The following is a 144179-nucleotide window of genomic DNA, read 5'->3' as shown; positions in this document are numbered from 1 at the left end:
GCCCGTAAAATTGATTTTCGCAGCTGCTGCTCAAGCAGCCCCCCACTCCAAGCTAGCGTTTCTTCATTCCCGTTCCGGAAGGGCGTGTCTTTCACTTTCCGCTAAGGGACTTTAAAGCAGGTCTGCGGGTGGACATCGCATACAACCTCAGAAAGATGTAGAAGAGCCGGCTCTTTTAATGTCTCCTTTAGCTGCGATCATCGCCCCAGCTTGCACTCATCTAGTCTTGGATAGAAGAAAAATGGCAGCATATCCACGGAGTGAATGATGGAGAGTGGGATGAAGCATCCGTCCGTTCATTCGTTCTTGCTTCCGTCCGTCCATGCCTGCGTCTGTGTGGCCGCCCGTGCGTCCATCCGCCCGTCTGTGCGTGCGTCTGTTCATGCGTCCGCACGTCCATCTGTGCGTCCGTCCCTGCGTTCGTCCCTGCATCTGCTCCTGCGTTCGTCCATGCGTCAATCCGTCCGTGCAGACTGGTTACACACTACTACTACGACTACGAGGGACAAACGGGTGCCGCTATAAGGAGCTTCGCCCCTAAAATGTCTCCTCCGTGTTTTCAATGCCAGCCAGATGTAACCAATCCAACCATTCACGAACCCTTCTTCTCGCCCTCTCCGGCTCTAGCTTTTCGCCCTGCCTTTGCGTGCGCTTTGCAGCCATGGTGGAGAGAAGCCATCATGTGGTGACGCAGGACGAAACCCATATGAAGTAATTTTTTGTTCTGCTGTAAACATATATTTGGGGCGGCGCCTTGAATTCGTCGTGTTAACAATGCTGGCGGTCACGAGAGCTCTGTAAAAGATACGGCCTTTTTCGATAGCGTGTCACGATTTGCGACGCTATGCGTACAACTAATTCGAAAGCGTCTTTGTGATACTCCTGCATGCTTTCACTTTAAGCACGCTGTGAGGTCGTGGTGGCATTGCTTACAGCAACAACGAAAGAGCAGAAAAAAAACAAATCTGACAGACATATCACATTGTAGAGGGAAACTCGTTTATCGCTTCTCCGTGGGAAAGTGCTGGGAAGCATGTGTAACGCAAGCTGCGCAACCTTACAAGTAGCGTTGCATCGGGACCACTCTCTGGACTAAAATGGACCTACGGCTCCCGTTGAGGAGAACGCGTTTGCACTGGCATTGAAATATACTAAAGCAATCGTTGGTAGAAGATACGATACGCGGGGCGTGTTATCAATTGGGACTTTATGCGGGACATGACTGGGATGGTGATGGCAAAAATTTGTTGATAGGGTTCATATAATTCTCATCGCAATAGAGAACCTAAATGGATTCCTTTTTTTTCTGAAGCACGCGTAATTCAGTTAAAGCACCCTCATCGTATTTTTTTTTCTTTATTTGCTACGCTGCATATCATTGTTACGGTATGGTGCAGCTGTCTAATGTTTCTCTCTTCTTAAGGTGAGTGCTTTACAGAAATCCCCTGGAGAAAGGTAAAGGATGCTTGAAAAGCCAGCAGAAACAGTTTTAAGGTGCCTGCTGATGACACAGCTCATTGACTTGCTGTTGGGATGAAATTGGCGTGCCGCTTTTGACCATTTTTCGCCAGGGATAAATAAAACAGACTTGTTTCGCCTTGCACGTTGGGCTGATTTTAGACCCCCGGCTACACCCCCACCCCCCTTTTTATTCGCTCTGCAAGGGGGTCCTCACGACATCCCCCAGTTCACAAGATGTTTCCATAGCATTCATGGGTGAGGAATAGTTTATTGGGCAGTAAAAGAACAAGCAAATTAAAAAAACCTCCAATATATATTATTTCCGGCCTGGAAGGTTCTGGTGTTTTTCAAATGTATAGCGCAGTGTAACGTATATTGTACAGTTCAAGCTCAATACATGCTGTTATGACTATACGCTTAATCGTTCTCATTGTGCAACGAATTTAGGTTATCGTTTCTTTAATTTCTCGCAGCGCGCCCGTCTTCTACGACAAGCCCTCTAACAATGCGTACTACAACAGCGACAACGCCAGCAAAAACTACGAAGACGACAACAACGACTACAACGACGGTGACGATGACTACGACAACAGAGATCCCAGGCCCAGGTGAGAGCACGTTTCTATGTCCCTTTGGCACCATATTTTGTACATTAGAAATAAAGGCGGCTGCTTTTTCTGTGGACATATGTACCCATTGTTAGAAGACTTTTATGGGGAGAACTTCAGGCGTAGTGTAGTGCATGCATTTATTTACTTCTTCGTTTGTGTACCTATGTGTTTCTCTATTTATTTATTCACTCATTTATTCATACTTTATAACCCCACGGAGGGTCGTAACACTGAGGACAATATAATTATATGCGCATGAATTCTGCAAGATACATAGTTCCATAACTTAGCCCGCCACAATGAAATAAGATATCTCCCAAAATACTGTTCACAACAATACACATTCTCTGGTATTTTTTTATGATAAGTACAACAAACATGTAATCGCCTATATAATACTTGGCCCCGAAAAAAAATGTCGTAAAGGCGCTTTGACAGCATTTTTGAAGTCGGCAACATTCTTTAGTACAACATTGTCGTTTGGTACTCTATTCTAGATTTCTGTCACATCTGGGAGAAATGTATTGGTATTTGTTCAGTATGGTCGTATTACATCTTTTCTGTAACATCTTAGTAGACACTAAAAGCGTGTACATCCAAAAGTAGACAAAACTAGCTATAATTGGCCGAGTAAATAGACAATTGCACGTGTAAACATGACATCCGTTTAGCCAGTAGGACTTAATGAAACTTTCCGTCTCCCAGTGATTAGTTTGTTGTATGATAAGATATTAGCGTGATAGCCTGTGGGCGTCGCTTTAGATCGAACCCATAATTTCTAGCTAAAGCCACACCAAGGTAAAATATAACACTCATAATATCAGTAAAAACCGTTTCGCAGTACCAAAGTGACAACTATACTCAATAAAAGAGGCCTGGCGAGCGTGAAAACACGCAACAACTAAATGCAGTTGACTACATGACGCACCCCCTCTTTCAGCGAGAGTCGCTGCTACGACATGTATGTCGCCACCATTCGCTAGAGCGTGCGAAGTTCATAATCACTTTGACAAAAATATTATACCACTGTGACATGAATATTGTTGAGATAATGTTGACGTTCATGCCCTAAATTTCGGGCGCGAAATTTCAGCTGACCTATGCATCTTCATTTTCTCTTTTATTCGTAGACTTATGATGATATTATGAACAGCCGTAGAGCTTTCAACGGATAACTGTCCAATCGAAGCAGCTTTGTCGTGTCACCTCAGTATTCCGTTGAAGCTGAAAATAACTTCAACGTAGACCAAAAAGCACTGCACAATAAGACTCGTTTAAATCCTACAATATCTCCTTGATATGAAGCAACACACCCAAATGAAAGTCTTATTGCAACATAACGTTTGTACTTTGGGCCTTCTTCTGTCCCAAACTTTTTTCCGCTGCTCCAGTCCTGACCTGCGCGAACTTGATAGTCATTTCGACATGTCAGTCCGTATGTTAAAAAAAGCAAAAATTAGAGTTGGTCTGTGTTACGTGTGTTCGTTGCCATAATTGTGGTGTGATTTCCTATGGAATATTTGAAACATCCAATACGCGATCCAAATGATTTTCTCCTCCCTTCCAATCGAAAGTCGATTTCACTAATGGAGTGTTTGTGCACCCTTAATTTTCTGAGCATATTCAAAACGGGCTTCTAGAGCCCTCTAGTTACAAAAAAAACCAGTTGTTTTGCGTTCATCATGTGTTTGCGCTTGTATATAATTTTGGTGATTTCAGTTACCAAGCAAGAGAGCTTCAGTAGCTACAAGTACATTAACTGAAAAGGCAAGTCCTAAAATTCTCCTGTTTTCTATTCCTTGTGCACCCAGTGAAGGCAATCATCTGCACTGTAGGCGAGACAGCCAGAACTGAAGAGATGTACCCATCAGAATACTGTGACTACCTCTTCTACACTGACGTTTACGCAAGAGATGGCCGAGTTCAAGCCAGAAAAGACTACCGCAGCTGGATCCTGTTCCAGAATATGGCCGCTAGATACCGCAATACGGAGTTTGGCATTTCATTTTCCTTTGAGTAAGTCCGACATATTTGACTCTTAGCGCTACGAAAACTGTTTGAAGGAAATGTCTTTCTTCAAAGATTAGAAGTTTTTAGTTTGTTCGGCACGCCCCGCCATAGGTGTCTAGTAGCTAAGGTACTCGGCTGCTGGCCCACAGGTCGAGAGATCAAATTGCGATGGCACCGGGTGCATTTTCGATAAAGGCAAACATTCTGTACGCCCGCGGCCTCAGATTTTAGTACACGGTGTAAAAAGCCCCAAGTGGTTGAAATTTCCGGAGATCTCCACTAGGGCGTCTCTCATAATCATATGTTGGTTTTAGGACGTTAAACCTCACATATCAATCAAGCGCTAAGGAAGCGCTAAGCCCAATTTCAGTATCTAGAATTGCGACGCAACGCCGGTAGACTAATCCTTTTTCACAAATTATTTCATTCATTGTCTGACGCATCCGGTATCTTGCCCGCACATCAAATCTCTTCTCGTACTAGCCACCACAACACTGTTTATCCTGCGCATACCCGCACAACAGCCCACCTTCGCTCATTCTTTGTTCAAACAGCAAAGGATTGGAATGATCTTCCACCCGAAGTCATGCACCATACAAGCCCAGTTCTGTTCAAAACCCACATTGAAAGAAATTTGTACTACAGCCCACCCCTCATGTAACACCCCACTGGGGCATTTGAGGTATAATGAATAAATAAATAAATAAATAAATAAATAAATACGTGTAGATCCCACTTTGCAAAAGTGTGCAGCATTGCGCGTAACAACAGCTGAATGAAAGACTAAACATCCAAAGAGCTGGTTTAAGAATGAGCAGGCAGTAGCAGCAAGTGCAGAAACACGAAGCCACCGTTGAAATATTCTACCAAAGAAAACTTGGTAGTCTTGTTTCCTAGGCTGTAACTGTTGGACTGATTAATCCGTAAGTCTGGACTTTTCTCGTGACTTTTCTCGACTTTTCTCGTGACTTTTCTTGAGCTATAGAAACTTGGGAGTTAATATCAAGTGCTTATTTTCCAGCGTTCTTTTTGTTTGGTTTTTTCTTCATGTGACCACGGCATTGTGCGAACGCGACATACTTAGTTCAGGGGTCCTGATGTAGCTAGCCTTGGTAACACTAGACGGCAATACTTCTGCAGAACTTGAAGATGAGTTCTTAAGGTTCGGCCTCAGGCTGCACTATTCCAAAGGTTGTGCCCTAATTACAAGAGCTTCTCGTTTCCAAGATTTCATCTACTACATAACTGCAGGTCTTCGCAATGACCTCATGAACATTCACCTCGCAATGCCATGGCTCGTTTCTATGGTATTTGGCAACGCTTCTTTTAACAAGGAGCAATTGATATGGTGAGGCCTGGTCGTCCATGTGAGTTACATGAGACAGACGGACACATGAGTATGTGCGGCTCTGCCCCTGTTTGTGACCTGGTGTCCGCAGTCATCTACAAATTAAGCAGCGACTACCAATACGTTCTGCACCCCATTTGGTATCTTCCCATACATGAGCACGACAGATTTAGGGTTACCATGAATGCCACTGGCCTACCTCATCGGGTGTCTGCCATACCTGACCAGAGTTCCTAGGAACGACTTTCAGCATGCATGGGAAAGCGTAGTCAGCATAATTTTGATGGTTTCGTTATTCTGAGTCGGTTTTAATTCCATGCAGGACATAGGCCTTTCCCAATAATCTCCAGTTTACTATATCCTGCCAGCAGGTTCAATACTATCCCTCGAAACTTCTCATTGATTACTTCACTTCATACAATGCCAACTGCCTTCCTCGGCTGTACTTCTCTGTCCTAGTAGCCATTTTTGTTATTTTCTTTTTCACTGTGCATCGGCTGTCAGTTATAGGCAGTACTTGGCCAGCTAGGATAGATAGATTTCGCTTTGTGGTAGTTGGATATCTGCATTTCTAGTTTATACCGTGGCTTGTCCCACTGCCCTCCGATCTCCTTATGATATTTCTATCTTTTTTTTTTGAAGAGGCACTGCACGAAAAAATATGACACGTGCACATATATTAGACACAAAACACATGCGCGTGTAATTGTTTTGTATCCTTCCATGCGAGTGTTTCGTCCTTATGCGTGCGTATTTTGTATCTTTCTGTGCGCTGCCTCCTGAAAAATCAAGGTCCACCAACTAGCCCATCACAACATAGTTGGTTCGATAGCCACCAGTAAATAATAAACTACAACATTTTTCGACATTATATAGTTTTTTTACATACAGTTCTAACGCAAATAAATCGTGTGAGAATACAGCTACAAGTGACAGTGTAATTCAGGATTACGAAATATTCTGGAATTCGCGTTGTTGAAACATACCATTAATTGAAAGAGGTTTGCTGATATGAGATTTTTTTTAATGCAGCCGTGTTGATCCCGAAAGTTTGGATGAGTCGGCCGCCTTTCTCGACACACTGCGGAATGGTGGCATCAAGCACTACGGACTCCTCACCGTGCTTACGTTTCAAAGCGACTACAATTTCATCGTTTCAAGCACGCGAGAGATTATTGCGGTACGTAACGGAGGCACGGCTGTGGATAAGCGGTCATTTTAAATGAAAACAGTTTTGTGTCTTGCAGCGTGCCAAAAGATACGAAAAAACGCAATGAACAGCACGCAAGGAAGTTGTGGAAGTACAGCAATCGGAACTGCATATGAACAGTATGCGGGAACTTTTGGCTGTCAGTGAGTGCACGAAAACCATAATGACGTAATAAGGTTATAGCATTAAGGCTATCTCCCCCTTACGCAGTTTCAACAGTCACGTAACGGCACTACGGCACGCGCGGCAATGCTCCTTCGTGAGATGCCCCACTGCAGCAGTGCAGTTAGTCGGCTAACTTCCTCGTGCGCACGCATCTCATGTAGCCAAGCCACAATCCACCCAGTCTTGCAAGAAGGGAGACAAATACATCCCGTTCCGTTCTGACCAACCTCGTCTCAATGGGCAAAAAGTTTATCTTTAAAGAGGTACATTTTTATTGAATCCTGGTTTTACGGGCATCGTCATAGCGCAGTGTAGCCTGCCCGTTTAATAAACTCGGGAACCTGGGAACCTATAGTAAACAGCTGGTAGTCTGCCCTCTTTCCCGTCTCCCTTCTTTCATTCCTTCCGCTTGCGCAGTATAAGTTGAGCTTTCATATACGTACACTTCCTGTTTTAGTATTTGTCCTCCTCACACCCCGTATGGTTATTGTTATGAAAGCGTGATCGATCTGCGTGCAAGGGGAAATATGTACTTGATGTCTACCGAGAAATCATCTTGCAGGTACAAAAGTATGTTGGTGTAGGCTAAACCTATGTGTGTATGCACCTTCTTTTTTTAAACGCGCACTCGCAGGGCTTGAGTATGCCTTAGGCACTCTGTACCACGGACTGTTGCCACCACGTTGCAGTGATTTTCTCAATGTTGCGCCAACGTTGGGTAAACATTTCGCGATACTACATCAGGCTCACTTAAATATCTGCTACGTCGCATAGTGTCATGGTGTCTGTTGAATGTGAAATTTTCGGGTCGTTGCAGAAATTGAAAGAGCTACAAGGCTCAGACCGGAGGGCAAAGACCGTACTCGCCTTTGGTCCCTACGAATATAGCGCGCATCATATGCCCACCATCAAATCTACATTCATAAACGTGGTGAAGTAAGTAAGAAAATCACTTCCTCTTTTGCCTTATACAATGTTCGTTATTATTCTGCTCCAGCAGCTCTGCGAGACAGTGTTATTTCCGAATGGTCTGTGTGTGCATACTGTATCGTTGTGATGCTGTATAGTAATACTTGCAAAGATACACTCGATAACGGCTTAAGAAAAGGACGTACCGGCGCAAGGGCTGAACTGAACCAGCTGGCGCTATTTTAAAGAGATTTTTCAAGGTTTAATACTCAGGACTTTTTGTAAATAAATCAGAATGAAACTTAAAGAGAGTGGTGCTAACATGACGAAAGTTGAAAACTTGATAAAGAACGAGAACTATCATTCTGGAAAACTTTCAGAGCAATCACAAAGACTCGATCGAGGAAGAAAATTATGTGCACACTCATAGTTCACTGGTGAAAAAGAATTAGTAACAGATATGTACACGAATAGTAGCACAAGACGTTGAGATTATAAAAAAATCTATGTACATCATGTTAATATTAGGAATCAGTTTCACAGAAAAGTAATCTGCAACGTGCAGAAGGAAGAAAAAAACAAAAAGGAAGCAGCGTCGGTAAATGTGGACTATTTGTCAGTTACTACAATTCATTTTTAGCTAATGTATTCATCTGCACAACTTGTGATTTGGTCACCGCTATAGCTAATTCTCGGGTTATATATGTACATCCTTTTCGTTAAAAGTGCTCTGTGAGTTTGCGCTAGCTCGACCTATTTTTTGGAGCACTTATGTGTTCAAACATTCCCTGAATTTCTCTTAATCAATTCATACCAACTCACCCAATTTTTCATATCATAAGACATAACATTAATACATGATCTCAGGTGGACAGAACAACGCTTAGATGTTGACGGTTTTATAGTTTGAGCGTGTTCCATGAAACCAGGTGAAATATACGTGGGTGTATCTGTTAGGTATACTGACTGCTTATGCCATGCCTACAATAAGCTTAATGTACTGCATAAAAACTACAATTCTGAAGTCAACACCAATGCGTATGCTCAAATACTTGAAAACGTAGATTCCTATGTGGGACGACGTTCACTCAAGTTCTCAGGAGATTTTTGCCCTTCTGGCATTTGTGTTAACAACCTTCTTTCTCACTATATTTGATAATACTCATAACCCTGTCAGTTGCAGATGTCTCATGCTGTGAAATACGGCGTTGTGAGGCCATAGCTCTGTAATTTTAATGAAACATGATCGTATTTGTCCAAAACTTTTGTCTTCACTTTTCGAGCGCTTATATTCAGATTCACAAACATTTCAATCACTGCGCGATGTAAGTGCATTGAACGTCAGCCAACTTTTTTGTATGAATTAATGACACTCGCAAGCATGAATTGTCAGCTCAATCGGTCTTTCACTGTCTTCGACTTACCCAAGGTTTGCACAATGGTCCTTATTCAGATAGGACAACACCCTTATTATGCGCAGCCAGACTTATTCAGTTTCAGGCTCAATGTGTCGATGCTAAATGAATTTTAGTCAGTTTGTGAAAAATAAAGGTTGCCAACCTCTCTTGGCGAATACGTGTACGTAAAAAAACGTCAGAAGAGCAACCGGTCAGCGGATGGGCTGGAATCAAAATGGTAAGTACATAAGCTGACTGAGTCATCTGTCGGCTGCCATCTTGCTTCTCATCTTATCTTTCTGTTCGGTTTTAAAAAGAGGTGGGTGGCGTGCTGAGAAAACCTGAGTTAGAGCAGGAAGTCGTAGTTTCTCTTAATGAACCTTGCATGGTCTGACCACCCTCGTCCCCTAATTAGCATGATATCACCTTCAAAGTGACTGTGCATAAATATGTTATAATGTAGGCGCCCCAACATGTGACAATTGTTCCCGTTAGTTCGTTACCAAGCGTTATGTCATTCTTTTGGAAATTATTTCTGAATACACCTAACACAGGCTCAAAATCACTGAAATGACCTAGTTACTCCATTAAATGTTCTCTCATGCTCGACATGACATACCTCTCCTTCGGTTCGAACGAATGCGGCAAGGAGGATGCCTGCAGGCTTTTTCAAAAGTAACCCTTTTTCAAGGAGTGCTCACTCAAAAGTTTTTGCAACCTCTATATATATAAATAAATATATATAATATATATATATATATATATATATATATATATATGTGTATATATATATATATACATATATATATATATGTATATATATATATATATATATATATATATACATATATATATATGTATATATATATATATATATATATACATATATATATATAAATATATATATATATGTATATATATATATATATATATGTATATATATATATATATATATATATATATATATATATATATATATATATATATATATATATTATTTGCATTGCTACAGATTAGCGCATGTATGGGACCTTCATTAAAACATTAATAGAAAGGACGACTTTTGGCCGTTGTATGGGGATAACGTTGGAAAGGGGAAAAAAAGGCAAGGGGCATGAAGGGCGAAGAGCAGCTTCGTGACACGCCTTCGCAAGGGTCAGCCGACCACTCTTACACTACTTGAAACAGGCCACTTTTACTACCGTATATAGCGAGAGCTTTCTGTGCTTCATATAATCAGACTTTAATAAATTCTGTGGAGTGGTCATGTCGGCTCGTAACAAATGTTGAATGTGGCATCTTCCTTTTGAAAATTCTGCGCATGTCCAATTACTCGTGCTGTTTTTTTCTCAGTTTTGCGTCTTTTTTGGGAGTGGGGAGGGTGTGTTATAAATAATTTTTCATTCACGGCCAACTTTTTCTCGCTCCGCAGTACTTTCATGGCAGACATCGTCATCGCGATTACATCGACAGGGTGGTTAGCTTTCGAGGGATTCTGCAAAGCCACGCCACCCAACACAATCAACATCGATAATAGAGGCCATACCGTTCTGGTAAGTTTACTTTAGGGCAACATACAACAAAACGAACTGGCACTTAAGAAAGAGAATGCGTAGGAGATGCTCTCTCTATTTTTAGATATAGTGCGGTGTAGTAATTATAACTTCGATGGAAACTAATAATAGTTTACCTAAAAATAAGCGTCTATGAGACGCTGTAGAACGTCTACGAGAACTTAACCTACGAACTGCGCAATTTGAAGGGTTGTCTGTTCTTACGTCTGTTCAAACTTTAGTTGGACGAGTCGCGAAAATTCACCTTGGAGTTTCTGTTTATAAAGCGATCAAACAGACACACTCGTCATCGAAGGGAGCAGCAATTAACGCAGGCTAAGCTTTTTAAGTGGAGGCAGAACAACTACTCGATAGACTTCGTAAATGCACACTTCAGCAAAGACACAGCGTCTTCGAATATCGTAACTTTTCAGCACGTTAAAATTAGTGTGCTATGGAAAATGACAGATATGGTTTTGCAAAAATGATGTAGACTTTCGAAATGTGACATAATACTTGCATACAGCTTAGAACACGATAGACCTTGTTAGGCGAGAGCACCGAGATTACGAAGGTGATATATTTGAAATACCGAGCGAAAATCTTGGCGTGGTCGGCGTTAGAGATGATGCATGTCTTGTGGAAGATAAACATAGTGTGATTGGGCTTGGCGGGATGGCACATTTGAGGTGCGTCATGTTTTCTTCGAATGCGTTGAGCGCAGATGAAGGCTGTGGAAAGACTCTTTCTACAGACGCGCGTTCATGCTTGGAAACATGACACGTGGTATAAAATGTAGCTAAACTAATGAAGGCCATGATAAGCAATAGCTTCGTAAAGTGAGCCAACGTATGTACGCAGTGTTTTGCAGGTGTAGCTCATCAAATTCCTTTCAGTGGCTCTTTTTTTCAACTGAGCACATAAAGGCTGGCTATTGTACTAATGGCAGATCTATGGTGCACAAATTGTCGATCAAAAATGCATCGTTGCTATATAGTATTTTATATTATCTACATTTCTATCGGGAGCTGCAGTTTAATCAATGCACAGTTAAAGAACAATTAAAGAAACGTGCCTGATGATTCAGGCTTGATATTTTAATTTTAGTGCAACTGCAACTGCGCACCAGCAGTCTATATGCTCCCTTAAGAAAAAAAATTACCCTTAGTAATCCGAATGCCTGGCGAGTATTTCCTCGCGGGCATCCGCGCAGTGGTGGTATTGCTTTGCACAAATAGGCTTCGTGTCTACCTTATTTTCAGCAACACTGCGCCCTTTCAGTTCAAAGTGTCATGACGATGAAGAACCGATATGCCAAACTGCTAGAGGTATAAAACTTTATTGGACGAACTGAACTTGTGCCCGGCAAAACGAGTGCCGCATAGTGTACATCAACAGCGGCTATACCATAAGCTGGTGCGTTCGATTACGTGATCGGGGAGTAAATATATATATATATATATATATATATATATATATATATATATATATATATATATATATATATATATATATATATATATATATATATATATATATATATATATATATATATATATATATATATATATATATATATATATATATATATATATATATATATATATATATATATATATATATATATATATATATATATATATATATGCAAGAAAGAGACGACGAAACTTTCACGGAAGCGTCTTTGCTAAACGTTTTCAGCTGGTGGACCAGCCTTCGTCACACACACACACACAACACGCACGTGTGTGTGTGTGTGTGTGCGTGTGTGCGTGTGTGCGTGCGTGCGTGTGTGTGTGTGTGTGTGTGTGTGTGTGTGTGTGTGTGTGTGTGTGTGTGTGTGTGTGTGTGTGTGTGTGTGTGTGTGTGTGTGTGTGTGTGTGTGTGTGTGTGTGTGTGAGAGAGAGAGAGAGAGAGAGAGAGCTTACAAAGTTGACTTATTGCAGTGGTTCGTGCAGGCTCGGGAATGAGCTGCTCACATGTGGCAGACAATCTTCTTAGATTTTTCTGAATGATTCGCAAAGATTACGAATGTTTCTGACAGGACAAAGACGGAACGCTGGTTTTCAGCAGGTGGCAGTCGGCCACAGTTAAGAAAACTCATTTGACTTAGATTACTCTGAATATGCGAGTGGTGACTGCAGCCTGTAGCTGCACGTTGTTTTCATGTCCATGCGTTCCTCTGCGCGCGTTGGCACCCTTTCAAAAATGGTGCTACATTTCCCTCAATGCAACGGTACGCCTCAATCTAACAGCGAGTCAAGAAAACTAGCAGTAAAAACACTGCCTACTACATAGCGTGACCTCCATGAATTGAGACATATAATGGCACGATGATTGGTCAAAATTGCTGCAACCGAGTACTGCGATACTTGCGAAAGAAGAATTCGCGATGGACAATGAGAGAAATAAGCTTTGGTGAAAAGGTGACGTGTAAAGGGCGATGGGCTACGAAAACTTGTTCTAAGCATATTTTGGGCTAAGATGCAATCTGCCGATACCAATGCAGTTTTTCTGTAGAAACAAGTATACGCGTCTGAGTGATTGGGCACCCGCTTTGATCAATTCTCTTTTCGCCTGTCTATGTCTATGAACCTTACCTCGTTTCATTCGGCGCAGCTCGATATTCAAACCGCGAGTGTGTCTGCGAGGCTCTATGTGAGTGTCTCTGCGCGTTCTGAGCAAATTTCACAGCACCCTTCATATCCTTTCATGACTGGATTCAGGAATCTCACTGGTTCACCGTCTCGGCGGGAACTAAATTTTCCAAGCCATCGGTAATCACTGGCTTATCCTTCGAGCTGTCTGCCCTCAAGTACATTATGGTGGAGCAACCGAGTTCCCTGAACGATAGCGTCTTTCACCCGTGCTTGTCCGTTAAGAAGACGTCACAATATGCGGTGGGTAACTTTCGCGATCATTTATATTAACTTTTAACGCCATGTGTAATGCATAAAAAGGAAAAGATTTTAATTTCTTAATTAGGTGTCTCACACTCACACGTTGATGTCAGTTTGTTGTGGTGTATTCTTTGTGTTAAGTTTGTGGTTTGCGCGCTGCCGAAAAAGACCTCGGAGGTGATGTGAAAGATGAGCGCGGATGCAATCTGATCCACTAGAAGCCGCAACTATCACAAATGCCTCACGCTCTTTCAATAAACTCAGCTATATTCATAAGATTTTCTTAACTTTAGTTGCATTTGTCTAAAATAAGCATAGGCTGTGCTATCGCATGTCTCCAATATAAGTGTTAGCTTTACCCGAAAACATCGATTTCTATTTTTTTAGAAAAATACGTGTCGAAAATTACAACTCGCACAAAATGGATGATTCTCAATAAAGTTGAACTCTGCATTAGATACATGTGATGTCGGAACATCAGTTTTCTAAAATCAGGGCGTACATAACTGTCACGATAATAATGCAATAGAGCTGAATGAGTTTACTCAAGGAGCAGCAGATTTTTTTTTTCTTACTGTAATTGTCGCGTCACCGGTCGCAGCTGATCTCAACCACGTGCTTCCTTCTTAGTGGCTGCCGACACTTACTTCGCCAGTGCAACGAGGCACGATGTTAACCCAAGGAATGCACCAGGCCCCACAAAGGTCATTGTCGTGGGAACAGCGCGAACGTAAAGAACGGGACAAAGGAGGGGATACATGCATACATCCACACCAGCGCTGTCTAACAACTGTTTATTTCCTGCGTTCTCCACACATGAACTATCGGCAAGAAACGGGAAAGGAGAGGATAATAGGCCACATTCTTGAAGAATAGAACAGTTCGCGTTTTTTTCTATACGATCATGACTTACCGACTTGCGTAGCAAGCTTCACCATGAAAGCCGATGAGAGAGAGAGATGCAAGGAAAGGTGCGGAGAGCAATCATATTGCGCATCCCGTTTGCTACCCTGCACTGGAGGAAGGAATAAGGAGGGGAAAAGAGACAGAAGAGAGGGAAAGAAGCCGTTGAGTGAGTACAATAACCAGGTGCCTAAGTGAAGGATTGCGCACACCCTCGATAGTTTCTCGATTAAATTTTTTGTTTAACAAGTGTGCGTAAGAGGCGTTAGCAACCGCCTTTTTTGTACTCTTTCTTTCAGCTTTGCCAGTATAGTGATTTCAGTGGCGGCGCTGAAAACTACATCGGCGATCCTGTATACACATATGGAGGTTTCTCTAATTCGTCGAAAAGTCTTACGTTGAGCGAGTACAAAGACTCTCTGGCTGCAAAGGTAAGTAAGCGCACTGTCGTCCTTTCCTTTCTCAGGCAGGCTTCTTTTTACTTTGCGTGACACTAAAAGACCCCGAAATATGGTGAGGCAATGAATGTGATATCAAGTGTCAGGCAAACGAAAAAGGGCAAGAGGCTTGAAACTTTCACTGCAAGGGCGTTGCATGGCCAAAAACATGCTGAATCTCCTTAAAAATCTGCATACTACGAGTGTTAAGTGACTTATATAAATAGCTTGCCTTTATTATGCCGGCACATGGACACGCTTGGTACAATTATCTATGGCGACGCGCTGCAGAGCGATGGGTTTCTAGTTGCAATCACCGTCTTCAGAATTTTTTAGATTCGAAGCGTTTTAAGGCCGAGCGCAATCCGGTGTGCGGCGTTACCACTCTTACTGCACATGCGCAATCCTCCCCCTCGCTCAGCTCCTGTGCTCCCCCTCTCACGCCTGGCAACGCCGACGCAGACAGCATCTGCTAGTCTACGCACCCTCCCCCGTTTCTCTTCTCTAAGCGTCCCTCCCTGTGGCGCTTACACCCCCTTTACGCTCTCCGATGCTCCCCTGTCTCTCGCCTCGCAAAGCCGACGCTCCCAGCGTCGGCTAGCGAGTTTTTGATTAAAAAATCCGACTGCTTGCGCTGCATAAACGCTGCGAAACCGTTCACTAGCCAACTGGATCTTCACCTGCAAGAGAGTGTCGGTGGAAGATTTTTTCTGAGCGTTGCTGAACATCAAAACTTCTCAGCGTGTGCGTTAACTAAAAGCGGGCTGTGGGTCTCTGTGTCACATTGCCCATTAGCAGCGAACGCCATGTTCCAGTACAAAACACTGGTCCATCACAGCGAGATTTTCGCCTCCCCTGGTTTCACACATGCGCAACGCCGCGATGAGCGCCATCGCCAACGCCGATGCTAGTGTAAGTGCTATCGCCTGCTGCTTCACATCTACACATTGTTTTCTTTATCGGCAGATAGTGTGATTTTTCTTGTGAATAATTTTTGTAGCTTCTTTAGATATATACATGCACATGCACATGCGGGACACGACGGCGACAGTGCTGCCGAAAATGCACCGATAATGTTCATATGATTGATCACCCTAATGAGGAAACTGTAGCTCAACGTTGAGCGGTGCGCGCTTGGCTTTTCTTGTTCATCTGCAGCCGTGCTGAGCTATGCTTTTTGTATGGGCCGTGGAATTCTTCATGAAATATTGTTTCCCCGTTTGCAGTTCCTGAAGGCCATCACTGAGTTCGGAGACTTACGCGAAGATACCGCTTGGCTCCTCTACAATGTCCATAGCGAGGGCCCAAGCAACAGCTGCCCGGAACTTCCGTTCACAGTCCTGAAGCACTTTAGGGAAGCACTGAAAGGCGTGGAAAATGCAACATACCACTGACTGAGATGGCGCTCATATGTGCAATTCCAGTGTTAAGTGTCATTTGCCGTTCAGGTAGATAGATGAAGTGACAATGGTGTGTTCCCAAGGGAGACGAACACGCTGCAAAACGTTGCCTTACGCCTCTGTTTGTGTTGGCCCCGCTGCGGTCGTCTCGTGGCTAAGGCACTCGGCTGCTGACCCGCAGGCCGCGGGATTGAATCCCGGCTACGGCTGCTGCATTTACGATAGAGGCGAAAAAGCTGTAGACTCGCGTGCTCAGATTTAGGTGCACTTGAGGAGGTGGTCGAAATTTTTAGAGCCCTTCACTACTGCGTCTCTCATAATGATATGGTGGTGTTGGGACTTGAAACCCCACATATCAACCAATGATGTTATCGGTCTTTCAATTAGGTTAAAAAACACGTGCATGCACTGTGTCAATTATTTTATTTCTTGAAACACAAGGAAATAGCCAAAAATTTCTGAATGAGGCAAGAAGAATTGCAACTAAAAAGAAAAACTGAATGCTTAAGGCGGCAGGCCACCCTTGGTGCTATTCTAAAAATCCAACATATAACTCAACGAAATGGTGAAAAACTTTAATAGAAGTTACTTCCAGCATACACTGCCAGTTCATGTACGTGTGAAATGACCTGGAAAAGTTTTGGAAGTGCTTGAAAGAATAAAACTACCAAAATAGATGTAACCAAATGTGAAAGCTCTAGGTGGCCAAAACAAAATTTCTGTAGTTGGTATTCAAATGATCAAAACGTGATTTACAAGTGGCGTGTGTCTGTGTATATAATGATGTTTTTAGTCACTACAACAATTTCGCCATCTCCTACCCTTTGTCAAATCACAGAAATTTCTCTGACAGTACTTGGTCTGGACGGCTGTGGCCATACAAGCTCGATGGTGCCTGGACAGATCAACAGGAAAATTAATTTCACCATCTCTGATACCATGAACATTTCCCAAGAAGAATCATTCTCATCATAATATTGCTTTCATGTAGTTTGTGATTACGCACACTCATTTTTGTTGACACAAATCTTGCTTGCCGTTTCTTCTGCCACAGCCCCGCCGCGGTAGTCTAGTGGCTAAGGTACTCGGCTGCTGACCCGTAGGACGTGGGATCGAACCCCGGCTGAGGCGGCTGCATTTCCGATGGAGGCGGAAATGTTGTAGGCCCGTGTGCTCAGATTTGGGTACACGTTAAAGAACTCCAGGTGGTCGAAATTTCCGGAGCCCTCCACTACGTCGTCTCTCATGATCATATGGTCGTTTTGGGACGTTAAACTCCACATATAAATCAAATAAATTCAAAATCAAAGCATTGCAGTTTGAACTCGGTGGCGTGATTTGCAGGAACCACCAGCACGCGGCGTTTGCATTCCTGTTCGCGATTTACCGCGCCTTGGAAAGATGTCGGATAATCGGCGCGTATTTCCTGTCGGCACTCGACTTCCCGGGCATGTTTTTGTGCCTGGGCTGCATCATCGGCCCGGCGCATACGAGCTCTTTCACATTTCTACTGTTGACCCTTTTTTAAAGTTGCCCCTGGCTTACATATGTGAAAGCTCTCAGTAGAAACTTATGCGCGCGTGCTCCATATCACAGCTGCGACGGGATGAACGGGATGGACGACGTCATTCACAACGCAGCCAATGGCGCGCGTGCTCAGATATTACGCTCATAACAACATAATTGATAGCACATCCAATTGAGACCGCTTATAACCATGATGCCGAATGGTTTTTGCTTCTCCCAGCCATATACAGCTTTCGCTGCAAAACAATGTTTCCAGCCCTCTCATGAAGAAGGGAAAGTAATGTAACCTCGACTGCAAGGGAGGAAAAGGGAATGCGCGTGCGCAGGGGAGGTGTGGACACCACGTGAGGGATGGACAAAGCCTCCGCGAAAAGCTGCTTCGCGTATAAAAGTGGGACGCAGCAGGTAACAGGGACGAAAAAAGAGTGCTGCTTATCTCTTGCCTCCGTTACATATTGCACCCCACTTTTTTTTTCATTCACAATGCACAGTTCATAGACAGACAGTGTTTTACATTTTCACAGGTTCGACAAAGTATGATAAGTAACTGCTCTGTATATTAACTTCTATGGCATACGTAAAAAAATCGTGTTGTGCTTAGTTCTTGTATGGGGCTGCACAGCAGTCGGACTGTGCTATGGACAACTTGCACAAAAGCACAAGAGCACTTTTTTAAAAACTCCATCTCCTCTCGCAAGAACAACTCTGTTTCCAAATCGTCGATTACAATATTTAGAGGAAACAGATGGTCGAGAAGTAAGGGCAGGGAGGCTTGCCAGACCAGGAAAGCCTATTTGCTACCCTACACGTGGGAACGGGAAAGGGTGTACGTTCGCGACAAACTTGGCCCCTGGTAAATGTGGGCTTTGGCTTAGTTCACTGCTAGCCTCTGTACAGACCAGTCTCTCTATACAGAAACGTGCTAATGCACTGTTTGGGCACTCTGTGCTCTTAATGAACCTCTCTATGCCCAGTGGGTGGTATGTTCTGTAAACGACGGACGACAATCTTGTGGCAAAGTGATACGATAGCAATGCGTGCTTCTTGTTCTCGTGTTCCTTTTTTTTTTGCAGGGCACGCACTGCTTCAGTTTTACATATTGAAACTTACGTTAGGTTAGGTTAGGTTAGGTTCACTCGGTCCGCCGCAGGCAGGGCACCCCACCCGAAGTGCCAAACCACATCTTGAATATTGCTCGGTAGCCAGCTGGGCGCTATCGCACCCAAAGAAAGCTCGTTTTTTTTTTCTCTTCACAACCTCAGTTTACCCAAAGTTCCCTGTTAGTTCTGTTTTTCAAGTTTTGAGTTCCATCCCCTTTGGCCCCCGTGGTAGAGTCTGCAAAGACAGGTGCCTCTGGATACCTAAAAATTAGTAAGACGCAAGTTGCCTTGCGGGATGATCCTCCTGTAACTTTAGTACTCTAATGGATGATCCTCCCAACTGTAGTACTCTAATGGTCGTCTTTAGGGGAATATATGTGTCTGCCAATACTGTGCCGGTTAGGAGATATTCCTTCCACACTTCTCTCAAGGCAGGCCGAGTTGTTCTTACCTAACTACGGTGGTGTTAGCACTCAAGAAGAACCTGACCATTTGTGATTTAAGTTGTCCTGCTGTTTGATACGGTAATAAAAGGGAGTTTGTCATGAACCAGAAACGCCCTGTGGAGAGATTCATAACAAGCATCATCGTACATAGTACGAAAAACTGAATTCTAGGTCCCTAATTATTATCTTTTTATGGACTCCAGCTCCTTATTCTAACTCTTCATATTTTCTCCTTCTGCATTGTAGTTTATTTCCAGGATACTCAGGCTCTTAACAACAGCGATGCCATGTATACAAGATATAAGTGAAGGGTAGAGGCTAAATCATTTACATTTGTGCAAGTTAAGGTAGGCCCCCAAGATTTCCGCGTTGACCCAAAAACCTTGAGAACAGCCGCCAGGCGCTCCTTGTCACTGTGTTATATTGCGACGTCTCCTGCGTAGGCCACCAGTTTGATAATGCCACTGCGGGGGAGCTACAGTCTTAGCACCCATGTGGTTAGGTACTTGAATAAGGAAAAGATAGGGTCAATTCAAATAACACGAGGCATTCCACACCAAGTCCCAGCCATTTTGGCGACCTACTCGAATGTATTCAAAAAAAGTCGTGTTGTTTTGCTGCATATAAACCAGTGAACTGCTAGAACATTTCGTAGAGAAAAATCATTTTGGTCACGTGGCTGCCCTTTGAAATTTCTAGAATGTCGTTCGGGTGTTGTTTGAGAAAAAGAATTATTTTAAAAGTACCGCTCTTTCTTTCTACGCCAAATTTGGTCTAGGTAAAGCTGCTTTTTTAAGAATTGAGGAGAGGGTGACTTCAGCTGGTCTGTTACTGGATTTTAATCGCGTGATGTGCGTTGTACACGGACAATATTGTAAAGAGTTTTAAGAATAAAATAGCTTACAATGCCAAGGGCAGCATTGAGGATAGTTGCGTAGTTGAACATGCAGATGACCCTATCAGCATCGACGGGCTAAGCATGCGTTGACTGAGCCCGAGCAGCGATACCGGTAATGCTGTCTAGCAAAAATGTCCTGAACTAGACGCAAGATAACCATGGTTAAGTATATATGCACGAATAAATGGGTTTTCGCATAGAAGAGTAGAAAAGTGAACAAATATCTCAAACCGTCGAAGGGATTGAAATCGCGGATAAATATTGGGGCCCTTACATAAGTTTACGGTAAATTTTACATTTTAATTTGAACAAACATTGGTAATATTTGTGTGCTGCTCATTTTTCTTCGTTGACAGCGTGATTCGTTCTGTTCAAAATTTCTTATTTCATTGGTGTCATTGCTGCCGATTTGTAAATGTTCCCCTCCAATGGCCAATGTGTACCCGAGTCTAATATGCGCCCAGGAGAGTTGCTTTTGGGAAAGTAGGTGTGCATAATTAGTTAACTACAAAAGAAGCCAGAAAACGTCTCTGTTCTGGGTCTGTGTTTCTGCCACTCTGCTTTTTTTCAATTTTGACGTTTTCTGGCTCTTTTTGAGGTTTATTAAAAATGAATATGCGCCGTTTGCTTGCTTGCTTGACCCTTTACAAGTGACTCGTACCCACTGCTGTGGATTGTTGAATTAAACCAGTGGTTAAATCAGAAATATTTTGAAAGTTTAGATGACGAAAAATAAATTCCTTGGTGGTGTAAAGATGAAGCAAGCATAGGATTTTCATATGTAATATCATCACATTAGCCAAAAGTCCAAAAACATGATAGGGAATAGCTTAACAGTTTATTCTTTTGTCAAACTGGTGTTATGCGCGACATCGTCGCTACCATCATCACCTACATGTGCTACCCAGCAGGGTATATTTATTTGTTTAAACCGGAATACATCAAGAATAACTATTCTTCATATATGTCACTGTAACCAAAAATATAATCAGAATTTTAAATGTCTGATCCACCCGGCTTTTTTGCCTAGCCCCATGAGCGGGCAGGTATTAATCATTCCAGCCACGTGATCACCATCATCATGTTTTGCTGGTAATCTCAACGCGAGAAGCAAGAAGAAGAGGTCAAAAAATGGCGACGGACTACTCCGAGGCCTTCGAGCTTGACGAGACCCTGCCCAGGTACTGGGACCCGCGGTACATGGCGTACTTCTACCGAGGCGTGATGCCTTCGCCGACGGGCGAGCAGGCGCTGGAAGCACTGTACGCGCAGCCCGCAATCGACGTCTTCCCCGCAGTCGCTCCCGCCGCTGTGCCTCCCATTCTGGTGAGCCGAGACGCCGAAGGAAACAGGCTCCGACCCGGCAGATACAGCGACGGCAAGCGGGTGCGCTGGCTGTTCTGGCAGCAGAGGCTCGGAGACAAGGACGAATGGGACGTGCCTTGCAGCGTGCGTGCCCTGAGCTTCGCGGCCATCGCACTGGGCATTCTTACCGTCTTCGTTATCGTCGCACTCTGGGTCGCTGTCAGGAACCAGAGGGAAGCGTCGGAGACAACGTCATCGAAGGAGCAAGTAGACACTACTGAATATCCGAGGGTAATCAAGCCTTTTAACGGTCAGCGGAAGCAGTCACCGGTGCAGTCGGCCTCCGCGCAGTCCTTGGACGCAAGACGCAAGTCGAGTGTGCCGTTGTTCCGGGCTGCCGTTTCTGCGTAGACGTGGTTGAAGACGCAGTCGACATTTCATTTGCAAAGATGTGCTATTATAGTGTTTAATTACAAGCTCAATTAAGTTACGCATCTTGAGTTCTAATAAACAATAATGCTCGCTTAAGTGGTTGTGTAATTTAAAAGTATGCGTTGCACATGTTTTTTTTTTGTTGTTTCTTATGCCACTCGAGGGCCCCCCTGAATGGAATCCTCATTCAACGTTTCGATATTATGCACCCTTGTTTCGTCTGACTAAGTGTGAATCCCACTAAAGATCGTGTTCTCCACTTCACCTCATTTACCGAAACCAAGACAGGCTTCTCAGTTTTCATTAGCCACAAGTTTTCTTGGCCAACAGGTTTCGAGTGCACCACAGCCACGAGAGTGCTCACCTCAAAACGACCGATTCAACCGGCTCCTTCAACTTGGTGATGTCGATTTTATTCCTTAGTATTTCGCGCCACTGGGATATAGGATACGTGCCATCTGGGTCTTCGAGGCAGGCAGTTACCGCCTCTGCAGAGGCCTGCATGAATATTCTTCAAATGCGTAGCCTCATATGTTATGGACTAAAATGTGACATCAAATCTGGTGGATAAACGACTGATATGCTCCATTACTTGATATAAGTTCGTCATGACGAGTCTGGCCTCTAAAGATAATGTTGGCTCCTATATATTTGCGTTTGAGTCAAAGTTAGGTCGATATGACGCGAATTAAAGACAGTGGGAACTACAGAATGTGCGTTACTTTATCCGTAAATTCTCTCGTGTCAATCCATGAGTACCATACTGCAAAATAAAAAAAAGCGGGACTTTTAAGCTTTGGCTTTAAGAGTTGAGGGTGATAGCTATATCCTGTCCCTATAGTACTTACTTCAAACACTCAGTGCATGGAATCTTTTTGAGCTTGTTGTGCACCAACTACAGGGCCTTAATTAAGGGAGCAGACGCAGTAATGTGAGTACCTTTTGTAGTGGGTGACCTGCTTTAAACCATGGAGTCATTATGATAATCGCATGTTCTGATGCCCGATGGCAATGTACGCTTCGACCACGCATTAATACTGCAATACTTCATGGTGTATTGTGAAGATTCTACAGGAAGCTTGCACGAACGGTGACGACAGTATGCGCTTCAGGTTGGCAGCCTTTATTTTTTTTTGTCAGATGTGGCCGGGGAGTGCAGCAGCGCAATCGCATGTGTGCGAGCATTGGCGTATAGCTTGCAGGCGTGATCTAGTGCGAGCGCGACGCTAATTTAACTCGAAGGAGTGTCGTGCACGATGTCAGCATCACTGCAAGACTACACTGCAACGCTGTGCCAGAAAGACATCGATCGGCACGAAGAGACGAAACTTTGCTGACTGGACCCATTCACTAGGGCGTGGTCTCCGCGATCGGCTGCCGGCGGCGCGCCGTTGCTCCGGCCGTCCCATTCGGCGCGAAAGCAATGGGAGCGGTGTAATTTTGCTAACTCCGACACACGCTGCGAGGCGGCGCCGTTAACCTAAGATTGAACGGAAAGGGGGACAAAGCTGACATAAACAACTACCGTCCTATAACAGTGACATCAGTGGTCTACAGGCTGGCGATGCAGATTATAAAGGAAAGACTGCAGGCATGGATAGAAGGTGAGGGGGTGCTGGGGGAACTGCAGAATGGGTTTCGGAAACACAGGAGGTTGGAAGACAATCTGTTCTCACTGACGCAGTGCATCGAAATAGCAGAAAAGGAACACAGGCCCCTGTGGCTAGCATTCTTGGATATCAAGTGAGCGTACGATAGCGTGGTTCAAGAGGAATTGTGGGGAATACTGGACACACTAGGCGTGGAACATGTGGTCACTAATCTTTTAAAGGGTGTCTATAAAAGTAACAAGGTAGTTATAAAGTGGGAAAAACAGGTATCCAAGCCTGCAGAGGTAAAACAGGGGCTTAGGCAGGGGTGCCCCCTGTCACCCTTATTATTCATGATGTACCTACAAGAATTAGAGGCAAAATTAGAGGGAAGTGGACTGGGCTTCAACCTCTCTTTAGTCAAACAAGGAAAACTTATTGATCAGGCACTACCAGCATTAATGTACGCAGATGATATAGTGCTAATGGCCAACAACAAGGAAGATTTGCAGACATTGATGGACATCTGCGGTAATGAGGGAGATAGGTTAGATTTTAGATTCAGTAGGGAAAAATCAGCAGTCATGATTTTCAATGACAACGAAGGTAGTGAGCTTAGAATACAGGAGGTCACGCTAGAGATAACAGATAAATACAAATATCTGGGCGTATGGATAAGCAATGGGACCGAGTATCTGAGGGAACACGAAATATACGTGACGACTAAAGGTAACAGGAATGCAGCAGTCATGAAAAATAGGGCACTGTGGAATTACAATAGGTATGATGTTGTGAGAGGAATATGGAAAGGGGTCATGGTTCCTGGGCTGACGTTCAGCAATGCGGTCTTGTGCATGAGATCAGAAGTTCAAGCAAGATTAGAAATTAAGCAACGTGGAATAGGTAGGCTTGCTTTAGGAGCTCACGGGAATACACCAAATCAGGGAGTACAAGGTGATATGGGATGGACACCATTTGAGGGCAGGGAAGCTAGCAGCAAGATAAAATTTGAGAAGCGATTGAGAGAAATGGGGGAAGAGCGTTGGGCTAGGAAGGTTTTCAGCTACTTGTACATGAAAGATGTCGATACAAAATGGAGGAAGCGAACCAGGAAGTTGACTGGTAAATACTTAGAAAACAGCAGGTGGCCAAACCAAAAAGAACTATCGGTTAAGAAAAAAGTGAAGGAAACGGAGACTGACATGTGGAGAATGGGCATGATTAAGAAGTCCGCACTAGAGATCTATCGAACATTTAAGCAGGAAATTGCCAAGGAAAGGATCTATGATAATACTCGGGGTAGTTCTCTACTGTTTGAGGCCAGGACGGGAGTACTGCGAACCAAGACATATCGGGCCAAATATGAAGGGGTCGACACAATATGCAGTGCGTGTGGAGAGGAAGAAGAAACTGCCGAACACTTGATAATGTTCTGTAAAGGGCTTCACCCTATAGTTCAGGATGATGGCGCAGAGTTTTCCAAAGCACTGGGATTTAGAGACAGCGAGGGCAAAATAGACTTTAAGCGGGTAGACTTAACTAGAAGGAGGTTATCTGATTGGTGGCTAAAGTCAAGGCACGAGTGAAAATTAAACCCTTCACTGCGAAATACGAATCCTCAACTTCATTATTTAAAGGAAAAAGAAAAGATAAATGTAATGGTTTGTTCACTAAGTATTACGGCTAGGTGGCGTTAGCCGCCGCCCGATCTAAAGGGTACAGCCACATCCATCCATCCATCCATCCATGAACGAGGCTCATTTGACCGACAGTGCCTGCGATTTCAGGTGTTCGCCAGTCTTCGTTGTCGAGTTTTCACTGCAGACAAACCATGAGTATGCGCTCGATGTGTTTATACTCGTTCCTGCAAGCAGTACAAAGTTGAGGTACGTACGTTTTTTTTAAAAGACTTCGTTAAAAAAGTTTGTTTTGCTGCAGCCGGTGTGGTTACGTGAATCGAATGAGGCAGCCCAAACTCCTTTCGCATTTCCTGCAGATTGAATGCCAGTGTGCTAAATTCTTTTGTCACTTTTACGACCTTTTCGCGAGCTATCACGGCGCTTCACCTTGTTATGCCTTGCCGGCTGTTTCGAAAGTACTTGGCCACAGTGAGCTGGGCTATTTTGTGTGTGTGTGCGCGCGTGTTGTTTCACTGCGCGTGCTTGCGTGGGTGTTCGCTGCGCACGTGTGCATGTTACGTGGTGTGCGTGGGGGTTCCCGCGCGTGTGTGTGTGCGGGTGTGTGCATGCGTATGTGAATGGGTTCGCGGCGCGTGTTCATGTGAGTGTGTGTTGGTTCACACGTGTGCGCACGCGCGTTTGTGCGTGTGCATGTGGGGGGGTCCGCGGCGCGTTTTAAGGTGTGTGTGTGTGTGTGTGTGTGTGTGTGTGTGTGTGTGTGTGTGTGTGTGTGTGTGTGTGTGTGTGTGTGTGTGTGTGTGTGTGTAGGTTCACACGCGCGCGCGTTGAATGTGTGTGCGTGCGCGTGTGTGCGAGACAGAGTGAGAGAGAGCAGCGTAATATCGTTAAGCGCTCGAGTGTTGTTTATACGCAGGTGATTGCAATTGTCGAAAGCTCTAAGCTAGTCTTACTAGCTCTAAGCTAGTAAAAACATGCTGCAAACCGTCCTTTTTTTTCTTGCTGTAAATAAAGTATCATGCATCCTGAAATGAGTTTGTCCTCTTTCCGAGATGTAGCTTCGGTGCATTAGCCTCCAATGTTTAGGGCGACCACGGGAAAAATTTTCTGATGAGTTCAAGGACGCAGGTTCGACTCGCGGCCGCTTTTCTGCTGAAGGCGAAAGCGAAAGCGGCCCGTGTGTTCCAGATTTCGGCGCTCGTTAAAAACCCCCAGGCGTATGGGCGCCGAGGGGAGGGGGTGCAAAAAAAGGCACTTGCTCCCCCCCTCCCCCACCAAACCATTTTAACACTTTACCCCATGCCCTCTCCCTTTTCCTTCGCGCAACAATAGATTTGCCCCCTCAAGGTAAAATCCTGCCGGCGCCCATAACCAGGTGGTCACAATTACTCCGGAGCCCTCTACTACGCTGTGCCTCATCGCCTATGTAGCGTCGACGCATTGAACCTCATAATAAAAATTGACCCAGTTCCAGCCAGGCAACTTCAACGGTAAGCATTGCAAGAAGTTTGTCTTACCCAACACTGGATTGTGACAACGCTTTGTAAAACACCTGCGCGCCGTGAAAGATTACACTTCACTTAACAATTTTTCTCTTAAATGAATGCGAACAAAAAAAAATTGATATCTTTGGTACACAAAAAAAAATGCGGCACTGCGCTCTTTCTTTGTATCAAGCGCTCTTTCACGTACTAAAATAACAAATACAAGCTTTCCAGAAATAAAACAAGACGGCTTATCTTTTTTTAAAAATGCGTGACCTTGAGCAGTGGGAGTCTGCGCTGACCAGCTCGGCGGCGGAGCATCAAATCGCCCTGGTGCAACGAGCCCTGCATTCGGCGCAGGATCGTGGCCTCCTGGACGTAGGAGGCTGACCACGTCCCTTTCCAGCCCCCTTGGCTGCTCAATAAAATGTTTTTACCACCACCACCACAAAAATGAAAACTACTGATATGCAATTAATTCACTTACGCTTCACAGCGGCCCTAGCCTAAGTCAAAAATTAAACGACTAAATGGCACCCGTAACTACTTCTATCTACTGCATTGATGAGCGGTTGTAATTTTTTTATTAAACGTCTCACACAGGCTGCGAAAGCTGAGTTTTCGTCCTCTGCGCCCGCCCGCGCCAGGGAAAGCCAGAGAAAGCGATGGATGAATGGATGGATGGATATGGCTGTACCCTTTAGATGGGGCGGTGGCTTGCGCCACCAAGCCGTAATACTTAATGAACCCAAAACTATATTTATTTTTTTCCTTAAAAAGTGAGTTTGAGGATTTGTACTTTGCAGTGAAGAGTTTAATTTTCACTCGTGCCTTGACTTTAGCCACCAATCAATTAACCTCCTTCTAGTTAAGTCTACTTGCTTAAAATCTATTTTGCCCTCCCGGTCCCTAAACCCCAGTGCTTAGAAAAACACTGCGCCATCATCCTGAACTATAGGGTGAAGCCCTTTACAGAACATTATCAAGTGTTCGGCAGTTTCTTCTTCCTCTCCACACGCACTGCATACTGTGTCTACCCCTTCGTATTTGGCCCGATATGTCTTGGTTCGCAGTACTCCCGTCCTTGCCTCAAACAGTAGAGAACTACCCCGAGTATTGTCATAGATCCTTTCCTTGGCAATTTCCTGCTTAAATGTTTGATAGATCTCTAGTGCGGACTTCTTAATCATGCCCATTTTCCACATGTCAGTCTCCGTTTCCTTCACTTTCTTCTTAACCGATAGTTCTTTTTGGTTTGGCCACCTGCTGTTTTCTAAGTATTTACCAGTCAACTTCCTGGTTCGCTTCCTCCATTCTGTTTCGACATTCTCCATGTACAAGTAGCTGAAAACCTTCCTAGCCCAATGCTCCTCCTTCATTTCTCTCAATCGCTTCACAAATTTTATCTTGCTGCTAGCTTCCCTGCCCTCAAATGATGTCCATCCCATATCACCTTGTACTCCCTGATTTGGTGTATTCCCGTGAGCTCCTAAAGCAAGCCTACCTATTCCACGTTGCTTAATTTATTATCTTGCTTGAACTTCTGATCTCATGCACAAGACCGCATTGCCGAACGTCAGCCCAGGAACCATGACCACTTTCCATATTCCTCTCACAGCATCATACCTATTGTAATTCCACAGTGCCCTATTTTTCATCACTGCTGCATTCCTGTTGCCTTTAGTCGTCACGTATATTTCGTGTTCCTTTAGGTACTCGGTCCCATTGCTTATCCATACGCCCAGATATTTGTATTTATCTGTTATCTCAAGCGTGACCTCCTGTATCTTAAGCTCACTACCTTAATTGTCATTGAAAATCATGACTGCTAATTTTTTCTTACTGAATCTAAAATCTAACCTATCTCCCTCATTACCGCAGATGTCCATCAATCTCTGCAAATCTTCCTTGTTGTGGGCCATTAGCACTATATCATCTGCGTACATTAATGCTGGTAGTGCCTGATCAATAAGTTTTCCTTGTTTGACTAAAGAGAGGTTGAAGCCCAGCCCACTTCCTTCTATATTTGCCTCTAATTCTTGTGGGTACATCATGAATAATAAGGGTGACAGGAGGCACCCCTGCCTAAGCCCCCGTTTTACCTCTGCAGGCTTGGATACCTGTTTTATCCCACTTTATAACTACCTTGTTACCTTTATAGATACCCTTTAAAAGATTAGTGACTACATGTTCCACGCCTAGTGTGTCCAGTATTCCCCACAATTCCTCTTGAACCACGCTATCGTACGCTCACTTGATATCCAAGAATGCTAGCCACAGGGGCCTGTGTTCCTTTTCTGCTATTTCGATGCACTGCGTCAGTGAGAACAGATTGTCTTCCAACCTCCTGTGTTTCCGAAACCCATTCTGCAGTTCCCCCAGCACCCCCTCACCTTCTATCCATGCCTGCAGTCTTTCCTTTATAATCTGCATCGCCAGCCTGTAGACCACTGATGTCACTGTTATAGGACGGTGGTTGTTTATGTCAGCTTTGTCCCCCTTTCCTTTATAGATCATGCTCATCCTGCTAGGTTTCCATCCATCGCGAACTTTACCATCGATTATTATTTTGCTCACTGCCTCTCTCAAAGCCTGTTTAGACCTCGGACCTAATGTCTTTATCAGCCTAATTGGAATGCCATCTGGGCCTGTTGATGTACTACTAGGAACCCTTTTCTCAGCGCTTTCCCACTCTCGTTGTGAAAATGGAGCCATCGCACCACTTGATTCGTCCTTGTCTATTGTGGTGCATAAAGTACTTTGTTGAAATTTTTCTGTCACCCTTGTTCTTATATATTCAATAGCTTCGTCCCCTTCTAGCCTGGCACCTTGGGCTGTAGTTATAAAACTCTGCTCTAGGCTCGACTCATTTCTTAGGGAGTTTAGATGGTTCCAAAATTTCGCAGCTGCCTTTCTATATTTTTTATGTACTTCTGCCAGCCACTGAGCTCCCTTTCTTCTAATCTTTTCATTGATCAGAAGGGATGCAGCCCTTCTACAGGTTAGAAAGGTTTCCCATTTTCTTTCAACATCATCTGTCGGTTTACCCCGCTGCTTAGCATGTCTGTGTTCCCTAGAGGCTTCCTGACGTTTCGCTATGGCTCTCTTAACTTCCTCATCCCACCAACTTTTGGGTTTGTGTCTTCTTTTCCGGGGTGACTTGTTACGCGTCTTAGCAAGCTCTAGCTCAAAGAGTCTAATTAGATTTGTGTATGTCCACACTGTCTTATTATCTTCCGTGATTACTTTGTCAATTTGTTTAGTGGCTATTTCAATTTGCCTTTCTGAATAAAAATTTTCCTGTAGTTGCTCATCTTGGGTCCTTCCCACTTTCACTGCTCTTCCAAAACTTAGCTTGATACGTTTGTGATCACTACCGAGACTTCTGGAGCCACCTTCATCTATGTGCATTCTCCTGAGCTTATCATACATCCTATGTGACATCAGTGCATAATCTATCGTCGACTGCAGCCTTCCTACCTCCCATGTTATTTGCCCTTCACACTTCTCGGTACTGTTGCAAATGATCAAATCAAGCCTTTCACACATATCCATGATCATTTTGCCTGTTGGGTCGGTATACCCATCTATATCTTCTATGTGCGCATTCATGTCTCCTAGTATAATTATCTCGCATTCTCTTCCTAACTCCTGAATGTCCTTTGATATTGCCTGGTTTTTCTCTCTGGCCTTTGCTCCCGTCCACAAGTACACGAAACCAAGGAGTGTCATTTGACCTGCCACTTTCCCTTTTAGCTTGACCCTTTGCCAGTCTGTACTTTTATGAATGAATGCCCCAATGCCACCCCCCCTTCTGCTGCCTTCTGTTCTGTTACAATATTCCCACGCGTAGTCCGGATTGTTCGGAGGTTGTTCCATGTCCCTGAGATGTGTTTCTACAAAACCGTATACCATCGGCCTCTCCTCCCTTAGCTGTTCTTCTATCTGTTCCCACCTCAGCCTGTTTCGGCCACCCTGCATGTTAATATACCCTATGTCTGAATGGGCTTGGCGCTCGTGGCTACGTCTATTTATGCCCCGGACTCTACCTATCTTAGACATTGGTGCCACTTTGGAATCGTATCTGTCCATAACACCTGTCGAAGAGTCTCCCTGGTTGTTTTCCTTGTTACTAGCTATCCTGCACCCCGAAGGGCTCGCTTGCCCCCCCCCCCCAAAAAAAAAGCTACTGCGCGTCCTGCAAGTCGCCAACCCACCTCATGACCTAGCCGCCCATCAAAGTGAATTCTGTCTCGTTGAAAACCACCCCACCTATGCACCTCTCTGTTTATTTCCACCACCTCAAACCCTTTCTCTCGACTCATCCGCCATATCTCTTGGTTTGCGTTGACAACCGTTCTTTGCAGGTTGCTATCACGCACCGGTACCTCCGGTATCGTGCATATCACTACCTGTACCTTAGGAGAAGTGGCGTGCATGTCATCGACGCCTTTCGCCAGTGTGGCTGTTAGTCCTGCTGTATTTTCATTTAAGACATCATTTAAACCACCTGAAATTTTCACGAGGTTTCGTCTATCAGCTGTAGTTTTGAGTTTTGCGCTCGCTTGCCTCATGACTGCTTCCAGCTTGCGTCCTGGGAACGCCCCTACTGCAACCCTCTTGTCACCTCTTACCCTCTCTTTGATGGCTTCTGTGCATCGATTTAAATTCGAGTCCCCGGCGATTATCACATGCTGTGACTTTTCAGCTGGAGCGTCCTGCACCTGGGGGCTACTTGCACCTGTGACGCTGGCTGCTTTGTCCCCTCCCAGCCCCACCACTACCTCGCTGAAGCTGGGCCTTGTGACAGTTGAACCGGCTAAACCTGTTTTTTTTCCAAACTTGCTTGCTCTTCCTTCTCCACCATTTTGGTTGCCGGTTCTCTACTGTTCTCTCCGTAGACTGCTTCTTTGTTCAGCTTCGCTAGTGCTTCCTCGTGGGACTTCAGTCTTTCTCCCATTGCCCTCGTTTTCTCTTGCTCTGTCGCCAACGCAGTCTCGAGCTCATCGATTCTCACCAGCAGTTCACTTTGGGCAACCATCATTTTCTCCATTTTTTCCTCGACCTCACATTGCCTACACTTCGCGTCAGCCTTTTCTCCATCCGCTTCTACGCTTGGGTCCACTTTCAAACCCACGCCACATCCTGAACACTTTACAGTCTTTTTAGCCATGTCTTTTTGACACCAATTATCCCCATACTCGATAATTACTAAACTCGAGCCGTGCACTACGAAAAAAAAAGAAAGTCTAAGCTCTACTACAAAAATTTGCGTGTTAGATGTACGCGCACCTCCCCCATGGGGTGGCAAAAGAAAAAAAAACAAAAATAAATTCAAACACACACACCCGCACTAACTAATAAATACCTGGTGACTGGCCCCCGAAAAAGCCGTACCATAAAATAAGTGCTACGAAGATTTCAACCGCTGCCATATAATTATAAAGACAAGCTCAAAACATGCAAAAACACTTATCTGCGCAGTCGATCCGGAGCACTCGAAAAACACGTCCATCCACCGTGACAGCCCGAACCCCTACCTTAGGCTACGCGCAGCGACCTTGGGCTACGCGCGCCGCGGTGCGGCGAAAAACGCGGCCACTCCACCTTTTCAACTTAGGCTCACTCCGGGCGATTGGGACGGCCGGAGCAACGGTGCGCCGCCGGCAGCAAATCGCGGAGGCCACGACTAGGGTGCCTTGATGCCCGCACACTCCGCTGGGGGCGCGTGCATCGATAGACTCTACTCACGCTTCGTGCGCGCGACTGTGTAAGCGACGTCAACTTGTGGCCGCGTGCAGAACAGCTCCGCTATTTATGAATTTCTTGTTTCGAGGACGACTCTGATTACTGTGGAGCAGTTGAAGTCGAGAAAGGCCCTCAAGGGCCACAACTTTGTGACGAGTGACCGGGTGTGGGAGCCGTGGATGAACAAGTCGCCGCCTGACTACTCCCACTGCAAGACAAAGGCCTCTCCCATGTTCCGCCAATTACCTCGGTCCTGTGCTTGCTTTATATATCCGCAAACTCTATATTTTCACCTGCCCGCCCAACTTTTTGTCTCCCCCCCTCCCACTAGCTTCCTCTTGGAGTCCAGCCTTTCAAGAGAATTAAGGCAGCACAGTTTATTGGTGATCAAACCGGAAACTTTTATCAGTTCTCGTAGCTCAGTCTAAGTGAAACACTCAGCATGTGTGCGTATTCATAAGCTCACAAGAGCTTGAGTATGGAGCAGTGGTGGTGTTAGTTGTTTTCGTAGGAAAAAAGTAAAAGAATATCCTGAAACATGAAGTTAATGAGAACTATCAGGCAATGAAAACTAACAGGCTAAATAAAAGTGGACGAAGAGAACTTGCCGCGGATGGGACCGAACCTGCGACCTTCGAAGAACATGCAAAATGTTCAACGAGTGCATCGGACGTGTTATTCGAAGGTCGCAGGTTCGGGTCCTACCGGCGGCAAGTTGTCGTTTCGTCCACTGTTTTTTTTTCTCGCATTTACTTCAAACGAATTCCCTGCACATAAATTTCTTGTCGCTATTGTCTTTTAGCACTTATTAACATTTTGTCTAACGAAGAAACATGATCGAGTCCTTACAATTGCAGCGCTTCCCTTAAACGAGGAAGAGCGTTCGATATGTCCGTAAAATGTTTACTAGTTCCCGCTCGTACAACAGAATAAAGTATGGCTGAGAGCTCTAGCGTTATAACACCTTTGCTCAATGGTAGCCTAGCTCTTGTGCATTGTGGAGTAGAAGGTGCGAAACCGTCGCATAGGTATAGCCCGCATCACGCAGCCTGAACTGCGTGGCACTAAGACGTGAATTACAATCTTCACGGGAGAGTCGTACGGCACATTTCATTTTATAATTACAAGATTGCTGTAATAAAGAAAAACTTCGCCACAGAAGTTAGTTTGTTCGTGTGGAAGGTTAGCAGTTGGGTACAGGAGCGAAGTTTGCTTTTTGCCCCCCCCCCCCTCAGGTAGATGCGCTGTAATTGTAGATGTAGATCCTAAACTCGTGGCTCACACCCACCCTGGGGGATCAGCTTATGACAAATACACTCCCAACCTCAACTTCCTTCCCATCGGAACCATCTTGAGAGCCCAACAAAAACACGACATATTAGAATGAACGGACGAGAACAGGCACCCATTATCCGCTGGTTTTATTGAAGGAAAATCCACACCTTCATACATCAAAACGCTGTGCAGGGCCACCGTCACAACAACGAGAAAAAAAAATCACTGCATCACAGCATATTCACGGAGAATGATGATGAGTGGGGCGAAGCTTCGAAAGGTTTTATCAGCGCACCGTGAATCATCCGCAGGACGGATCCACTTGCACGTCCATCTGTCCGTCCGTCTGTATGTATGTACGTTCGTTTGTTTCTCTGTCCGTTCGCCTGTATGTATGTATGTTCATCCATCTAGTGAACACTCCAAGTACCACCATCTCGCATCTTTTCATCATATATTCATCATATACAAGTACCGCCATCCAGCGGATATTCTAAGGATTAAAAGGACATGTGGCTACTACATACAGGAGACGCACGTCCCATGCCTTAAGGATCTTCGCCCCTAAAATTTCAAACCAGGTGGTGGTTTGTTGGTTGTGATGCGTGACGAACAGCGTGTTGTGCTGCGGGCGCATGTCGGCCGGGCTCCGTGGAAGCAGCTGTTGGGTTTCTGGCAGGGAAGCTAGAAGATCCTTGGAACAGCCCCCTGCACTATGCCACGGGCCCCGCCCGACATCTTCCTGATGACTCACACAAAAAGATTTCTCTTTGTCGCATCCTACAATTTCACCCGCCTATGAGTCAAATCACTCACCTAGCCGAGCCACGTGCGTGATCTGACGAAAGACGCAAAAAAACATAGCCTCCGAGATCCCGACTTTGATCGCCGTGCATAATCCTCTACTCGGCGTCAGCGACAACCGGCCCAACAAGCCATGGTACACCATGCCAATACAGCCGCCTCGACCAATGGGGTTTCTGACTAGGGAGTCCACCTAGTACTGTAGGGAAGCTGACCCACTAGAGGCTGGTTTTCATGGCAACCTTTATGTTTGTTTAAATAATTTTTTTACCACCACCACCTACCTATCCCAGACTATCTGGCGCGAAAGGGTTGATTTGAATCACCCGCCTTTTAGCGTCACATTTGTAGAGGCAGGATTGTGGTTGCTTTCGGTTTCGCTCGCTCACATTGTGGACGCGTTCATAACAATATATCCAAAAAGAGATTTCATTACTGCAGTACAAACTATAGGGTCACATAAGAAGTATGAAAGGGGAAATTAAATAAACTATTTCTTTGTAGCAAAAAGTGACAAGAAAGTGCGCACAAATTTAGAAAAAAAAAGCCTCTCAGTTTTTCAAAAGTTTGTCCTAGTCCAAGGAGAAAGTTTTCTGGTTTTCAAAGAACTGATTTTTGTTAGGAGTATAGTTTTTTTTTTTTTTTGATGACTAAACGCGTTTGCAGCTGCACATTGAACGATTACGTCGTGAACTTCATGTGTAGATCAGTAATAAAAAACCATAAAGTAAAAAATGTTGTTTGAAAAAAAAAATACTGTCAATTTTAATAGTGCTGATTAAGAAAAAAAACTTAAAGGAAAATGTAAATTGAACAATAACTGTATTTTACTTGTCATGGGTAATACCGAGCGGGCAGAGAGCATTGCCTTCAAGATTTGCACAAGAAATGTTTTTGCTCTCCTTCCCTGAGAGCGCTTTAATCGAAGATTGTTGATGCTTTTTGCGATTGTTTGTGAACTACTCATCGAGTGGTTTGAATTTCCAGGACACCAGCAGTCCCTGCGGCAGCTTCGGCGATCGTGTGTGCACCGTGCGTGGTTGTGTGAAATTTCGACTCTCCTGTTAATTCTTCGTAGTCGCCGCTGGATCCTTGCTGTGCCCAGTGTTGATGTGACGCCCTGTGCTGCACTAATATGAGCGAGAGAAACTTCCTAGATGTTCCTGAGGACAGCGAAGCATCTTACGAGTCGCTCTTTCGTCAGGTAAACGCGACGGCAGGCCGCCAGTGTTGTTCCAAAGCGATTCTTTTCTGGTTGGAAGAGGGTTTCCGATTGTCAAGCATCGTATCATGTCTTTAACAGCGGGAAGTTTGAAGTTTAATCACTTGTTGGCCTTTTAACAGCACCGTCGGACCGGCGATTACTCGTGTGCCAACACCGTGCACGAAAGTTCCTGAGCTCGGAGACGCGCAACAAGGAAAGCATGCCTAATAGATTGAGGTTGCTGAAAATCGGTAGAGCTTATGAAAACTGATGTCTCAGTGTCGGCTCTGTCTTATTGTCACAGTTTGTAACAGGTGCGGCAAACGTGTGGTTCGGTTGTGCACTCTGGCGTAGGTTGTCCATGCCGAAACTGACATCAATCATTCCAAGTGCGCTGCACTTAAGGAGACGGGGCTGGCGTATGCTTTGATCTTATGCTGTCGCCGTCACTTGGCGTAGTGCAGGCAAAACCATGCATCGCCTGAGCGTGCTCGCGACCAAGAGAACTCGTCTTCGAACGCGTTGATGATTGTATTAACACAGGCAAAACCGCATATATTCCATTTGTATCATATTGACCGCGCTACTTCCTCTTGTTCTTCGAGCGCCTCGGTGATGATATTAACTGCGCAACACTGTAGGTGTCCGGACTGGCGCAGCGATGACAATGAAATCTGCAAAGGTGCGAGCAGAGCTAGCTCTGTCATGTGCTGAATTAAAGGACCTGGCAATACCGGACTTAGTACCGAGGAAACGACTTCACACGTTCAGAAGCACGCGTCCCCGTTATGGATGCTGAAGAGATCGCGCGTGCAGAGCGGCGACGTGCGCTCGCCCGCGAGCGCCAGCGTCGCCGGAGGGCAAACGCGGAGGTACGTGCAGCTGAAGCCCAAGCGAAGCGCCAGCGCCGGGAGCAAGACCCCGAGCTTCGCCAACGAGAGGCGGAGGCCCAGCGACTGCGCAGTGCGGCGAATCCGCATCATCGAGCCCAACAGGCACAAGCCGCTCGCCGGCGAAGAGAAGCCAACCCCGAGCTCCGAGTCAAGCAGGCGATAGCTGCTCGCAAACGGCGGGAAGCCAACCCGGATCTCAGAGTCCGGCAGGCAATAGCTGCTCGCCAACGCAGAGAAGCGAACCCCGAGCTCAGAGTCCAGCAGTCAATAGCCGCCCGCCGTCGAAGGGAAGCCCATCCCGAGCTCCGAGTCAAGCAGGCAATAGCTGCTCGCCGACGGAGAGAAGCGAACCCGGAGATCAGAGTTCAGGAGGCAATAGCAGCTCGCCGGCGAAGAGAAGCCAAACTTCAGCTCCAACTCCAAGAGGCAATAGCTGCTTGCCAGCGAAGAGAAGGGAGTCCTGAGGTTGGTCAACACAAAGCGCAAGCGAGCTGCCAGGAAGGAAAACTTCTGGAGACAGGAGGGGAAGGTACAAGTCACAAGCGTGACTTCGTCGTCCATACCTTTGGCCTAAGCTGCAAGGTTTGTGAGTGCCTGTGGTTCGATAATTGTTTGATGAACATCGGTAACATCTGAAGTATCGAAAGCAACTAAGTATAACACGAACAAATCGTCAGTGCAAGGGAAACGCAGGCGAACCACTGGCTCACTACCTCCTACAGCTTTTATGTTGAGTACAACTGCATGAGCTTTTTTTCATTCCGACATGAGTAACAAGCCAAACGGCAATATTTGCAGAATTTGTCATTGCTTCGGCTGCACTGTTCCCTTCAAGACTTTTTAGCATGTTTTTTAAGCACTGGTCAGGCTGCTCAAGTGACATCACATTATTGTTAATATCTCTCATGAAGGCTTGCTAGTTTTCTGAGTAGACAAGAATGTTGAAATAAATTTTAAAATTTTAACCTCCTTGGTAGCGATGAACATCTCAAAATGGCCAACATCTCAGAATAGGCTCGGTGGTTGATGACCCAATGATTTAAGTTGCACAAACAGGACAGGGACTAAAGGAGATGCAACAACGCACAGAGTGCAAAATACCAACAAAACCGTATTGCCTTGAGCACAGTTTTCATACTCCTTACAAGTGCTACCTCGCGTGTACAACAATCAACTCCTCAGACACGCTAGCTGTTTGCTAGATAAGTTAACAATAATAATAATTGTTGGAGTTTAATGTCTGAAAATGTACTAGCAGGCTAGTCGGTAAGTCATGAGAAGATATGGCAGTGCACACGAGGTTGAACAACGAATAAGCACAATAAGGGATCCAGTTCGCTTGTATAAGCGAATTGATTGCTGCTGCACATTAAGGTGCTCTTGGTGATCATTGCACCAGGCACATGTCGTGTGAGCAGCGCAAGTGTTGCCAAGTTAAGTAATTTTATCCTGCGATAACAATTGGTTAGTGTCGGCACTTGTGTCGACCCTTTTTGTGCGTGCTCGTTGTTTAACGGGATGTGCACTGACATGAGCTGTAACATCACAAAACCATGATATGATTATCACAGAAGTCGTAGTGGAGGGCTCCCACCCTATTTTGACCACCTAGATAAGTTGCCACACTGTGTGCTGACATATTCATGTTATAATCTGACATTTTCAGGTTCAATGATGTCTCTTGTCGACTCATCATTCACGAATGAGACAACACTAAGTGTGCCAAAATCATTTTGACTGCTGCATGTTTTGTACCTCTGTCACATGGAAAGCCTTAACTGCGGTTAAGCTAACTGTGGTTACGGCTAACCACAGTTAAGGTAGCTACGCAGCAGATGTAAAAGCAGCCTCCTTACTGTGGTTATCACAAACCAAGCTATGCAAGAACTGTTTACTCTCACAAACTCAGAAGCTGACAAAATGGCTGAGGAGCCTCGCACCAGGTGTAAATGGATGCAAAATGACCGGCAGCTTCATGCTGTTTGAGGATCTTGCCAGAACGCGACTGTAGTCATCAAACAATCGTCGCATGAAACTAGAGGAAAATTAGGTTTGCCAGGGAACAGCTAGCAACGAAGATTATCTGCCTCCGGCGGGATCAACTAGAGAGTATCACTACGTTTCTTCAGGGGAACTGCTTTTTGAATTGTTCTTGTCTGGCCCTCCCATAGAGAGGCAAGCCCTGAATACGTCGGTGAAGATAGAACAAATCCACACACTGTTTAGGAGGTGTCGAAGGGCAGTTTCGTGCCACAACACTTCCAAGGATGCGCCAGAACTTCTTGCTGATTAGCACAAAATCTCATCGCGTTGCTCAAAGGAGCACGTGTAGCAATGGCACGCCACGTTCATGTTAACTGTATGTAACGCTGAAAGCCATGGGAAGGAAAACACAATTAAATATATCCATGTCATACTCGCATTACGATGTTCCGCTAGCCCCCCCCCCCCCCCCCCCCCCTTTGTACCCATAGGTCAACAGGCACACTCATGAGTTGATCCACTCAGACTTAGATTACGTCGTGAGTCTCAGTTAGTCCGAATTAGTAATATTTTGATGCGTTTTAGTTGTCTTGAGTAAGATTTTAGCGAGTCTGAGCAAAATGGCAATTTTGTCCCCGAGTAAGCCTTAAGTGCAACATATATTTTTTGTGCGAGTCAGCGTGATGTCGGACCTTTTATTGCTAACAAATAGCCCTACCTGCTCATTTTTAGCATTGCTATTAACCTTATATCTGCTTAAGTACTCAAGCCTATTCGCGGGTATCTCGGTGCTCTAGCATTCATCCATCATGTCAATATTCATTGATCTGAGGCACGAGTTGGGGAGGCGGGTTGCCATGAAGTCTCCTTGGAAACTCTTCCACGTGAACTTCTGGATAGGAATATCTGATGCGAGTTGCATATTTAATAAAATTGTCGTTACTGGATTGAAACAACTGATAACTCATTTGATTGTACACGATGAAAAGCTGTATCATAGAGTACCAATTATGTGAGATGGTTGCACTAAACAGTATTGAAAATATGAATGAAAAAGCTTATCTTACACTTACTATGGACTTACTCAGGCTTCCAGAGACTCATGTAAGGTTGGCTATTTTGAGTCCAGTTTAGAAAAAGTTTATTCAGTGCGAGTCTGAGTGAGACCGGCTGAGGAAAATGTTGGTCAGTTGAAGTCCAAATGAGCTCTCAGAGCAAGACATACTTTTTAAAACAGTTTGGGGGAGCTGGAACTTCTTTGCCAAACTATAATCGTGTTCATTTTTTGCACTTTTATTGTGCTCTCTAGCCCTATCCTTAAGAAACATTCTGGTCTGGCATATATATTATATCGCAAGAAAAGGGGACCTTATAGGGGTGTGTACTGAGCCTTAATCAGCAAGGTGGCAACATCATCGCTGCGTGGTTTCGAAGATTCCTTTGTGTGTGCTCTTTGTACTATCCTTTAATCTGCACGCAAGTGGTGTTCCGGTCGTCTATAGTCTTCCAAGTCACCATCGGTCTTGGACAGCGTGTGCGGCGAGTTTTTTGCATGCGCGGCGAATGTGGATGCTATCGAATTGACGACCACGCCGCTGGCGCCTCTCGTGACTGACGTCAACTGCATGCACCCTAAAGACTGTTTTCTCTAGGGGTCTCAGTGTCGCCATGTTGGGTTGTTAACCTTTGTGTATTTTGTATTTTTCATCAACCAGACGTACAGTGTTTCGGTAAACATGTACTTATGAAAACGGTTGTTAGTGCAGATGACATTTCAGGGCCTTAATTATTCTTATTGCAATATGCAAAAACAATAAAACATCAACTTAATAATCCTAAACGGCAGTGCCCAAATGTGTGAGGTAAAATAGTTTATATATGACATTACTCCTGCGATGAGAAATTCCAAAAGAGGGGCGTGTGGCTGCTGGAGACGAAAGTGGATTTGTCTTTTTCAAGGCTGCAACTGATTTCCCTAGCGCTCGTGTGTTCATTCTTTGTACCTTCTCCTCAGTCCAAATACAGGTGAAGAGAGGGCAACTACTAAAAGGGTGGGAGATGGGGGACAATGAGAAGCTACTATGGCAAGTTGGGTTAGTCTAAAGGAAGAGAGGGAAAAATGGGGGAAGAAGAGGGGGGAGGGGCAAGTGTACATGTTTTGCCGAGTTGTCAGAAAAAAAGCATCACTTAAAGGGCCAGTAAATAACCCCAAGGTGCAAAAAAATTGTTGTAAAGAGGAGTATGTTCACTTCTGCATTCTGAACATGCCGCCGCAAGAATTTTGCAAATATGTGTCATAATAACGAACTTACAGGAACTACAACATCGGTTTCAGCTGGTTTAAAATTTTGGCTTGGCGTTGCCACCCTTCTCACTCACAGGTAGGGGAAGGCGTAGCCCATCGCCGTGGCTGGTTTAGACCAATCGACGAGCTGCGTGCTACGTAAAGTTGCCGATCAGCGACTTTGCATCACTGCACATGAAGGGAGGATTGGTCAGGCGTAGGAAAGGAGCGCGGAATTGTTTTTTGAAATCGAGGCTCTTTGCGTTGCACAGCTCTGTGATATTAAAAAAACGCGATCACCACGGCCCACTCTACCAATTGCCGAGCTTCTTTGGGGGAGGGTGTAAAAAAGTAAGTCGGAGCCTGTTGACTGGCACTTTAGCAATAGGTTAGAAATTTGTAGAAAGAAGGCTTAACATTTATCAGTTTCTACTCTGCATGTCACATATTACAAGGACTGAAGAGACCATAGAAATTATCCAAAGTTTCCTGCTATGGCGTACCTCACTGTCTCGTAATGTTTCTAAGCATGTAGAACCATAGAATAGCTTCTATCTGTTGTCCGGTGCCTTTTGAGGTGAGGCTTGTTGCATTATTGTAGTGAAGCAATCACTTATGGGATAGTATGCCTTCAATCAGTGCTGGTGTATTGGATTTTTTAATGCTTTAAAGTGTATCTAGTCTTACAAAAAGGGATCAACTTAAGTGTAGCGTGGTACAGCTAGCCATGAAAAAGGCAGTCACTGGGGTAACCTTAAGAGGCAAGGAGAGAGCAGAGTGGGTCAGGAAACAAGCAGCTGTTACGGACATGTCTTCATTGAAATCAAGAAAAAAAAAATGGGCATCCGCAGGGCTTGTAGTGCATAGGCAAGATATCGTTGATTGATATGTGGGGTTTAACGTCCCAGTAGGCAAGATATCGTCTGGTCATTAAGGGTATCTGACTGGATTCCCAGAGAAGGCGGATTTGTGAGGGGGAGACGGAGTGTCAGATGGGATTAAATTTTGCGAATAAATTAGCCACAGCATAAACAGGATCAGGTCGGTTGCTGAAATGTGGCAGAGCCCATTGCCCTGCAGTGGGAGTAGCCAGGGATGTAACAATGAGCACGATATCTAGTATGTGTGGTTTTCCTTACTGCATAAAGGTGTGTCTACATTTTTTCCTGAAAATAATGTCATGCGGGGTGTTCATAGAAACTGATCTGCTTGTTATAGTTTGCTGTAATATCTGCCAGGAAATGCCGCAGTTGTCGTTTTCACTGTTATTTCTCTGTGCAATAACGGATGTGGCTGTGTGCGCATACTTCAAATAGAGTGACTTTGTGACTGGATACGGTGAAGAAAGCTAGCCGTGCTCATTTTCTTGCAACTGTGCTGCGTTCACAGAGGCATACAAATAATTTTCTCTCCAGTCTGTGCTCGTTTACATTTTTGTGAACTCCGCAGTTGGGCTACAAAGTGTCAATTTGTTGAGATTTCTGCAGTGATTAGGGGAACTTTATTAGTACCAAATCAATCTGCTTGTAAAGGCAGAGCGTACAACATTTGAACACAAAAAGGAAACTGACCACATCACTGAATGCTGAAGTTGCGATGATGTGGTTCACAATAAAGCCCGAAGAGCCTGCCATTAAGCCTGGTGCAGTTGCATAAAGCGTGTGCAACAGGCACGCAGCTAAAATCAGCTTGATTTGTCGTTGCTATTGTTGAGGTCTCTTGATATATGGAGTGACATACTGGATCCTTTAGTATCATAAGTTGCTGACTATATCTTGATTTTATCACCACAGCTAGGGGGAGTGGTGTGTGTGTGCTTGTGTGTGTGTTCCATACATCTAGTGCCACGAGTGTTCTACATTTGGTTTTTGTGACGGGATAAATCTTAGTTTTCTTGTGCTAAACTGTTCTATAATTAGTGTCTGTTAGCTCCTGACATAAGCAGCCAGTGCGACGATTTCTTGTATTCTTGAAAGACAAATGCTATAATGTGTCATTACCGAGTCAATGGTTATTCAATTAAGCCACGATTATGAGAAAGACAATTTTTACAACACATTAATTGTAACTGAAAATTATGTATAAACTGACTTTAATAGATGCACATAAAGGAAGCGATTCAACAAAGAATTGCTTACATTGCCCAAGCTCATGCTCAAGACGCGCCAAAATCTAATAAAACAGGAAAATGTGAGTGTGGTGTCTAAAGCTACTCTTTTTGTTTCTAATATTGATGGACGCCTCACTGCTCACGTATGAGCACGATGACTGTCCTGGAAGTGCCTGCCAGTCAGTTTAAGTCCGGTTACTTTGCCTATTGTGAGACTTTTGAACATTGCACTGTTGTACTTGATTGTTTCACTTACCAGAAAGCTTATTTACGAACTCTGAAAAACATGCTCGATGTCATTTCAACTCCAGGCTGATGAAGAGTTCCGACAGTTCGTGAAGACTCTGTCCGATGAACCCGGTGCTCCCAAGCTCAAGTCCAAGACTATCAAGCCATCGCCGGGGTTCTGCATCAAGACTAAGGACTCGTCTAATGGCAGCAAGCTCTTCATTAACGTCTGCCACACTTCTGAGGTTGGTATAGGGTGTTGACAGAGGAAAACATAAATTTACGTAAACATGCAAAGGAAATAGGCGTGATAGTTGAATCATGGCATATCACTAATGTTTGAAGCACATGCCCAAGTTATCTTTCGGTTATACACTCAAACCTCACTATAACAAAGTTGTGTCTTACTAGGAAATAACTTCATTATATCCGAAAATTAGTTATATAGGTTTATTCCTAACACTATACTTATTGCAAGACTATTTTTGCTTCACTTTGTTATAACTGATATTTTTTATGTCTGGGTTCATTATAACAATGTTTGAGTTATAGTACACAAAAACATGTTCTCTTTGTTTATTGTCTTTAAAGAATACTGACGTGAAAATTTTCAGCTGTGGTTATTTTTTTTTTACATGTAAAATAAAAGGTCAAGCTCTCAAAAGTGTAGTAATTGTACTGGTAAGCGAGAGTGTGCACTGAAAAATTCAGTTACAACATATTTTCAAAGGCTGGTCCAGGTTCCTACTGTACCCAGATGTCACGACACGGTATGAACCTTCCGTCACATGCCCACACTAGATATAGTACCATTCTCATGGCTGCTTCACTGCATGGCTCCATTGGTAAAATGCAAGGGATCAATATGTTTGAATACCTGGCTCCATCGCAACTAGCTACACTGGTACATGTAATCACCAGAATCGGTATACCCTAGTTTGAGATGATACTTCAATATCATTAGGTGTGCCACGCAAAAATTGACTCATGTCGAAAGTTAAGTGCTGTAGACTCTCAATAAATAAAAATCGTTTGAACGGAACCACTGCCTAAATGGAACAAGTGCTTCTGACAAGATCGGTTCTGTACATTTATTCTAGGTCTTTGCTCACCTCTCACTAAATAAAATTCCTCTAGAGGGGTCATGATAGTGTCACCCAATAATTTGTTGTTTCAGTGCAAAATGGAAGGAAAGGATCAATTATGCTTAATCATACAGTCCATTCTCATTAATTCAAACTTGAAGATACCTCTGATTTTTGTTTCAATTATCAAGAAGTTTGAATTATCAGAAGATCTCAGATATATTAATGTGGGCTGGATGTCATGACACATTATGATTAGGCATTGATATTATCATGTTTAAACATTTTTTAAGTGTTTTTAAACCCTAATGAACCCTATGAAAAAAAAAACAGATTTAAGATATGCAAGTTTATTGGCCATTTACTGCTCATCAGAGCTTTTAAAGTATTCGGGAATTGCCAACTGCTTTTTTGCTATATGTGCATTTAGCACAAACCTCTCTATACCAGTTGAGAAGCATCACGGTTTGCCATGCATGTGCTTCATTTAAAACATTTTTTTACTGGCAAAGCATTTTTCTTCGAAGGCCTCAGGCGTCTATTTGTCATTTTTAGACTGTTAGCGTTACATAAGCATTCAAATTTCTACATAGCAGTGGGAATGCAGCAGATGTTTTTCAGTATAGAAACGCGAATAGTGTGAATTAACCAATGATGAGTTTGAATTAAGAGGCTTTTAAATGCATTAAAAGTTTAGACGGCCCACTAAAAATTGAATTTTGTTTAAAGTAACTGAAGGTATAAGATATCAGAATTTGAATTATCACGAGTCTACTGTATATGAAAAGTTCTGTGTAAAAGAATATATCAGTGCAATACAGGCCCTAGAAGTCACCGGCTAAAAACATTGCCCACTGCCAGCGACCACGATTTTACCATGGCATCCATGACATCATGCACTGCATCGAGCGAAGCAGTCTTCCATCGAAATTTCAACTACGGAAAATTGTGCAATTTCAGCGACAAGCTCAATGAAGCTAAAATATTTCAATTTCATGCTCAGAATCCCATGGAACAATATCGTTTGCCAGAATGCAGATGATTGCACAGCAAGGAACTCATTACACCACTGCTCGCGTTTTTATAAAAATGTTTAAAAATTAAACGAATTGCTCAATCAAATGCACTGAAATTTCGCCAGCTTGTTTGTGAACGCGCAAGGGTTAACCCGTGTAACACAGATTACGATAGAAAATTTGCTCTTATGGCCCTTTGAAATGTAGCATATTTTACTGGTTGATGTTTCGATAAATGAGAGTTCAGTTTAGCGAGAGCAATCTTGTTAGTAAACACGTTTGTGTGGCAGTGAAAACGGGACTTGGAAAATTGGTGTCGGTTTAATCTGAGGTAAGGAATTCAAGTAAGAGTGCTGTGGTAATTCAAGACCTAGCTTTAAGGAGTGTGCGAATAATAAAATTTCATCATGAATCGATTTCAAATTGAATAGTGCTGAACATTAGCCAAATTATCGAATCTGATATTAAATGCAAAAGAATTTGTTTAAAATTTAAAGGGGCCCTACAACACTTTCTTAAGTAGCCATGGGATGGGTTCACTGGAAGAGCTTATTCTCTTACAAATTCACCACCACGAAAAATTTCAAAATCCATCCAGTACGAGCAGAGTTGCAAAGATTTCTCGCACGCTGCAATTGCATTCTCTCTTCTCTCGTCCTGACGAAAGCACTGGAAGCTAAGCAGAGAGGGATGGCATGATTAAAAAAAGACATCACGCACGCATTGCGACCTTGAGCATTGTTTTTTCTTTCGATTACGCTGCTTTTGAGTGTGATCACACCTGCACGTAAGGACATGTCGCTGCCTCTCGCGGTGTTCCCTCTAACGACTGAGCGCGCCACGCTCAAATCAGCGAATGGCTGATGGAACGGCTGGGCCGAGTGATGTTTTAGCTTCTACCGTCATTTGTCGAGAGAAAAGAAATCAACTTTTAGCTGACTTTGAGAATTTATCGTGGATTCCAGGCCGCATGCTGTCTCTAATATTCGGCTCTCATGTTTTCGGGAGCCTCTACTATCGACGGGCAATGTTTTCTGGTCATGCCCAAAAAGTGTTGCATGGCTCCTTTATACAAAGGCCGAGGAAATGAAACTTGGTTACGTCTTTAATCACATAATATGATGAGTGACTGGTATCGAATTTGCAAATTGTCAAGCAGAACTGTTGCCGGTGACCTAGCTTCAGGCTTTCTCACCGTGATGCTGCGGTTTTTCCTGAAGTTGAAGACGTGCACGCACTGGGCACTTCAGTGGCAGGGATGAAAAGATATTGCAAAACGAATTTGGCAGTAACGGGTTAAGGTGCAGCTGTATACTTTATTCAGCATTTGAAAGGATTATTCTTTTTCGAGATCAGGATTTTATTGAAGTATTTTTGATGTGACAAGAGAAATACCGCTGAATGAAGAGCGACAGAAGAACCACAACGCAGGCAGTGGGATCAAGAAAATACCGGACTAGCTTACAAGGGAGATTCATGAGGCTGAGGCTATTTCATTATGGGGTTCCATGTGCGTCAGCACTTCGTCGCTCAGCCTCGGTGAGAAGCAACTGTTGTTCTGAAGAAATTAGTATTGTGCACATCATGTCTTGTGGTTCTTGTTGAGCGATATGAGTAGTCGAGAGTGGCAATGAAACGTTATGTTGGAAGTTAGCTGTTTTGTTCTGTGTCTTTTTATTGCGTCCCCGTTCATTCAGCACCATTCCTCTCGTCGTCAATAAGTACCAAGAGGCCTAAATTTCAACAGTGCTATTTTTGAGACTCGTCACTAGAAGATCTGGGCTGAATGTGCAGGTTATTTTTCTCCCTCTGCAGTTTGACCAGTCTCCCCAACTGTTCCCTTCTTTACTGGAGGCATGCTGTGTGGAGATTGCAGAATCGCCTTTAAAGTAAAGAAGTGTGCTCACTTTTGAGCCAAGATATCTGGCGTGATGATTATAGTCGGAGGTGTTTTCCTTTTGTATTTGGTTTCAAGGTGACAGAGAGGGGAACACTACTGTCACCATTAAAGTGTGGTCATAAAGTGCGTTACTGCAACCACATTCTCATTGTGGATTTCCTCTGTTCTTATCATTTTACCCAGAAGGCATAATGGTGCAAGCATGACGTGCTTCATCACAGAGCTATCCTTCATTTCGTTAACAAGTAGCACCACAGGCATGCTTTTTGCTGCACCTGTGATATGAAGTGATGTAACTATAGAACGGAAAGTAGTGTGGACAGTTTCACTATTAGTATGTAGTGATTTGGTTTCAAGGGAAGATGGCAGTTGAAAAATGCAGGTTTTTTCCCATACTTACACATTTTTGTTTCTATCACCTTTCAGAAGTTTAGTTTCTCTAGTTTCACCACAAAAAAACTGAGAATTGTATTTAAACTTCAAGTAGGTTAAAATCTCTTTTAAACAGCACAAAGTGGCGAAATACTAAAAAGAGCTATTGTCAAGAGTCCCTTGGAAATTGTCACCTGGCTGCTTTCCATTGCTTTTGTCATGAGTTCACTAAAGCCACAAGCTCAAAATCACAATGATTGCCATGTTCTCATGATTGGATAAATCATTTTAAAAACCACATCTTTGGTGCGTAGCTGGCTTTGAGTTGCATCTTTAAAAATGAGCTTTTCTCAAAATACACTTCCGGGCAACTTCTTGAGTATAGACATGTTGTTTTTGGTACTTTTGGTAACCAAATCAGGATAAAATTTTGCCCGCATATTTTTTAACATGTGGAGGGTACAAGTATTTCTTCTAGAACTATTGCCAATATAATTATTACAAACATGAAGGAAACAATTAGCATGGGCTAACAATTCTAAGAACTCTCCCATTAAACTTTTTTGTCCATTTAAATGTCTTATATGCACTTTCATGATAGTTATTTTCATTCGACAGTTAATGTGGAGCATTATGAGCCTGTGATGGCTCAGAACAATAAAAGCTTGCTGGCATAAAAAGTTTCTCCAAAATAAACTTTACACATTGTCGTTGCAGAAAACTAAACCTGTGCAATTTACTATAAAACTAATTACAAATTTTAAATCAGCTTGAAAGCCAATATATAAAGTAAAAAAATTGCCGCGTGTCTGCGTGTTTCAATGCAAATGACCTCAAAAGATGTGAATCTTCTGTCTGGAGAGAGAGAACAAAAGGTTTATTTGATGTTCTGCGCAAGAGGGTCGGTGAATGGTATCTTAGAGGCACTGTGTGAGACATGAGCACTATCTGGTGGCTCATTTCTTGGAAAACGAATTCTGGAAACTAGTCTTAAAAAACGAAAGGATCTGTGCATGGTCATCGGTATAGCAGGCGCATGCCGTACGCCTGCTATGTTGGAGGCTATAATCTGTAGAATGCAGAACCACGGGTAGGTGGCAGCACTGTATCGTCTTAGGAAAGCATAGGACACACCCACCTTTTCGTGCATAGCATTGCACTGTCAGTGCAGCGTAATAAATGCTACGGTCTTTAGAAATATATATATGCCTTTTCTAGCTTAAAGAAACACACAGACAAATACTGACGTGCTGATAATGCACCTCAAATATGCATATTTGCTTTTGATTCGACATGGTGCACAAGTATGAACACAGACACCAGATCAAGATCGATGGGTGTTGCGGAACGGGTTGAACTTTGGCCGAGAAGCTGAATCATTTTGGTTGACAGACAGGCAAACAGAAAGACAGGCAGAGAGACTAAAATTCCTGCTTTGGAGTATCACAGAAAAGACTGTCATCTTGGGAATTTGATTGCTTAGCCTACAGATTAACAAAACTTTTTTTTTTTTAAATTGCATTTCTTATTAAGTACAGTAGTGCAAGGTAGAACCTAGGGCAGTTATTGAAAGTAGCAGTGGTCCTGTTTATTTCCTTCTTTTTTTTCTTGTCTTTACTTGTCCTTACGTTGTCTTGCCATACCTGTAGTTGTTGTTTGTCTCATATTGTGGGCCTATGCCTCACTGTCCTGCATCGGCGTTGGGCCATGTTGCAGCTTCCCGAACCGCAGGACATCAGCGACGAAGAGCTCATGCACATCCTCAGCTCGGACGATCCTACTACGTACCGAGTGCCCTTGAGCTTAGGCCTACCGCACGAGGAAGTTGACAAGAGTGAGTCGGGATTTATTCTTTCACCCTGAATTGGGTGAAACAGGGGGGGGGATCTCTAGGAAGTGTGAGGGACCAATCGGAGAAATCTATTTGCCACCTATTGTCGCACAACAAATGGCAGTTCACCAGTATTCCTGAAAAGGAAGGCGCATACCAGTTGCATCTTATCGGTGCATACTTGTGGGGGCGAAAACATGGAGACTTTTACGAAATAATGCAGCCTAAATGGAGAATGACATGGCGAGGCACGCAGAACAAAATGATCAGTGGGTTGTTAAGGGTAAAGAAAGCAGGCGCTCAGAAAACAAACACTGTTTATCGACATCTCAGCAAAGGTTAAAAGTAATTGGGCATCAACATGCCATGTATTGGGCAGGCTAACTAACTGCTGGTTATTAGAGTAACACATGAGGGTGAAAGAGATAGTGGGCAGATGAGGTTAAGAAGTTTGGCAAGGATAGCATGATCACAGCAAGCAGGACTGGATTAACTCGAGAAACATGGGTGAGGCTTTGCGCTGCAGTGGGCACAGTCCTGCTGTCGATGATGACTTAAAAAAAAGCATTGACCAGTGGTAGCTTATTGACATCGAGGTGAGCTGAAGTACTCAACGCTGTATGATACCTAGTTATCAGCACAGTAAAAGGCAGCAGACATGCAAAAAAATGTTGACATGCCCCGTAAATCTAATGATTTGTGGTCTTAGTGGCACTATTGTGATAACATGATAATAAAAATTGGTGTCGTCACAAAGTGGCTCATATGCTGCAAGCCTGGGCTGGTAATTTCTAATGATTTAGATCATTTTTTTAAACCTCCGCGATTTCGAGGGGGCTTGCTAATTCACGACGCTTATTGCTAGGTATAAGTATGATGCTTTAAGGCATGATGCTGACAAAGGAAATATTGAAACGAATGTCCAGAAGATAGGGAAACCAAATTAAAGTCTAGAGTAGGGTAAGGGTTAGTTTTATGGCTTGTTCTACTTTTGACCGTGCGCACGCAAAGAAGGTCAAACGTCATGCGCATACCTGAAGACATGCGTGAATACCTTCAGAAATTGTTGACATGTTGATAACAGCCACCATTATAAGTGGCATCAATTTCGTGTGAATATGGTGAGACAAAGTAATTGAAATTGTGTCATTCGGTTGCAATTAATCAAGCATGTTATCTTGTAGACATAATACATGCTTTGCTGGTGCAGGAAGGTTAAAAAAAAATGATCTGAATCATTAGAAATTACCAGCCCAGGCTTGCAGCGTACGAGCCACCTTGTGACGACACCAATTTTTATTATCATTCTATCACAAAAGTACCAGTAAGTACCAGTTCTCTTTATAGTTTTCAGTACCACTAATTGACATTCGGACCATTCTAAAAAACTTAAAATATTCTGTGAAATCGTTGAGTGCATAATAAGACTCAGAGCCGAACAGGGTGTCACATCCTAAGCTATATCAGTCGGCATTTTGCATCAAGCTGATCTGTTTTTATGTTTTTTTTTCTTCTACCAATCTGCCATTGATACTGGTAGTGCTTTTGTTCTCTTGTTAAATGAATGTAGAATATGATTTTGGAAGTTTTCATGAGAGTTTAGAAGTAGTTTCTAACAGATAATCTGACTTTGCTCAATTATATACACTGCTGGTGCAAGCCAAAGGCAGAGGACAAGGCACTCGATGCTTGCCAAGTAGTTCAGCTACTGCAAAATTTCCGTGGAGGAAAAAAAAAATGTACAGGGTGCTAAAAAAGTGTTGTAACAATCGTAGTGTCTCAGTAGATTATCGATAACTCACACTGTAGGAGATCTCATGATCTTGTTTGAATTAACAGGAGCTCTTATAAATATGACCCAGGGCAAAATACCAGCTAGTGTCACGATGTTTATTGTTTCTCAAGGCTGCAGCAACATTGTAGGCTAGTCTGCATGATTGCCAGTAAAGACGTCAGCAATCCTACCTGGTGATCATTACAGTGCAGAGTGGCATGCGTGTGTAGTAAGGTGACAAAATGTGTTGTCCCTTGACAGTTTGTTGGCCCCTTCCTAGTCTTGGGATGCTTTTTCCCATGACAACAGTGTATTGCGGCAAAAGTGTGCAAACCGCGTGCAGTCTGCACATTTTTTTTCAACAGCCTGGCCAACCACATCACTCTTCTCATCATAATTTTATTCTAACTTTCTTGACCAGTGTATTGAGGAGCCACACAATAAAAATGAAAAGAAGGAAAGGAACAGTTAGGAGGCAGTATTTCACTATGCAATAGAAAAGAAGAAAGAAAAAAATTGGCCCCATATCTGCATGTTTCACAGCAAATATTGTTGAAAGAGCATAGTCTTGCATGTGGGGAGAGTGAAAAAAACGTTTATTTGATGCTCTAGGTGAGAAAATCGGTGAATTGTATTCTGAAAGCGCAGCGTATAGAGTCTCCATCCATGCAGCGAAGGCGAACGAGCGCGTCGAGGCACGTTAGACACGAGTGCTATCTGGCAGTTATCTTTGAAAATGAAGGAAGACATGCGCGCCCACGCAGAAAGATGCGCACCTGTCTTGGAGGTGATAAAGTGTAGAACGCAGTGATGGGCAGGTGCCACCACCGTGTTGTCTTAGCAAAACGGAAACACTTGCCTTTTTGAGCATTGCGTTTCACTGTTAGTGCAGCCTGATAAACGCTATGGTCCTTAGAATTACTTATAAGTGACTTTTCTAGCATAAAGTCATACGTACAAAATATTGACGTGTTGTTAAGGTGCCTCAGATATATACAATAATTGCTTTTTAATTGACAATCGCACAAGTATGAAAGCTGAAACTTGAGCAATATTGGTGGGCGCTGCAGATGGGGTTGGCCGTTTAAGGTATCGTTATGATGAACAAACTGGCAAATGTACAGACAGAAAGCCAGACTAAAATTTTCGCCTCGAAGTATCCCGAGAAAGACTATTGTCTTTAATACTAGGTTACATTTTGCTTATGCCAAGCTTTGCTTGCGCCTCATATTTCTATTTAGGGAAGGACTCCCAATTTCTTTAAAGACGATAGTCTCTCTTAGTCTCTCCTGGGATACTTAAGCCCCAAAATTTTAGTCTGTCTCTGTCGGTCTGTCATACGATCCATCTACCTATCCATAGTCAAAGCACCTGCTGAACGCCCAGCCATCTTGAAACTGGTGGCTGCGTTTATACTTGTGAACATTGTCGTTGAAAAAAGCAAACATTTACGCATATCCGAGGTGCAAAATCAATACATAAGGAGTAGGCGGTGTGTTCGTTTACTAGGAAATACACAGATGTGTAATTCTAAAGACCATAGTGTTTCTTACGCTGTGCTGAAAATGTGATGCTATGCACAAGAAAGGCCTCTGCCAACGGTATGGTGCTGCCACCTGGTAGTACAGAAATGGTATCAGAATAGCAATCATCACGGGTGGCCGCGGATAAGACTGGGACTCATGTAATACGCCCAGCAGAAGAGTACCTTTTCGACGGCATTTGCCATGAAGCATGCCGATAGGCTGCCAATTTTATTGCGATAGAATTCTATGGACACTCTGGGCTAGATTTTGCCGCCGACGTTGACATGTACATCAGCGTCGCCGTCATTCACTGTATATGCATACGTATCTATATATCTCAAAATGCAGGAAAGAAAAGTAATCCAGAAAAAGACTCTGGTGCGCAGAATCAAACCTCTAACTTGTGAATTGTGAGTGCGAGGCGTTAGCCATTGAGCCACGAAAGAGCACCTCCTTCAACGTTCAAATGGCAAGCTATTTATATCTACCACTTACCGCTGGCGATGGGCATTTCGACGGGAACTACTATCGTGTTTTAAGCATTACCAGTGAGATGACGCAGTGAGCGCCTGTTGCCAGATCGTCACAACATGAGGGCGTGCACTTTCATTCCTCACCCATACTTAGCCCCATGGAGAGCGTACTCTCTCAGGTGCGCTCGCTTACCTCGTTGTGGGGACAATCGCACACCTTGGGCTTTAACCAGAATGATTCTCTTGTAGTTACCGGGCACACAGTGGTCACTGTACTTGTTGCACAGTCTTCGTTTGCGAAATGGGCGCGCTTTTCAGACACGATGAAGTAACAGCTGAGACACTTATTCGCATTCATCTGTACCTGTGAATAGGTTTCATGCGTTCTTTGTGCGTAAGAAACCCGAGGCACATTTAGATCTGCTTGCCGTTCTTTGCGTGACCTTCCAATTTCGGATAACGCGTTCAGTGCTTTGCCTTTGTGGCAAAACTGGGACCTTTTTGTAAAGTTTTTCATTGTCATCTGTCTCTCAGGTGGAGCACCATGCACAGCGTACGATGTGATCATCAACGAAGCCTTCTTCCGTAAGATCAGCTCCAATGAGCTTTTCAAGACCTTTCTCATCACAGTGGCACTGGATGGCATTGAGGAGAAGTACAAGGCCCACCCTGAACGAGGTATGTCCGCATGCCTCTTGTTGAGCCACATGAATTTAACTTGGGCGTGCAAAGTCGGACCTGTGTGGCTTAGATAAGTTTTATTTTGTTAATTGTACCTATTCTACCAAATGTACGCTTATTCGTGCTTTAGTGGACATTATCCTCGCAATGCAGTGCTGTGTAGAATTCTAGTAGGGGATATACAATAGTCAACAAAAGTATTGCTAAAACCTCATGTGGCAGAGGTCTTGGCATTTAGCAGATCTCGTTATGTTTAATAAAAAAAAAAGGGGGCATGACATTTATAGTGTTGTGCCACGATTCTCTTCTCTCCTGTTAATGTGGCCAAAACTGAGAAATGTGTAAGAAATATTGCCAAGAATGTGGACTTTTATATTGAGGAAGCTAAAGCCGAAAGTCATCACCACCGCTGAGATACACATGTGTTTCCCTCTCAAGTTTTCAAGCAAGAAATGCTTTTAGCTTCCATTGTTGGCAGCCATCAAGTGACCTTGAGCCATACACAGGGGCCATTTCTGGGGCGCTCGAAATGAGACACTGAAGTTTTTAACAATAAAGTACATGCATTCAGGCGAGATCATTAAGGCATCATCAGCAGGACATCCAAACAATGAGGTGAAATGTTGAAAGAATTCTAAAGAAATTAAGAACTGTGTTGCTTCTGAGTTCGTTTCAGTGCTGATTCATGCTATCACCGTGGCTTTAACTAGGCTGAAACATTATTCACCATTTAAATTTGGACCAATTCCAAAAGCAGGCAGGACACCATACACTTGATTTTTCAAACGCCAGTGCCAAGCCCGTACTGTTTTGAATGCCAGCAGTGGCAAGTAAATGACACAGTATCACAGGCAACAGTTTTGATGAGCGGGTTGCTCCATTTTTGAGATACGGCACCGCTCAGCGGAAAGCGCACCAGCTTGCTGTCGCGTAGTGGCTGAATTGTTCGTGGCCGTTAAGCAAGGTCCTCGACCTGTCGGGGCAGTGTGGCTCGAGTTTGGTGGGGTGTTCCCATAAGAACATGCACAAGTGTGAAAATGGCTCATGCTTCTTACACTCAAGGATGTACTAATGGAAATATAGAGGCTTGAATGTGGACGCCTGACAAAACTGACGGACACGTTACACAAGCGCGCACAAAGAAAGCACACTTGCGTTTTTCATCAAGGTGGTAGTTTCTATCGCTGCAGTGATGACGGGCTTGCGGCACGTTGGGCCGCATTTGTATGTCACGTTAGATTCGAGTACAGTAGTTGGGAGGAAGGCCCAGCACAGGACAGGCAAAGGGCATGGCTTGGCCACTCTGGAACATGCCGACACCAGGTAAATACTTGTCCCAGGAACATGAGTACTGATCAATTGCATAGCTGGTTCTTTACCATAGCCAGAAAATCCAGGAACTGGCTAACCTCTCTGTCCTTATGCCTGTTTCTTAGGTTAGGTTAGGTCTTGGCTTTACTGGGTACGAGGGTCCCACTCAAGCAGCTCAGTTTAGCATCATGGCTGATGGTGTAGCGCGGTATCTGCTTATCAGTGTCTGCATTGTGGTGCCCTTATTTATATGTGTGCCTGACTGCGTACTTCAAGCACACCTAATTCCTACAACAAGATTGTGGCTAGTACAATCTCCAACCAGTCTTGCTTTGTGGATACGCATTTAAGGCTTAACTCTACTCTCGATTATGTGGAAGACTTTAACTTTTTGTCGCAAATGTTTAACTGAAAGGAGTAATCGCCTATTTAAAAAAAATTACGGGAGATGTCGACTTTTCAATCCGAAAAAAAAAAAGTGCGCACACTGCTGGTGGCGGTTTCTTCATGAAATCCACAGTGCAATGCAACTTCCTTTCTCAAAATAATGGACCGTAATGTAATGAGAAACAGACAGTATGTATTCGAATTGGTTTTCAGTACTCACAGGGCCCTAGTAAAGCTTTTGCAGGACAAAATGCAAAATGTTTGACAATTTCGAGCTGTGGTGGTGGTGGTGGAGAGGCAGCAAGGGGCATCTGTATGTCGTGGTCATACCCTTCCTCTCGAAAACCAGAATGAAATGTTGTTTTGACATCGGCTACTGGCAGGCACTATTTGCTGGGCTCGCTTTCTCAGTACTGCTCCTCTACATTGTGTTGGGGTGAGGCTTACAACCTGGTTACACTGTTCGTTATTAACATTTCTTACTAATAACGAAGAATGTGCACCGAAGAGATGCAGACTTAACTGCCGTACTAGTTAGTCCAAGTGATGCCAAACTTCATTTTGTTGCTCCAAACCTGTTCTGAAACGCCAATTTTTCAGCTCTAGATCTGCTCGTAAACACAGTGTCTCTTGCTGTAAGTATGCTCCAGAATAGCTTATTTTTTTTCCTACTCCCAGAATTTCTCCAAATTCAAAAATGGGTGGACCACGACAGAATTTGAGCCTATTGATACGTGGTTAATCGAGAGTGTTGCAGTATCGATTGATTGGTTTAACGTCCCAAAACCACCATATCAATACGAGAGACGCGATAGTGGAGGGCTCCGGAAATTTCGACCACCTGCGGTTTCTTTATCGTGCACCCAAATCTGAGCACACAGGCCTACAACATTTCCGCCTCCATTGGAAATGCAGTCGTCACAGCCGGGATTCGATCCCGCAGCCTCCGGGTCAGCAACCGAGTGCCTTAGCCACTAGACCACTGCGGCGGGGCAGTGTTGCAGTATCAAACAGACATGCTGGACACTTTAAATCAAGATTCCAGGACAGATGGTAACCATTTGTACTTTATCTTCCACCTATTGTTCACATTGTAGCATTCTTAATGTACTGTTGGCTATGTGTAAAGTGCGTAAAGGTGGGAATTCATGGTGACATCTTTTCACGAGTGGGGTTTTGGGCTCGGCATAATGTGCATGCTCTGGTTCCATGCAGAGAGCTATGTGGTGCTGAAGAACAAGCTCTACATGGGCACCATGCCAGACCACTCCATACAGGACAGGAAAGGACCACTCATCTCGGAGCTGCCCACGTGAGTGCCTTCTGCATATTGCTTGCACATTATCACTCTGTGCATGGCTTGCATGCCAGTCTGGTGCGTTACGGCGTATTCGGTTGGCCACTCTGGTCCTCTGGCCCAGAGTCGCCAGATTCGGTGGCAGCTCCCAATCGGAGTGCGATAGAAAGCGTACCAACCGAACACATCGGCGATTTCAGAGCACCCAGAGCAGTGCACCTGCAGCGCCACCGTGCAGCCAGCGCGAGAAGCTGCCGGGTAAACATAGCTGCGCCGCGTCAACATTGTCAACAAATGGTGCCGATCACTTCAGTGGACATCTGTGACATGTCTTACCTTTGTTATATTCTTCGTCTCTCTGACATGTCTGGATGTAGTGAAAGCCTTCTGAGCTCAGCACATAAATCCAACGATCGTCCTCGTCCAAACTGCTATCTTCAAGGCAAATCACGAGGCTTTATGCGAGCTGCTGTAACGACAGCATTGACGTCTCTTTCGCCTTGGCTAGCCGCCTCGTTATTGACATGGTGCATTTATGGCTTTTTGGGTGTCGATTCGCTCCACACACGCGCGAAACTGCCATTAACAACACACGTGTATTACGCGCCCGGCGTTTATCCCTTCCGAAATGCACGCTCCCGCTCCTCACCTCGTTCACCTGCCAGGAGTAACGTGATTGGCTGGCTTGTGCCAGATGATTTGTTCTCTCGGTGAGATCGCGCCCCGCTCTCACTTCGAAGTCAGAGCGGTCGGGAGCGCTCCGAGTCAGAGGCTGACGCTCTGAAAGAACCAACCGAGGGTAGTCCGAGCGCTCGATTTCTACCAACCGAAGGCGCAGCCACTTTTCAGAGCGCTCCAGAGCGCTCCAAAACGGCCAACCAAATATGCCATTAGAGAACTGTGCGGCAAGCAGTGGAATGCGAAAGCCCAGTTTTAGACATTGAAAGTTTCAACAAAATGCTTGCCTTATTTTTCAAATTTTAATATTGAATGTTTCCCTTCTAAGAAGCAAGTTCCTGATATTGAGAAAACTTTGCTGCACATACAAAAGGAAATCGGTGTAGTGACATGCATTGTTACTCGTGGGAGAAGGCCAGCTCCTGTGCAGTGGAAACAAATGACACCATCTTATGCTAAACAGAAAGATGTGTGAATGAAAAGTAGTGGGGAGATGGTTAGCTTGAAAGGGAGATGGTATACTTTATTGAGAGAACGAATGGGAATGTATAACAGAAGAGAGACAACATGGTGTTTGCATGATTTATTTAGAGACCATATGCGATCCCTAGCGTCTGTGCACGTGGTGCTTTGAAGAGGACGGCCTTGTGGTCGGTGAAAGGTGGTCTTGACGTTTTGATTCGACTTCCCGCGTTTGGAGTTTAAGGTCCGCTTGCAATTGTTTGTGTTTACTTTCGGCTTCGCAAGCTCGAAGTTCGGGATTGCGTCGCCACCGCTCTGGTTTCGCGGCAGGGGCCCGAACGCACATCACAGCACTGCCAAAGAGAGAGAATGAGACACGCGCCGCATGCTCCATTGGAGTACGCAGCTATCGCACCAGCTGTTGTGCGCACCGTTCCATAGAGTAGAGGATTCCTAAACAAGAGATTGGCACAAGCATACGAGAGGAGAGATGAAAGATGGCAAACACATGTGCAGTGGGGTAGACACAATGGGAAGGAAGGAGGGAGGGATAAACAAAGACCCCATCGAAAGCTGTTTTGCATCTAAAACAAAAGCGTTGCTTAAAAGTCATCATCATCGTCACCATTTGAGTTATTGGGATATCAACATAAAGCTTTTCTGCGCCGACGGTCCAGTGGCCACTCACCAATAACAAACCCCTGCTTTCAGTATTTATCATCAAAATATATTTGCCGTATCACTTTGAAATGTGTGTATCATTGGATGAATGTGCATGGTTATGTAAAAGGAGCTCCTTGGAAAGTTACTTGCCATGGCTTGGGCTTTTGATTCTTCACCGAATGCTGAGTTCGCAGTGCGTCGTGAAGCTGAATAGCAAGAAAAACAGTATGGGTGCATTCAGACGACGAACTGATTCCAGATTTTTTGTGTATGCGAATGGCTAATTTGCAGATGATTCACCTGCGGGCACATCCACACGACGGACGTGGTATTATGAGAGAAGGTCCGAATTACTCTCGACTGCAGCCTCTGTGCTCACTTGCACCCGTTGCCAGCAGACTGGTTTCAGAGTATTCAACAATATGAAGGCTAACAAAGCACGAAGCTTGTCGAACGTTGTCGAGGGCTTGTGAAAGTGAAAATGATGTTTTTGCCTAAATGGCTAGATGGGGTGAAAGACCTGCTGTGCAGAGAGTTGCTGAAGACAGACCTCACAGCTGTTGGGTGTGGGGTCCCGCATACGAAGGTATGATACAGTGACGTTCTGGCGAAAATTGGCAGTGTTTTTTTGTGTGTTTACTTTTTCTTTTTTGCGGATGGAGGTACCGAAAGTGCATATTGCACTGATGCACATTGTTTCATTGTTTTGGTTATCTTGATCTTAATCAGTGTTCAAAACATGGACCGTGTTCTTAGACTACCGCTTTCGACGACAGTGCCACTTTGTCTGTCGCAGAATCTTCCATGTGCAGTTATTAACTCGACAACTTACCGTAATTACTCGAATCTAAAGTGCACCTTTTTTCCGGTTAAGTGAGTTCATAAATCGCATGCGCGTTAGAATCGAGTACGAACAAAAAAATTACGGTCAATCTGTTGCCATCGGCAAATTTAAAATGGCCGCCCCCTACGTGCGTCGGCATGGCGCGTCGGCCATTTCTGCCTATGTGTTTCTCATGTGCGGCACTTCGTACGTGTGCTGAGGAGTTCGTCATCTAGTAGTGCATTAGCATCGACGGCGTGGAAGGGCCGACTCCAAAAGCTCGAGTGCACCACGATGCCGCTTTTAAAAAAAATGTCATCGCGTGTGCAGAAACGGACGGAAATCGGGCCGCATCGCAATCGTTCGGAGTTCCCGAAACGTGCGTGCGGGACTGGCGGAAACAAAAGCAGAAGATTCTCGACAGCAAAGCTTCACGCAAAGGGTCGGTTTCCGCAAATTAAAGAGCTGCTCGGCGAGTATGTGCTTGTGCAGCGAGCGGCACAGCGGCCCGTGACGACAGAACTGCTCCAAGTGCGGGCTATGCAATTAGTCTAAGAAAAAGGTCTAATGCGGAGCCAGTTTAAAGCGAGCAGGTGCTGGCTAACTAACTTTATGAAGAGGAAAGGCTTTTCCCTCCGAAGGGGAACATGCATATGGGAAAAGTTTTGCGGTGGAGTACGATGAAAAGCTTTACAGTTTTCAGAGGTTCGTCCTAAACTTGCGGGGCAACAACGGCTACCTGCTTGGGCAAATCGGGAATGCCGATCAGACGCTTCTTTACTTCGACATGCCTGGCACCACAACCGTGGAGAAGAAGGGGGCGAAGCAAGTTAGCGTGCTGACATCGGTCCACGGTAAAACTACAGTGACGGCAATGCTCTTTTACACGTCAGATGTGCACAAGCTTCGCCCGTACCTCATATTTAAATGGAAGACGCTCCCGAAAGGAGTAGTTTTTTCTAGTGGTGTGATCATGCGGGCCAGCGAGAAAAAATGGGTGCGCGTTGCAATCGATGTCTTACGTTTTTTTTTTTTTCGCGGTGGAAATCGGGTGCGCGGTAGAATCGAGTAAATACGGTACTCGCTTCTTTCTAAATTTTCAATCAGCATGAAGTGGGGGGAAACCTGCTCCGACTTGCACCAGCTGGAAATTGGTGCGCCATACTGCTCCAAAAAAGTCTCTCTTGCCTAATTTGCATCATTGCTGTGCCAAATGGTGATTCTTGAACCGAAAGTAATGTTTACAGCACTCATCATGAGCGGATATTACATGGTGGTTGCCATCTTGTTCGCTTGCGCTGCTGCATCAGCGCACAGTAGTACCGCTGCAAAAGTACGGAGTCGGCCTATCAATTATACCGACTTCCCTGCGATTGCGGCAGTACCTTTTGTGGTAACCATGGGCAAAAAACAAAAGAAATGTGCCAACTGCTGAAAAGCGCATCAGTATGACTTATCGCTGATAAAAAGCCTAAATGTGTGGCATAGCACCATGTTAAGCCTACTTCACGCTTTTAATAGCCAGCGACTACCTGAGAGCGCTGATCGCATCCACTTAATCGTTGTGCAGCACCGTGTTCAGAGTTCAACACATTGCAGAAACGAAAGCAGCTGACTGTTGCGGAATTGAGCGTTGTGGATACCGGGCACCAAGACAGCAAGCATAGCGCACACTTTTATGAGGGGACAGGCCAAACGCACCGCTGTCCGCTGCCAGAACTGCTGGAGCGTCGCTTGCAGAAAGCTCACATCATTGCGTTAACGCAACAGGCTTCTCACCACATCTGTGTGCGGTCTGAAGCAGAGTGGACGCTAGTTAGTAGCTTGGCAAGGGGGTGTTATGTGGTTGGCGAAGCGCTGCACGCAACTCGCCAGTAAACGATCGGCTCCCTTTGACAGTACCGTGTATAAAAAAGCTGTGTCAGTTTTCAATAAATAGCAGATCATGGTACCTATTTATCGTGGACAGCTGACTATGTCCATTTCACCACTGTGCCATGCTGTGTTGGCTGCATAACCTGGACTCCGCAGCAGTTATGAAATGCTCTTTGACGTCGCCTCCGCGTGCCATCGGACGGTCGTGCGAGGCTGTCAATAATTTATGAACTTGGGCAAAAAGAAAGAAATTGCTTCAGGGTGACACTTTTGGCAATGTTCACTGTGGCACTTTATTTATTCCTTCTCTAGCGGGGATGGTGCTCGGAAAGAAATGCAAATCGGTACTTGGTCATAGACGCGTGCATGGAGTGGGGGAAGGGACAGAGGGGTGCAGATCCAGCCCCATACATTGACATGATAGGGAGGGGCCTGCTGTGACAAATCTTTGCCCCCTTCTCCCATTAAGTGTAACCCTGCGCAGGCACACATATGTACTTGGTGGTTAATGTATACTACGTTTAGAGCATAGTTAGCCACATTCCTGGCAGGTTCTTGGCATGTATGTACGTATTACGAGGTTTTACAGCAACGAGCTCTGCATATACCATGTGTGTGTACGTGTGCATACGTGCACGTGCAGTGCTATGAACTTGTGCTACGGCTAGCTTGTTGCTGCAATATTTTCTAGACTACCTTTTGTCACCGCTACTGTACATATTATGACGACTCGGTTGTAACGAGGTTTATTGGCCATGAGCTCCGAAACAAACAAGCGCAACAGACCCGAAGATGAAGCGCGTGTTCAAAGACGTTGATGATTGTCAGCCAGAGCAGATGATGATGATTGACTGCTGTTCAGATGAGGATGAAGTGCCTAATAGATGCCTACACTAATTCCCCCCACGTAGAAGCGGCCAGCCTGGCCGCTGCGGGTGGGTAGTCTAGGTGACGAGGAACGTCGTGTGAAAAGCTTCATGCGGGAAACGTGTACAATTTCGGTGCTGTGGTAACGGCAGTCAGTTGGCACGACAAGAGGCGTCACACGATAATTGACAGTTGAAGTCTGCTCTAAAACTACATATGGGCTGATGAATCGAGGCTGGAACTTGTCGCACAGACCAGGTGTGCGAATTGCTTTCTATAGCAGCACTTCGTCACCCGGTTGGAATGACACCACACGATGAGAGGTGTCGTAGACGGCCTTCCTTGCTTGTTGCGTAGGTTCCGTGTTCATACGAGCGCGCTGATGGCACTGGGCAAGGCAAGAAATATATTCTTCGCAAGAAGACGGTGATAGAGGGCTATTGCTGGTGAAGAAGGAAACATCGATAAAGAAAGTAGGTGAACGTTTGTGAACAAGATAAAACGGTGAGTAGCCAGTTGTGCGTTGAACAGTGGTTTTGTAGGCGAAAGTGAGGAATGGTAAAAGCTTATCCCAGTTTCTGTTATCTGGTTGAATGTATACGGCGATCATGTCGGCAAGGGTTCGATGAAATCTCTTGGTCAGACCGTTTGTTTGAGGATAATAGCTAGACGCCGTCTTGTGTGTAGTACCAGAAACGCGAAAAACTTCACCTAAAAGCTGTGATAAGAACACTTCCACGGTCACTTAGAAGAACACGAGGAGCACCATGACGTAGAATTATGTCCTGAAGGACGAAGTCAGCAACTTCCGATGCTGAACCAGTAGCTACTGAAGTTGTCTCGGCGTGACGTGTCAAATGGTCTATGGGGGTGACTATCCATCTATTTCCAGCGCCAGTAACAGGAAGGGGTCCATAAAGATCGACACCGAGGACCTTGAAATTGAAAGGTGTTGTAGGGCACGTCATTGGCTGTAGTTGACCTGCAGAAGGAGATGTCGGAAGCTTGTGAAGTTGGCACGGAGAGCAGGAACCCAGTACTTTGCTACGCTGGTAGAAAGGGCAGGTCAATAAAAGCGGCTTCAAATGCGGTCGTAGGTTTTCTGAAATTTGAGATGGCCAGCAGTCAAATTGTCATGAAAGGCGTTAGGTACATGATGTCCAAGAGTGCGTGGCAGAACAGGTACCCAGCGTTGACTGTCAGGATGATATATGTGATGATACAGCAAACCGTCCTGAAGCTTGAAGTGCTCGAGATGTTGACAAAGCTGTGTGTGTGAGGTGGACGCGTAGCTCTTGAGAGGTGGTCTACAATACGGGTGTGGTAAGAGTGCTTCTCATAACCAAAATCGAAACTGGAAGTGAAACCGACAGCGGAAAATAACCGACGAAGACGAAAGTGTGCACAGGGTCAGACGAACGTGAGCGCGTGAGCTTCGGAACAGCGACCGGCAGAGGAAGAACGCGGCCAGCTAGCAACAGCGCTAGGCGTTGGGCTCAGGGGACCGAACCAACGAGCGGGTGTCACGAACCAACCGGGACGAGCGTGGCATGTTCCTGAGGCGAGTGGCGGTTCCGGGCCGGGCCTGACATGCTGTTCCTGTGGCGGACGAGCGTGCGGGCCAGGGCAAGCGGCTGATCCTGTCGAGACTCGGGTCCGGCACAACCAGTCACCGAGATCGTGGCCACGGTGCCACGTCGGAGCCGGTCCGGCACAACCGCCAATTGAAGGTGCGACCTCGGTGTTGCGTCGGCCGCAGCGTGGGGCCGCCTGGTCCAGCACGAGCAGCTGATGGTCTGCTCGTGAGCTCCCGTGCACTTGGCAACCTTCCCGTGGCGAGGTTGCGTCGTCGACGCCATCGTCTTCAGCGGGAGCGTGAGTGACACCCGACGGAATTAGACTTCCGAGTAGTGAGGACGCGTGGGTTACTCGCGGGCGCGTAGACATAAGGACTGTATGACTGAATTACGGAGCCAGTGTGTTGTACAGATAGCCACAGTGTTGTGATTGTTTTGTGTGTGAAGTCAATAGATGTTTCTCTTGTCCTTGTCTTGGGTTTCTGCGTCTGAGGGCCCAAGAACCACCACAATTGGCGAGCCTGCCAGGATCAGAAGATTCCAGGATGGCTTATTAAAATCTAAAGCCATTACTCAGACGCAGCCTTTGATGGACAGGGAGAAATTTATTGCACTTGGCCGACAGCTAGGGTTGGTGAACGAGGAGCTCAGAGAGTGGGTTGAGCGAGAGTGCGTTGAAGCTCGAGATGAGCGTGCTAGGGAGCGCGAGATCGCGAAAGAAAACGCTGAGAGGCAGCAGAAGCTGTTAGAGCAGCAACAGAAAGTGCAGGAACAAGAGCTGGAGATCCTCAAACTGAAGCTTCGACTTCAGGAGAGCGCAAGCAGGGAACAGCCAATGGTGGCTGACGAACAAGGAGGATCCAGCATGAGCGCCAGAGGAATAACAGAGGTCTGCAGTCCTCATAAACTGATTCCGCCCTTCAATGAGGCTCGGGACGACCTCGACGCGTACCTGCAGCGATTTGAACGGGTCGCCACGTGTCAAGGGTGGCCGCGTGAAAAGTGGGCTCTTTCGCTTAGCCTATGCATGACAGGAGAAGCGCTAACAATCATAGGCCGGTTAGATCCAACAGCTGTGCTGAATTATGATCAGCTGAAAGCGGCGCTTCTTCAGAGGTTCCGCTATACTGCGGAAGGCTACCGCGAAAAATTTCGTAAAGCGAAGCCCGAAGAAAACGAGACTGGTCTGCAGTATGCTGCAAGACTTTCCGGCTACTTTGACCGTTGGCTTGAAGTGGGAAAAACGGAGACAGGCTTTGCTAGCCTTCGAGATCTGATGATAAGTGAGCAATTCATGAAGGGTTGTTCTCCGGCACTCAGGATCTTTCTCAAGGAGAGAAGTTGCAAAACCCTGAGTTCGCTTTGCAAGACTGCCGATAACTTCATGGAAGCACAGGCGCTCACAAACTTAGGAAGAGAACGGATTCCCAAGGATCCGGGACCTTCGGTGTCCAAGCCGGAGTCCGCGAAGAAGACGGAGAAGCCTGCAAGTCGCTGTTTCTTTTGTGACAAGGCAGGCCATCGCGCAGCCGACTGCTGGTCCCGCACGAAAGGGAATACTTTCAACCGATGCGGAGTATGCAAACAAAGTGGACACAGCAGTGACAGATGCCCTGGTAGAAAATTTGGCAAAGACCAGGCATCATGTATGCTATCGGAAAAACGCGAAGACTTGACACCTGAACACCATAAGAGTGGCTACATTGTTCTTCAAGACGGCGGAACAATACCCATCGTCAATGCCACATCAAGTCGACGATCCGCGAACGTTGGAGTCGCTGACATGCCTGTTGTGGAGGGGTTCCTAGAGGACAGACCAGTGCATGTGCTTCGAGACACCGGCTGCAACACGATCGTCGATCGGCAATCCTTGGTTCCGAAGGAGAAGTTCACGGGAACGACGAGCCCAGTGTACTTACTGGACCGTACTGTGCGATACTTCCTAGAGGCAAAAGTCCTTTTGCAATGTACATTGTTCACTGGGGAAGTACTCGTTAAGTGTATGACCGACCCATTATACGACGTAATTTTGGGCAACATCAAGGGCGCGGCATTGCCGGATACGTTACCTATGAATGAGTCAGCACCACAGCATGACCATGGCCATGTGGAAACAAGGCCTGCACCATGCACAGACTCTAGCAAAGGGAATGCTGTCAATGGTGAGCCGAATGTATCTGGCAATTTGGACGCAACCCAACCAAGATCGAATGCGAAGGAAGCGTATGAGCCACCGCATGAAGCCTTGGAAAAGTGGCCCCTACCTGAAGAAGTCCTCGTGAGAAAAGCAGGAGAAACGAAGAAGCACACTTCTTTACCTGTGATGACTCTGCCTGCTTTACAAGTGGGAAGTGAGGCGCTTAAAAATATCAAGTGGATGGCGAAACTTTGCGAAAGTGTTTCGAGGCGGTTGGCAAGAAAATCATGTCGAACGATCGAGAAACGGTGTTTTTCATTCGGGACGGAACCTTATTCCGCAAGCACAACTTGCCAGATGGAACTAATTTGGAGCAACTTGTTGTACCACGACAGTTGCGTGAGGTGGTGCTGAAACTAGCCCACGAAGGCATCTTAGCCGGCCATTAAGGTATCACGAAGACAGTAAGCAGGGTCACTGGAGAGTTCTACTGGCCGGGTGTCCAATCCGACACAAAACGCTTCGTGAAATCTTGCGACATCTGTCAACAGATGGTGCCACGCCACCTGGTGGGACGCGCTCTCTTGGGCACCACGCCTATCATCGAGACACCGTTTACGAGAGTTGGCATTGATATTATCGGCCCATTGTCACCAACATCTGAGAAGGGCAATCGCTACGTACTGACAATGATAGATTTTGCGACGCGATACCCCGACGCGGTAGCACTTCCCTCCATTGAAGCGAGACAGGTTGCGGAAGGTCTCCTGGAAATGTTCTCTCGCGTTGGCATACCTAAAGAGATCATCAGTGATCGCGGCACGTCTTTCATGTCAGCAGTTATGAAGGAATTCAGCCGACTGCTTTCATTCAAACAACTGCCTACTACGCCATACCATCTGATGGCCAATGGTTTGATTGAACGTTTTAATGGGACATTAAAACGCATGATAGGGCGAATGTGTCAAGAGCGTCCGAAAACCTAGGACCGTTACATTGGTCCCTTACTGTTCGCCTACCGAGAGCTTCCCCAATGTAGCACTGGATTCTCTCCTTTTGAATTATTATATGGTAGATAGGTGCGAGGGCCAATGGCTGTTCTCAAGGAGCTCTGGACGAACCCTCGCCTCGATGACGAGACCAAGACGACATACACGCATATGATGGAGCTGCGGCAACGTTTAGAACGCACCTGTGCGTTCGCACACGAAGAATTGATGAAGGCGAAGAAGCTGCAGAAAGGGTACTACGATAAGAAAGCGAGACAGCGCGAAGTTGTCCCTGGTGACCAGGTGCTGGTGTTGTTACCAGCCGATGCTAACAAGCTGGTGCTTTCCTGGAAGGGCCCCTTCCCTGTTATTGAGAAACGCAGTGAACTGGATTACCTAGTAAACCTGGACCACAAGGTTACGCTCTTTCACATCAACATGTTAAAGAAGTATGAGGAGCGCAAGCCACTAAGCCAACGAACGGTTGCAGGCGTTACCACAACATTGCCAAGTGACACAGACGAGGTTCAGTCCGACGAAGTGCCCCATATCACACTAGAACCAGACACAGGACTGGACGAATGTTACCATAGCATCGGAGCTCAACGCTGATGCACGACAGCAAGCCACAGCGGTCCTTAAAGAATTCAGAGACGTGTTCTCAGATGTACCTGGGAAGACTGACATTGTTCACTGTGAGTTGAAGCTTACATCAGAGGCTCCCATACAGGTACGACAGTACCCGCTACCTTTTACTGTCAAAGGTGTCGTCGAGGAGGAAGTGAAGGACATGCTGCAGTTAGGTGTCATTGAAAGGTCAACGTCAGCCTATCACTCGCCCATAGTGGTCGTCAAGAAGAAAGATGGCACCATGCGTTTGTGTATTGACTTCCGACAACTGAACAAGGTCATACTTCCGGATTGTGAGCCGATCCCTCGCACAGATACGATGTTCGCTAAGCTTACAGGATGCAACTACTTCTCGCGCTTTGATTTTACTAAAGGATACTGGCAGGTACCTATGACCAGTCAGTCGAAAGAGCTCACGGCTTTCTCATGTGAATCTGGCTTGTACCACTTCAACTTTATGCCCTTCAGCATCAAGACTGCGCCGGCAGTATTTAATCGGTTAATGCAAGTCGTCACCGAGAGGATTCCCAATGTGCTATATTACTTTGACGATGTGCTCGTCGCTACTGAAACTTGGGAAGAACACTTGGTAACCCTAAAGAGATTGTTTGAGCGCGTCAGAGCGGCTCGTCTAACTATAAAACCAGCGAATTGTGCGGTCGGCTGTCCGACTACCACTTTTTTGGGCCACACTGTTGGGCAAGGTATGCTGCAGACGAGTAAGAGCATTACTGATAAGATACAAGCAGCTGTGCCGCCAAGCACCAAGAAGGAATTGAAAGCCTTTCTCGGCCTATCAGGTTATTACCGCGACTTTTTGCCCAATTACGCTGAGTTGACATTTCCGCTCACAGAACTTACAAAGAAAGGCCACCCCAATAAGTTATTATGAGGTGAAGAACATGAGAGAGCGTTTCGACAAGTGCAGAATCTATTGTCCACGCAGCCTGTGCCGAAGTCACCCGACTTGCATAAGCCATTTGTTCTGCGCACGGATGCGTCTTCGCGGAGCTTAGGAGCAGTATTGCTCCAGGAACACCAAGGCCGTCTGCACGCAGTTTCCTACGCGAGCCGTAAATTACTACCCCGCGAAGCAGCCTACTCCACAATTGAAAGAGAAGGCCTTGCCGTAGTCTGGGCTGTTCGCAAATACCATATTTTTCTCTATGGCAAGCCGTTCATGTTGCAATGTGACCACCAGCCATTGACTTATATTCAGTCAGCTAGGCACCTAACTAATCGAGTCCTGAGGTGGAGTCTCCTTCTTATGGAATATGACTTTCACGTGGAACACATTCGTGGTGTGAACAACGTTGGTGCCGACTATATGAGTTGTGCGGCTTTCACCGAGCAGTGACTTATTGCCGTTGTACACAATTTTTTTATCATGTTGTCATCATAGTGCAATTGGTTTTTTTTTTCACATCTAAACTGTGACATTTAAAGTGTGCGGAACCTTTGTTATATTCGGGAACTGTGTGTTACGTGTGTACAACGTACTGGAAGTTGTGGGGAGTGTGGTAAGAGTGCTTCTCACAACCAAAATCGAAACTGGAAGTGAAACTGACAGCGGAAAATAACCGACGAAGACGAAAGTGTGCACGGGGTCAGACGAACGTGAGCGCGTGAGCTTCGGAACAGCGACGGGCAGAGGAAGAACGCGGCCAGCTAGCAAGAGCGCTAGGCGTTGGGCCTCAGGGGACCGAACCAACGAGCGGGTGTCACCAACCCAACCGGGACGAGCGTGGCATGTTCCTGAGGCGAGTGGCGGTTCCGGGCCGGGCCTGACATGCTGTTCCTGTGGCGGACGAGCGTGCGGGCCAGGGCAAGCGGCTGATCCTGTCCAGACTCGGGTCCGGCACAACCAGTCACCGAGATCGTGGCCACGGTGCCACGTCGGAGCCGGTCCGGCACAACCGCCAAGTGAAGGTGCGACCTCGGTGTTGCGTCGGCCGCAGCGTGGGGCCGCCTGGTCCAGCACGAGCAGCTGATGGTCTGCTCGTGAGCTCCCGTGCACTTGGCAACCTTCCCGTGGCGAGGTTGCGTCGTCGACGCCATCGTCTTCAGCGGGAGCGTGAGTGACACCCGACGGAATTAGACTTCCGAGTAGTGAGGACGCGTGGGTTACTCGCGGGCGCGTAGACATAAGGACTGTATGACTGAATTACGGAGCCAGTGTGTTGTACAGATAGCCACAGTGTTGTGATTGTTTTGTGTGTGAAGTCAATAGATGTTTCTCTTGTCCTTGTCTTGGGTTTCTGCGTCTGAGGGCCCAAGAACCACCACAACGGGTCAGCCTGCTGGCGAGAATTGAAGCGCTGGTCATCGTGGATTAGCGGCTGGTACAGCGAGGCGAGCAAGGCAACAGAACTGGGAGTGACGTCCGCATTGGTGTCGTTGGAGATAGCAGCTGGAGTGTCGAACGAATCTGTAGGTAGGGGGTAACGAGAAAGAGCATTGGCATCTTGATGTTTTTTGCCAGATTTATAAATAATGTAAAACTGATACTCCTGTAAGCGTAAAATCTAATTATTCAAGCGTCCGGACAAGTTCTTCATTGTGCAAAGCCAGCATAAAGCATGGTGGTCCGTTACGATGGTGATTTGACGGCCATACAGATAAGGACAAAACTTTTTTATGGACCAAACCACAGCGAGGCACTCTTGCTCAGTGATGGTATAGTTCCTTTCAATAGAAGTAAGCACTCGGCTAGCATATGCGACGACCCTTTCTCGCCCAGAGTTATCGCATCGGAGGAGAACAGCACCTATACCGCAAACGCTGGCGTCGGTATGCAGGAGTGTCGGGGCGGTGTCATCCAAATGGCAGAGTACAGGCTCTGGCATCAGAGCTTCCTTCAATAGATCAAACGGCGACTGACATTCCTCGGACCACACAAAGGGTGCATTAGAAGCAAGTATTTTGTGAAGTGGCGCAGCTATTGAAGGGAAATTTTGTATGAAGCGACGGAAATAGGATGCGAGGCCAAGAAAACTTCGCAAATCCTTAAGTCTTGTAGGGCATGGAAATCAAAGGACGGCAGCGATCTTTTCGGGGTCACGGCGAATACCGTCCTTGCTCACAACATGACTGAGAACCTTGATGGATTTGGTGGCGAAACGGCATTTCTCAGTGTTGAGCTGCAGATCCGCGCCGGCGAGGCACGTTAGGACGTCATCCAAGCGCCTCAGGTGCTGAGAAAACGTTGATGAAAAGATGATAATGTCATCAAGCTAGCAGAGACACGTCTTCCATTTCAGACCACGCAGGATGGTGTCGATAATGCGTTCAAACGTCGCGGGCGCATTCCAGAGCCCGAAAGGCATCACGTTAAATTGGCATAGGCCATCGGGGGTTGCAAATGCCGTCTTTTTTTTTTTTTTTTTTGTCGTCATCATTCATGGGAATTCGCTAATATTCCGAACGCAAATCAAGGCTTGAAAAGTATTCGGCACCTTGCAGTAAATCAAGAGCATTGTCGATGCGTGGCATGGGGTATACATCCTTGCGTGTGATGTTGTTAAGTGCCCGGTAATCGACGCAAAAGCGCACAGAGCCATCTTTTTTTCGTACCAAAACAACAGAGGATGACCAAAAGCTAGTTCATGGACGAATTGTTTCTCGTTGGAGCATGTCTGCGACGTTTTCCTCGATGATTTTTCGCTCAGCGAGAGACACGCGGTACGAGCGGCGATGCGCAATAGCGGCGATGCACAATGCTCCGTCTGAATGCGATGCGCTGCAGTGGTTGTTCGGTTCAACGTCGAGAAGCAGGTGTCGAAAGAATCGGCGTGTTTCGTTAATAACGCAAGCAAATGCTGTGCCTGCATAGCTGTTAAGTCATCACTGATAAGGGCTGTAAAGGGAGAAGATGAACCAGGCTTACTCACAACGGTCGTTGGTAAAGGCAGGTTTATGTGGCGTGACCCTGACAGGCTCAGCATCCACAACACAGGCTACTGCAGTGCCCTGCGGCAGGAGAACTTTCTCTGGTGTTACATTCGTAGCAATGACGAGCGCGGAGCCATGGTGAAAGTGTACGACACCTGACGCAAGGGCTACGCCTTTAGCAACGCAAGTCAACGAAGGGGACACCAAGATGTCACCGTGGTCGATGTCCTTAGAAGTCAGGGTCACAATTCGCTCCTGATGTGGCGGTAGTTCCAGATCTTCGCGAGCGAACAGACGTAGTGGCTTGTAGACGCCTTCGTCGAACATAAAGTCTGCATCAGTTAGGTGCAGAATCCGTTCACCACAACATATAGCGGCTGTAGAAGAAGATAGGAAGTCGCACCCTAGAATAAGCTGGTGAGAGCACCGGGTAAGCACAGGGTACTGGGTGTAATGCAGGATGTCATCGATAAAAACACGAGCACTACAAAGAGCAAAGGGGCGGATAGTGTTCCCCTGGGCTTCAACTAGGTTGGGTCCATTATAAGGTGTCATTACTTTTTTTAAGCGTTTGCACAAATCATACCGAATCACAAAAACTGTAGCACCGGTGTCCACCAAAGTGTCCACAAGAACTCCTTCCACCTTAACAGAAACTATGTTGAACCGGCATGCTGGAGGAATATTCGTCCTACTGTTACATGCAGTTTCTCCTCCAAAAACTGCATCATTTAGTTTTCCGACCGATTGTCAGTGGTAAACGAGGCTGGCCGAAGAAGAGAGGAGGAGCGACGAAAGGGCGAAGGTGTCGGTGTCGGCTTGAACGGTAAGTGTTCTGCGTCTCAGTCGACGCGGGCGGAAATGGAGACCGTTGCTGTCCAGATGAATAACACCGGGCGTAAAAATCTGCACTGGAAAAAGTCCCGTTCGGGCATGTCGTACCCACTACGCTCATCCTGCTGGCGCTTGCGGCAGAAGCACAATATATGACCAAGATATCCACAGTAAAAACATGTTGGGCGAGACGGGCGCCAAGGTGAGTAGTAGAGGGCATTCGGCGCACCGGGAGATAGCGCACTCAAATGGACAGGTGGAAGGTCGGGTGGCATTGGCCGGAAGTGGACCGGTGGTGCAGCAGCAACCGACGTGATTGATGGCAGCGGCAACGTAGAGTTTACGTTGCGAGGAGGCGCGGCCGCAACTTGCGCGTACGTTGGAGGGCTGGACGGAGGTGGCTGTACGTAGGCTGGACCGGTGAATGATGTTAGTTCCTCCCTTATGATGTCACGCAAGGCCATGCTTGAAGGCTGTGTGACAGATGGAGAAGGTGGTGAGAAGCCCATTGATTGGAGTTCTTCACGTATGATCTCCTGTATCATGTCATGCAGGTCCTGGTCTGCTGGACGATGTTCACTATTGCCCGACTGATGGCAAACAGAATAAGTTCGTCGAGACGCTGACACGTAGAGACGGCGTCAGCGACAGTAGAAAGATTCTGGGCAACAAGGGCATTGTAGGCAATGCTTCCGATGCCCTTCAGGATGTGACGCAGTTTGCTGACTTGGAAGTCGAAGAATTGACGCGCCGGCAAAGCGCAAGGACATCCTCGATGTAAGATGTGTATGACTCGCCGGCATGTTGTTAACGAGTATCTAGGCTTTTCTTCGCTAGAGCGGATCGAACTGCAGGTGTGCCGAATACTTGGCGAAGCTGCTGCTTGAAAGCAGGCCAGTCGGTGAGGTCAATCTCATAGTTCAAGAACCATGTCTTGGCAACGCCCGTGAGATAAAGTGATAATCGGCGGAAATTGTTAGAGTCGTTCCAGTAATTAGTTGCGCGTACTCTCTCGTAGTTATCGAGCCAGTCCTTCACATCTTCGCCGTGGAGACCAGCGAAGATTGGAGGGTCACGCTGGTGGTTCACGATGTAAAGAGGAGGGGCTTGCGGTGCAAGGACGGGAGCAGAAAGGGCGTCGGCCTATTCACTCTGAGACATGTTGGCGGACTGAGGGTTCAAGCGGTGGCCTGAACGGAGCTTCAGCGAATAGGCGTTGTGAGGAGAGGTCTGGGATTGTCAATCCACCTCCAACCACGTATGACGATTCGGTTGTAACAAGGTTTATTGGCCCTGAACTCCAGAATAAACAAGCGCAACGGGCCCGAAGATGAAGCTGAAAATGAAGATGAAAGACGATGATGATTGTCAGCCAGAACAGGTGATGATGATTGACTGCTGTTCAGATGAGGATGAAGTGCATAATAGATGCCTACAATATTCCTATTTTTGTTTATTTTGTGCTTATTTTGTGAGCTATAAATAATTATGTAAACCGAAAAAGCAGTAAACCTAATTAAAGCTATGTTGTTTTGGTTCTGTGTGTGTTATGGAAAGCCCATGGGTGCTCCGAACATGAATGTGGCTGCTCCAAAAGCAGATTTTCCTGCTCCAATGGCTGCTACAAAATGCTGGAAGGCATTCCCATCACTGAGCGTGAAATAAATGCAGTAAATATATCAAAGATGATCGACCTTGAATATGGCCCCAGAAATGGACTGCACTAAGATCCAGCAGAGCAGAAATCAACTGCGACGACAGCGGTGTGGCTTGAGCAGGAGAAAAGTGTACTGGTTGCCGGCCTGTTTATCTACTAAAGCTGCTGTGTTCCATAACCAGAATCCCTACGACAAAAACAAGTTGGGCTCATCCGTCCGCGAGCCACTCGGACAATGCGCGATCGAGGAGAATCGCTGGCGTCATGAGATGCGCCACCCGTGCCTCTACATCCGGATTCGATTTGTCCTCTGAGTGTCTGATGACTAATTATGTTCAGTTTATCCGAATATATTCGCAGTGCTCTCTGCCTGTTTATACTGTATTTAGTAGCAAGTGACCTCCTCGAAATATGCTGAAAATTTTGGGTCATGGTTGGGGGGAGGCTATGTATTAAAGAGACCCACAACTAATATTTATGGTACCTGTTTTCTTGAGTGCAATGGAAAGATTACCGGTCCGACCTTGTAATCTCGGAATGGTAACGCGGAAAACACCGTAGAACATTTATAATCAGAATTTTTCTATTTGCGGCGATTATGCAATCTTAAGAAGACATGCTGCAAACAGTGGGTGTGATCGCTATAGCGATTATATGCCAGTGTAACGCCAGCAGTGATGAAAAGTGAAGACCTAACGCGTAATGTTGTGTTTGTCAAGCCTGCTGTCTCGCCCCCACTGCTTTCTAGCGTGGTAAATTATTTTACAAGAGCTACAGCATCTTTGAGAGGCCTCTTATGCAAGTACTTGTGGTCGTGCACAGGTCGCTCTTTTCACTTAAGCTAAGTCAAGCTAAGCCAAGTCTTCGAAAATGAAAGGCACGTCTTTACTAGTGATCGACAATGCACCCATAGTATTTCACGTGTGGCCGTAGTTGGACGGATTCGATATGTCATCGCTGGACAACTTGAGCGATTTAGAAGACCAATTTTCGGCTCGCATCTGAGCATAAAATTTGGGCCCCTATCAATTAGCGCCAGAGCGACATGTTTCGGCAGATGACAGCGGTAGGGATGAATCCAATAGACCCCCATTATCGCTACCACCAGCAGCACGCATCAAGCAATTCTCTACAGAGCAGTAGGTGAACGGCATTTCGCGGGCCACAGCTATCGCATTTGAAAAGCTCGCATGCTTCTTGAACGTGCCTGACGTAACAGGAATCGAGCTACTGTGGAAAATCCGCACGCATGCGCAGCTGTGTGCGTTCCCCTGCAGAGGCCACAAAAGCAGTGCTACTTTTCATAATGTACTTCTTTTACCTTGTAAGCCACACAGAAACAAACTAAAATGAACAATAACATACATATTCGAAATTTAAGCTCTTATTTTGGTGCGGTTTAAATAATCACAGCAAAATTATTAGGACTTCATAATTGTGTTTTATGGCTTTGGTGCTAGGGGTGCGACACGCCTGTTTTGGTTACTTTTAACGCACTTTAAAAATATAAATACTACTCAGGTCACGAAAAGTATGCTGTCACCTGTCACCATAATTCACGCTCTTTTCCTTTCCAACGGAATCTAATCACTGGTTCAGGTTAGTTCTGGGTCCCTTTAATTCTGATGTATAATATGGCATCACAATAATGCAGAGACGGTATCTTCATGACAATACTCAAATATATACATACACACACACACTCTTAGTACCATTGGCCTTAGTAGTATTGACCATCAACTTCAGATCTGCGTGCGAACCATCATAATGACCATCATCGTTTGGTTCACACACCTGTGTTTTAAATACAACAATTGTACCATCGTACCTGACATCGTCTTATAAATGGTTGAGGAATTTTTCACGTCGCACTGTTGTCCACATGTGGAAGTTTGGGGACGAAATTCCAGAACGGAATTTGGACCTTTTTTTTTATTATCGAAATTGCTGTCAATAATGTTCTAAAAAAATAATTTTTCTGTCGAAACTGATTTGATATTTCATTTTAGTGTTGCTCTAATTCTCCTCGTGTTCTTGTTGGGGCTGCTGGTTATTAATAATATGTTATATGCGAAACTGTGTTATACGTTCATGTTTTTAGAAGCCAGTTTCAGTTCCTACCTCACCCTGATGTCTTTCGAGCCTTTCGTCACGGGCCAACACATGATGTAGTGATGTTTTCCTGGCCCCTGCAGTCTTGGAGACTCACGAGTGGCCATTATGAATGTATTTATAGCTGATGTCTTCAAAACCAGCTACACTGGCGTGTGAAATCACCAGAGCCGATACTATAGCCTGATGTCTCGACAGTGATAACGTTCATGTGAAATAAAATATCTGATCATTTACTTGGCTTCAAAATTATTCAAAGCAAGTTTCATATTCAGTATATTTGTGTGGTGGAATCGGCATCAGTGATTGCCAGCAGTACCTTTTTAAATCATGTTTATGTCAGCTATGAACAGTGAAGTTTTATAATAATAAAATAATTGTTGGGTTAGTTGTTTCAAAACCACAATGTGATTATGGGACTGTGTAGTGGAAAGGGCTCGGGAAACTTTTTACCACTTCAGATTCATTAATGTGCGCCTAATTGCAAGTACACAGGTTCCTAGCATTTTCACCGCCATAAAAAATTATGGCGCGGCGGCCGGGCTTCGATCACTCGACCTGCGGGTCTGCAGTCGAGCACCTTAACCGCCGGAGACAAATTACTGACACAAAGACAAGAGCTGGAAGCGTTTCTTAACAAGGAGAAAAACCTTTAATCAATATCTTGAGCACAGTGTTGTAATGCCACTCGATTGAGCTCAAAAACGCACATGTACAAACAGAACATGTAGGAAGTGGCAGATCATTGGTACAACATGTGTCACGTGGTGAGTGATGGCACATGAGAAGGGATCTTCCATCGTTTCATTCTTCTGCTCTGCAAAATATTTGTTTACAGATAAAAGTGGTGTTGAGCATTATCCACGTTTCAAGTTGGCTCATGAAACAATTTCTAAAAAGACATTCAGGTCACTTGGCAAGAACTTGCAACACAGAGCTTGATTGTACATGGAATTATGTGTAGTTTAATTAATTTTACTGTGATGATGAAAAGGACATAGAGCAAAATATTTACAGCACTTAATTTGTGTATGTGCATTTTGTGAAAATTCGCTTCAGAGTTTACCTGAAGCTTTTAAGTACTTATTGAGCAAACAAAACAACTTTTTACACCTATGAGAAAAATCTGCTGCACAGTTAAAAAGAATTTTTTCCTAGTTGCTGTACACTTTCAGCGAGTTTTACTTGTTTGTCTTTAACAAAGATTATAGCCTACATTATTGTGAAAAATGGCAAGTTGTGAGAACAAAAACATGTATGAAAAAGTTACAATGACATTGTTCGTAGTTCATCATACTCAAGATGATTGCTTACATGCCAATGCATCAAAAGCTGCCCCAGTAGCCGCACTGAATTTACGGCAATTACATGTGGCTCATATGTGACAGCTTGAAGTAGATAGCCGATGTAGTATGTGGGTGATCATAACAAGACAAGTCATTGCAAGTCTTATTTTCCATTTGGCCATTATGCTGATAGTTGATGTGTTTAAATGGTGACACATTATGTTTATTGACATGCACTGCACTTTAAACAAAGTTTGTTATCGGTAAGCTAAAACTATAAGGCTTTGTAGTTATGCCAAATTCGCATCACGAGCATTTGAATTAACGCTACGGACACTCTGCCCATTGTGTTACCATAGATTGAGAACATTTACACTAAGAGCTAACCACCCCAGAAATTTGTAGTGAAAGCTGTATTTGTCAGGAAAGGCCCATTTCAGTATTTATTTTTTTGAGAAATAAAATGAGAAATGTAGCGTCCCACATACCTACTGAACGGCCTATGGAGGAAAAAAAGAAAACCACTTTTTCTGGATAGCTCATTGTGCAAAAGATGATTGGATAAGATGGATTGGCCCTTAATAAAAAATAAACGTTTCCATCAGAAAGCACATATGTGACCTACTTACTACTCTTCGCACCTAAAACCACGACACGTCCATTCATTTTCCTGTGGTTTTGGAGCCTTGTACTTCCCGGGCAGTTGTTCTTAGGGCTTTTGCGAGGCACGGGCTCAATGTTTCTGAACAAAACAGCGTTTTTGCTCACTGGTGCTAACTGTTTGTGACTCGGCACCACACGGAAATAGACGACCAGCACACAGTTCACAGGCAGTCCTTGGAGCAGGTGAAGAAGTTCTTCTGGAACTGCACAGTCGAGTTGAGGACCTCCATCCACTCGACGTCGACATTGTGAAAGAGGCCGTTGGGGAAGGGGGGCAATTTGCAGCTGTCGAGCACGAAGAAGTTGATCCGGTGGTGTTGGAAACCCTTGAGGGCATCGCTGAGTACCTGCAGATCAAAAAAAAAAAAGCATGTTGCTACGTAAGCCGACTGCTCTAACTTAGGGTAAAGAAGCTGTGCCTCGTGCTATCATCACTGGTAAGAAGGGTAAACTTAAGGGCTCATTTGCTTTGTTAGAAACAATATTAATGAGAACTGAAAGACAATTACGCCAAGGAAAGTATCGGGGACACTATTAGAAGTAATAGTAATGTAAATGTGAAAAAAAGGGGATGAAAATACAACTTGCCGTGGGGACGCTCAGAACCTGCGAACTTTGAATAACGCATTCGACACTCTGCCATCTGGACTACCACGGCAGCTATCCCCCGATCCACATTATTGGGTATGTATGTGCATTAAACCTGGGAGAATTGGTCAGCGCAGCCCGTTGCCATTGCAGTGAGTGTAGGACACTCATTTTTTTGCCTATTCGTGTCACGTAACACGTGACCTTATTATGAGCCAGCAGCTGACCAACAATCCCTCGCATAACCTGAAAGTCTAGTGCACATACGTGCATGTTTAATGCACGTGCATAAGCAATAGAGTGGATGAGGGGATAGCCACCGTGGTAGCTCAGTTGGTAGAGCATCAAACGCGTTATTAGAGGTCGCAAATTCTGATAGTGCCCACGGCAAGTCATCTTTTCATTCACTTTTCTTTCTTCACATATACATTACAATTACTCCAAATAATATCCCCCATACATTCTTTGGCATAATTGTTTGTGACTTCTCATTAATATTGCTTGCCCTTAAGTTTACCCTTCTTCTCTTCATTCATAGCTAGGGTCTTGTTCTGGCAGACAAGGTGCCTTCAGGTGGTATACGAGGAACTGTTCGTCAGCTGTTAACTCGCAATATGATTACGTGTTTTTACGTGACGCCAATAGGTGAAAAATGAGTGTCAGGAAATTTCATAACTGCTGTTCTTCGTTATTTCCTCATGGTGCAGTTAAAGCTGTCTGTCAGAGCAAACATGAGCATGCGCATATGACAGGAAGGACTGTATGAAATTTGGGAGTCTCCCGGGCATATTAGGAGAGTTGCCAAGCAAGCAAGCGAGTGTATTACCTGGTGGTTACGGATATTCTTGCACGTGGCGACTGTCTCGACGTCTCCAGGAATCTTGCTGGGCAGTTCAATGCACTGGCACGGGTGGATGTCTTCGCGACGTGGGCACGCAGAGTCGTCGGACCGGGACTCCGTGGGCACCGAATACGTTGTCGGAGGCCGCCTTGGTCGGGCCGGTGCCGGGGCAGAAGGTACCACCGCTGCTACTGTGGTCGCGCGCCTTGTGGTCGTTGTTGTCGTCGGTGTAGTCATGGGACGCCTTGTCGTTGTCGTCGTGGTTGAGGTAGTGGGCGTAGTAGTGGTCGTGGAGCGGGTAGTGCTCGGACTAGTAGATGCCAGTGGTGCGGTTTCAACCTTGGGCGTCGAGACCCGAACGGGTGGGTAGGCATTGGATAGACTGCGCAAGTATAAAGAGAAAGAGCTAAACAAAACAAGGCAAAGCAAGGCAAATATGTATAAAAAAATTGGAGTAGAAAGTGGTTAACCATAAATATTGTTGTGAATACCACAATAGTCATAGGCTTGTAGCGGCGGGGTTGACAGAGGGGGGTATGAAATGCATAAAAAGATAACACAGTTGGCGACGTCACTTTGAAGTTGGGACACTAGCTCTCTATGATGTCATAGGTTTTGATAGCCTCTGGTAGGGTCTACGTATTTGTTTCTTGTGAAAAAATGATTCACATTTTGTTCTGAGGGAAAAAGGCTTAACATAGTAAGCTTCAGAAAACTTCGGTGAATAATTGGGACCGAAATGTACAAAAACTTTTTCTGCTGAAGTGAGCAGAGCAGTTGGACAAGGAAACAAGCCTACATACAAATATAGGCTACATTGCAGCAATAAATTTTCTTTGTCAAGTATTGTCCACGGTGTGTCCAACAATTGATCGTTATAATAATTTATTTGTTTTGGTCATAATACTTTAGCCACTCACTAGGGTACTCTTTCACTGCACTGTTCTTGTCCAGTACACTACCGCAGTTTTTTCATTATCTGCGGCTTATCAGGGACAGCTGGGATTGTCAGAGGAAAAGCCTCCGAGGGCGGAAGACTTGCGCAGAGCCCACAATAGGGCTGTAGGACTTACCCTTTAAGGGAAGGGTGCAAGAGCTGTGGCATTGTAAAAAAAAAAAAAGGCAGCTATTCGCAGCAATAGGAGGACTGCAAACAGCAAAGATGGTTACTTCTGTCCTTTCTTCTTCATCATCACTTCCCTTTCCCACTCCTTGATATACTATGCTATAGTTTACCCTCCCCTTGATCCTTTCTCACCACCTTCTCCTATGTGAAGCGAGGCGCAGCTCTGCCAGTTGCTCGGAAGGCAACGAGCCGTGGAGTAACAGCCAGATGCCTTTTCTAGTCTACGTGATAAGGACAAACGAAAAAACTTAAATACGTTCGTTAAAAGGCTGATTGCAGATTGCAAGACAATCTTAGTCCATCCTGTACACATTACCTGGGTCTTGTTGGAGCGGCAGAAGGCTCGTGTGTCGACGACGCAGTTGTTGTAGTCGACGAAGCTTCTTCCTCTTCCACAGGAGACTCATCTGCATCCTCGTTGGCATCCTCAGCGGCTCCGCCAACACTGCCTGGACGTGCATTCACTCCGGCTGCGACGGCAGTGCCACCGTCGTCGTCATCGTCGTACTCCTCAGTCAGCTCAGTCGTGGTTGGCGCTAGCAAGTCCGCAGCAGCCAATGACGGTGCACCCGCCTGGCGTGCAGCCAGTAACGGCTCGTGCACCACGTGGGATGCCACGTGAGCACTCCTGGCCTCCCCACGGTGCACCGTAGACACGGCCAGGAGAACAACGATGGCCAAAATAATGTTGGAGCTGCTTCGTAGACCTCTGGCTGCCATGACTAATATGGACACTTCTCCGTGTGGACGTTGATTGAGCTCGTACCAGTGGCCTGTGTGGACAAAAAAAGGCAAACCATAATGTGGCATCGAAGAGTTTGAGAAAACGGCACATAATAAATAGGTCAGTCATCGATAAAGGAGGACACGGCAAGAAAAAGCATTATGAAGTCTTCGCTTGCCATATCCTCCCATTCATGGGTGGTGTACAAAAGGGTTCTCAAAACAAAGGAAAAAAAAACTCACTCTGATCCTTATGTGTTTGCCGCAGATAAATAACCTGAAAGCAAAAGCCTTGCTGTTGTTCGAAGTGGATTGTATTGGTCCTTCACTTTTGGATACACTTTCATGATGCGGCAATATCCCTTTGTCGACTCTCCATTGACATTGAACGATGGGCCGAGCTGTTTTATCAACTCTTTTATGCACAGAACTTTTTGGTGGGAAACAGATTCTTATTGGAAAGAAAGGTGAAATCTTTTTGAGAAAATTGTTTTTTCACAAGAAAAAAGAAATTGGCCATTTTAGTTATAAAAAATATAAGGTGGCCACCTGAAGTGACCACCATGCTGCGAGGGTCTACTGGTCACTTTCTGTTTAAGTACAACTCTTGATTTCTATAGTCCTTAGCGTTAGCTTCTCATACAACATGCTCTCCTGCACTATCAACATGATGGGACCAGTATGTACTTATATATCCATAAATCTCGGATTCACCGACTAGCGCGCCTTGAGGACGACGGCAGCCGGAAGAAAGCAAATTAAAAATGTCACATTGGAGCTCAAACGAAGTAGCGTCATCTCTGTCGGATTGCCGAAAGCTTTAAAATACGCGCTATTTGAAATCCGACACGCGGGGCTCACGTGTTTGAAAAGGGCGATAAAAATGAAGTGGTTACGTGGGGGGACCACCGTGCTGGAAAGAGTTAAAGATGCATGATAAGATTTCACAGATGTGTATAGAAAGCAGTGACTGGCCTTGACGGATGCGCGAAACGCCACGATATTGGTAGTTATCACATATAGAACGCGTCGAACCGTTGCGGTGGTACTATGGTTATGGCGCTCGGCTATAGTCACGTGACTTCGATCGCGGCCGCAGAGTTAGCATTTTCGATGGAGGCGAAAATCCGAGATGCTCGGCTACTCACGCTCAAAAAAAAAAGGGGGGGGGGAGGTTATTCTCGAGTTTTTCTGCCACACAACTGTCATCGTCATCTGGCTTGCTCGCGATTCCTTTCTTCAAGGTATGCCGGGTCCGGGTTCTCGCGACTTTTCATCAAGATCAGATGCGTGCGCACAGGGGGAGGGGGGGGGGCTTTCCTTCGGTCATTTAGGGGCGCACAATCTGCTCCATATAATGCCTTAACAATACCCCTCCCGCGGAAGGGAAACCATGCGCAGGCATATATGATCAAGACTGCTACATCGTGCATGCCGTTCGTGACCGTTCAAGGTGATAGCATGCCGTTCAATGTGATAACGCAAGGAAAGTACACCGGATAGATGACCCCCTTAGTTGTGCAGCAGAAACACTCCCCTAATACTCATTTTCTCAGCGTGTACCCTTTTAAGAGAAATGGAGTAAAATGGGTGTCTTTTTTGTCCCACAACAATAGTCATCCGCTTTGCCTGCGCTTGCTTTCTTGAAAACTCGGCGCTGGCCACTTTCCTATGAAGAATGCCATGTCATGCTGTTAACGCGCGCGTCGTTCGTGACCCGAAAGTACTGGGCGATATTGCAAGGAAAGGGGCGCAAGAGAGATGGCGATTATTGTTAGGGGAGAAAAGGACATCCTTTTTACTCAAGAGTGAAGGCACAGGAGCACATAAAGAAACCCTGCAGGTTGTTGAGCTTAACCGGAGCCCTCCGCTATACGGCGTGCTTCATAACCACATTCTGGTTTTGACACGTACGTAAGACTCCAGCAGTTATCCTTATGTTATCCTTACATCTACAGGACCGGCACGTAGCCACCACGTGTTGATTTTCGCAAGCCACGAAAGCCACCTTGTATAAACGCCCCGCCGCGGTTTTCTATAGTTGCTAAGGTACTCGGCTGCTGACCCGCAGGTCGCGGCATCGAATCCCGGCTGCGTCGACTGCATTTTAGATTGAGACGAAAAGCTCAGATTTGGGTGCACGTTAAAGAATGATTGTGATTGATATGTGGGGTTTAATGTCCCGAAATAGTGGAGGGCCTCGGAAATTTCGACACCCGTGTTTCTTTAACGTGCACCCAAATCTGAGCAGATGGGCCTGCAGCATTTTGGCCTCCATCGAAAATGCAGCCGCCGCAGCCGGGATTTGATCCCGCGACCTGCGGGTCAGCAGCCGAGTAACGCAGCCACTTGACCACCGCGGCGGGGCGCATGTTAAAGAACCCCAGGCATGTGGTCGAAATTTCGAGAGCCGTCCACCATTCGGCGTCTCTCATAATCATATGGTGGTTCTGGGACGTTAAACCCCGCATATCAATCAATCAAATCACCTTGTATAGGCTTTCTTCGCAAAAACTATAACGCAAAAAGACGGCATGACGACATGAACGACGCGACACAGGGTGTAGGCCCCTGTCTTAGTCGGTGTTCGTCCTCGTCTTGCCGTCTTTTCGCGATGCTTTTGCCAAGAAGGTCAACCGAGTTTTTGCACGCACGCCACTGGACCTCGAGTTTACCCTGTAGTACTCACTCGACAGCTAGACGAAGATGAAATATACAGGATTTGATACAGCGGGAACCTCTCTTGACCGTTCCTCCCTTTTCCGGAGCTCCTAGCGGTCGATGGCTGCTGAAGTGGCCCGCCTCCGCACGGTTCGACAGGATTCCTCCGCCAAGACACGGGGGGTAACCAGACGCCCTTTTTTTTTTCAGAATGCACATATAAATGCGCGCGTGCCGACACGTGCGCAGTTTCTCATGGCGTTTCCCGTCGCATGTGTAATCGCTTTCGCTCAACGCACGTCGCGAAGAAGCGTGCATGACGTGCGTGCAGCGCACTCGTTATAAAAGAAGGGGGAGAGGCGTTGTTGCGACCGATTGCGATAAGCCGTTGCAAGCGTGTCGCTAGCGCCCACCAGAAGGAGTATTCGGCAGTGTGTTTGAATTCTTGCGGCGCTGTGCTCCAGAAACACTTGCGCCCCCTTTTTAGCATCCTTTTGTCCCGGTAGAATCGTTGGTTTTGCGCGTACATCCGTGATTCAAAGTAGCGCGACTCTTATTTCAGTTCGTGAACGTCTCTTGTTCTGCGCCCCCCCCCCCTCCTTGTCACTTACGAGTGGGAGGGGGGGGGGGTGCAAAGTCTGCCTCATGAAATGACTTGATAGGGAAGAGGGGCGCTACAACAACCTTGACCCCAACCCCCTCGAAGGACAATTCTAAGCACGCTTTTTATCGCAGCTGTGATAGCAATACGAATTTCGGGTGAAGGGGCTAGGCGCACTAGAACGCTGCCGTAGCATTCCAGCGTGGCGCAGCGAATGATCGTCGATCATGGCTTAGCATACAGTGTTTTAAATAAAGAGCAGTGATACAGCACAGGAATAATCCAGAAATACTTCGGAAAACATATATAAACATGAAGACGGAGGACATGAGCTTCATTCTTTTAACGGCTTTAACTGGTTGCATCTTTTTGCAGCCTTTCGCATACACTACTTCATTAATTAGCAAAGCATGTGCCACGTGGCCGCCGCGGCTACATTGTTAATTTTTTTTTAGCTTCAATGAATGCATGCATGCATAACACGGGACAGAAGACACAAGGTGTTCTTTCATTTAATGATATCCGTGCCTTCATTAGTCTCATTTTTGTGGTTGCGTTCGTCAGCCCCAGTGGTATCTGCAGACCGCTGCTCAATAGATACGACTTCGCCTATGCAACCAAACTTTAGATCGAATGACGGTGTTGATCAGAATGGCGTATTAGTGTAGGCGTTGTAAAGCTCTGCTTGTTTGGGCCCATCTCAGGCAAGTCGCTACGCAGAACTGGCGTTTTTCCATTCAATTTTGACTTCTTCCAGCAATGCAGCTTAAACTTCGGATTGATATATAAACTTTGATGGAAGTGAGTTTTTGAAGCGTTGCAGTAGTGGTTCCAATCCTTCATTGCCATAATAAGATTACCTCGAAACATAACCGCAGTCATTCAATACTGCAGTTTATGTATTACACAAACTGTCCGTCACGTCACAGACAGGTTATCTGCGCTGGGTACCTGAACATGGCGGCCGCCATGGCTTTTTATCGCATTTGAGACTGCCAGTGTCGTTCACCCCTCGCGTTCTTTTGTGCTGTCCTAGCTTCCTTCTGGTTCTGGGACGTTAAACCGCACATATCCATCAATCAATCGTTTCTTTCTGTTCACCAGCCGCGTCAAGGGCGAACCCAAAGAATTGAAAGGGGCACCGGCAGCAACTTGATGTCACCGTTCCGCGCGGTCGAGCGCGAGCTCACGCCGCATCTGAACTAGCTGGTGCCTGAAGATGGCGACCGCAGTGACGTCAATGCAAGTTGTGTATAAGAAGCATTGAATGACTCGGGACTTCACTTGCGAGACGCTGCACAGTCACGGCGGCGTGCCGTACAGCCGAAGATGTGCCCCAAAAGCGATGTACGGAAAAGCGTCGAAAGACTGGGATTATACACTTACGAGGCGTTGCACAGACACTGCGGTTAGAGTTGTATATGCTACCTAGGTAGCATATACAGTAACTGTGGTGCGCCGTGTCATCCAGCGGCCGTGGCCGTACAGCCAAAGACGTGCCCCTCAAAGGCGATGCACGGAACGCGCCATCGCAAGCGCTGCTGGAAGGAAGCCGCGTGCACGTTCTTTCACCCCGCGCGTGCAACCGGCATCCGCGAATAATGGCAGTGGCCTCGCGGTGGTGCTGCGGCCTTGGCTCGTTTTCGCCATTGAGGAAGCGCCCACCTAGCCCCTGGACACGCATGGTACGCGGCCGAGAGAAAAAAAAAATCAGCGGAAAATGAAGAAACGTCACCGGATTGTGATGACGCGCCCTTGTTTATCGTGTCCACGACTTCGCATTTAGCTGTCGAAACACCACGGTCTCCTGGCGTTATCTCCGTACGTTGGTGTACGGTCAATTTTAGAAAGTCCCCTGTTCACTATTGGTGTTTTGTGTTGCACCGCGTCAATCGGCTTAGACGAAAGAACGAATGAACTTCCATTTCGATTGCGAGTTGGCTTGTAGGCCTTTATGGGAAAGGGGTAAGGAAAAAGGAAAACGACAAGTTAATTTGATAGTCTCTCCTTCGTTAATTAGTAGAGACCCAGGTGGTGATTTCGAATGTCTACCTGCAAATAATTCGATTTTTAGTCGTCCAATGTATTGTATGTACGTTGATTGTGTATATTGTGGCGAGCGTCATCGACCGCAAGATACTTAAACAAAGCACACGCACACGGCCGCACGGATGCACGCTCACGAACGGACGCGCGCGATGTGAAGAATTACAGTGAAAAGCAACATTCACTCTGGCGTTGTGACCGACCCTTCTCAATAAAAGAGCCAGGTTGACGGTCGAAGCAGAATAAATGCTATAGTACCTTGTTTATGATTTTTGATAGTATGCCGATGGCCCTGAGACGGATGTTCTCTCGAATGTCACTGTCCAGTCCTCTTATGTCTTCCTCCCACCAAGCCGGTCTCGAAACGTTGCGTTTTCTCCAAGATTGTGGCTGGAGGCAATTCGACTTCCTTCACCTTGTTCATGAGCTCAACCAAATATCCAGGAACCTTCTTCGCCTGAAACTCTACGTATACAAATGTCTGCCGTGACAAGTGCACAACAACCGAGGTCCTAGTTGGTAAATGACAAACTGATTTCGTCTGTTATCCCATCGCTCTGTCCAGGCACGCGGCATATGTGCGCCATGGGGGTACGGCAGGTCTAGGCAACGTATCTGCGAAGTCTCAAAGTTACGGTCTACCGGATACCCTACAGCATACCATTGTAGAAGAGGCACGCGTGCACTTTGCGGAATCTGTGTACACTGCGAATTCTACGTTTCCATCTACTTATTTCTTGCTGGCTTTGAGCGAACGCGTCACCGGTGTAGCAGCTCGGCACGTCATCGTAATGACATTTGCGCAGCGAAGTAAACGGAACCTTTAAGGAGCTACGTTCACCCAGACGACCGTTTTTTTTTTTGTTTTTTTCCCTATATTTTATCACTCCGGTCGCACGGATCCGGCTCAATTTCTTTTTTGCCTGTAGTGTAGTACGCTTTCGCAGTATATTACTGTTGTTTTACTCACAGTGCAAACTGAAACTTCTGCGAAATTTCATTCACAGCGATGCCTGCTTTTACGTGACTCAAATTCATACCGGCACATTTCTTTTTAGCTAGTCACTACCGAAGTTGGGATAGAAGAAACCAAGCCTATGGCTCATCCTGTATTGCGTGTCGTCGTCGTCAAACGTCTCGGTCGTCATTACGCGTAACTCTTTTCCGTTTTGTGCTGGATTTGGAATCGCTCGCGTTTGCGTATAATGCGGGCGCAGGCGGTGGTTTTCCCCCTTCCATCACCGTCGCGTTGAGGAAAGACGCGTATTTCGTAATCTCGGTGACGTCACCGCGATTCCCCGGCGAGATAAGCGAGTGAACGCGAACCGATGCAGCTGCGGTCTACCTGTATTTCCACCTGACGTGTCGGCGCGCATGCCTACGAAGTAGGCTCCGCCGCAATCAGGCTACAGTGCTCTAGCTGTTCTGTTTCTGGCTGTTGTGTTTAAAAACGTGGTGTTATCGCGAGGAAGCGTATAACGTAATTAATAATAATTTGGTGTTCAACGTCCGAAAACCATGATATGGTTGCGAGCGCTGATATGATAGTGCTCCTGATACTTTGACCACCTGGGTCGAGGTATCCCGAGTGCAAGAACCTGGGTCGAAGAACCCTTTAATATCTGAATTTTGAAACTACCGAAGAAAATTAAAAAATTTTATTCATTTTTCAGCTTCATATAGCAACATATATGATTGCGCGGTTAAAGGCACCAATAATGCATATTTATATGTATGTCGCGAACCCTCCACGGGCCACAGTAGCGAGCACTTTACAATGAAGAAAGTACTTCAGAACTACACAACATGTGTGCCACGTCTTAAGCGCGTACACACTAAATAAACAACATTATTGAAGACAGAACTTGCCGTTAGTCAGGGGAGAAACAACCAAGAAGTGAGCGCTCTTGCACGCGCCCTCCGCCATCAGCTACACAACAATTAGTTCTAACACAAGCTATATAATACACAAGATAAGCGCTAGATTTTTCATGCTGAAAGCTTCGTTTTTCGTGTATAAGCATGTGAGCCTGCATTAAAGGCGGCACGCATTCCGTGACTTGTTTGCTCGAAGTTTTTCGCTAGTTCGCGAAGTCGCGGCACTATATATGGTTAACGCGCGCTGAAATTGCGCAGCACACGGACCTATATAGTTGCGACGAAATATGGCAGCGCCAGTTTGCGTACGATGCGCGCCCAAGTATCTTTCACTCGTGTTATGACCTGCTCGGGCGTCATTAGAAGATGAGGTGCACGTTTTGATGCCTCACTGGCTGCTACAAAAACATGCCCTCCTTGGTGTCTTATCACGGATGGTGTCGCACTGTTAGAGGATGCGGGTTCAATTCCCGGTAATGGTGGCAGCATATCTATCTGGGACAACTGCAAATGACACCCGTTTGCTTAGGTTTACGTGCACGTGAAAGAAAAGGAAAATATCAGGCAGGGGTTGAAATAAATCTGGAGTTTTCCCTCTATGGCGTGCCTCGATCACATCGCGTTGTTGGCTCGTGTGTGCCATCTGGTTGCCATCATGTGTGTGCCATCATGTGTGCCACGTCTGTGTGCCAACTAGATGTGTGCCATCTAGTTGGCCGGACATGCCCGGGCATGTACAGCTATGTCATTCGATTCTGCTACATCATTAAACGATAGACCTTATCTAATATATTCTCTTGGCTGCTGCAGAACTCGAGCGATGTTCACTGTTGCTGCCGTAGGTAAGGATACGCTAAATACTGGGGCTGGGCAGGTGGATACTGCGGATACGGCTGGTACAGTCTTGCTGCAAAGACCAACCACCTCCCTTCCCCACACCCCGTCTTCTTTTTGCTATGCATGGACGTCTTTGTTTCACTAGATGCTTATACAAGGCTGGTCGGAATACGGTACGTCAGAAAACCTCTAGTACGCCGTGAAGCGGCGCCCTTTAGCCGGTGTATGGACGTTTCTGCAAGGTGATAAGCTTTTGAGAGAAAAAAGACAACGCAGGTAATCCCGATGACGATTGTGGCTGTAGATGACTCCTCAAGCAGTGTAGACGCGCGTGTTCCTGTGTGTGTGTGTGTGTGTGTGTGTGTGTGTGTGTGTGTGTGTGTGTGTGTGTGTGTGTGTGTGTGTGTGTGTGTGTGTGTGTGTGTGTGTGTGTGTGTGAGAGAGAGAGAGATATGATTAGTGCAGACAGACGCGATACAGACACAGCTGCGTTTCCCCGCGATGCAGCGGCTAGGAGACTTCAACAAGCCAGAGAGCTGCATCGCCCCACGTCTTCCGGCATCCGTCTCTCTCGGGCACTTGGGAGCATTCGTTGCGCGCATATAGGACTACCACTGCGCATAACTATAGTTGGGGGTGCCCGTCTACGCCCACCGAACGTGACCGAGAGGCCATCAGCTTGATTCGTGAGTGACGGCCATTCTTACGTACCACGCCCCGCGGTGTGTTTTTCTGTGCGAGTCTAGTTGGGTGCATTGTTATTTTTTCTTGCCGTTCCCTTCCGGAGCCACATTGGTGGTCCCCCCTCTCCCATATATAATGCGCTACCGGAAGCAGGTAGGCACGTCCTTCCGTGCTGCGGATATCCTGCGCATGACGAAGCGAAAATGCTAATCCAGGGCTTTTTCTTTTTAGGGAGTGAAGCTCTTTAAGCCGTGGGTCGGGCGTCCTCGATGTATGTGGTTGTAGGTATACCGAGTGTGCCGGTGTTGCTCGACTGTAAGGCTGCTCGCGCGTTTATAAAATTATTCAGTTACAATTATTACAATTGGTTACTTGACGTAACTCGACAGTATTATCGAAAATTTTGTTTCCTGGTCCCTTGAACCAGGGCCGTCATCGGCGCATCAGGAAGAAAGGGATAAAGACAATAAACCGTTCGTAAAGCAAGTCAGTTATACCTAATCACCGCCATCTTGGCCCGTTAAGTGGATGTTTCGTTTTTGTTTTTGTATATTGCGACGTTAATTAGTAGGCCATGAAGCATCATATGCACCAACCCAATCGTTCTTAAGCACATGCGTCTACCGTAACAGTGTTCACGTAGATTCATTACGCAAAGGCTAACAGCCCAGTATGGCGACACTGAAACCAAATAGCACGAAGCCATAAGGAAACTTTGTACGAATCACTCATAGCAAGAGGGCCTCTTAGTTGCCAAAAGAGGGAGGATGAAGGCGCCGTCGTTGCACCTGTATCTGGGCTGTAGGCGACGTGAGACTTGGAAAGGATACCGCGTCTTTTGCTAGCTGTGTGTGTGTGCGTGTCTTGGCTCGTTCCTGTCTGGGGTGGCGACGTGCGCTCCGAAGCGGGAGAGAGGATCTGGGCGCATTCTAGTAACGTCGGGTGCACGCGCGTGGAATGTGAACAACGCGTGGTTATCGCGCTTGGAGCCTATACGCTGTGGTGGACATATATCGCCACCATCACCTTCCGTTGCCTCGGTGCACGCAAAGTGTATACAACTCTCGCGCGGTTCTGTTTCACGTATAGGGGAATCCTTATCCGTTCTCCATTTCGAAGTTCCACTTGTACGTTCCTTTCGAGCCGAGCGACATTCACTTTGGCTTTTAAGTGTTGTCTCATTTTAGCTAAGGTTGCGGGATGGCAGTTCGATACTTTTAAATCCTCAAGAGTTCAGCAGGGAAAAAAAAGGGGGAGCGCATGAGAACACATCTCCGTTTGTATGGTAGCACTGCTTGTCTGTGTTCTCATAAGCAACATAGAGATGTGACGTCATCAATCCGACACGCCGCCACTGTGCAGGTCCACTGTGTTCAAAATGTCTGAAAATATTCGCAACTTCGAATATTCCAACTCGAAAAATTCCTGTTATTCGCTTTGATTCGAAAGGTATAATTTGCTTTTCGATATATTCGAACATCTCAAGGTTTCGAATTATATTCTCCAAAAGTCAAAATGTCACTTTCATCACTGTACGAATGTTTTATCGGTCGAAGTTGCGAGTAGTTTGAAATAGTCTTACAATAATATAATTCCATAACTTTATTGTGAAATAATAAAATCCTCGTTGTAGCATAGAAAAGCTTGTTAAATTAGACTAAATGGTGAAAATTATATGATTATATTACCACCACGAGGAGTTTGAAACCAGCACAGGGAATTACATGCATGTCCTGAATTTGATATGTGACGCACAAATGGGCACACTGGTTTCAGATCTTGCATCCTCCTCCGCCATTGTGTACTCTTTAGAGCAGTTGCCAAAGCGTGCGTGCGAGCAATGTGTATGAGGCCAAGCTCGCCGTTGCAACAATTCTATATATATAAGACAACAGACAATAACAGAAACAAATGGTCGGGTATTCTGAAACGAAAAAAAGAAATGCCTAAAGGTGAAGAACCTAACCTCCTATATTCTGGGTTATTATAAGATGAAGCACCCACCCTGAACCCTCATACCGATCACTTTTTATGGCGCCCTCAATTGAAATAGCATGCTTGGAGGACTAAACTGCGAAAAGTTTCAACACATCAACACTAATGTGCTTAGCGAGTGGCTTTTTTCACTGTCTGGAGGAAATGAGAGGATATACAGCGGTGTTCCTGCGTGCGGAACATCTGAGAAGCTATGCTTTCTTTATGGCTAGAATTAGTAAGTGCCAGATGATGTGGTAAGCAATAGTGTTGTACACTGGTTAATTTTTCTATGAATCGGTTGCTGTACAATAGATATGCCTCTTCACGTCTGGTTGGCGACAAAAAAGTTTTTTGTTGTACAACATGTCAGTATACCATTAATATCGGGAAATATTATTTTCGAACTTGGATTTTATTATTGCTACTTAATTGTATCTTTTATTGTTATCTAGAATCGGCCTTGTGGCAGAATACTTCGTGTAAATATGAAGTTGAAAATTTGATATCCGCACACCCTATAGCAGTACTGAACGTGCTTATTGGACTCGGTAAATCCTTGCGCTGCTGTCTGTTGTAATACGCCACTTTTCCCCTGAAACTCGCCAGCGTTTACGGCGATCGCCATGACCACTCACTTGTGAGACATTCGTACAATTCTAACGATTCTGCATCGTTTCCTGTACAAAAACGCTGGGCGTTTTGTATCGTGCGCGAAGCGGCGCAGCGTTTGGCCGCCGACAGCCTTGAAACGTGGGAGGACGACCCGTTGCCCCACTGACTGGCGCCGGGCCTTGTTGCCTGCCGGGGAGAAAAAAAAAATATAATATCGTGCCGACCGCGGTGGCTTTCGCGTTTCTTCCCGACGGCGCCGTTTGGTCGGTTATGCGTAGAACGCGTTGCGACGCGCGCGTGTAGGTAGACGAGGTGATAAAAAAAAAAAAAACAATTGAAGAGCGTGTGGGTGTAACTTGATACGGCGCCGCAGAGCTCGCCAATGCTTCTGCGCACAAAGGGGTTGTTGCTGTCGAGAGAATGGAGAAGGCAAACGTGCGATTTAGCCCCGCGTAAGAGGGGCCCGTATTCTATACGTGTTGTGCGCAGACGTTAATTTTGCAGCTGGAGAGTTCTGTGAATGTATTACATGACAGAGCAGGCGTCTAAAGCTCGCATCAGATAACGGGCCGCAGTCACAAAATTAAGTCTCCTCGGTGCAAGTGCCGGAAGAGTGAATGGTGATGATGATATGTGGATATAATTATGAGAAACGCCGTTGGGCAGGGCTCTGGAAATGTTAACAGTCTGGAGATCTTTAATGTGCACCTAAATCTTTCTTAGTTTTGCACAGCCTAAGAAAGAAGCTTCCTTCTTCAGTGTTTAGTGTGACAATTTGAGTGACCGAAAGTTCCTTCGCAAGCAAACGTTCTGCTGCTATGACAATTGACACTTTTAGTTGGGCGTACGGGGCAGATGCGTACGCTGTAGAAATTACGCTGCGAGTGAAGCGTGCAACGACACTGTTAATTTAACGTACCTTGATGCGTTTCACCCAAATGGCTAAGTCGTATTCGAAATGCAGGGCTTTGAAATGCTTATCAGCGCCACCCACGCTAGAAGTATACGCAAGGTTTCAGTAATGACGTGGCCTATGTGATCTGCACGAAAAACATCCCGACAGCCAGGGTAAAGGCCACCAGTGTACAAGTCAGGCCGCGACGTTCGCTGTGTAGGTTTTTTAGCATCGTTCCTAGGTGCACTCAATGCGCGCGTTCACCTTTATTGTTTTCAACTTGGCTGCGCTATGCGTCTGATCGGGCACGGCCACAATGGATTGACCCCAGCGTTCTATCCCAGCGCTGACGCTAGAAGTAGGCTAGGTCTCTGTCACCGCACACTGACCAGATGGAGTTGCATTGCTTACACTGCGCCTTCACAAAGTCTTGGACATTCGCCGCCAGGGGCACGCAGGAAATAGACGCTTGCTCGCGCCTCCGTGTATCCCAGCCACAATCCGCCGACAGATGCAGGGCGCAAAAGGCGCGCGTCGCGTTCCATTTTCATTGAGGTCGTCGCAAGGTTGCTTTTCTTATCCGCTAGCTATGTATTCTGGCGCTGCAGCCTGACTGGAAAACTCGACTGAACGGTGCCTATAACGTGGCCTCTGTGATCTGCGCGAAAAACATCTCGACAGCCAGGGTGAGGGCCACCAGTGTACAATTCAGGCCGTGGCGTTCACTGTGTAGATTTTTAGCATCGCCAGGCAATCTCTTCTGAATCATCAGGATGCCGGAACGCGCCGCCTGAATTTACCTTGTCTGGCATGAAAATATCGCCTTTTATTGAAAGTACACATGGATTGCATCAGGTCCGCTGTTGCTGTCAGCGTCGAACGCCCCTGCTGCCGCCATATGCTCTCGTTCTGGTTTCTTCGAGGTTTCGCGAGAACGTGACGTAGTAAGAGTTGCGTTACGTACGCAACATCTTGTTTCGGGCGTATACGCGCGCATCTCTAAAACCGATACGTTACTTACTGCACATGCGCAGTTCTCTCCCGAAGCAATGCTGCGTACGTGGGCCCGCTTCGTACGCCCAGCTAAAAGTGTCTATTCTGATATTGAAACCGAGCGTACCTCCACGGCCGCTGGATAAAAAACGTGATACCGCAATCCCGTTCGTATGTTGTCTGTGTAGAGATGAGTCGTCATGGCAACGTGCCTTTCCGCGCCCGCCGTTGCGTGCTCTCTTGCTGAACTCTGATCTCGATTTACTTTCTGTGGAGCCAGGTGACGTAATATGCGTGACTGTTTGCGAGCGCGCGCCCTTGACGGACGGAGCTGAAAAACGAACAAAAAAAATCTGCGCGTGCCTCATGAATGGAAACACAAGCGTGCTCTTTTTTTTAGATGCGGAGCATCTAATACTCGAGGCTTGTAGTGCGGTGCCGTCCGCAAGCTTCCTCCTCCTTCTTCCACCATCTGTGCATCCCTTCCTCCTCTACACACCGCGCGCGCTTCACTCCTCCACCATCTGTGCACCCTTCCTCCTCTACACACCGCGTGCGCTTCTCCTCTTCACGAACATTCGCTAGCTGTATAATGTAGCGCGCATGCGCCGTCACGCTTCGAGAACATTGGCAGCTGACGCGCGCGCATGCGCCGTTGCGCTTCTCCCCCTTCTCGAACATTCGACAGCTGACAGTGCATGCGCCGTCGCGCTGTATATATACTCAAGGTCGGTGCTCGCTCGCTCAGTTGCCGCTCGTCGGTTGGTTTGTACGGCGCGTCGACGTCCGAGGTCGCAATGATCGACGTCCCTTCGACCAGCGCCGGCCAAAGTGTTGGCGGAACCGCTCAAAGTTCGTCGCAATAAATAAACACCGCCCTTTCGCATACGTGTCGTACGTGTTCACTCATTTAACACCCCTCCTACAACCACGTTAACCAATTTAGCCAGCGACCCAAGTAAGTCGCAATTTAACACCCCATTTCACAACCACGTTAACCAATTTAGCCATCGACCCAAGTAAGTCGCACTTTAACACCCCTTTAACCAATTATATGCTCCGCATCCTCCTCAGTGTTCCCCCGAGGGAAGCTGCGGGCAATTTTTTCTCTCTCTTTCGTGAGCGGGGGCGTCTTTTTCTTCAATTTTTTCGGTTGCTCGGCTGGGCCATTTTCGATTGATTGATATGTCGGGTTTAACGTCCCAAAATCACTATATGATTATGAGAGACGCCGTAGTGGAGGGCTCCGGAAATTTAGACCACCTGGGGTTCTTTAACATTTTCGAAGCTTCCTCAATAGCGTGTCTTAAGCAGCTACAGAAAAGCAATTATAAACGAAATATTATTCGAGTACGCGCTATTCACGCAGAATATTTTTTTTTTCAATATCCTTATGAAATTGTAGCTGCTTAAGCAACGATATGATTATGACGCGTAAAATCTCATGGGGTGGCTTAAATTTAACTCTGATTACGTTGGGCTGTTTAACATGAACATACATTTATGTGCTAGGCTGCAAATTTTTCTGCATTTGATTGATATGTGGGGTTTAACGTCCCAAAACCACCATATGATTATAAGAGACGCCGTAGTGCAGGGCTCTGCAAATGTTGACCACCTGGGGTTTTTTAACGTGCACCCAAATCTGAGCACACGGGCCTACAACATTTCCGACTCCATGGGAAATGCAACCGCCGCAGCCGTGATTCGATCCCGCGACCTGCGGGTCAGCAGCCGAGTACCTTAGCCACTAGACCACCGCAGTGGGGCAAATTTTCCCGCATTTAATTACTTTATTAGACGTTTAGTAAATATGCGTGCGCGAATGTCCGAGATGCTCGCTTGGCACTGAGTGGCAGCTTGTTTTTGAAAATATTTTTTGGATTTTAACGTCGCGGAACCACGATATGATTGACGCGATAGTGGAGGGGCTGAGCTTCTTTGATGTGCACCTAAATCGAAGTACACGAGCTTTTATTTACAGCTCCATCAAAAATGCAGCTGGAAAACCCGCCGCGGCCGGGATGAAACATGCCGGTCTGATTATAACACACGGTAAGGAACTATTGCGATCACCTATATATTCTTTTAAGCGAACAACACATTTGTGAAAACGTGTTTTTTCTTTTCTAGAGTGCTCGCGTTGTGCGCAAAAAAAGAACGGACGCATGTGCTGTATGTATATAGTATGTTCATTTTGTATCGGAACTGCAACATCAGACCAGGGTCAAAGTATGCCGTTTGAACATATTCAATGTATACCTGTGCCAGCGTGGACATTTTATCGTGCTAATCTGTTCAGTGTTCACGACCCGAACAGCGACCTTGCAAAACGTGTGCTTTGGCTGTTCATCCTACGCGTACTGCACACGAACCCGCGTAGTAATGACAGTAAGAGTTACCTCGACAAGTCAATGAAACGCTTCGCCCGTGAGTGTGAAACCGTTTGAACTGAAAAGATGATTGTCTACTTCCAACTACCTGCAAGGAGCGATTCCCGTTTCCCGTACCGCAAAGCTAATAGTTCTTGTTGACTTGTGAACCGCCTTAAATTTTAGCTATAGTTTACTCTATAGTGTGATCGATATTTAAAGCTAACGTCGTGTCCTTGTCTGCACCATTTTTCTGAATGTTGTTTTCATGGGCTAATGCCTAATTATTCCGTCAGTACGAAATCAGTATTAGCGTTTAAGACTAATTGGCCGGCTTGATCGCTTAGTTGTAATTCGATTTCGCTGACTGGATGTCATGTATTGCATTACCTAAAATTATCTCATTACTTCAAGATATTGTTAACATTTTATTGCGTGTGAGGTTTAAGCACCAGTAAGTAGCATTGCTATGTTGTTTTTTTATTCTTTGGCGTTAAGCTTGGTTTTTCCTTAAACTGGTCATTTAAGAGAGAAATGGTCTGTCTTGTATTAGTGCATTACAATTTCGCACTACCAAAAAACGCTACTATTACAGCGAGAAGAGTATTAGTGCGCGTAAAATCGCGAAAAGCGGTGCCCAAGCAAACGCCGTGACATCATAGGTTTTGATGGCATCTACAAGGTTCACACGTAGTTCCTAATCGGCAAAAATGAAGCACATTATCCTCTGGTGTGGCCATACAAACTGACATACCAAGGTTCAGGAAACTTCGCTGAGTAAATGTCGCCAAATTAAGAAAGATACATGTCGAAATCCGTGACATCATGAGACGAGTTTTCGGCGAAATATTTAAATTGAATTGCCGTCATCGATTTCTCCCTCTCTTCGCATCAGAGTTCTCGGAACAAAACGTATCAATATAAGCCGATTTATTGTTTCACTGTTGTAGCGTCTCTTGTAATCATATCGTTGTTCTGGGACCTAAAACCCCAGATATGATGTTTAACTGTATTGTTCCTTAAAGTTTCGGTTGAAGCTTATCTTCATGACCTGTATTTTCGAGCCTGTCTGGTAGCTGTTCAGCGAAATGCTACGGGTCTTCCAGAGATTCCTTCTGTGACAGCCATCATCTGAGTTTCGTCGATGGCATCGCCATTATGACGTTGATAATGGACGCTATCTTTCTGCCATTGTATTCAACTACTTCCGTTTCGGTATCTGCCCTGGCTATCAGCCACTAAGCGCACGTTTTGCAGATCGCATGACGTGTTTAGCGATTGCGGGTCGCTTATACAAAGCTGAAGCTGACGCGGTGACAGGAATATCTGACGGTGGCTGGAATGCGCCCTCGCACGAACTGGGTACAAATGGGGTCGTGTATTATACTACGCGCTACTGAATCAGCGCGCGCCGCCCACGTGAGCAACAGCTGTTCGTAGTACGCGCGTAGTTGCGGTATTTTTTATGCGCCCCTTGATGCGTGCAGTGCGAACGGGTTTCGAGGATGACACAAATCATTGCGAAAGATTTCCCTTTCTGAAGCACAGGAATGCCGGGAAAGAGTCGAAATCGTCGGCAATTGCACGGACAGTGAAGTGATACGGATGCCCACGATGAAAATGTATGCGGAACGTAGTACGTTCTGCGAAAACAAACCTAAAAAAGAATTCCCTGTGTGTCTTGGGGTATATCCCTGAAACAGCAAGTTGCGGGACGTATACGTTTGGAAAATTTTTGTTCATGTTCCTGAGGTTATCACCTGAAGAAATATGCAGCTCTAATTACGTAGATTTGTCGGCTTCTATTTGTCACTATGGAAATGTATCGCTGTTTTTTCTTTTTGTAGTCTTGAAAGGTTTATGTTCCAACACCACGATATATTTGTCAGAAACACCGTAGTGAAGGGCATCTAGCATTTCGCCTTCGTCAAGATGCGGTCACCGCTGCAGGTATTCAAACCCGCTACCTTAGGATTCAGCAGTCGTGCACCATAACCACAAAGTCATCGCGGCCGGTGAAATATTGATCTGTCTTAAAAACATTCTCAAAGACTAGAAAGGGAACTTTCGAATGAGAACCTTTTTTTTTTTTTTTCATGTATATTGCTGTTCCTCTAAAAGCGAGTGGACGAGAAGCCTGGGCTCATCGCCGGCACTGGTGTGTCAGAGGGTCTCAGAACAGTCGTTCACTGGTAGTTGCTCTAATCGAAGCCGCGATGTTCAAGCGAGGGGAGCAGAATTCATACATTCCCCGAACGCAAGTCTTCATTCTAACAGTGGGCCCTCGTCTGCACCTGCAACAAACTAAAGGTTGTAAACGAGAACTTACCTTCACAGGACCACTAGTTCGGTTCTTCGAGAAGGTACTGCTGGTCGAGCAAACGTGTTATGCAAATCGCCACTGGCACACTTCCGTAATTCACACACTGCTAACGCAATGGCACGGACGTGTAGTCGGTGGCCAACACGGCGCTTCCTTTTGCGTCGTGGCCAAATGGGATAGGCAAACACGTGATCACACACCTTCAACACCAACTGATTGGCAGCGTAAAAGTAAAATCCGCAGCGCGGCACAGTCTGGAAACGAACGCGTTGCTGGAAACTAGCCACAGCGTCTCGTCCGCGTCTCTGTCCTGGTCGGCGTCTGGGCAAGCTTGTGGCCGGGGAAAAGCGCGAGGAACACACCTGCACGTCCGGCCGTCGCTACGCTGACTGGCTCGCGGCGTGGGTTCGTTTGGCTGCTGGCTTCTTTGCGACGCGGATTATGTGTGGGAGAGAGTGTAAACGGCCGGCGGGCGAAAAGGTACGCGCACAACCGGTGGTGGGACGCGTGGTGTCGTTTGACTGGAACCGCCCTCTCCCCTCCTTTGCATGCCAGTGCTGTCTCTTTTGTGGAGGAAGACACATGTGATGGCTCTTCTGTCGTGGACCGCCGATTGTTCCGGCGGCATCTATGTCATCTGCTTGCCATTAGTAGATGAAATCGATCCTGCTCTCGGCCGAGCGTTTTCCACCGACCGTGAAAGGGAAGGACGGGCTTGACCTTTTTTGATGGCTTTTTCGCGCTTCGGGGCGGCTTCACCGCAGGAGTCTGTGGCCGAGAACGGCTTTCATTTCGCCTTCACTTCTCACTGATGGAGTGCGTCGCCCGGGCAGGTAGCAAACGCGGGACTGCACACTTTTAACACCAGCTGAAAATAAACAATGAAAAAAATGTGTTGCGTGCGTCATTTTGTTTCTGACATTATATTGGGCACTCATATTTGCACATTGAGGTTCCTCCTGCGACTCGAAATTACCTACTTGGAGCCACGTACATTATTTTTTTTTATGCGGGCACTTTTCGTAATCGTTCGAGCGTGTTCTGTGGGATACTTTTATTCCTATCTTGTTCATCTGTTATCATCGCTGCCTCTAAGAGCTTCGAACAAACCATGAAACCGCTGTGATGGTGCTAGAAACAAAACGCTTACGAGGGGAACCAGTAAGAATGGCGCTAAATTTTCGACCGTTCGTTGTTGCATCAAACCCTTGTTGCATCGCGGCCGGGGGACAGCGTTGCTTGCATGGGGGGCGGGGTTGGAGGGCAAGTGCTGGTGTGCTTGAGAGGGGTGAGTACCCCTTTTTGCACCCCTTGCCGATTCCCGTGAAGCCGAATATCCAAAACTCTTGTCGCGGTGGTTCAGATGTTAAAGAACCAGTCAACAGGCTCCGACCTGATTTTTTTACACCCCTGAAGGAGGCTCGACAAATCGTTGAGCAGACCGCGGCGATCACGTTTGCTGAATATTGTCTGTCCGTCCGTCCATCTCTGTCTGTCCGTCTGTTTATCTATTCGTCCGTATGTATGTCTGTCTGATACTGCTGGTTACGCCTGACGGAGTTCAAGGTCATACTCTAAGAAAAGCTTCGCCCTTAAAACAATTCCAGTGCTCCTTTCATACACCTAACCAATCCTCCTTTCAGTGACGCAAAGCCGCCGATCGGTGGCTTGACGTAGCACGCAGCACGTCCGTTGGTCTGAACCAATTACGACGACGGACTACGCCTCCTCTCTGGGATAGAGAAAGGGGTGGTGATGACGCGCGAAAATTAGAAATTTGCTGAAACACCGATGTTCTCACTCCAGTAACTTTCTTAATATAGTGCGTATTCGCAAAAGTTTTGTGGAAGCGTGTTCACAAAGTTAAAGTGTCCATATGTATAACAATGTCTCGACTTCGAAGTTGACTGGAAGGTGGCGGGTTCGATTTGGCTGCGGCGACCGCATTCAGATGGAGCCGAGACGCTGGAAGTCTGTGCACCGACTGCACGTTGTCGATGCGCGTTAAAAAAAAGAAAAAAAAACAGGTGATCGGACTTAATCGGCTCCTCTTACCACTACGTCAATTCCAATTTAGTCGCGGCATGGGGGATTGGTGTCGCGCGCTAAGCACCTTTGGTGGCCATCTTTCTTTAGCTAGTGGAGTTCACGATAGATTTAATGAGACCCTGATCGGCACACGACCACGACAGGGGCAAGAATTAAATTTCATGCATTATTCAACAGGCAATGGCATGTAGCGATGCACACCCGGGAAATTTCAAGTTTAGAGCAGTGCTAATCCAAATAAGTCTCTATGTCTTTCCTGCGACACGCCGCGCAATCTATGCACCTTGCGGGCAACGACACCGGAAATTGGCGCGCGCTGATTTTTCTGGGAAAAACCGGTTTGCTGTTAACTGAACTTCACTTTTCTAACGTTTTTACGTCCTGTGTGGGAAAAGGTTCGTTGCACTTTAAATCATTGTAATTTTGGGGCTTACTGTTTCTAAGCCAACAATCGATTATGAGGCACGCATTCAGTAGATGGCTCCGGGGAAATTTCGACCGTCTGGTATTCTTCAAAGAGACACCATAGAGCAGAGCGGTTTTTCGCTTATTAGTAAAGTAGAACTTCACATTCCAGTGAACACCACTCTTGCCACGACACGACACCTGAAAAGCGAGAAAATCGCGAAAAGAAAATGCGGGGGGGAGACGTCTCCGCGAGATTCCCGCGTAAAACACCGTGACGTCATAAATTTTGAAGGGGTCTACTGTGCACTACTTAGCTGCTGGTCGATAAAAAGGAAGCACATTGCCTTATGTTGGTGTTGTATAGAGCTAGCATACGAAGTTTATGAAAATTTCATCGAACGAATGTCGCGAAAACACTATATTTTGATTTTTTTTACGTCACGCGTAGACATTTTGGCGCGAAATTTAAAAGAAACTGACACCTCAACCTTGATTTTTCCTACTGATGATGAACTTATGATAGTGAAGCATATGGCATTAGAGTTTTCAGAGTGCAGTTCGCCAATCTAAACCAAGTCATTGTTGCTCCTTGAATAATGTCCCTTTAACGTCCACTGTCATTGCACAGTACATGAGCCTCTAGCCATTTCGCCTCCAGTTGCCTTGCATTTTAGGCGGCGCAACTCGAGTGCAGCAGAGTTCCGCAGTGATGACTCACCGTCGTCGGTGAAGAGGGGAGTTTCCCGCCGTAAATTCCTGACCTCTCTCTCTTTACGTGACCTCTCGCACAAATTGTGGGCGTATTGCCGAGATAGCGGCGCGATAGCATTGCCTTCACGCTCGGTCGAGACTGATTCCATCTCTGCGCCCCACACGATAAACGCTTTACTGCTTACGGGTATGAATCGAAGTAACGTGCGTGTTTGGTTTCCTTCAAATAATTGCAGCGATAAATGTGCTTTTTGTATATATATATACTCTGGCGATGTTAATGACATCTAGAGTTTTACCTCCCTAAACCAGGTCATAAGAGATGCGGTATGGGGGGGGGGGGGGGGGCTCCATAAATTTGGACCGCCTGGTGTTTTTCAACGTTCGCACAGTACACGGACTTATAGCAGCATCACGCCTCCGTTGAAATGCGGCCGGCGTGGACCCCGTGACCTTTGCGTCAGCAGCCGAGGACAATAGCCACTGGCTCCACCTATAGACGGACGGCCGGTTACGTTGACGGAGCGTGGGGTCATTGCGGAAAGCCAACGAAGCCTTGGCCGATGTTTCAGTGTGAGCAGTTAATGAGCTGTCCCGTTTTTATTCGATTTATTTTTGCCGAACATTCAAGTCACTGATGCACCAAAACGACGTTGGTGCACCAGCCGGACAAATGAGCGAACGCCGCCCGTGTTGAAGAACATGTTTTACACGAAAAATGAAAGGAGAGGGAATATGGAAGTTAGCGCGATGAAAAAAAAAAAAAATACGCGAACAGTGGTTGTGTGCTCGAGATGACGTTTCGACAAAGGGGACTTGGTCTTCCTGAAGGCCAGTTCTAGCTTTCAGGAAGACAAGCTCATTTGTCAAAACGGCGGCTGGAGAACACAACCCCGGTTTCGATAGATTACAGACGTTTGAATTCTGGATTTGTTTTATTTACTTCGTTTTTTTTCTTCATATTCATTCATCAAGATGGGCTCAGGTGAACGGGACACCTTGTGTAAGAAGTGTGTTTTCCCGCCAATGTAGAAGATCTGAGATATATGAATACAGCCAAGAAGTGTGAGAAGGCATGTAATTATGGATTTCGCGACAAGCTAGAATGTGTTTTTTTTTCTTCAATGAGAGGGGGTTCAACTATACTTTAGTATGTTCGTCCGTGCGTTTTTATGTGTGCAAGTATATGTACAGTCAACCACAAAAGTTTGCGGACCACGCGAGCGCGTCAAAAATTGCCTGTCCGCGCCGCGCAGCGCCATGTACCGTCGACTGCCGAGCTAGCCCGGAAACAGCTCTCCACGTTACTCACTCGCCTTTAAGATAACTGCCGCGTAGCGCATTGTTAGTTCACAGTAATTCGCACGAAGTGCTTATCCGCAGTATGACCGTCACATTTCTGTTAACATGACAGGATCGCAGCTATCACGGCGTGCCTCAAATGGCGTTCCGTTGGGTTGGTAACACGTTGTGATGAAGATATCCGACTAATAATAGTTAAGCTCATATAGACTGTTCTCGAAGCAGAAGCACGTTGACGCAGATGTCGAAAAAGCACATCATGTTAAAAGGTGAAAAATTATTTGTACACAATTAGAAAAGACACAGGCCATATATTAAGGTAGGGATGCTGCTCGGGCGCTGGGGTGCTGTCAACCGCCGCTAACGGGAACTGTCGCAAACAGGCTTTTCGCGACGCGCTCGCGCGGTCTGTAAACTTTTGTGGTCGAGTGTACACCCCCCTGCCCTTTCTCCAGTGCGTTTGACAGAAAAATATGGGTGTAACACATGATGATAATGATATGTGCGGCTTAACGTCCCAAAACCACCATATCATTTTATGATAGACGCTTTAGTGAAGGGCCCCGGAAATGTTGACCACCTGGGGTTCCTTAACGTGCACCCGAGTCTGAGCACACGGGCCTGTGTAATATATGCATGGTGCGATGGAGTCAAGGAGGTTTGAAAAAAAAAAATTGGCCCCGAATCTGCATGTTACACTGCACGTGTCGTCGAAAGACGATAGTCTTGCGTCTGGAGAAAGTGTACAAAACGCTTATTTGATGTTCTGCGCAAGAAAATTGGTGAATGGTATTCTGGAGGCGCTGCGTTAGTGCCTAGAGCGTGTAGCGGAGGTGAACGAGCGCATCGAGGCACGTTAGACACGAGCGCCATCTGGCAGTTCAAAAACGAAGGAAGGAGTGCGCGCCCGCGGAAAAAGATGCGTGCTTGTCTCGGAGGTGATAAGGTGTAGAACGTAAAGCGACGGGCAGGTGCCACCACCGTGTCGTCTTAGCAAAGCGTTGGAAGCACTTACCTTTTTGAGCATCGCTTTGCAGTGTCAGCGCAGCGTGATTAACACTACGGTCCTTAGAATTACTTGAGTGTGCCTCAAATATGCGCAATAATTGCTTTTTTAATTGACAATCGCACAAGTGTGAACACTGAATCTTGAGCATATTGGTGGGCGCTGCGGATGAGATTGACCGTTTGGTGCCCTTTGAGGTATCGGTAAGGGCGGAGAACAGACAAACGTACAGACAGACAGACCAAAATTTTTTCGTCGAAGGTCTCCAAAAAAAACTATCGTCTTTAAAAAAGTATTGCTGGGTTCAAAAATTGTGCCCACGAATGAAGCCGTGGCAACCGTATATATACGATGGCGGCTGCGGCAACCATCTTACTAGGGGCATGATGAGCTGTTGGCGTTCGGCGATTGAGAAGGAGCGTTTTCCTCGCACGCCAAACGAGACGTGGTAACCTTTTCGGGTCAGATAGTGCTCAAAGCGCGTCCTTGTGTAGCTAGTTTTCTTTAGTAAGCCTCGAATTCAAGGCAAAATTTATTGCAGACTAAGTCACCGATACTGGTCTCTGGGGATTATTTGTTCGAAAGCAACTATATTTTAATTTTTAACAATTGTAGCCTTCAGACTACCAAATCAAAGCCACTTGATCTTCAAGTGGGCACCACCAGAAAATAGCATGTTACTGAGATCTTCGGAGGGCAAAACCCGGCTTCTCTACTGCTGCGAAAGCATTGCGGGAGCTTCCACCCCAGCAAATTTTTGTAAACCTCCTTGGGTGGAGTGCAGCGAGCAATATCAGGAACACGTGGTTGATGCACGCAGTCATACATAGTACCAAAAGATAATAAGTAAATAAACTTGTGGGCCCTGAAACCTCAGAGAGCCGAATATCTGCGTGTCTCACAACGGAGCTTGGTGTGAACGCGATATCTTTGAAGAGCCGCTTGCGGAAAGCTATTTCTCAAATATCTAAAACAACATTGACTCAGTTTGGAGTGACAGATGTTTCGTTTGATTGTTTATCCTTTGTATATTTATTTTTTGTTTGTTTATTTATTGAAAAATACTGTCACATACGACACCAAAGCAGGACAAGGGGGTATTAGCAGTTAAACAATAACAAAAAAAGTTCACTGCTAGATCTTCCACTAGTAACTTAGCATGTGGGCTTAAACAACGATACATAGGAACAGGAAAAAATTACAGCAGGATGCAAAACAATGCACAATGGCCGAAGATCTGCAAGTACAAGTTAAATATATATGCCTTACTCTATGCGATATATTTTAATGCAACAAAAGAACAGAACTAGACGCAACGAACTCATGCATAAATTAGGTTATTACAAGAACAAGATGAAAAAACGAACACTAACAGTTTTTTTTTTTTTTTGAATTCCGTTCTGAAAATCCCTACACTTTTCCGCCAGTGTGATAGCGTGAATTTCGGAGCATCGTCTTTAGTATTGTCGGAATGTTTACACAAAAGAAATATCTGAAACTTCAGGGCCACCTTTTTTTATATAACCAGTGAAGTGTTCTTTGTTGAGGGCGCTAAAACTGATGACGCCACAATGAGCCGTTGTAGTAGCCACGCTTTTTTTTTGTCCTTTTCCGCATCATTTTGGTATTGCAGACTGATTGCTATAACTGCTATAACTAGTGAAATCGTTTTTTTTTTGTAATGTTTTTGGTAATGTAATCGGTAACCAATCATGGATCACTGTGGCTCGTTAAGGGAAGCCACGCCAACTTACTTCACGGGATCGGAATAGAATCTGATGCCGGTAGAGGGAAATTGATGCTGTCGATCATTTACACAGGCGAAGTGCCTTGGTCGGGCATTGTGTTCTCGCGTCGTCGCGTTGCCGTCTCGTCCCGCCCAAGCTGGTATCGTGGCCACCTGTCGCACACGGGGTGGCCCACTGACGTCGTCATCCATGAAGATTCACCTGAGCTCGGAAGAGGGGAGGAAGGGGGGTCGCATAGGAAGTGCCCCTGCGATGACTCATGCCGCGGCTACGCTTCGCTGAACGCGCGCGCGGGCCGAGGCGCCGGCGTGTAGCCGCCCCTTATCGCAGCCGCCGCCACAAGCTACGCGCAGATTGCGTGAGAAAGCGTCTTCCGTAGCCGGCTGTCGGATTTGGCGCGGTGACCCGCTGAGAGCGGCAGGCGACGGCGATGGCCTTTTGTCGTTTATTTGCGTAGGCTCCTGTGCAATCACCCTATAGACGATCCGAAGGCGAACGCCGTCGGGTTCTTTATTCTGAGTCGATGTATTTATTCTTCACCTCCTGTCTCTCCCTAAAGCTATCTGCACGAGTGGCGCGGCTTCGCACTGCCTGTGACATGAAAAATGTCGTAAGCTTCATGCATCCCGCATGGTTTTGCACAGCCTTCTTGATCAAGCGACGATGTCGTACGATGGCGTCGTCGTGGCTTCACGAGCTATGACGATTTGCGACGTCATATGTCATAGGGAGATGTTATCGATGACGTCATTTTAAATCGAGTCGCGTGACTTCTGCTGCGCCGACTGCATGCACACGCGTTAACTTGTGTATCACGTGGCATTGTACCGTCTTTTACTGCCTAGTTTTTCGTTATTTTCTTTCTCGTCGTTCGTGGGGATGGCTGCGCTGGTATCGTCAAGTATTGCAGATTCTCGAAAACGAAGCCGATGATGAATTTTTGCTATGGATAAGACTTACAAGGCTACCACTTTGTTTCTCAAGAGTCTTCAGGCAGATCGAAGTGGCAAGAGTATGGGACGACGAGTCGACGACCCCTTCTGGGCGAGCAGAGGGTTTGAGGACTTGTGTACGTTTCTGCAAGGGCTGTCGGGACGGTCGACAGCGACATGGCTGGCTTTGAGGGGCACGTGGAAGGGAGGACAAGGAGAGTTATTGTGTGGAGATTCTCAGGTGCGCCCTGGACAGCACTCCCCTTGTGTGCAGCCGGTGGTCGCTCGTTGTGCTTCTGAGCTCACGCTTGTTGTTGCACGCTCGGTCAGACGTGTTTTTAGCGGCTGCGTCTCAACTTGCAATTTCTCTTCTCGCTGTTTGCGGCACCTGTGACAGACGACGAAGCATAGGAACCAGCGGGATTTCTGTACAAATCAACGCATTCGCGGAACGTGCCAAGTGAAAGAGGCTAGGTGTTTTTCCCGTCGTGTTGATTTTCTTTTTTGCTTATTTTTAGTATGCTAACTTCGTGCTGCGCCTGCCTTCTGCCTTTAAAGAATTTTCCTGATAGACGTTTGAATTTACTTCATTTGCAATTTCAACTTGCATGTTTAATTGTTTTGGTTTATGAATTCGAAACAGTGACTTGCGTGACATGCTCTCGTTTGTCGACCACACTGCCGATCAGTTCTTTCGCAAAGGAGGCCCGAGCTGCATGTATTCAGGCAACGTGAATGGGCCTTTTTCAGTAAAGGCCCTAGAAATTTATTTTTCAGGTCCAAACAGCGTCTCCAATTGAGATCGCTGAAATCGAAACTGGGGGTCAGTGGCCTCTGAAGTTGTCAGTAGAAAACCTCGGGGGGTCAGGTATTTTTCGTGAGAATTCGCAAATAGCGCCACCCAGAGACTCCCAAAATTCATGGCGTGCGTGACGTCACCGTCGCTACGCATACGCAGGCTAGTCCCATGAGAAGTTTGCGACAGGGGTTCAGTATTCCACGAAAATATTCGCGCTTCTGTGCTGACGCTATTGTATCACTAACACAAGCTTACCCGCTACACACAACACCAATATATACATTCTGACATATTCCTTACAAATTTGATCACTTATTCGGTTTACTGTATAAAATAACAGCACATCCACTGCATTTTAAAGCGCAGCTCTCAGGCTCTCATGCCGGCGTTGAGCGTCGGCATGAACGAGGAGTGTGTCGATACTCCGGGCCACTGGCCTCTAACCTCGCATTCTTCTTTCGCCACCCGCGCTGGCCCCTCGGTCCGAAGCTCGGGCGCATGCAGTGCTGCTGGCACGTGCACTGCGGCTCGCTTCACAAGTACTGACGGTGTTGCCGGCCTTTCGTCTGGTTCGCGATGCCTGCAGTGCACGGGGTGGTGTGTGTAGCGCTCGAGTGCTGGCAGTCGCTGTGGCGGTATGTATCGGATGTTACATTGTTACAACTGCGGATTCCCGTAACACTCAACAAAAAGAAAGGAAGGAAAATAGGAGGAAAAGAACGGAAGAGAAGTTAACCAGCCTATAGGCAGCCGATTTGCTACCCTGCGCATCGGAGGGGGATGGGGGAGATGAAAGAGAGCAGAGAGGGAAGAGAGATAAACACAGCACATTCGGCAGCACACGCGCGCACACTAACACTGAACAAAGTTCTTGACGTTGCTTCAGCATGAAGCCGCGCTCGGAATTCGCTTTAGGCAGTATTTTAATCGTCGGCAAGCATTTTCCCCTCTCATATGTTATTGATGCAATGGTTTTCTTCTGGAAGAAAACTTTTTTTTTGTTCATCTTGATTAAATAGGCTGAAACCCATTGTGCCTCTTAGTGGCTTTTGCCAAGCCTGTAGCCAGGAATATTTTTCTATGGCAGGGGAAAGGGGCTATCTTTCAAGGTCGTGCAAAACCCACATTCCCATGATTTATTCTCGGTGAAACACCGCTTTTTATTCGAATTTAAGGGGTAGGGAAAAGAGGAGGGCTACCCCCCCCCCCCCCGTGGCTATGGTCCGTCGTATTTTCTTTGTAATCATTTTTGCACACAAGGAGTGGGGAAAAAATCGCACGCGCACAGACGCGTGCACGCTAAGATATAGGTTCTTCAGATTAAACGTCGTATTTGACCCGCCAGCAGGCTTTCGCATTACTCAGGGGCTGTCTTCCGCTAAGCGACGTCTCACAGCACCAGAAGTGTGTCTTCTGTTTGTTCGAATGATGTCACAGGCACCCCCGTGGTCTTCGGCGAATGCCACTCACGCGGCGTTGTCTCTCTACCTGTATGTGCTTCGCGTGCTGGAAAGCCAGCATTACGCCTGTCTGGTGCTCGTCGCGCCATTGTTTCGCGCTCTGGCGTCGTCACGAGAGCCGGACGTTGACTAAGACTCCGGGCTCTCTGCTCGTGTGTCGTCCATTGTTTTTGTGTTTGACACACACCACGCGCGGAGAATTCGAGCCCCGCATGCGAGACGACCGCCACCGGGCGTATAGCGTTTTGCCCGGGCCTGCTGCCAGATTCGAGGCTATCGTGCGCTGAATTCAGCAGGGTGCCGTGTTTTGTTGACGACTCAATTCGGCATTTGCCATTCCCTATAAGTGCGGAGGACTTGAGGAGCCCGGACTGCCTTATGCTGTCGTCGCTTGCCGTAACCCAGGCAAAATCACATATAAAAATAAAAAAAACAGAGGAAGGAAGCGAGAAATAAAAAGAAGAAATAAAAATGGAAAGAACTCTAAATGAAGAGATAAGTTGTTTTTCCAAAAAAAATCTGTGAAGAGAGATACAAGGAAATAGAAAATTGAAGAGAAACGAAGAAGGCTCCCGAGCTGTGCGAGCTTCCTTGAGGCTAGTCAACACAAGTGCGAAGCTGTGTTGATTCGCGATGTCATTGGACAAACGCACGTTATTGATAACACGTAGCTGGATATATATAATGATTCACTTACTCAAAGGATCGCTCGCCTCGCAAGCGATCCCACTACCTCGAACGAATGAAACCACCTATCCTCTTCTGTTGCCCAATCGACCGAGGTCACTGCTTTTAAGGCTGCTTTTGAATGCGATGTTTACTTTTAGCAGCGTTTTGCTTTGTTCACTCTTATTTTTTTTATTAAGTATACTCTTACCCACTCCCTTCTGTAACGCCTTCGGGCCGTGAAGGTACTGAAATAAATAAATAAATGCACCGTCCAACGTATTTGCTCATTGCGCGTCTGTTATCCCATGGGTTGCTCTGCCTTGGGGGTGTAAGTGCTCGACTGCTGAGCCGAAGCTCGCAGGATTGAATGAGAGTCGCATTTTGAGGGAAGCCAAATTCTAAAATGCTGGTCTCGTGCGCTCATTTTTGGGCGCGCGTTAAATAACCCAAAGGTGGTCAGAAGCTTCAGAGCTCTCCCCTTTACGGCGTCTTTCATAATGTAATATCGTCGTTTTACGGATGAGAAACCCCAACGTTTATAAATTATTAATCGGCAGGTATAACCGTGGACAGCTTCGAGTGAAAGTGACGACCGCATCTGATTGGCTAACGCTTGTTTTCGCTAGCCACGTGTTCATCCTAACGCTTTTCCACTGCCTGGTGAAACAGGGGGAAGGGGGGACGCGTCGTCTCGCGCTTACTACGGACATGGGACTACCAGGAATAGCATTACGCATTGCTTTCACGTAATATTCGTTGGAATGTGCCTGCCCCATCTACTTTAGCGTACTCGGCTCAGTAAATCTTGTTGCTCGGGAAGCACATGGTGGCAGAGACATGGTGTAGCTCGGATGGCACATGGTGGCTGCGCGTCGGAAAAAGAGACAGTAGCTGCTACTTAGGTGAAACTGAAAAGTCCTGAGACTTTACGTAATACGACTTTGCCCTCCTCCCTATTCAGGGAGCCTTATGTATCCAACGTGGCCTTGCAACGAGCTTTCTATACATCTTGCTTGGTGTTTCAACGCCTCTCGGGTCGGAAAACCAAGCGATGGTGTCTTGTTATGACGTCACAAGTTATGCTTATCCTTGACTTCATCACGTGATGATCTTTATCATCATTCGTGGTGACGCCGGCAGTCAATGTTCGCGTTTGTTGAGACATCTAAGGATTTTTTTCTAAAGCAGTATGACACAATTTTCTCAGCCGTATAGCCTACTTGATCTATTTCCGAGAACATGCGTATAGTCACGTGATCACAGAACGACCACAATGCCTGCTCACAGGAGCAGCACTGGACGTCGAGCCGAACCGAACGTTAGATCACGAGCACACCAACCGTCCTCTTCTTCTTTCACACCATGGCACATACTCGCATTGGCATGGCTAAACCTCGTTCCATGCCTGTGGCATTACCCCCCCCCCCTTTCGAAAAAAAAAGTATCACCTCGGTGACCAATGCCGATTAAAAGTTAAAGTAGTCGCGTACACGCACAAAGACGCATGATGAAGCAGTGTCAGGTGGCTCGGGTTAGTACGTGGCTTCATCCGTGACACATGAACAATGTCGGCCTGCTGGGAACATCGAGATCGCTGAGCTGTGTCTTCAAACAGAATTTCGTAGTTGACATCTGTGAGGCGCCGTAGTACTCTATAGGGACCGAAGTAGCGGTGAAGTAACTTTTCCGAGTGGCCCCTTTTGCGAACGGGGATCCACAGCCAGACCAGATCACCGGGTTGGTAAATGACATGGCGATGACGGGAGTTGTACCTCTGTGAGTCGATTCATTGTTGTTTTCGGATCCGCTCGAGTGCAAGCTGGCGGGCCGCGTCGGCGAGCCGGATAAAGTCGTTCGCATCAGTAGTAATATCGGTCGTGTCAGGCAACAGCATGGCATCAAGCATCGTAATTGCTTCTCGGCCGTGAAGCAACCGGAAGGGAGTGAAATCCGTAGTCTCTTGAACCGCAGTGTTGTAAGCGAACGTTACGTATGGCAAAATTGCATCCCAGTTTTTGTGATCACGGTCGACGTACATAGATAGCATGTCAGCGAGCGTCTTGTTTAATCTCTCCGTCAGACCGTTGGTTTGTGGAGGATGGTATGCGGTTGTTTTGCGGTGAGCTGTCCCACTAAGTCTCGTGACGTCTTGCATCAATTGGGCTGTAAAGGCTGTTCCACGGTCAGTGATAAGAACTGTTGGCGCTCCATGGCGGAGGACAATGTTGTTGATTAAAAAATACGCAACCTCATTGGCAGTGCCTCGTTGTAGGGCTTTCGTTTCGCAGTACCTCGTTAAATAGTCAGTAGCCACTACAATCCAGTGGTTGCCATCATGTGACTTTGGGAAGGGCCCAAGCAAGTCCATGCCGATTCGTTCAAACGGTTGTGACGGGGGTGCAACAGGCTGCAATAAACCAGCAGGGCGCACAGGTGGGGCTTTACGGCGCTGGCAATGATTGCACGTTTTAACATAATGCTTGACATCCTGGGTGAGCTTTGGCCAGTAGTAGCGAGTCCGAATCCGGGCAAGGGTACGTTCTAATCCTAGGTAGCCGGAGGAAGGCTCGTCGTGGCAGGCAGATAAAATGTCAGCACGTAGCCTTGGTGGAACGACGAGGAGGTACTCAGTTGCATAAGGTTCGAAGTTATTTTTGTAGACGATGTTGTTGCGGAGACGAAATGACCATTAACGTGCGAATGCCGATGGTGGACTCGAGCTGCGACCTTGAAGGTAATTGATAAGTTGTTGGATCTCTGAATCATTCCACTGTTGTTGGGCCAAGTCAGATTCACTGACTGCACAAAGAAAATGGCCATCGGTATCATCGTCCCTCGATGTCGTCGCGAGGGGTGTGCGCGAAAGGCAATCAGCATCAGTGTGCCTGCGGCCCGACTTGTAGACGACTGTAACCTCAAATTCTTGAAGGCGTAAGCTCCACCTCGCGAGGCGCCCTGAACGGTCCTTGAGATTGGCCAGCCAACAGAGGGCATGATGGTCCGTAACTACTCTGAATGGACGGCCATACAGATACGGTCGGAACTTTGTTATCGCCCAAATAACAGCAAGACATTCCTTCTCCGTGGTCGAGTAGTTAGTTTCCGCAGATGACAAAATGCGGCTAGCATAAGCGATGGGACGTTCAGCGCCGTCTTGCCACTGGACGAGTACTGCACCAAGACCGATGTTGCTTGCGTCAGTGTGAAGTTCGGTGGTGGCATCTTCATCAAAGTGCCCTAGTCAGAGTTCACTCTGAAGGCACTGCTGAAGCTCGAAAAAAGCGGCTCTCTGCTCTGGACCCCACACAAAAGGAGTATCCTCCTTCGTTAAACGGGTAAGGGGTTCAGCGATGTTGGCAAAGCTCTGGACAAAGCGCCTGTGGTGGGCGCAGAGACCCAAAAACCGGCGCAAATCCCGTTTGTTCGAAGGTGGAGGAAATGCAGCAACAGCCATGGTCTTTCCTGGGTCTGGTCTAATGCCATCGTGACTGATAAGGTGGCCGAGGAACTTTAGCTCTTCGTAGCCGAAATGACACTTCTCCGGTTTTAGCGATAGGCCTGCGGATCGAATAGCGACGAAGACGGACTGAAGTCGTTGTAAATGTTGCTCAAGTGTTTTGGAAAAAACAACGACGTCGTCTAAATACACGAGGCAGGACTCCCACTTCAGACCGGACGGGACGGTGTCCATCATCCTTTGGAACGTTGCCGGTGCAGAGCACAATCCAAATGGTAACACTTTGAATTCGTAGAGGCCATCGGGAGTTATGAATGCTGTTTTTCCCTGTCATGTTCATCGACCTCGATCTGCCAGTATCCGCTGCGTAAACCCATTGAGGAAAAATATCGGGCATGTCGAAGTCGATCCAGTGAATAATCTATGCGTGGGAGAGGGTAGACGTCTCTCTTCGTCACTTTGTTGAGCTTCCGGTATCGACGCAAAATCGAAGAGTGCCGTCTTTCTTTTTAACAAGTACGACGGGTGACGCCCATGGACTCTTCGAGGGTTGGATGACGTCGTCGTCGAGCATCTGTTTGACTTGAAAACGTATTGCCTCTTGTTCTTTTTGCGACACGCGGTAGGCGTGCTGTCGTACAGGCCGTTCGGTAGGGTCCGTTATAATGTGGTGCTTCACGGTTGGGGTCTGCTTGATTTTGGAGGTGGACGCAAAGCAATCACTATACGTACGTAAAATCATGCGTATCTGCTGTTGCTGCGCACAGGATAGCTAGCAATTCACGTCAACTGTACTGGCTAATACAGTGTTACCTTCGGCAGCAGTGGAAATCGGAGCGATAGTGGAACATTCTTCGTCATCGATGGCTTAAAGTTCGCGATTGCTGTTCGCTTTGCCAAGTGCTGGTACTGGCCGCCGAAATTCGTGATCAGAAGCTGAGTCCTCCGATGTTTCAGTTTTACGATAGCACGCGCGACACAAATGTTCCGAGCCAAGAGCACCGAGAGGTTAGTTTCCGCGATGCCACTACTCTTGTTGTCACAGTCGCTCTCCACAGTTACCAACATACTGGCTCGCGGCGGCAGTGGGATGGTGTCGTCAGCAATTCGAAGTGTTGTGGTCGGCGCAACTGCATCCTTTCGTAGGGCTGTATGGTCGTTAGATAACGTTATGAGCAGGTCGCGAAGGTTAATAATGGCTCTATGCTTGCGGAGAAAATACATTCCGAGAATCAGATTTTGAGAGCATTCGCGCAATACAACGAAAGAAACAATGTACGTCGACTCACGAATTCGGAGGCGGGCAGTGCACATTCCTAGCGGTGTCAATAGGTGACCTCCCGCAGTCCGGAGGGTGGTTCCATGTCACCAAGGTGTCGTTACCTTTCTTAGCTGTGCAGCGAGGTCAGCGCTTATAACAGAATTATCGGCACCCGTATCTACCAGAGCGGTCAGCGGGTGGTTGTCGACAAGGACAGAGATACGAGCAGAGACCCGTTTGTCGTCGATGGCACACGTCGGTGAAAGAATGTCGTCGGATGTCGGAAGGCAAATCGGGGGAGGGTCTTGTAACGGCCGATCAACAGTGGCCTCACCCCCAGAGGTCGTTGTTCTTAGTTTCCCCGGCGCGGGCTTGTGGATCTAGGCGATCTTCCTGCAAGGACGTCCGCAAAGGTTGATTGTTGGCCAGGTGACGTGGAACGCCATGGAGATGGTGAGCGGGATTGGCGACGCGGAAGGGTTGAAGATCGTTGGCTTGCCAAGTATTCGGCGATAGCACGGGGCCGCTCACCATCTCTGGGTCGACGAGCATCCGGACGAAAGCCAGGAACACCCATGTGCCTGTAGGTGCACTCACGGTAGATGCGACCTGGTTCACCACAGTGATAACATAGAGGCCGGTTGTCGGGAGCACGCCATACACTGGATTTCCGTGTAAGGGGTGGGTTGCCGTACTGCGGTGGTCCCGAGTAGAACGACGGTGCCGTCTGCAGGGTGGACGGACGGGACGGATAGCCAACAGCCGGTGCAGGAGTACGTAGTGTTTCCGCGTACGTTAATAGTGGAGCTTCGGCTGGACGCGGGGCCGTCATGGGTTGGACTTCGGCTGCACGCAGAGTCTTCATGGGGTGCACCAGCTGCCGGACCTCTTCGCGAACGACATCCGTTAGAGCAGCAACATGGGGCGGAGAAGACACCACGTGCAGCTTTTGCAGCTCCTCGCGCACAATACTACGCACGAGTTCCGTCAGGTCTTTTACAGTCGTGACGTCAGGTGTTGGCAGGGCCGACGACACTGACGAAAGATTGCCAGGACGCTCATACTGGTACGAACGCTGCCTTAGCATTCTCTCCATTGTCGTGGCTTCGCGAAGGAAATCCTCTACAGTGCTGGGAGGGTTCCGCACTAGTCCCACGAACAGCTGCTCTTTCACTCCCCGCATTAGGAGGCGCACCTTCTTCTCTTCCGTCATTGAGGAGTCGGCTCGCCTGAACAGCCGCGACGTGTCCTCAACGAACATGGCAACATTCTCGTTCGGACGCTGGTTTCGGGAATTGAGGAGCCGTTCCGCTTGCTCCTTTCGGTCAGAGCTTCGAAAGGTATTTCGCAACTGGTTGCAAAACTCTGGCCAGGTTGTCATAGTGGCTTCATGGTTTACGAACCAAGGTCGTGCAGAGTCCTCGAGATAAAAGTAGACATACCGAAGCTTTCGCTGCTCGTCCCACTCGTTGACGCTGCCGCAACGGTTGTAGTCGTCAAGCCAGTCGTCGACGTCCTCGTAAGGGTCACCGTCGAACGGCTTCGGAGTTCACGGGACGTTGAAGAACCATGGAGAAGGCAGCGTTGATGTTTCTCTGGTTTGCGTTCCCGCACTAGCCATAGTACTGCCGAGTTGTGGAAATGGTCCGAATTCAGGAGGTAGGCCTAGTTGTCGCCTACTACGCCGTAGGTCAGCTGGTTCTTCCAAGTCGCGACTAGTGTCGGGACCTTGCTGCTGATTGTAGTGCATACAACACTACCCCGCACCTCCACCAGAAAATGTCACGTGATCACAGAACGACCACAATGCCTGTTCACAGGAGCAGCATTGGACGTCGAGCCGAACCGAACGTTAGAGCACGAGCACACCAACCGTCCTCTTCTTTCACACCATGGCACATACTCGCATTGGCTTGGCTAAACCTCGTTCCATGCCTCTGGCAATATCATCGGCAAAATATCAATAGTAAACAAAGCTTGAAAAGTATTTTACATGAATTCTGGAGTTTGCGTGCGCGATCGTGTGGACACCTTCAAAAGGACACCACGGTGACCCCCTCCTTCCGTCACGTCATTACGTGACAATCAGTACAGCAAATTATGATGACGTCATAGTCACCATTTTTTCTTTTGTCGCGTATGCTCTAGCGCACCACTGCTCGGCTGCTGCTCGTGACTCCGTGGCCACGGCGCACGAATCGAAAGTTTTGTGTTAGGCGACATTGCTGTTTCGTTTCCTGTTCGAGAGGACTTCTTGGTGTGGACTGTGCGGAAGTGTGTCACAGTTCCGTGTGCTGACGTGTCGATAGTTGCACACGCTTACTGGATATGTTTCACCCGGCGGATTGTTGTTTCTGGATCTCTCTCAAACCGACACTGATACTGATCGGTCATGATTGAGGAGCCTGTAATTAAGCATCTATCACGCATTGCACCAAACGGTGTGCCATGTTATGATTAAAAGGTCCCCTGCAACACATTGCAGCAAAAATAAAAAAACAAAATGCGAGGCCAAAGTTTTTGTGCTATTATAATCCTCTATTAATACAAATTTATCTGCGATGGTAACTCTGCAATGCCCGTACTGAAGATTAGGGTCGTTAAACCGTATACAACTTATATTTCTTCGCTCTTCTGCAGGGGCCAGAATCAACCCACCAGCAGCAGCGGTGGAGGTGAAGGTGATGGCGATGAGAGTGTATCCAACAGCGGTAGTGATGACAGCAGCGCTCTCTCGTACCGAGGGTCGGCGAAAGTGGACCTGACGCGGCATACCCTGCCCGGACAACGCGACACGCTTGTTGCCAGGTTTTCCCTGCCTGCTGTGGTCAGTGGCAGCTTTGTCTGTCGCAATTTGTTCTAAGTTCAGCGATGTATGATTTTAAGGACGAGTGCGCACATTAATATCCGTGAAGTATGTGCGCAGGTTCCGGTGCGAAATTCGAAAGTGGAACTTTAACCTTTACTTTCGCCCCGGTTAATAAGCATGTGATGGCAAATTAACATTAGAGTTTTCACAGTACAGTATCAATCGCTTCACAGGGACCCGAAAGAGAAAAACAATTTTTTCGCGGATTAGTAAAGCACAATTTCTTAATTCTGAAAACACCAAAGTAACTGTGACACGACTCTTGGTAAGCGAGAAAAGGTGAGAGAAAAAAAATACGGGTGGAGACGCCATCTTGAGATTCCCGCTGCAAACACGGTGACGTCACAGATTCTGAAGGCGTCTACTTGGTCCTACGTATCTTCTAATCGATAAAATTGACATCTGTAGAGTCGCAGACCTAACGTACGAAGTTTGAGAAAATTTCATGGTGCAATATCGCAAAAGAATGAAAAGTACATTTTGAAAATTTCGACGTCACGCGTGGAGATTTCGGCGCGAGGGGTAAAAATGAAACTTTAGCCTTAATTTTAACTTATGATAGTGAAATATATGGCACTTGAGTTCTCAGAGTGCAGTTTGTCATTCTAATCCAAGTCATTGTTTTTGTCTGGTGTCCTTTAATAATCCCTTGAGGAAGCTTTACTGAGGTGAACTTTGCCGCCGCATAGTGGTGTGCTGCGGTGAAGCATTTGCAACGCGTTGTGGTGAAGCGTTGAAGCAGTGGGAGTTTTTCTTGCAGTGAAGTATACCAGCTGTGGATGTTTGAAATCAGCAGATCGTTAGGCTACTCAATATAAACGAGTGTCGTTGTGGTGTATTTACAATTATTAGTAAGCACCTGATATTAACATGGAATAGCTTTAGGCATTAAATGTGGAAGTGTTTTGTATCACGCAATTTCCCCATTTTCGTGTTCCTTCGTCTCCGTCCATGCTTGCAATGAAGCCGACATTAGTTTACGCATCACCGTGTGTTTTTTCTCGCTTAAAAACACTATTTTCTTGTTCCCACGTCCCATTAGAGGGCAAAACTGCAATTTCGATCTTCAAAAAGGAAGTGGACAGGAGAAGATTGATATGTTGGGCTTAACATCTCAAAACCACCATATGATTATGAGAGACGCCGTAGTGGAGGGCTCCAGAAATTTCGACCACCTGGGGTTCTTTAACGTGCACCCTAATCTGAGAACACGGGCTTACAACATTTCCGCCTCCATCGAAAATGCAGCCGCCGCAGCCGGGATGGGCAGAAGAAAGAGGGATTGTTCTAATGAAATCCAGGGCCTGCACAGTGCAGCCCCACAAACTGCTGGTTGCTAACACGATAGAATCATGTTTCTCAGTATGAGTTCAAATGCAAAGTTTGGCACATCAATGTGAAAAAATGTGGGTTTGATGGAAGATGTGAATTCGTGCTCTTGTAAGGCATGATGCTTAATGTAACAGGTTTTTTTGTTGGTTATGAAGACCATTACACTTACTTCTCACATCTGAGGCTGTGTATCCAGGCTTTGTGAGAGTGAAGCCATGTTTCGTTGTCTTTTGTGACGAGCCCTCGCTATGGTTCACATTACCATTCTTATACCTCAAGTATCAGAATGTTGTAGGAGTATACATAGACAGTCCATTTTATAAGCTAAACATGAAAGCTTAGAAAATATATGCAACAAGTAGAAATGGGAATGACTGAATAGGAAATAGGACAGCATGTTGTGTCTTCACAAGAGAGACCACACACAATGCTGTTACCTCACGCCCTTGCAAATGTGAACTCAAAGTGGAACTCGACATTTTTCAACTCTGTTAACTACCCCTTCTTGAATAGAATGCCAAAATCTGCTTGGAGCCCTTGTACAATCTTTGACTTCAGTTTCTCTCTGCAAAATTGTTGAAGGACCGAAAGACTTTCTTCCTGCTGTTTCTGGATAAGCTGAATGGATGGTAATTTTGTTCAGTGTACTTCAGAGCTCTCCAGATCATGCTTTACTTTATGTCCTCATTGCAGAAATCAGGTTCATCACTGGCACTTGACATGGCGGACGACCACGTGCGGCTTACAAGTGAAGAGCCAAAGTATACGTTTGACTTCTACCTTCCCTTCTCCGTTGATGAAGGTGCCACAGTTGCAGAATTCAACACTAAGCATCAGGTAACTTATATCATCAGCTAGTCTTCATATCATGCTTTGACCGTTATGAGTTGCACTTGAAGGGGTGGTGCCATCAAGTTTCAGGGCTATAACAAGCCTCTTGTGGGTTTCCTTTGTATGCAAAAACTGTCTGGGTTAACTGGCGGAACACGGGAGAGGCCTTTGTCCTGCAGTGGACGTAGTCAGGCTGATGATGATGATGATGATGTAAAAACTGTCAGACACAGCAAACCTGTAGATTATATTCACTTCTGAATTCACTTCTCAAGTGTACCTAAATTCTCATTCTCCCGATCGATGCACATCGCTAGCTTGTTCAACACTCGTGCAGCTCTGTAGAAAGGGCAGCGATAGTTTTAGTGAAGGCACACTACATGTGTAGTGAAGTAAGTGACTTCAGGACCTCTGCCACGTACGTACCGGCAGAGCACCATGGTGGCTGCAGCTAGCGGCACATTTGTTTTTCAGGTGCTTGTGTGAGCCATATGTGCGAGAGCAAACGATACTCGACTGATGCGCGTCAAATCTTTGTGGGGTCACGGGACTGAGCCACCTACATTGCTACGTCATTGTGCAATTTGACGCCCGGAAACAGAAAATCATCCACAAAATAAGGCAATAATAAATATTTAGCAAGAGTACATTTCAAAACTACATGAATTGCCAACTCGCCCAATCAGTCGCTTTTGAAGCTAGGCACTATAAATGATATTTTTTTTTGTTCTGATGGGCCAATAAAATAGAAATAACAGAGATGTTGGGAGGAATTCATTACAAGTGTACAGCTTATCTTTGCAGTAGTTAAAAGTATCTAACTTTCTCATTTTAAAAAAGTTTTTGTGTTGTGAATATGTGCTTGACGAAATTTGATAACATATAGCAACTTGTTGCAGTAACATGTCTTTCTTGTTTGTTTGTTTTTTGTCTGGTTTTGCAGGTACTCACAGTCACTGTGCCCATTCTGCCTGACGAGTCCTGATTATTTCATTATCAGCAGTTGAAGTTTATATGTTGATGGAAAAACTGTACTGATTGTGAAAGGGCACCCAAATAAATTGTTGTTGATTTTCTATTGCTAGGCCAAGGCTGTTCAAACAAGAAAGCTGTTTAAACCAAGCTGTTCATACAAGAAAAACAAAATATAACACTGGTGCGTTTTACAATTTCAGGCCTGCTTGTTTGCACAAGTGCTTGAAAAAGGCAGTCAATATGCAGGGTTTTCATATTTAAATTGGCCTGTTCCAGATTTTTTATGCTGGCTTTCCCCCAAATATTTTAAGCTAGACCACTCCAAAAATTTTGCAGTTTAGTACAGCCCCAACCCTTTTCGATTGTCTCATGCCAAATTTTAAGCAGGCCATCCCCATACCGACAAATCTGACTTCGGTGAACCCCCAGTATAGGCTTTTTCTATGCATTATATATACGCTCCTCTTTATTTCATTGGAGACAAAGTGACAGCCTTTGTTTGCCCATGAACAGTGTGGTTTCTGCTTCAATTTTTCCGTAGTACTTGCCAAAGAAAGCTTGCATGGTAAATGGTCCTAAAGGAAGCAAAAAATATTGAACCGAAACTGCATATTTTTTTTTCAAGTGCTGTTGTGATTCATTCTAGACCATTTTGAACAGCCTAAAAGGTGGTGACACATTCTACTGTAGCTATGTATACCCTTAGTAAGGGTAAAAATCCTTGAACAGGGCTGTCCATTGTTTGTTTAGACAGGCAGACTTGTCTTTGTAAAGGCAGCAGTTGCTTTACTAAGCACCATGCATGTGTAGGCCTTCATTGCTTTCTCGCAATGGTGGAAAAGGCAGAGGAGAAGAGAAAGGAGAGAAACGAACTATGTATAAAGGAAAAGAAAGTTGGAAGTGTGTCTGCGTGCTTTGCTGCAAATATTCTTGAAATACGATATTGTTCTGTCTAGAGGCATTGTGTGACAAAGACGCCATCTGGCAGTAATGTCGTAAAACAACAGCTTGTGTTTAAGACCAATCCACTGGTAGGTGGCAGCGCCGTATCGTCTTCAAGCGCAAGAAACTTCTGCTTTTTCGTGCATGGCGTTACATATTCAGTGCAGCATATGAAACAATGGGGTCTTTAGAATTACTTATCTGTCGGATTTCAAACAATGCCTTCAGGTGAGGGGTCTGAATCCCTGACAGTTCGCTTCAGAATCGGCTGCGTCCTGGCAAGTGTACTGACTTGCAGCATTTTCATAAGATGCAGCTGTTTTAATTGTGGAGCTGTTTGAGCTTGTCGTCTGATTGAGGAGAGGGGGCACAGCTAAAGGCCTCGGCGTTGCATCGCGGGGGAAAGAGAGGCCATTAACTGAAAGCCTGACTACACGTGGGCGTGTAGTCACCTATGTGGAAGGAGAGAAGGCGCGGCGAGGCGTCAAAATACCTCGTGCTGACGTGCTCCGACGGATACGTGTGGTCAGAAAAGGGCGTAGCTCATAAAAGCCTCTACGTGCCACAACCAGGACATTATTATGAGGCACACAGTAATGAAGGGCTCGGGAAACTTCTGCAATCTACTGGTCTTTGACATGCATTGACGTTTAGCAGTACACGTGCCTCTGAGGTATCGCCTCCACCAAAATAAAATATAAGCGCTTGAGCTTCGCGTGACACATTTTGTTACTTCTCGCCCATATCATGCGATCCCGCGTTAAGGCACGCGTGGTATGATTGAAAAAAAAAGCTTATTCGCGAAATGAACGATGATGAGTGGGGCGAAGCGTCCGTCATTCCGTCCGTACGTGCGCCCGTCCGTGCATCCGTCTGGCCGTGTGTCTTTTTGTCTGTCTTTCTGTCTGCTTGTCTGTCTGTCTGGCCGGGCGCGTCTGTTCACTTAGTGAACGCTTTAAGTACCGCCATCTCGCTTTTCTTTTTATCATATATTCATCATATACAAGTACCATTATCCAGCGGACAATCCAAGGACTAAACGAGAGTATGTACCACATTTCTCCTGTCAGCGCTTTCTAAACACCGAGAGCGTGATAACGATGCCAAGCTACCTTTTTCGTAACATGTAGACATGTGGATATGTGCCCTAAGGCCGGTATTTGCCACTGGTATGCGGGTATGTGCCACAGGTTACGCACTAGGACAACATGGCTGGCTTGTGGGGATGCACAAGCCATGCCATAAGGAGCTTCGCACCAAAAAAAAAAATGGGGGCAGGTTGCAGTGTGAAATGGCACAGCGTGGCACACAAAATGAAAGGCTTGAAAGATCACACACGTACATCGCTGGCTTTTAGCTGGGGTGTATTGCACACAGCACATGCGCGGGAAAAAAATATCAGCAAAAGAAAAAGGAAATTTCGGCAGATCCTATGTACCGTGGGAATCGATGTTATGCAAAGGTAAGGCGACTCTGGGGTTCGACTCTTGCTGGAACCCTGACATTTTTATTTACATTTGTCGGGTCAATGGAGCCGATGTCGGCTTTTTATGAACACCCGCTCCTTAAAACTATCCATCTGTGTTCTCCTCGTCACTGGGTAGATATGAAGTGTCACACACCCGCCCGTGGGTATGTGTCAATGTCTGGCGGGAAGTGTTTGACGACGTACGCGATGGGACTTTGACGGACGTTATTCATGTCAGCACCAATGAGCCGTATTCGTCAAATTTTGGTTTACCCTATGTTTAAGGGGTGATTTTAAGAGAACCCAGCCAATGCCACCTGGAAGGCCTGCTCACAGTGTCGGCCACGGGCTCTGACGTCGCTACGTTTTGACCAGGGTGTTTCTCTGCACATACGTTGCTACGCTTGCTCTCGTCGCTCGACAGACATGGATTGCCAAGCCGGGCGAAAGTTTTTGTGGCGTGCTTGTGTTCTTATTGGTGACTTGAAAAAAACTATTTCTGTGTCCGTGAACTGCAGCGTGGGTATGTGATGCATTTTATGCACTGGATATTCACAATCTGTACGGCCGGAAATCCGAACGGTTGGCCGATGTTGCGTGGCGAATTGTCGCGGCAAAGGGACCGATGCTGCGAGTGTTCTCGTTTCCTAAACACAACCGAAGCACAAAATAGGAGCTTGTCATTCGTCAAGCTGACGTCAACATCCGTTTTCTTCGTGACCTGAAGGTACGTGTGTCCGTACTACATATTTTAAAGGAACACTGACATCAAATTTCAAGACCGAGATGTGCCCATCATTGGATCGCTTGGTATGCATTAGTCTTCTTGGCCAAATTTGATTTGCATCCGTCGCGTGGAAGTTATTTTGATTCGATGTCAAACAGCGTAGAAAAGCTAAAGAGGAAAAAAAACGGAAAATAGACTTCCCTGCGACATCGATACTAGTGCTACGTGTTCAGTGTGATACATTCCACAAATACCATTCTGAGTTACGATACACTAGTAAGAATGACGTCGATGATCTGAGTGTGTTTAGAGCCGACTCCTGGCCATGCCCTCACTAATGGTTCTCCTTGCTGTGTTAAAGCTTGCGTGCGATTCATTGTGTCGCAGCGACTGAACAAGTGCTCCACAGCGTGAGTACCTCAACGCAGCTAGTGGGTTGACTTCGTACGCGTCGATGGACAGAGTGACTGTACGCCTAAGAAGAACTGCCGCATTTGCTTGCTTCACTTTGCGCCGAGCTGCTACTGGGTAAATCTTGTGTTGGCGAACCAGTTGGGTTGCACTGGCAGTACGAGGCCCTTTCTCGAGGCTGGGTCTAAAGGGAGAGGGGAAGGAATGAGTTGGCGTTACTTAACCTAGCCAACACCTAGGTGGTGTTCCTAACCTAGCCACTTAACCTAGGTGGTGTTGACCTATCCGACGGAAAACCCATAGTGGGGCTTTAGTCTACATCATCAGAAACACAGCTGGACTGACTGCACCTGTGCTCCTAGCGGGCGAAATACCAGCGTGCGTGACGTCACCATTTTTTTTTGTGTGAAAGCAGCATCAGCTGTGCAGCAGCCTCGACGTGGCCGCTAGGTAGCGCTGAAAGCGCTACAATTTCACGGTCTTTTGACCCATTTTGAATCACGTTCGATAGCGGATATATTAATATTACAGATATTCACCCGTACCTCAGATGTGTATCAGGACGCGAATCGCTACTTGGGGGTCGGTAGCTACTCATTGGCGCAAAATTTTTGACATAAGTAAATTTGATGTCAGTGCTCCTTTAAGTCGTTCCCCATCGCCACCATGTCCCGTTCTTGCTCCAAAATAAAGGTGCCATGTGTGCTTCGGACTTGTTGCTGTAGCTCCTAGCATTAAATTAATAAATGCGCGTAGCAGAACATGTTCAAAAGAGGCGTTTTCCTTCAGGGTCAGTGAACTTTTTACAACTGGAGATTAGCGCTGCGGTCTTGCATTACCCCTGTTCATTTCGTTGATAAAAATGGAAGGAATGCTGGTGCATTACTTAGTGCATCGGTTTTGTGCATAGTAATTTCTTGCCGGTGTTCAAATCACGTTTTTTGCAGAATTATTGCGTACATGCACCTTAGTCTAATATATTACCTTGAAATTTAGATGCGTATACACACTCATGGCAAAGTGCTTTCTTAATTCATTTTCAGGTGTGTAATCTATATATACTTCAAGGTAGAATAATTAGGAACCACTACCAAAAACATACCGATCCAAGAAATGACAGTGTGGTAGAAGCGCCTACGGGGGCTACATGGTTAAAATAAACCCAGTGCTTACAGTTTTCTCACGCCCTAAGTTATATGACCGACTACGCACATCTGCGAGAGGGGCCAAATCAAAAAAAGGAAACGCCGCTTCTTGTGTCGGTCACAATAGGCATTTGTGACACAAAAGATTTTGTTTTCTCTTCCAGTGGTCATCGCCCTGATATTGTGCTGAATACCATACTTGTGGCAGCAGCACACACTCTCCTCAATAACGACTTGCCTATGAAGACAACAGATGTTCGAAAGAGTACAAATAAAACTGTCGAAACTTTGTAAATGAGTTAGGAAAAGTTTCTCTGCGTGCTCTAGATGTGTGCATGTGTAATTAAATAAAGAATAAATAAACTTTACCATACTGATTTTGTAAATTTGTTGGGTCATCACATTTTCTCTTATAGATCGACCACACGTTCGATAGCGTCAATCTTTGGCTTTTTCGTGGAATAAACGGCTCACAGGTGAGTCTCCAGATGCTTTAAAGCGCAGTACTTTACCTAAACCAGTGCCTTTTTTACCCAAAAGGCAGAATAAAGCTAGTAAGCATGTCAAACGTGCCGCGAACGCTTTATCTTTTAACGGGAGACCATTGTGGCAAAGGATTCACAGCCTCCCGCACGCGCGCTCGCTAAGGCAAAACGAGTGACGTCATGGCGGCAGTGAGCAGGCCTGATAATCTATAGGTGACATTGACCCAGCCGTATAGGCATCTGTAGATGGATAGATACGTAGATAGACGCCCAAAGTGCTTCCAGTAGGCAAAGAAGTGCTTCGCATTTGATATAAGAAGTATAGCTATATCTGTTCACCACCTGTGCATGACTTTCAAAGAGTAAAGCCATTTATCTCTTACGGTTATGTAATCTTTTTCCACAAGTGGCGCAAATATTGTCCCGTCGTTGCTCGTACTCCCCGTCGACCGACAATTGCTTCAAGAGTGCGTGGCTTCCTCGCCGGTTTCTATTTTTCATTTTCTCATTGTTTCCGTGCTACGTTCTGATCTCTGCTTTTCTCCTTTCTACCTTTCTCGCCACTGTCCACCTCACGTTAACTACCCTTTCCCACCTACTTGCTAGAGGTCATGCGCTATGTATGGCCAGTTAGCGTGCCTGTTAGCAGAGTGATTAGGACGCTCGCTGACGTATCAGATTACCGTGTACCGCTAGACTTTCACTTATCGCTTTTTCGCCCATTTCCCAGTGGCGATCATCGATAACATATGCCAAGCCTTTCTTTATGTTTAAACTGAGCTGCTAAGAATGCAAAGTATGTGGAGCTCCTGAAGACCGCTACTTGAAATAATGGGCAACGCTGACATGCTGAAGGTTTTTGCGTACATACAGAACTCTCGCATTACAGTAGACTTAAAAAAGTAATTTCTCTCGTACGTTATATTAAATCCCTGTGCGCTGCCAACGTATAGCCAATCGCTAAATGAGCGCCTCCGGGTGTACTACGTATGTCCTTCGCAATAAATTGTAACATTATATACATTTCAACGGAAGCTTATTTATCTCTCCCCCCCCCTCCCTTTTCTTTTCGAAAGGATAAATGAGCGAGGACTTGCGCATATACTTTATTTAGGACTGCATAATAACATGACCCGATCAAAGTCAGCTGGTTGCTTGGCAATGCCAAGTAGTCCACACGCAAGTCGCCGAAATCAATAAAACTGCTTTAAACGGTATAAGCAGCTAGAATATGTCAAGAAACACTTCACGCTTTACCATATGGCATGCTAGAAGGCAAAAAAAATATTCTTGCGAGCTTTTTTTGTCACAGTGCGCATATGTTCAGAATGAACAGAAGAGAATGTATCCTCAGTCGTGCATGACAGTTATTTTGCAGCCATTGCGGCATTTTGTCAGTGCTAAAATCAAGAACGATGGCCAAAGCACACATGGCAGTGGAAGCTAAAACCGGAAGTTAAATGATAGTGGGAATGGCATGATACATTCTTAAATGGCATACAGAGTTGTTCTCGTTGTCATAAATTTTGAAAAACAAACTGACTAGCTATATATAGTTACAATCAGCTAGAAAGCATACGCTTGCTCTAAAAGACAGTACCGCTTGACGTATACGCCATAGAATCGCGACCAGCTCGATAGTCGGACCCGGCTGAGGCAACTTGGAGGACTTCGCCTGGTGAACGCGTTGGTATACCTCCGAATATGTGTGGTGCCGTGCACTTGAGTCCATCTCACGTTAGTGGCCTTCAATCATCTCAAGAAGCGTTAAAGCTGCTTACAGATTCGCTTCGCGGAGAGCCATCGCCACCGACCTCTCCGCTGCGAGGTTCGTCCGTACTGGATTTGTCGATTTTGGTCAACTCCTCCACGATGGTCCCTAACGACGGTTTTTGAGAGGCGAATCTTCGCTTTGGCCCTGTTATTTTTCGTCGGAACGATCCAGTCCGCCTCGGTGGTTGGCGAAGACGCCTCGAGTTGCGCCGCGTCGGTGACCGAGTGAGCTGTCCTTCATACGCTGCAGGATTCACATCTCCGGTGGGTGATTCCAGATCACTAGAGCTGTTAGCTGCCAAACGTTGCCATGCCACTGGGAACGACCGAAGCACGGCCAGGGGCAGTGGAAGAGGGGGATCACTATCGCTATCACCGGGCACAGACTCGTAGCTGCACGTGGTCTCTGACCGGCGTGTCAGCGGCAAGCACTCTTCGCGCCGCTTCTTGCAGGGCTCGCAGCACGAGTACAGACAACCCATAGTTTCGCTTGTCTTCCCTTAGCACGTGACGTGAAATAAACTAGAAGCGGTGAGGAAAGTAAACTGTGCCACCCATCGCCACTACAGCCGATATTTCCTGGTGGCTCTTTCTCCAACTGTCATCCTGCGTTGAGACCTGTCCGCTTGGTATTCTCTTGCTGTAAATGAGGTAGCCGTCTCAAACGTTCTATGTGTCGACCACTGGACGAGGCTTCTTTTAGAGTAAAAACAGTCTTAGCGCAAAGCATAAGGCCCACTTCTGACGCTAGGAGCACACATTGTTACTGCTATACCAGTGGAGTTGTGTGCGCTGTCCGTGCAATGTCGTGAGGCTTCGTACACTTTCTTAGTCATCGCCTTCTAGATAACTCCTAAAGTACGCCTATCACATGGCTTTCCGGCACCATGCAGTTTTTTGACGTCACCATTGCAACTGACAGTGAAAAATGCGTGGTTTGCGTACGTAGCTTCAACAAAAACCTAATGGGGTAAGTAAGTAGCCTCTTGAAATGGCACAGCTCATATCTAACGGCCGTTATGAGCTTTTCTTTCTTTTTTTTCAAGTGTTCACACGTGACTCGAAAGTGTTTACTGCAAACTAATGGCCACACACAGAGCAAGTTTCACCAAATCGTCCCTTCGATTCGTTTGAGGAAATTGATATTGATTTAGAAATTTTCTCTGGGCCGTATCTTATAGCCCGATAACTGCTTCAGTATGGCTCATGTAATCCGTGCGTGATGTTCTCTTTAAATTGAAGTGCTGGCACGTTCAACTAAACCAGGTACTTGATAACAAGCGGACACCGTGATGCTATCAGACGTGGTGTTGGTATCTGAGCATGACCATATGGTTGGCGCGCCTACTGAAATATTTCTTCCTAGTGTCAGCAGGTACATTCATCATTACACTAGACACACTTTATTGTAGGTGAAGAGGGATGAAGTTTGCATTGGCCCGAAGGGAGCCATTCGACATAGTCGGTAGCGGGTACTGCATATTAGAGGAGCCCATTGGCGACCGCCACGACTCTGGCTCTGAGGACCAGGGCTTTTTTGTTTGCAGTCTCCCAGTCATCTCAGTCCTCATGGCAGGGGCTTGTAGGCAGAATATTTTTTAGGAGGGTGGGGACACCACGTTGATTTGAAGGGGGGGGGGGGGAGAGGCAGGCATCAGTGGTTGAGTGTAAGTTTCTGCTCTGCGTAGGATGTTGGAAAAATTTCACGAGGGGGAGGGTGGGTCACTGGTCTGGTTGCCACGCCCTGGTTACGGCGCTGGCTTTGTGGTGGGGTTTAGCTTTGACGCGAGGCTCTGGGTTGATTGGCATGCCCAAACCTTGTGGAAAAAGTCCGACAATGTCTACGCACAGCGGGGGCATTTTCTTGTAAAGAGATGACCGAAGTGCTTTAAGACTGTAACAAGAGCTTAATTTTGACGAGTTGGTTCGTCGTGGTCGCGCTGTAGTAACAGCGCGACAATTGCAGGAAGAGACAAAATGGACAGGAAAGAGCGCTGGCTGTCAGCTGAATTTACTGGAGGTGCTACGACCGCTTTTACACAGAGTGCAAGAACTTTTATACATAGTGCAAGTTTAAGACTGCTGGGCACACCAGTGTTTTGTTATAAAGGTATTAGTAGAATGAAGGAATTTCTCGAACAGTTAAGGCCAGATTTCTTTAGCGAGCAGTAAGGAACAAAGAGCTCACCGACTCCCCACAGTGAGCTTCAGTATCAGCCGCTGCCAACACCCTGGACCTAAGACGTGTACTGGGCGTTACGCGCTATAAATATACATATTCTTGTTTAAAGGAAAGTTTCATCACACCCCGCTTACTTCGGGCATACAACCACAACGCAGTATTTATTTGGTACGACAATGACAGTTGCATTTAATCATAAATGCCGCAGTTTTACGTCACAATACGACCATATGTGTCCGTCAAAAGCGAAGCCAGCAAGACCAGGACTCGATCTCGCGACCTTCCATTCTGGAGCAAAGCACCATAATCACTACATCATGGTGGCGGGTACGGTTGCATATTGAGATCTACATGAAAAGCCTGAAACTGAAGGGAAGAACATCGTTGATAACCCGTACATACTCACCAAAGTGTTAATAGCTCCACTACGGCGTCTCTCATAATCATATAGTGGTTTTGGGACGTTAAACCCCACATATCAATCAAAGTGTTAATAGCGACAATGCAAATTGTATCGGCAAAAAGAAAATAAATGGTCGCATGATCAGTTCTTATTTTTCTAGGGAACCTCCATGCGCGGAATACTTGGTTTGAGCATGATGTAACTTATCCGATTTCGTTATTTAGCTATCTCGATAGCTCATGCGAAAATCAGCTCATCCATGCAGTCTCAGCACGCTTTCTTTCTGGATAAGCGTGCTTTTTACGTCACTGCTTACTAGCCGAAAAACGTCGGCTACGGCAGATATATCAGCAAACCGTTGGCCTTCCGTACATAATGACATCAGAGCGCCTTGTTACTGTAACGTCACTTTGACGTGGCAAAGCACGAGGTTGATACAAGATAGCATTGCTGTTAGGGGACGTTCCCGTTTTTTTTTCTGCTGAAACGATGTTGATCGCAAGGTAAACGAAGAACAGATTTTGGAGGGAAACCTTCGAAGCGGGAGTGCTCTAGTCTTGAAGGGGCTCGCCTTTTAGACGGACGTACTACACTGCACACCTTTGCGTATCTCTTCCTGACCCTGCACACTCTTTCAACCATGGGCTGCTGCTGTTCCTGCGGCGCAAGAGATGATGACGACGAGTTTCCTCCACTGTCGGGGGGCTCCGACACCACTTCTAGTGGCTACGCCTCAGTCCTTCCCAACGCCGACGACCTCCGCGGTCGTCCAGCGGGTGGCCCTCCAAGGCGGATAGCAAGACGAAGGTCCATGACCTTCACAGAAGGCTCGGCAGCCACTGGCCAGCGCGGGAAGAAGAAGGTTCGTCACTGGTCGTTCGGTGGTTTCCGCGGGGTGCGTGGGTCCAGTTCCGTCACAGCGACTGCCGATATTGCAGCTTGCTCCAGCATCGACGCAAGGGCCGAGGAGGCCGCCATACGAGAATTCTTCGGCCCTGAGGAAGAAGTTTGAGCGTGTGCGGACTCGTCCCTGAGGAGCTGTGCGAAGGCCCCATAACTTTTATGTGTTTCGGTACAATTTGTGAAACGACTTCGGTAAGCCCTACGTAGCACGTTTGCTACTCAAAACAAACCGCTAACCATCACTAAACTGCATCGTACCCGCAAGCACTAGCTGCCAGCCAGAATACCCCTGCCTGCAGGTTACAACTTTACCGTGCAACATTGAGAGTAGAAAAAAAAACGAGCTACTGGTCTTCATTCTTCACTGGCTGTGCTATTTGCCGTCAAAGTAAACTTTTTAGCGTTTTATTGTTGTATCAAAGCGCTCTTTCAGAATGGATGAGGCATAATCACTTTGTGTTAGGCGGTGTGAATATTAGTGAATATTAGACGTGGCCTATTTTTATTTTATCATGTGCTGCACTTAATGTGTCATTGCGCAGTGACTTTTATCCTCTGGTTTTATTCTGTATGAGTATTTGTGTTATCAGAATGGTTCTTCTTTGCAAGTTTGACTAAATGCTCTATAGCTCGAAGATCCCAGTCGCGTGCGACTGCTTCACTATTTTCTGCTCTTCCCCTTTAAGAGCTGTCGGAAGAAACAGTGAACTACATTCGATGTTTGACAAATGTTGCCTGCAAGAATACATCAGAGTAACATTTTTTCTTTGCTGAATGCACATCCAAAACATTTTTCTTGTGATGTTCCTGCTACCTTATCTTTGGCAATGGCTTTCGTACGGCACATTTTTTTTTTAAATTTCGGTGATCGGCTTCCTCGGTACTTTGCTTCGCCGAGCAACTACATGAGCCTACTCCGCTCACAACATAGTGCAATTCCCAAATAAAGCTTGTGTTCTGAACTATGTGCAATTTTCACTCATGTTTATTCTCTCGTAGTTTTAGAAACACACGCGGCTACTTACCCGCAGGTCGCTGGCTCGTATACCGGCTGTGGTGGCTGCATTTCCGATGGAGGCGGAAATGTTGTAGGCCCGTGTGCTCAGATTTGAGTGCACGTTAAAGAACCCCAGGTGGTCTAAATTTCCGGAGCCCTCCACTACGGCGTCTCTCATAATCATATGGTGGTTTTGGGACGTTAAACACCACATATTAATTAGTTTTAGAAACATAGCAGGGCTTGCAGATAATCGATGTTAAGGTAGCCGTACGCTTTGTTGCTTATCAGATTGCAGCGTAGGTAGCACGCATCTTTTAAAATTACCAGACCGAGTACCATGCCGTGCGAGTGTATGAAGTGTGCAGCCTCAGCCACGTCTGTGTATAGCGCGCGAGCAGCCGGCTTTGCTCGACGGCGCGACGACCTTGCGGCTATCGCGGGTTGGGACGTCGCATGCACGGGAGCATGCGCGGCCTTGCAGACATGGAGGCCTGCTCTGCATGGGTGAGAACGGTGAAAGGTGTGCCTGTTTAACCGAAGACCCGCGATCCCTCGGGGAGCTTTTGTGAAATCTATTTCATAAGACGAAGCGTGTTTCGACTGATGAAATGCGCCTGCATCAACGATGCAAGGTTTGTGGCTGTTTTGAAGCATGTGATGATATGAAGATATAACATCAACAGCTGCGCAAAAAAAAAAGTTTAGACAGCCGTAGAATCACAACGGCCACAAAAAGTGCTTCCTTTTGCAGCGTGTGTTATCAGTCGAAATGCGCTTCTGCTCATGAAAGAGATTTGATGAAAGCGCCCTGAGCAGGCGCGGATGTTTGGTTAAACAAGCACATCTGCCAACGTTGTCACCCGTGCAGAGCACGCCTGCACGTCTGTAAGGCCGCGCATGCTCCTGAGCACGCGACGTCACCTCCCGCAATGGCGGCAAGGTGGCGTGCTGCAGAGCAAGGCCGGCTGCTCGTGCGCTATACACAGACGTGGCCGTGTCTGCACGCACGCAAAAACCACAGGCATATCACTTTTATTACAGTCCGAGATGCGGTCTTCCGATGCGCCGAAATATCACGAGTTCTAGCGGCTCAGCTGCAACATATGAAATATTCACACAAGTTACCGATAACCAGAATGGTGAGATGAGCAAAATTGTGACACGCGTTAGCCTTACTCGCACATGCTCACATAATGGGCTTTGCAAAGCCAGGCGTGCAGCTGCTTAGCTAAAGGTCGCGGGTTCAATTCCAAGCAACGGCAGCCGCCTATCGGTGTGGGTGAAATGCAGCAACACCTGTGTTCACCCTTCCGAAACTTCAACGAAATTGCGTAAGGGTTGACTCCCAAATATGGCAGCGCCTGATATCGGCGAATACAAAGGATACCAGCAGGATACGGCACGAAAGCGCACATTCAAGTGCGATCTCAATATGCTATGATACATGAGTGTCACGGTATATTCGTAGCCCCAATCTTAAAGTGTTTGTCAGACCGACGATGTCCTGAATGTAACACACAATATAAGGGGGCGTCAAGCATTGTGACCAGAAAAATCTTAAAATTTAGGGAAGTGCGTTATTCACTCGCTACCTTTCATTACTTAACATGTGGTGGCGGAGATCTGAATGTCTGTACGATTGGTTCATTACAGAAGTAATTCCAGAAGTAAGGGCAGTGGTTTACCAATGGCGATACATGCCATGGTTGGGTCCTATGGAAAAGTTGAAGTGCTTAGCCCATCAACGCTCTGAGACTTCCGGAATGCAGCCACTGGTAATTGTTGCGGATTGGTGAAATCAGGGTCGTTTAATCAGAGAAATATAAATCGGAGCACCAGAGACCGTAGGTGCTACGCCCATCGTAGGCGCTCAGTGAGGCAGACGCAAAGAAAACTGACCAGCTCTGCTCAGACAGCGAGTTCTGGCATCAAGCTCATCAGGTGTTCTGGACCGAAGACGGGACCCTTGGTGTTCTGCATTGGAGTAAACCTGGATCACTGGTCGTCTAGCTCGGCCCTTAAGTGCATAACATAATCTACATATAACTGCGACAAAGGCTGCCGCATTTTGAAGTCCTTAAGAAAAGAAGGGAATAAGAGGAAACAATCATTTTTCGCGGCTCGTAATCAAAGGTATGTTAACAAGAACAACAAAGCATTGGAGCAAGAAAGGGGAGAAGGGCATGACGCATTTATTTCGCTCCTTTCGGTAGAGCTTACGTCTTCCAAATATTGCGGTTGCGCATGATCTAACTTATCACATTTCATTATCCACAGTTTTCGATAGTTCATGCGAAAGTCACTCTGCGCAGACTCTATATGTATATATGCACTTCTTTTCCATTGATACATGCCTAATACGTAATGCCTCTATTTGCTGTGAAAGGCCAGCTTCCACAAATATCATAGCGAACCTTCGAGCCCCCAGATATAGGGACGATAGTAAAACACGTGCTCCTAAAAAATTCGGTGTTACTTTAAGCAGTGACCCCCTGTTGTTCACTTGTCACCACACGAAGTGAGCTGCATTGCAGCGCTGCTGTTAGGGGGACGTTCCCACCGTCTGCTGCTCAAGCGTCGTTCTTCGCAAGGCCCCCAGAACTGATTTTGAAGGGGGAACATTCGAAGCCGGACCATTACAGTTTCGGTGAGTCCAGCCTTCTCGACGGGCGCTTACACTGCCGCCTTTTCTGCGTCTCCACCCGAAACGGCATACGCTTTCAACAATGGGCTGCTGCCATTCCTGCTGCCCACGAGATGACGAGTACCCTCCGCTACTGGGTGGCTCCCAGGCCGGCCACAGCGGCTTCGTCTCGGTCCTGAACACCGCGGACGACGAGCGTGGCTCCTACGGTGGCCGCCCACGAGCAGTCGTGCGACCGAGGTCCGTCACCTACAGCGAAGGCTCCCTTGTCAGAGACGACGACTACGGCCTAGAAAGGGTTCGTCCCTGGTCGTACAGTGGTTCCCGCGGTGTCCACAGCATGGGGTCCAGCTCCGACACCCTGACCGGAGATATTTCGGTCACTTGCAGCACGGACACCATCATCGACGAGCAAGATTTGCGGGAGTTCTTGCGGCGTTCTGAAGAAGTGTCAGTGCCCGAGAGTTTGCCAGTGACAAATATTGTGAAGACTTGAAAAAATAACCTCGCCAAGCGTCAGCGTAGCACCTGCATTAGCTGCACAAAACAACACTCTGGCTTTTAGTTGTATCGCGCCGTTGCTTTAGGGCTGCCTGCTAGATTAACAGCCCTTGCCTAGTGCAACTTTGCCCTGCGACATTGAAGACTCCACTGAGCAAGCCGTCGTAGTTTATTTGTTAGTGATTGGGCCATACTCTGTTAAAAAGAAATAAATTATAGCTTTACCATTTTAATGTTGTCTGTCTCTATTCTACAGTCTCTGCGCATTGCAGATAAATACTATGTGCTTTATCCGGTTTCAGCGCTCATCCTTGCGTCAGGGTTTTTTCAAATTTTTTGGGCTGCAGTTCCTACATGATGGTATGAACACACTTAACTCAGCAATTTAAAAACATTGCATGTAAGATTGCGTGACAGCCACGAACGAAAATAAGCACACACTTTTGCAATGCTGCATGAAAAGAAGAGCAACGGTGACAGCTGCTGCGACGGCCTTTCGGCGCATTGCATGAGAGTGATAGCCTGATAGCTGTGACTAAAGCTATATTCTGACATATGTTACCGACAAACACGAAAAAAAAACATATCTAGGTCGGTCAAGTGTTCAATTGTGAAGCGTTCTACGTGATGAGACAGACGCGTGAGCCATTGATACGATTATTACGCTTCTTGCGCAAGGACTACGCTTTTCAGCGCAATGGTTCGTTGGTAAATTTGGCTTATTGCGACGTCTAGCTGATGTACCAGGACACTGCCGGAGGGTGTCTATTAGTAATTAAATTGTACAGTGTTCTTTGACAAAAAAAACGGAACTGCGAGTGCGTGTCTTACTTGCATGACGCTGTTATAGGTAACAATATTTAAGGCTTACAGGCGCAGTTTGTAGGGACAGCGCAGATAACGCATGACAAGCACACGCAGTTGAACTGTGCGTTTTAATATTTGAGCTGTCCTTGTAGCAGCTTGCGAAGTGTTGTACGTGACAGAAAATTATTAATGGCTCGAACTTCAGACAATAAACAACAGATTCCGAACGAACAAATATGATTTACCGCCTGTATACGGTGCATCAAACACACATTTCTGGGCGTTCATTTTTGGCCATATTTTCACAAGTGCCGCAATAATGTCTGCAGGCAACATTCATGGGCTGCTGGAGCAATAACAACGAAAACGCACTCTCTATTTAGGTAATCACGTTTGGAGGGGCTGCGTGTCTGGTTGCAATTGGCCACTGCAAAACTTAGATGAAGGACGCTTAGTTATCGAGCAAAACACGATAGTGTAATCGGTTACCGTAGCCATGGCCTTTAACCTGCCACAGTTGGTCTATTGCACTACTTGGTGTTCGACTGCTGACCCGCAGGTCGCGGGATCGAATCCCGGCAGAAACGGCGGCCACAATTTCGATGAAGGCGAAAGAGTTTAATACCTGTGCTAATATTTAGGCCCACATAAAATCCACGAGGTCTCATTATGAAAAGGCCCCCACTACTGCGTCTCTCACAGTCATATTGCAGTCTTGGGCTGTTAATTGTACCAAAAATCACTGTATCACCTCCAACCGTACTACAAGAAAACGAACACTTAGGGACGTAACGGTCACCCTCCAAGCTAGCCCTAATATGCTTACTGCGTGTACAGTTGCGAAGGGCCTATACTGCGCCGTAGTTATTTGTTTATTTATTTGCACTTACTGCAGCGCTAATTTCGCTATGGCAGAAGTGGGTATACAATGATACACAAAATTATAACTAAAAACAATCAGAATAACGCAAACCGGTAGCATAATAACGTCGTGTGAACACTATAGGGCAAAAACATCAGAACAAAAAAAAAACAACAAATATCATTTGTAAACAGATGAGCGTATTTCAAACATATGTGTTATAAATTTTGTGCCCCACCGCGGTGGTCTAGTGGCTAAGGTACTCGGCTGCTGACCCGCAGGTCGCGGGTTCAAATCCCGGCGGCGGCGGCTGTATTTCCGATGGAGGCGGAAATGTCGTAGGCCCGTGTGCTCAGATTTGGGTACACGTTAAAGAACCCCAGGTGGTCAAAATTTCCGGAGTCCTCCACTACGGCGTCTCTCATAATCATATAGTGGTTTTGGGACGTTAAACCCCACAAATCAATCAATCAATCAATCAATCAATTATAAATTTTGGCTACAAAACACTGCGATGTCTGTTGCGAATTGGCAAAGTATCCACTACGCATGCGTATGGTGCCATGGGAACCTGGCCAGCTGGACACTTTGCAATAGTGGGCAGTTTCTGACTACCACGTCGTTGCGCAATCCAAGTGTTTGAATAGTTGTGACCATTATTGCGTGACGCAACATTTCGCGCCTTATGGAGGCTACGTATACTTCCACTACATGGCTTTATTTTACCGTTTTTTTTTTTTCGAAGTGGTTTCGAGCAGCTGGCATGCATATCTCCGTGGTAGAACACTTGCGTGATTCGCAAAGAACTGGGTTTGTCAATAGACAGAAGAATTTTGTCATTTATTTCCCACTTTCCGGAACTTTATGCCACGGAGAATGCCGATTTGTCACCCACAATAAACCACACTTTTACCGACACGGGAACGTGCTCGAAACAAGCTCTTGTATTAAAATCTTGCAGTTTGCCAAGTCCAAAAGCCATCTGCGTATGTGACCGAATGCACTTTCATGGACATCAGTTCACAGTTAGCCGTAATTCTTAAATTGTTAGTCCAACAGCAATGGCGTATACAATCCTTACGTTGACACCTATATTGTGCTTTCATTAAAATATTGCATGATATCTGCCTTTTCTAGTTTTCTATGCAGCCCTTCGGTATTTAAATAATATTTGGTGGGACCTGAAAGAACCGATAAAGCAAGACCAAAAGCCATGTCGCGACTTTCTCGCCAAGTATTTGCGCATGCGTCGTGGCATCGCGAAAGAAGGGCGAATTATATGCACCACTGGATTAGCCAGAAAACGCAAGGCCTCTTGCGCATTTGCCTAAGACAACTCAAAGACGATTGTTTTGAATTGAAGTTTATTTGTACTGAAATTCTTACAGGATCGGGAGCAGAGGCTAAAGGCTATATAGCCTGACATGGGGCCTCTGCTCCTAATTACAGTTTGGTACGCAGGCCGCTCAATCTGTCGCATATGTTTTCAGAAATAAATATATACCACAACAAATAACACACAGTAATAAATAAATAACATAACAAATAAACCATGACACAAAATTTCATCAGCCTAATCGGCATTAGAGCTTGAAAACTCATATTTGTAATTTGTGTCATGTTTGCGTGGCTGACATCGTTGTTGAGGTTTTGGCTGGTCATTATGGTTAATTATTGCTAAGCACTTCGTAATGGGTCACGAGCCTTCAGCTATTCACCCGTTGCTTATTTTACTTGGTGCGACGCCTGAATTTAATGAATAAACTTTTGTGGTAGCTGTAGTAGTATATGGTGAGCGTATGATAAAAAAAAAGAGGTGTGACACAAAGAAAAAAAAAGCGTTGCTGATTGGAGCCCCGCCGCGGTGATTTAGTAGCTCAGGTACTCGGCTGCTGACCCGCATGTCATGGGATCGAATCGCGGCTGCATTTTCGATGGAGGCGAAAATTTTGTAGGCCAGTGTGTTCAGATTTGGTTCTCCGTTGAAGAACTTCAGGTGCATGCATGGTCGAAATTTCCGGAGCCCTACACTGTGGTGTCTCTCATAATCACATGGTAGTTTTGAGACGTTAAACCCACCAATCTATCAATCAACATACACCCGATTTGGTATCGCGTAACGTGAATAGACGGCGAACACAAAGAACAAGTCCAAACATGATAATCATGACATGGAAGTGATGCACGGCCTGATTTACGTCAGCTTCGTAACACTGTGCTGATTTTAATGTGACATATCAACCTTTCTCGTTCGTGCTTCGCATATAATCGATTCCCACGGTACGTGGGATCTGGCAATTCTTGTTTTCTTTGCGATGCGCTACTAATTGGAAGTGGGGCCTCTTTCCTGCACCTCCGACTTAGTTGATCATCGCCAGCATTGCGTAAGCAAAGACTGAAGGAAAGGGAAACCACGCCCAACATGTCGAACGACGCGACGATAGGGAATCATGAGAGAACGCATGTGATCGAAAGAAGTTTCCTTTTCACTTTGCTAATTTGATCGTACCAGTTGCGCCTTGAAATGCATGCGGAAAAGGCAACACGGTGTGTGGGGAAGCCAACCTGCCTGAAGTGTATCGCAGGGCCCGATGACTAATAAAGGAAATGCACCTTCTATTTTTGTTCGATGTACATGTAAATTTTCGAACGCATGAATGTCGAAAAATTGTTGCGTTCTAAAGTAGTTTGATCTGAAAGATAGCTCAATTTCCGCGAATTTAATAAATTGAGTTTGAATTGAATTTCATAAACTGTGCAACCGTTCAAAGCTCGCACCATCTCCTTGCATGCAACGAACGTTTTTCAAAACATGCTTCATCTATATAGGTACAGAGTAAAAGCGAACATTTCGGTAGCGCACGCTTGAAAATATAACATCTGGTTATAAGATAGGATGTAGTGGGATACCTTGAAGCACCAAATGCAAACGTTGAACATTTCAATGGATTATTCATTTGGTAATATTATGTAACTTGGTCAAGCCAGCGCACTCTCTTTGCGCGGTTTCCGAGCGTGTGGTGTCTTTATGTGGCGCAGTGTTGTCACATTGCTGAAGCCTATCTACATGTGCGCGCATTAATCTTTCGCCTTTTACTCGTTGCTCTCCCGTCCGCCGGAACCACAGTCTACCGAGCAAGTACCCGCGCGTGGGCGGCACGCGGGTAGTCACCAGGTCCCCACCCAAAGAACATTTTTTCAATGTCCGGACGCCACCGGGAACGTCGGTGGACGAAGTCATCGACGCCCTGGAAACCCTGGTCGGACTCCAGGAAATCTACAGTGTACAACATCACGGCGGCTTCGATTTTCAAGTCGGCGTCAATTCGACCCGAGCAGTCCAGGTCTTACTTGAATGCGGCGGTCTCCGCCTCGGAACCAGAGCAGTCCCACTCGTACCATTAGCACGGCAAGCCGCAAGCGTCACCGGCCTCTACCTGCCCTGCTACGTGCCAGACAATGAGGTCATGACAGGCCTGAAGTTTTACGGAACAACACTAAGCATTGAGGAGGCACGCTACAAAAATCGTCCAAGTATTCGCACCGGAACAAGGTACATTAAAATAGACATGCGGCCGGAAAACCCGCTGCCGAATTTCGCTCGAGTCAGCGGCCATAGGGCCACCTTTTAATACCGCGGCGTGAGACGCCTCTGCCGCCGTTGTAACCAGGAGGGCCACTTCAGGGCCCAGTGCGACACCCCCCACTGCGCAAGATGCGGAGTCTTTGGACACCGCACGGACACCTGCACCGAACCGTGTCGACATTGCGGCGGCGCCCATGCGAGCGTCGACTGCACCGCAAGGAAGACATACAGTATGGCGGCAGCCATGGAAGTGGACGAGTTCCCGACACTCGCCACGGCGTCAGCTACCGGGCAGCTGCAGCGGAGGCTAACCACCCTGCTTCCGGCAAAGAGACAGAAACCTAACGATGCAGAGGATGGCCCGGAATCGCATATCCCCGAAAAAACGCAGGCGCAAGAGGCGTCCATTACGATGCAGGAGGGGCGGCAAGCAGCCAGCCAGGTAGAGGCGCCGACGAAAGTGAGCATGCGCCTAGAAGAGCGACAGGAGGAGGAGGGCGACTTAGTTTTGCCGGCGGCGGCAGCGTAGAGAGGGTCGCAGACAGCGGCGAGGGAGAGAAGCGAGCGGAACACAGTGCAAGAAGCGCGAGCGGCGACGACGAGACGGAGGACGACGCAGCCAGTGCTGTCAGTTGGGTTAGCGTCGAGGAAATGGCCGTTGGGGAGAGCTGCCTAGAAAGAGGTCGCTGCGACGGGAAAGACAACCAGGAGGACCGCCTCGTGGCACGCAAAGGGCTACAGGGAGGGCGGAGGCTTAGCCTCAAGGCAAAAACAGAGCAAGTAACCAGCGCCGCAACACGCAGCGAGTGGTGGAACAAGAAAGGGGATGACGACGACGTGCGGCACGGCGAGGTCCTGCAGTCCGCAGTTGGCAAGACCCCCAGCAGCCCCGCCCAACAGCAAATGTCCATGAAGGCGTCAGGAGAAGGCGCGCCCAAGCGCACCGAACCGTCCAGTCCCAGCCGGCGGCGACAGCCGTCCGAACCTGCACCGCAACATGGCGGCGCGTCGCAGCGGCGTGGCCGGGAGGAAAGCCAACATGGCGCTGTGTGGATGAAGCCGAACCGAAAGGGGAAGATGGCGGCGGACGAGCTGGAGGGGCAGACGGGCGCAGCATCGTCAGACGAGTTGGAACCCGGTGAGCTCGTCATCGACGAGCGGGCAGCGACACCCGAACCTTTGAACCGCACTCCATAGGAAGCTTTCTCGATGCCGGCAGGTGTCGGCCGCGGGCGGAATAGCCGTAGTCGCGACCCCGAGGCCGCCCACGGTAGCATCCTTTCCCTGTCGCTCAGGCCCTCAGGCGCGGGCGCTCACACGCAGACCGACGAGAATCGTACTCAACGCAGCACCAAGAAGGCGCGACGTGACGTCGCAGGGCGCCGGAGAGACAGCACTCCGGGAAGCGAACACGAGGAGGTGGAGTCAAAGCAACGCTCAAGCCAGCAGTCGGCGCCGGGCGACGTCGACACAGACAGCGATTTCTACTGATAGGTGGGTCCATTCCATGACTTCCCCACCGTCACGTGGTTTCAGATCTGCCCTCATCAGTGAGGCGCCGAAAAACTGACTGAGCATTTCCCGAAATGTGTTACCAGTAGTACCTAAAAACTGTCACATTACTGTTACGCATGGTTTTTTTTTTTCGGCAAGGTTCCTTTTGGCGTTGCATACATAATTGACAGACTGGGAGGGTCAGTGTTGCCAGACTGCCTCTAAATGTGACTGCAAAACGTTTTTTTGTAGTTGTGGCTTCTCCGTGAGAATTTTGTGCCATCCGCGGTGCAATTCGCGAACGAGCGACGCTGGCCGTTTTAATTAACGGAATGAACCGCGCCTAGCAGTAGTCGAGCGTGGCGCTGCTGCGCAATTAAGAGGCCGTTTTAATTAACAGAATGAACCGCGCCTTACAGAATTCATTTTATTTACGGAATGAACCGCGCCTAGCAGAAGTCGAGCGCGGCGCTGCTGTGCAATTATGAGGCCAATTTAATTAACGGAATGATCCGCGCCAAGCAGAAGTAGAGCGCGGAGCTGCTGTGCAATTAAGAGGCCAATTTAATTAACGGAATGAACCGCGCCTAGCAGAAGTCGAGCGCGGTGCTGCTACGCAATTAAGAGGCCAATTTAATTAACGGAATGAACCGCGCCAAGCAGAAGTAGAGCGCGGAGCTGCTGTGCAATTAAGAGGTCAATTTAATTAACGGAATGAACCGCGCCTAGCAGAAGTCGAGCGTGGAGCTGCTGTGCAATTAAGAGGCCAATTTAATTAACGGAATGAACCGCGCCTAGCAGAAGTCGAGCGCGGTGCTGCTGCGCAATTAAGAGGCCAATTTAATTAACGGAATGAACCGCGCCAAGCAGAAGTCGAGCGTGGAGCTGCTGTGCAATTAAGAGGTCAATTTAATTAACGGAATGAACCGCGCCTAGCAGAAGTCGAGCGCGGTGCTGCTACGCAATTAAGAGGCCAATTTAATTAACGGAATGAACCGCGCCAAGCAGAAGTAGAGCGCGGAGCTGCTGTGCAATTAAGAGGCCAATTTAATTAACGGAATGAACCGCGCCTAGCAGAAGTCGAGCGCGGTGCTGCTGCGCAATTAAGAGGCCAATTTAATTAACGGAATGATCCGCGCCAAGCAGAAGTCGAGCGTGGAGCTGCTGTGCAATTAAGAGGCCAATTTAATTAACGGAATGAACCGCGCCTAGCAGAAGTCGAGCGCGGTGCTGCTACGCAATTAAGAGGCCAATTTAATTAACGGAATGAACCGCGCCAAGCAGAAGTAGAGCGCGGAGCTGCTGTGCAATTAAGAGGTCAATTTAATTAACGGAATGAACCGCGCCTAGCAGAAGTCGAGCGTGGAGCTGCTGTGCAATTAAGAGGCCAATTTAATTAACGGAATGAACCGCGCCTAGCAGAAGTCGAGCGCGGTGCTGCTGCGCAATTAAGAGGCCAATTTAATTAACGGAATGAACCGCGCCTAGCAGAAGTCGAGACGCGTTCTCTTGCTGTGTGCGCAGCTATGCGATTAAGACATCGCGTCTCAGTATTGAGGATGACGGGGAAAACTGAATAGCGTCGCAGGAGGTGATGCGCTGCCCTCTCCCCCTTACTTTTTTTTTTCTCTCAGCTGATCGTGTCGCGTCGACTGCGCGCTACGACGGGGGACGCTACGCTTCCCCTAGCTGTGTCAGCACAAGACATATCGTTCGGACTCGTATATTTATGTGATGAATAAGCGTTCCAAGGCTGGTTTATCGGGGTACGTCGGATATGCTACAGCTATGTACGCCTGGACGGCTGCTTTATCGAAGCAGATGGAGCGAAT

General features: G+C 46.5%; 4 protein-coding genes across 7 annotated transcripts in view; 3 read left to right on the top strand and 1 right to left on the bottom strand.

Annotated features, from left to right (window-relative positions):
* LOC142768310 (uncharacterized) overlaps positions 1–7457 on the top strand; it is a 25041-nt gene extending 17584 nt beyond the window's left edge. The window contains exons 3-6 of the mRNA XM_075870276.1: positions 1935–2069; positions 3884–4088; positions 6463–6610; positions 7440–7457. Coding sequence (XP_075726391.1) covers positions 1935–2069; positions 3884–4088; positions 6463–6610; positions 7440–7457 — 506 coding nt within the window. The remainder of the gene's footprint in view (positions 1–1934; positions 2070–3883; positions 4089–6462; positions 6611–7439) is intronic.
* Positions 7458–7637: 180 nt separating this feature from the next.
* On the top strand, positions 7638–16329 carry LOC142768656 (uncharacterized). Of its 2 annotated transcripts, XM_075870674.1 has the most exons (4): positions 7638–7741; positions 10544–10664; positions 14767–14898; positions 16131–16329. In XM_075870674.1, exons 1-4 carry the CDS (start codon positions 7704–7706, stop codon positions 16296–16298), a joined length of 459 nt encoding a protein of 152 aa, XP_075726789.1. In that variant the 5' UTR covers positions 7638–7703; the 3' UTR covers positions 16299–16329. The 2 variants fall into 2 exon arrangements, with proteins under 2 accessions (XP_075726789.1, XP_075726790.1); XM_075870675.1 differs by lacking the exons at positions 7638–7741; positions 10544–10664 and adding an exon at positions 13399–13564.
* Positions 16330–35545: 19216 nt separating this feature from the next.
* On the top strand, positions 35546–121117 carry LOC119184967 (PIH1 domain-containing protein 1). Of its 2 annotated transcripts, none has more exons than XM_037434119.2 (8): positions 35546–35753; positions 43335–43496; positions 49341–49458; positions 53763–53906; positions 56823–56919; positions 117648–117834; positions 119902–120045; positions 120983–121117. In XM_037434119.2, the coding sequence occupies exons 1-8, from the start codon at positions 35685–35687 to the stop codon at positions 121022–121024; spliced, it is 963 nt and encodes a 320-aa protein (XP_037290016.2). In that variant the 5' UTR covers positions 35546–35684; the 3' UTR covers positions 121025–121117. The 2 variants fall into 2 exon arrangements, with proteins under 2 accessions (XP_037290016.2, XP_037290015.2); XM_037434118.2 differs by lacking the exon at positions 35546–35753 and adding an exon at positions 36290–37228.
* Positions 78183–99350, bottom strand: LOC119184968 (uncharacterized). Of its 2 annotated transcripts, none has more exons than XM_037434120.2 (4): positions 99212–99350; positions 80920–81376; positions 79463–79859; positions 78183–78395 (listed from the first exon to the last, which is right to left on the bottom strand). In XM_037434120.2, the coding sequence occupies exons 2-4, from the start codon at positions 81321–81323 to the stop codon at positions 78210–78212; spliced, it is 987 nt and encodes a 328-aa protein (XP_037290017.2). In that variant the 5' UTR covers positions 81324–81376; positions 99212–99350; the 3' UTR covers positions 78183–78209. The 2 variants fall into 2 exon arrangements, with proteins under 2 accessions (XP_037290017.2, XP_075728421.1); XM_075872306.1 differs by lacking the exon at positions 99212–99350 and adding an exon at positions 84016–84133.
* Positions 121118–144179: the final 23062 nt, after the last annotated feature.

This window comes from Rhipicephalus microplus, chromosome 8 (genome assembly GCF_043290135.1).
Source record: "Rhipicephalus microplus isolate Deutch F79 chromosome 8, USDA_Rmic, whole genome shotgun sequence".
Classification (NCBI taxonomy): Eukaryota; Metazoa; Arthropoda; class Arachnida; order Ixodida; family Ixodidae; genus Rhipicephalus; species Rhipicephalus microplus.
The sequence above is the reverse complement of the archived record's forward strand: the minus strand, read 5'-3'. Positions and strand labels throughout refer to the sequence as shown.

Bases quoted from the DNA above. Each gene is read 5' to 3' on its own strand.
- LOC142768656 (XM_075870674.1), top strand. From the start codon at position 7,704: ATGCCCACCATCAAATCTACATTCATAAACGTGGTGAA. The intron at 10,665-14,766 runs GTAAGTTTACTT...TCTTTCTTTCAG, and splicing joins ATAGAGGCCATACCGTTCTG to CTTTGCCAGTATAGTGATTT. The intron at 14,899-16,130 runs GTAAGTAAGCGC...CCCCGTTTGCAG, and splicing joins AAGACTCTCTGGCTGCAAAG to TTCCTGAAGGCCATCACTGA.
- LOC119184967 (XM_037434118.2), top strand. From the start codon at position 36,542: ATGGATGCTGAAGAGATCGCGCGTGCAGAGCGGCGACGTGCGCTCGCC. The intron at 49,459-53,762 runs GTGAGTCGGGAT...TCTGTCTCTCAG, and splicing joins GCACGAGGAAGTTGACAAGA to GTGGAGCACCATGCACAGCG. The intron at 56,920-117,647 runs GTGAGTGCCTTC...GCTCTTCTGCAG, and splicing joins CTCATCTCGGAGCTGCCCAC to GGGCCAGAATCAACCCACCA.
- LOC119184968 (XM_037434120.2), bottom strand. From the start codon at position 81,323: ATGGCAGCCAGAGGTCTACGAAGCAGCTCCAACATTATTTTGGCCATC. The intron at 79,860-80,919 runs GTAATGTGTACA...ATACTTGCGCAG, and splicing joins GCCGCTCCAACAAGACCCAG to TCTATCCAATGCCTACCCAC. The intron at 78,396-79,462 runs GTAATACACTCG...TTTGATCTGCAG, and splicing joins AGAATATCCGTAACCACCAG to GTACTCAGCGATGCCCTCAA.